The 138,289-nt window shown below is 47.7% G+C and overlaps 1 protein-coding gene across 1 annotated transcript; it reads left to right on the top strand.

Moving 5' to 3' along the window:
- The first annotated feature begins 35,915 nt into the window (after positions 1–35,915).
- Positions 35,916–133,493, top strand: LOC137360540 (zinc finger protein 692-like). Its single transcript, XM_068025943.1, has 13 exons — positions 35,916–36,004; positions 41,802–41,990; positions 85,749–85,780; positions 94,950–95,801; positions 108,267–108,318; positions 109,591–109,689; positions 110,068–110,178; positions 110,431–110,484; positions 118,163–118,241; positions 126,191–126,305; positions 128,288–128,387; positions 131,717–131,983; positions 132,436–133,493. The coding sequence occupies exons 2-13, from the start codon at positions 41,803–41,805 to the stop codon at positions 132,707–132,709; spliced, it is 2,223 nt and encodes a 740-aa protein (XP_067882044.1). The 5' UTR covers positions 35,916–36,004; position 41,802; the 3' UTR covers positions 132,710–133,493.
- The last annotated feature ends 4,796 nt before the right edge of the window (positions 133,494–138,289 follow it).

Here is a 138,289-nt window from a genome sequence, read left to right as displayed (position 1 = left end):
TAACAACACCCAGAACAACAACACCCAGAACAACAACACCCAATACAACACCCAGAACAACATCACCCAGAACAACAACACCCAGAACAACAACACCCAGAACAACAACACCCAGAACAACAACACCCAGAACAACAACACCCAGAACAACAACACCCAGAACAACATCACCCAGAACAACAACACCCAGAACAACATCACCCAGAACAACAACACCCAATACAACACCCAGAACAACATCACCCAGAACAACAACACCCAGAACAACATCACCCAGAACAACAACACCAGAACAACAACACCCAATACAACACCCAGAACAACATCACCCAGAACAACAACACCCAATACAACAACACCCAGAACAACAACACCCAGAACAACAACACCCAGAACAACATCACCCAGAACAACAACACCCAGAACAACATCACCCAGAACAACAACACCCAATACACCCAAACAACACACCCAGAACAACATCACCCAGAACAACAACACCCAGAACAACATCACCCAGAACAACAACACCCAATACAACACCCAGAACAACAACACCCAGAACAACATCACCCAGAACAACAACACCCAGAACAACATCACCCAGAACAACATCACCCAGAACAACATCACCCAATACAACACCAGAACAACAACACCCAGAACAACAACACCCAAACAAACACCCAGAACAAGATCACCCAGAACAACATCACCCAGAACAACATCACCCAGAACAACAACACCCAGAACAACAACACCCAGAACAACAACACCCAATACAACACCCAGAACAACAACACCCAGAACAACATCACCCAGAACAACAACACCCAGAACAACAACACCCAGAACAACAACACCCAATACAACACCCAGAACAACAACACCCAGAACAACATCACCCAGAACAACAACACCCAGAACAACAACACCCAGAACAACAACACCCAATACAACACCCAGAACAACAACACCCAGAACAACATCACCCAGAACAACAACACCCAGAACAACAACACCCAGAACAACAACACCCAATACAACACCCAGAACAACAACACCCAGAACAACATCACCCAGAACAACAACACCCAGAACAACAACACCCAGAACAACAACACCCAATACAACACCCAGAACAACAACACCCAGAACAACAACACCCAATACAACACCCAGAACAACAACACCCAGAACAACATCACCCAGAACAACAACACCCAGAACAACAACACCCAGAACAACAACACCCAGAACAACATCACCCAGAACAACATCACCCAGAACAACAACACCCAGAACAACAACACCCAGAACAACATCACCCAGAACAACAACACCCAGAACAACAACACCCAGAACAACATCACCCAGAACAACATCACCCAGAGCAACATCACCCAATACAACACCCAGAACAACAACACCCAGAACAACAACACCGAGAGCAACAACACCCAGAACAACAACACCCAGAGCAACATCACCCAGAACAACAACACCCAGAACAACAACACCCAGAGCAACAACACCCAGAACAACAACACCCAGAACAACAACACCCAGAACAACATCACCCAGAACAACAACACCCAGAACAACATCACCCAGAACAACAACACCCAGAACAACAACACCCAGAACAACAACACCCAGAACAAGATCACCCAGAACAACATCACCCAGAACAACATCACCCAGAACAACATCACCCAGAACAACAACACCCAGAACAACAACACCCAGAACAACAACACCCAGAACAACATCACCCAGAACAACAACACCCAGAACAACATCACCCAGAACAACATCACCCAGAACAACAACACCCAGAACAACAACACCCAGAACAACAACACCCAGAACAACAACACCCAGAGCAACAACACCCAGAACAACATCACCCAGAACAACAACACCCAGAGCAACAACACCCAGAACAACAACACCCAGAACAACATCACCCAGAACAACATCACCCAGAACAAGATCACCCAGAACAACAACACCCAGAGCAACATCACCCAGAACAACAACACCCAGAACAACAACACCCAGAACAACAACACCCAGAACAACAACACCCAGAACAACATCACCCAGAACAACAACACCCAGAACAACAACACCCAGAACAACAACACCCAGAACAACAACACCCAGAACAAGATCACCCAGAACAAGATCACCCAGAACAACATCACCCAGAACAACATCACCCAGAACAACAACACCCAGAGCAACATCACCCAATACATCACCCAGAACAACAACACCCAGAACAACATCACCCAATACAACACCCAGAACAACAACACCCAGAACAACAACACCCAGAACAAGATCACCCAGAACAACATCACCCAGAACAACATCACCCAGAACAACATCACCCAGAACAACAACACCCAGAACAACAACACCCAGAACAACATCACCCAGAACAACAACACCCAGAACAACATCACCCAGAACAACATCACCCAGAACAACAACACCCAGAACAACAACACCCAGAACAACAACACCCAGAACAACAACACCCAGAGCAACAACACCCAGAACAACATCACCCAGAACAACAACACCCAGAGCAACAACACCCAGAACAACAACACCCAGAACAACATCACCCAGAACAACATCACCCAGAACAAGATCACCCAGAACAACAACACCCAGAGCAACATCACCCAGAACAACAACACCCAGAACAACAACACCCAGAACAACAACACCCAGAACAACATCACCCAGAACAACAACACCCAGAACAACAACACCCAGAACAACAACACCCAGAACAACAACACCCAGAACAAGATCACCCAGAACAAGATCACCCAGAACAAGATCACCCAGAACAACATCACCCAGAACAACATCACCCAGAACAACATCACCCAGAACAACAACACCCAGAGCAACATCACCCAATACATCACCCAGAACAACAACACCCAGAACAACATCACCCAATACAACACCCAGAACAACAACACCCAGAACAACAACACCCAGAACAACAACACCCAATACAACACCCAGAACAACAACACCCAGAACAACAACACCCAGAGCAACATCACCCAATACAACACCCAGAACAACATCACCCAGAACAACAACACCCAGAACAACATCACCCAATACAACACCCAGAACAACAACACCCAGAACAACAACACCCAGAACAAGATCACCCAGAACAAGATCACCCAGAACAACATCACCCAGAACAACATCACCCAGAACAACATCACCCAGAACAACAACACCCAGAACAACAACACCCAGAGCAACATCACCCAATACATCACCCAGAACAACAACACCCAGAACAACAACACCCAGAACAACAACACCCAGAACAACAACACCCAGAACAACAACACCCAGAACAACAACACCCAGAACAAGATCACCCAATACAACATCACCCAGAACAACAACACCCAGAGCAACATCACCCAATACATCACCCAGAACAACAACACCCAGAACAACATCACCCAATACAACACCCAGAACAACAACACCCAGAACAACAACACCCAGAACAACAACACCCAGAACAACAACACCCAATACAACACCCAGAGCAACAACACCCAGAACAACAACACCCAGAGCAACATCACCCAATACAACACCCAGAACAACATCACCCAGAACAACAACACCCAGAACAACATCACCCAATACAACACCCAGAACAACAACACCCAGAACAACAACACCCAGAACAAGATCACCCAGAACAACATCACCCAGAACAACAACACCCAGAACAACAACACCCAGAACAACAACACCCAGAACAACAACACCCAGAACAACAACACCCAGAACAACATCACCCAGAACAACATCACCCAGAACAACAACACCCAGAACAACAACACCCAGAACAACATCACCCAGAACAACAACACCCAGAACAACATCACCCAGAACAACAACACCCAGAACAACAACACCCAGAACAACATCACCCAGAACAACATCACCCAGAGCAACATCACCCAATACAACACCCAGAACAACAACACCCAGAACAACAACACCCAGAACAACAACACCCAGAGCAACATCACCCAGAACAACAACACCCAGAACAACAACACCCAGAGCAACAACACCCAGAGCAACAACACCCAGAACAACAACACCCAGAACAACAACACCCAGAACAACATCACCCAGAACAACAACACCCAGAACAACATCACCCAGAACAACAACACCCAGAACAACAACACCCAGAACAACAACACCCAGAACAAGATCACCCAGAACAACATCACCCAGAACAACATCACCCAGAACAACAACACCCAGAACAACAACACCCAGAACAACAACACCCAGAACAACATCACCCAGAACAACAACACCCAGAACAACATCACCCAGAACAACATCACCCAGAACAACAACACCCAGAACAACAACACCCAGAACAACAACACCCAGAACAACAACACCCAGAGCAACAACACCCAGAACAACATCACCCAGAACAACAACACCCAGAGCAACAACACCCAGAACAACAACACCCAGAACAACATCACCCAGAACAACATCACCCAGAACAAGATCACCCAGAACAACAACACCCAGAGCAACATCACCCAGAACAACAACACCCAGAACAACAACACCCAGAACAACAACACCCAGAACAACATCACCCAGAACAACAACACCCAGAACAACAACACCCAGAACAACAACACCCAGAACAACAACACCCAGAACAAGATCACCCAGAACAAGATCACCCAGAACAAGATCACCCAGAACAACATCACCCAGAACAACATCACCCAGAACAACATCACCCAGAACAACAACACCCAGAGCAACATCACCCAATACATCACCCAGAACAACAACACCCAGAACAACATCACCCAATACAACACCCAGAACAACAACACCCAGAACAACAACACCCAGAACAACAACACCCAGAACAACAACACCCAATACAACACCCAGAACAACAACACCCAGAACAACAACACCCAGAGCAACATCACCCAATACAACACCCAGAACAACATCACCCAGAACAACAACACCCAGAACAAAATCACCCAATACAACACCCAGAACAACAACACCCAGAACAACAACACCCAGAACAAGATCACCCAGAACAAGATCACCCAGAACAAGATCACCCAGAACAACATCACCCAGAACAACAACACCCAGAACAACAACACCCAGAGCAACATCACCCAATACATCACCCAGAACAACAACACCCAGAACAACAACACCCAGAACAACAACACCCAGAACAACAACACCCAGAACAAGATCACCCAGAACAAGATCACCCAATACAACATCACCCAGAACAACAACACCCAGAGCAACATCACCCAATACATCACCCAGAACAACAACACCCAGAACAACATCACCCAATACAACACCCAGAACAACAACACCCAGAACAACAACACCCAGAACAACAACACCCAGAACAACAACACCCAATACAACACCCAGAACAACAACACCCAGAACAACAACACCCAGAGCAACATCACCCAATACAACACCCAGAACAACATCACCCAGAACAACAACACCCAGAACAACATCACCCAATACAACACCCAGAACAACAACACCCAGAACAACAACACCCAGAACAAGATCACCCAGAACAACATCACCCAGAACAACAACACCCAGAGCAACATCACCCAATACAACACCCAGAACAACATCACCCAATACATCACCCAGAACAACAACACCCAGAACAACAACACCCAGAGCAACATCACCCAATACAACACCCAGAACAACAACACCCAGAACAACAACACCCAGAACAACATCACCCAGAACAACAACACCCAGAACAACAACACCCAATACAACACCCAGAACAACATCACCCAATACATCACCCAGAACAACAACACCCAGAACAACAACACCCAGAGCAACATCACCCAATACATCACCCAGAACAATAACACCCAGAACAACAACACCCAGAACAACATCACCCAATACAACACCCAGAACAACATCACCCAGAACAACAACACCCAGAACAACAACACCCAATACAACACCCAGAACAACAACACCCAGAACAACAACACCCAGAACAACATCACCCAGAACAACAACACCCAGAACAACAACACCCAATACAACACCCAGAACAACAACACCCAGAACAACAACACCCAGAACAAGATCACCCAGAACAAGATCACCCAGAACAACATCACCCAGAACAACAACACCCAGAACAACAACACCCAGAACAACAACACCCAGAACAACATCACCCAGAACAACAACACCCAGAACAACATCACCCAGAACAACATCACCCAGAACAACAACACCCAGAACAACAACACCCAGAACAACAACACCCAGAACAACAACACCCAGAGCAACAACACCCAGAACAACATCACCCAGAACAACAACACCCAGAACAACAACACCCAGAACAACATCACCCAGAACAACATCACCCAGAACAACATCACCCAGAACAAGATCACCCAGAACAACAACACCCAGAGCAACATCACCCAGAACAACAACACCCAGAACAACAACACCCAGAACAACAACACCCAGAACAACATCACCCAGAACAACAACACCCAGAACAACAACACCCAGAACAACAACACCCAGAACAACAACACCCAGAACAAGATCACCCAGAACAACATCACCCAGAACAACATCACCCAGAACAACAACACCCAGAGCAACATCACCCAATACATCACCCAGAACAACAACACCCAGAACAACATCACCCAATACAACACCCAGAACAACAACACCCAGAACAACATCACCCAGAACAACAACACCCAGAACAACATCACCCAATACAACACCCAGAACAACAACACCCAGAACAACAACACCCAGAACAACAACACCCAGAACAAGATCACCCAGAACAACATCACCCAGAACAACAACACCCAGAACAACAACACCCAGAGCAACATCACCCAATACATCACCCAGAACAACAACACCCAGAACAACAACACCCAGAACAACAACACCCAGAACAACAACACCCAGAACAAGATCACCCAGAACAAGATCACCCAATACAACATCACCCAGAACAACAACACCCAGAGCAACATCACCCAATACATCACCCAGAACAACAACACCCAGAACAACATCACCCAATACAACACCCAGAACAACAACACCCAGAACAACAACACCCAGAACAACAACACCCAGAACAACAACACCCAGAACAAGATCACCCAGAACAACATCACCCAGAACAACATCACCCAGAACAACATCACCCAGAACAACAACACCCAGAACAACAACACCCAGAACAACATCACCCAGAACAACAACACCCAGAACAACATCACCCAGAACAACATCACCCAGAACAACAACACCCAGAACAACAACACCCAGAACAACAACACCCAGAGCAACAACACCCAGAACAACATCACCCAGAACAACAACACCCAGAGCAACAACACCCAGAACAACAACACCCAGAACAACATCACCCAGAACAACATCACCCAGAACAAGATCACCCAGAACAACAACACCCAGAGCAACATCACCCAGAACAACAACACCCAGAACAACAACACCCAGAACAACATCACCCAGAACAACAACACCCAGAACAACAACACCCAGAACAACAACACCCAGAACAACAACACCCAGAACAAGATCACCCAGAACAAGATCACCCAGAACAAGATCACCCAGAACAACATCACCCAGAACAACATCACCCAGAACAACATCACCCAGAACAACAACACCCAGAGCAACATCACCCAATACATCACCCAGAACAACAACACCCAGAACAACATCACCCAATACAACACCCAGAACAACAACACCCAGAACAACAACACCCAGAACAACAACACCCAATACAACACCCAGAACAACAACACCCAGAACAACAACACCCAGAGCAACATCACCCAATACAACACCCAGAACAACATCACCCAGAACAACAACACCCAGAACAACATCACCCAATACAACACCCAGAACAACAACACCCAGAACAACAACACCCAGAACAAGATCACCCAGAACAAGATCACCCAGAACAACATCACCCAGAACAACATCACCCAGAACAACAACACCCAGAACAACAACACCCAGAGCAACATCACCCAATACATCACCCAGAACAACAACACCCAGAACAACAACACCCAGAACAACAACACCCAGAACAACAACACCCAGAACAACAACACCCAGAACAACAACACCCAGAACAAGATCACCCAATACAACATCACCCAGAACAACAACACCCAGAGCAACATCACCCAATACATCACCCAGAACAACAACACCCAGAACAACATCACCCAATACAACACCCAGAACAACAACACCCAGAACAACAACACCCAGAACAACAACACCCAGAACAACAACACCCAATACAACACCCAGAGCAACAACACCCAGAACAACAACACCCAGAGCAACATCACCCAATACAACACCCAGAACAACATCACCCAGAACAACAACACCCAGAACAACATCACCCAATACAACACCCAGAACAACAACACCCAGAACAACAACACCCAGAACAAGATCACCCAGAACAACATCACCCAGAACAACAACACCCAGAACAACAACACCCAGAACAACAACACCCAGAACAACAACACCCAGAACAACAACACCCAGAACAACATCACCCAGAACAACATCACCCAGAACAACAACACCCAGAACAACAACACCCAGAACAACATCACCCAGAACAACAACACCCAGAACAACATCACCCAGAACAACAACACCCAGAACAACAACACCCAGAACAACATCACCCAGAACAACATCACCCAGAGCAACATCACCCAATACAACACCCAGAACAACAACACCCAGAACAACAACACCCAGAACAACAACACCCAGAGCAACATCACCCAGAACAACAACACCCAGAACAACAACACCCAGAGCAACAACACCCAGAGCAACAACACCCAGAACAACAACACCCAGAACAACAACACCCAGAACAACATCACCCAGAACAACAACACCCAGAACAACATCACCCAGAACAACAACACCCAGAACAACAACACCCAGAACAACAACACCCAGAACAAGATCACCCAGAACAACATCACCCAGAACAACATCACCCAGAACAACAACACCCAGAACAACAACACCCAGAACAACAACACCCAGAACAACATCACCCAGAACAACAACACCCAGAACAACATCACCCAGAACAACATCACCCAGAACAACAACACCCAGAACAACAACACCCAGAACAACAACACCCAGAACAACAACACCCAGAGCAACAACACCCAGAACAACATCACCCAGAACAACAACACCCAGAGCAACAACACCCAGAACAACAACACCCAGAACAACATCACCCAGAACAACATCACCCAGAACAAGATCACCCAGAACAACAACACCCAGAGCAACATCACCCAGAACAACAACACCCAGAACAACAACACCCAGAACAACAACACCCAGAACAACATCACCCAGAACAACAACACCCAGAACAACAACACCCAGAACAACAACACCCAGAACAACAACACCCAGAACAAGATCACCCAGAACAAGATCACCCAGAACAAGATCACCCAGAACAACATCACCCAGAACAACATCACCCAGAACAACAACACCCAGAGCAACATCACCCAATACATCACCCAGAACAACAACACCCAGAACAACATCACCCAATACAACACCCAGAACAACAACACCCAGAACAACAACACCCAGAACAACAACACCCAATACAACACCCAGAACAACAACACCCAGAACAACAACACCCAGAGCAACATCACCCAATACAACACCCAGAACAACATCACCCAGAACAACAACACCCAGAACAACATCACCCAATACAACACCCAGAACAACAACACCCAGAACAACAACACCCAGAACAAGATCACCCAGAACAAGATCACCCAGAACAAGATCACCCAGAACAACATCACCCAGAACAACAACACCCAGAACAACAACACCCAGAGCAACATCACCCAATACATCACCCAGAACAACAACACCCAGAACAACAACACCCAGAACAACAACACCCAGAACAACAACACCCAGAACAAGATCACCCAGAACAAGATCACCCAATACAACATCACCCAGAACAACAACACCCAGAGCAACATCACCCAATACATCACCCAGAACAACAACACCCAGAACAACATCACCCAATACAACACCCAGAACAACAACACCCAGAACAACAACACCCAGAACAACAACACCCAGAACAACAACACCCAATACAACACCCAGAACAACAACACCCAGAACAACAACACCCAGAGCAACATCACCCAATACAACACCCAGAACAACATCACCCAGAACAACAACACCCAGAACAACATCACCCAATACAACACCCAGAACAACAACACCCAGAACAACAACACCCAGAACAAGATCACCCAGAACAACATCACCCAGAACAACAACACCCAGAGCAACATCACCCAATACAACACCCAGAACAACATCACCCAATACATCACCCAGAACAACAACACCCAGAACAACAACACCCAGAGCAACATCACCCAATACAACACCCAGAACAACAACACCCAGAACAACAACACCCAGAACAACATCACCCAGAACAACAACACCCAGAACAACAACACCCAATACAACACCCAGAACAACATCACCCAATACATCACCCAGAACAACAACACCCAGAACAACAACACCCAGAGCAACATCACCCAATACATCACCCAGAACAATAACACCCAGAACAACAACACCCAGAACAACATCACCCAATACAACACCCAGAACAACATCACCCAGAACAACAACACCCAGAACAACAACACCCAATACAACACCCAGAACAACAACACCCAGAACAACAACACCCAGAACAACATCACCCAGAACAACAACACCCAGAACAACAACACCCAATACAACACCCAGAACAACAACACCCAGAACAACAACACCCAGAACAAGATCACCCAGAACAAGATCACCCAGAACAACATCACCCAGAACAACAACACCCAGAACAACAACACCCAGAACAACAACACCCAGAACAACATCACCCAGAACAACAACACCCAGAACAACATCACCCAGAACAACATCACCCAGAACAACAACACCCAGAACAACAACACCCAGAACAACAACACCCAGAACAACAACACCCAGAGCAACAACACCCAGAACAACATCACCCAGAACAACAACACCCAGAACAACAACACCCAGAACAACATCACCCAGAACAACATCACCCAGAACAACATCACCCAGAACAAGATCACCCAGAACAACAACACCCAGAGCAACATCACCCAGAACAACAACACCCAGAACAACAACACCCAGAACAACAACACCCAGAACAACATCACCCAGAACAACAACACCCAGAACAACAACACCCAGAACAACAACACCCAGAACAACAACACCCAGAACAAGATCACCCAGAACAACATCACCCAGAACAACATCACCCAGAACAACAACACCCAGAGCAACATCACCCAATACATCACCCAGAACAACAACACCCAGAACAACATCACCCAATACAACACCCAGAACAACAACACCCAGAACAACATCACCCAGAACAACAACACCCAGAACAACATCACCCAATACAACACCCAGAACAACAACACCCAGAACAACAACACCCAGAACAACAACACCCAGAACAAGATCACCCAGAACAACATCACCCAGAACAACATCACCCAGAACAACAACACCCAGAACAACAACACCCAGAGCAACATCACCCAATACATCACCCAGAACAACAACACCCAGAACAACAACACCCAGAACAACAACACCCAGAACAACAACACCCAGAACAAGATCACCCAGAACAAGATCACCCAATACAACATCACCCAGAACAACAACACCCAGAGCAACATCACCCAATACAGCACCCAGAACAACAACACCCAGAACAACATCACCCAATACAACACCCAGAACAACAACACCCAGAACAACAACACCCAGAACAACAACACCCAGAACAACAACACCCAATACAACACCCAGAACAACAACACCCAGAACAACAACACCCAGAGCAACATCACCCAATACAACACCCAGAACAACATCACCCAGAACAACAACACCCAGAACAACATCACCCAATACAACACCCAGAACAACAACACCCAGAACAACAACACCCAGAACAACAACACCCAGAACAAGATCACCCAGAACAAGATCACCCAGAACAACATCACCCAGAACAACAACACCCAGAGCAACATCACCCAATACATCACCCAGAACAACAACACCCAGAACAACAGCACCCAATACAACACCCAGAACAACAACACCCAGAACAACAACACCCAGAACAACATCACCCAGAACAACAACACCCAGAACAACAACACCCAATACAACACCCAGAACAACATCACCCAATACATCACCCAGAACAACAACACCCAGAACAACAACACCCAGAGCAACATCACCCAATACATCACCCAGAACAATAACACCCAGAACAACAACACCCAGAACAACATCACCCAATACAACACCCAGAACAACATCACCCAGAACAACAACACCCAATACAACACCCAGAACAACAACACCCAGAACAACAACACCCAGAACAACATCGCCCAATACAACACCCAGAACAACAACACCCAGAACAACAACACCCAGAACAACAACACCCAGAGCAACATCACCCAATACATCACCCAGAACAACAACACCCAGAACAACAACACCCAGAACAAGATCACCCAGAACAAGATCACCCAGAACAACATCACCCAGAACAACATCACCCAGAACAACAACACCCAGAGCAACATCACCCAATACATCACCCAGAACAACAACACCCAGAACAACATCACCCAATACAACACCCAGAACAACAACACCCAGAACAACAACACCCAAAACAAGATCACCCAGAACAAGATCACCCAGAACAACATCACCCAGAACAACAACACCCAGAACAACATCACCCAGAACAACAACACCCAGAACAACATCACCCAATACAACACCCAGAACAACAACACCCAGAACAACAACACCCAGAACAACAACACCCAGAGCAACATCACCCAATACATCACCCAGAACAACAACACCCAGAACAAGATCACCCAGAACAACATCACCCAGAACAAGATCACCCAGAACAACAACACCCAGAACAACATCACCCAATACAACACCCAGAACAACAACACCCAGAACAACAACACCCAGAACAAGATCACCCAGAACAAGATCACCCAGAACAACATCACCCAGAACAACAACACCCAGAACAACATCACCCAATACAACACCCAGAACAACAACACCCAGAACAACAACACCCAGAACAACAACACCCAGAGCAACATCACCCAATACATCACCCAGAACAACAACACCCAGAACAACAACACCCAGAACAAGATCACCCAGAACAACATCACCCAGAACAACATCACCCAGAACAACAACACCCAGAGCAACATCACCCAATACATCACCCAGAACAACAACACCCAGAACAACATCACCCAATACAACACCCAGAACAACAACACCCAGAACAACAACACCCAGAACAACAACACCCAGAACAACAACACCCAGAACAAGATCACCCAGAACAACATCACCCAGAACAACATCACCCAGAACAACAACACCCAGAGCAACATCACCCAATACATCACCCAGAACAACAACACCCAGAACAACATCACCCAATACAACACCCAGAACAACAACACCCAGAACAACAACACCCAGAACAACAACACCCAATACAACACCCAGAACAACATCACCCAATACATCACCCAGAACAACAACACCCAGAACAACAACACCCAGAGCAACATCACCCAATACATCACCCAGAACAACAACACCCAGAACAACAACACCCAGAACAACATCACCCAATACAACACCCAGAACAACAACACCCAGAACAACATCACCCAGAACAACAACACCCAGAACAACAACACCCAATACAACACCCAGAACAACAACACCCAGAACAACAACACCCAGAACAACAACACCCAGAACAACATCACCCAATACAACACCCAGAACAACAACACCCAGAACAACAACACCCAGAGCAACATCACCCAATACATCACCCAGAACAACAACACCCAGAACAACAACACCCAGAACAACATCACCCAATACAACACCCAGAACAACAACACCCAGAACAACAACACCCAATACCACACCCAGAACAACAACACCCAGAACAACATCACCCAGAACAACAACACCCAGAACAACACCCAGAACAACATCACCCAATACCACACCCAGAACAACAACACCCAGAACAACAACACCCAGAACAACAACACCCAGAACAGCATCACCCAATACAACACCCAGAACAACAACACCCAGAACAACAACACCCAGAACAGCATCACCCAATACCACACCCAGAACAACATCACCCAGAACAACAACACCCAGAACAACATCACCCAATACCACACCCAGAACAACAACACCCAGAACAACAACACCCAGAACAACAACACCCAGAACAACAACACCCAATACAACACCCAGAACAACAACACCCAGAACAACAACACCCAGAACAACAACACCCAGAACAACAACACCCAGAACAACATCACCCAATACAACACCCAGAACAACAACACCCAGAACAACAACACCCAGAGCAACATCACCCAATACATCACCCAGAACAACAACACCCAGAACAACAACACCCAGAACAACAACACCCAGAACAAGATCACCCAGAACAACAACACCCAGAACAACAACACCCAGAACAGCATCACCCAATACCACACCCAGAACAACATCACCCAGAACAACAACACCCAGAACAGCATCACCCAATACCACACCCAGAACAACAACACCCAGAACAACAACACCCAATACCACACCCAGAACAACAACACCCAGAACAACATCACCCAGAACAACAACACCCAGAACAACACCCAGAACAACATCACCCAATACCACACCCAGAACAACAACACCCAGAACAACAACACCCAGAACAACAACACCCAGAACAGCATCACCCAATACAACACCCAGAACAACAACACCCAGAACAACAACACCCAGAACAGCATCACCCAATACCACACCCAGAACAACATCACCCAGAACAACAACACCCAGAACAACATCACCCAATACCACACCCAGAACAACAACACCCAGAACAACAACACCCAGAACAACATCACCCAATACAACACCCAGAACAACAACACCCAGAACAACAACACCCAGAACAACATCACCCAATACCACACCCAGAACAACATCACCCAATACAACACCCAGAACAACATCACCCAGAACAACAACCCCCAATACAACACCCAGAACAACATCACCCAATACAACACCCAGAACAACATCACCCAATACCACACCCAGAACAACAACACCCAGAACAACAACACCCAATACAACACCCAGAACAACATCACCCAGAACAACATCACCCAATACAACACCCAGAACAAGATCACCCAATACCACACCCAGAACAACAACACCCAGAACAAGATCACCCAATACCACACCCAGAACAACAACACCCAGAACAACATCACCCAGAACAACAACACCCAGAACAAGATCACCCAATACCACACCCAGAACAACAACACCCAGAACAAGATCACCCAATACCACACCCAGAACAACAACACCCAGAGCAACATCACCCAGAACAACAACACCCAGAACAACAACACCCAGAACAACATCACCCAATACAACACCCAGAACAACAACACCCAGAACAACAACACCCAGAACAACATCACCCAATACAACACCCAGAACAACAACACCCAGAACAACAACACCCAGAACAACAACACCCAGAACAGCATCACCCAATACAACATCACCCAGAACAACATCACCCAATACAACATCACCCAATACAACACCCAGAACAACAACACCCAGAACAACATCACCCAATACAACACCCAGAACAACATCACCCAGAACAACATCACCCAGAACAACAACACCCAATACAACACCCAGAACAACACCACCCAGAACAACATCACCCAATACAACACCCAGAACAACATCACCCAAGACAACACCCAGAACAACAACACCCAGAACAACATCACCCAGAACAACAACACCCAGAACAACATCACGCAGAACAACATCACCCAATACAACACCCAGAACAACAACACCCAGAACAACATCACCCAGAACAACATCACCCAATACAACACCCAGAACAACATCACCCAGAACAACATCACCCAGAACAACAACACCCAATACAACACCACCCAGAACAACATCACCCAATACAACACCCAGAACAACATCACCCAATAGAACACCCGGAACAACAACACCCAGAACAACATCACCCAGAACAACATCACCCAATACAACACCCAGAACAACATCAGCCAACAGAGCATTGCACAGAACAACATTACCCTGAGAAATATCACCCAGAACAACATCACCAATACAACATCACCCAGAATTATATCTCCCAACAAAAATCAACCAACCCAATATCGTGCAAGACAACAAAGTCCAGAACAACATCACCCAGAACAACATGAACCAACAGAGCATTACACAGAACAACATTACCCTGAGAAACATCACCCAATACAATATCACCCAGAACAATATATGCCAACACAATATCACCCAAAACAAAATCACCCAGAACATCTCCCAAAAAAAGTCACCCAACACAACATCAACCGGAACAACATCACCCAGAACAACATCACCCAAGATAACATCACACAGAACAACATCACCCAGAACAACATCACCCAGAACAATATCTCCCAGCAAAACATCAAACAACACAATATCACCCAAAACAACATCTCTCAAGAAAACATCGCCCAGAACAAAGTCATCCAGAACAACAACACCCAGAACAACATCATCCAACACTTCAATCACCTTCCTTCAATCATAAGGTCACAAGTGGGGATGTTCGCTGATGATTGCACAATTGCACCATTCGTGACTCTTCAGATACTGAAGCAGTCCGTGTAGAAGTGCAACAAGACCTGGACAATATCCATAAGTGACAAGTACATTCGCGCCACACAAGTTCCAGGCAATGGCCATCTCCAACAAGAGAGAATCTAACCATCTCCCCTTGACATTCAATGGCATTACCATCGCTGAATCCCCCACTATCAACATCCTAGGGACTACCATTGACCAGAAATTGAACTGGAGTAGCTATATAAATACTGTGGCTACAAGAGCAGGTCAGAGGCTAGGAATCCTGCGGCGACTAACTAACCTCCAGACTCCCCAAAGCCTGTCCACCATCTACAAGGCACAAGACAGGAGTGTGATGGAATACCCTCCACTTGCCTGGATGTGTGCAGCTCCAACAACACTCAAGAAGCCCGACACCATCCAGGACAAAGCAGCCCGCTTGATTGGCACCCCATCTACAAACATTCACTCCCTCCACCACCGACGCACAGTAACAGCAGTGTGTACCATCTACAAGATGCACTGCAGCAATGCACCAAGACTCCTTAGACAGCACCTTCCAAACCCGCGACCTCTACCAACTAAAAGGACAAGGGCAGCAAATGCATGGGAACACCGTCACCTGCAAGTTCCCCTCCAAGTCACACACCATCCTGACTTGGAACTATATCGCCGTTCCTTCACTGTCGCTGAGTCAAAATCCTGGAACTCCCTTCCTAACAGCACTGTGGGTATAGCTACCCCACATGGACTGCACCGGTTCAAGAAGGCAGCTTGCCACCACCTTCTCAAGGGCAATTAGGGATGGGCAATAAATGCTGGCCTGGCCAGTGACACTGACAACCCATAAATAAATTAAAAAAACATCACCCAGAACAAAATCACCCAGAACAACCTCACCAAACACAACACTACCCAGAACAATATCTCCCAACACAACTTCAAACAGAACAATATCTCCCAACACAACATCAAATGCATCAACATCACGCAACACAACATCACCCAGAACAACATCACCCAGAACAGCATAAGATCATAAGAACTAGGAGCAGGAGTAGGCCATCCGGCCCCTCGAGCCTGCTCTGCCATTCAATAAGATCATGGCTGATCTTTTCGTGGACTCAGATCCACTTACCCGCGCTCCCACAGTATCCCTTAATTCCTTTATTGTTCAAAAAGATATCTATCTTAGCTTTAAAGGCGTTTACTGAAGAAGCGTCAACTACTTCACTGGGCAAGGAATTCCACAGATTAACAACCCTCTGGGTGAAGAAGTTCCTTCTTAATTCAGTCCTAAATCTGCTCCCTCTAATCTTGAGGCTATGCCCTCTTGTCCTAGCTTCACCTGCCAGTGGAAACATCCTCTCTACTTGTATCGTATCTATTCCCTTCATGATTTTATATGTTTCTATAAGATCCCCCCTCATTCTTCTGAACTCCAATGAACATAATCCCAATCTACTCAGTCTCTCCTCATAAGCCAACCCCCTCAACTCCAGAATCAACCTAGTGAACCTCCTCTGCACCCTCTCCAGTGCCAGTATATCCTTTCTCAAGTGAGGAGACCAAAACTGCACACAGTACTCCAGGTGCGGCCTCACCAGTACCTTATACAGCTGCAACATAACCTCTCTGCTTTTAAACTCAATCCCTTTAGCAATGAAGAACAAAATTCCATTTGCCTTCCTAATTACTTGCTGTACCTGCAGACCAACCTTCTGCGATTCATGCACAAGGACACCTCGGTCCCTCTGCATAGCAGCATGCTGCAACTTTTTACCATTCAAGTAATAATCCTTTTTCCTGTTACTCCTACCGAAATGAATGACTTCACATTTACTAACATTGTATTCCATCTGCCAGACCTTTGCCCACTCACTCAATGTTCTATGTTCCTCTGCAAAGTTTCACAGTCATCTGCACACTTTGCTCTGCCACTCATCTTAGTGTCATCTGCAAACTTTGACATCCTACACGTGGTCCCCAACTCCAAATCATCTATATAAATTGTAAATAATTGCAGTCCCAACTCCGATCCCTGAGGCACACCACTAGTGACTGATTGCCAACCAGAATAGCACTCATTTATCCCCACTCTCTGCTTCCTGTTCGTCAACCAATCCTCTATCCATGCTAATACTTTACCCCTGACGCCATGCATCCTTATCTTATTCAGCAGCCTCTTGTGCGGCACCTTGTCGAAGGCCTTTTGGAAATCTAGGTACACCACATCCACTGGGACCCCATTGTCCACCTTGCTCATAATGTCATCATAGAATTCCAAAAGATTTGTCAAGCATGACCTGCCCTTCATGAACCCATGCTGCGTCTGCCCAACGGGACAATTTCTATCAAGATGCCCTGCTATTTCTTCCTTGATGATAGACTCAAGCATCTTCCCCACTACAGAGGTGAAGCTAATCGGTCTATAATTCTCCATCTTGTGTCTACCTCCCTTTTTAAACAGTGGCGTCACATCTGCTGTTTTCCAATCTGCTGGGACTACCCCAGAGTCCAGCGAATTTTGGAAAATTACCGTCAGTACACCTGCTATTTCTCCCGCCATCTCTTTTAGAACCCTGGGATGCATTCCATCAGGGCCAGGAGACTTATCAATCCTTAGCTCCATCAACTTGTCCAACACGACCTCTTCCGTAATAATGATTGTTCCCAGGTCCTCACCTACGTTCGTCTCTTTGTCAATTACTGGCATGTTATTCATGTCCTCCACTGTGAAGACCGATACAAAATACCTGTTCAATGCCTCAGCCATTTCATCATATCCCATAACTAAATTCCCCTTCTCATCCTCTAAAGGACCAACGTTTACTTTAGCCACTCTTTTTCGTTTTATATATTTATAGAAACTTTTGCTATCTGTCTTTATATTCTGTGCTAGCTTTTTCTCATGTTCCATCTTACTTTTCTTTATAGCTCTTTTTGTAGCTTTCTGCTGACCTTTAAAGTTTTCCCAATCTTCTAGTTTCATGCTGCTTTTGGCCACTTTGTATGCCTTCTTTTTCAATTTGATAGCCTCCCTTATTTCCTTAGACACCCATGGCAGATTACCCCTTTTCTTCCAGTCCTTCCTTTTCACTGGAATATACTTTTGCTGAGCACTTTGGAAAATTGCTTTGAAAGTCCTCCACTGCTCATCAACTGTCCCACCATAAAATCTTTGTTTCCAGTCCACTTTAGCCAAGTCCTCCCTCATTCTATTGTCGTCCCCCTTGTTCAAGCACAGGACCCTGGTATTGGATTTTATGTTCACACTCTCCATCTGTATTCTAAATTCAACAATACTGTGATCACTCCTTCCAAGAGAATCCCGAACCATGAGGTCATTAATTATTCCTGTCTCATTACACAGTACTAGATCCAGGATAGCTTGCTCCCTCGTCGGTTCCATTACATACTGTTCAAGAAAACTATCACGGATACACTCAACAAATTCCTCCTCAAGGCTACCCTGACTGAGCTGGTTCAACCAATCTACATGTAGATTAAAATCCCCCATGATAATTGCCGTACCATTTTTACAGGCATTAGTTATTTCTTTGTTTATTGCCCGCCCCAATGTGATGTTATTATTTGGTGGCCTATAGACTACGCCTATCAATGACTTTTTCTTCTTAGAGTTTCTAATTTCCACCCAAATGGATTCAACCTCATTTTCCTTAGAACCTATATCATCTCTCAGCACTGCCCTGATGTCATCCTTGAGTATCAGAGCTACACCACCTCCCTTACCTTCCTGTCTGTCCTGCCGAATAGTCTGGTACCCCTGGATATTTAACTCCCAGTCGTGATCAACCTGTAACCATGTCTCTGTAATGGCTACCAAATCATATTTATTCGCGATGATTTGTGCCGTTAACTCATCAACCTTGTTACGAATGCTACAAGCATTCAGGTAAAGTGCCTTTATGCTAGCTTTCTTACCCTCATGATTCCCAACATCTCTAATAATAACTCCTGAGTTATCCTTCCTTTCTGCTTCTTTCATCGTCTGCCTTGAACCTAAACCCTCCTGCACACATGTTAGCCTGCTGCTTACCTTTTTATTTATCATCATACTCCCTGTCGTTTTCCCTTTCCCTTCCCCCCGAGTCACTAGTTTAAAGTCCTAGAGACCACCCTATTTATCCGTTTCGCTAGAACACTGGTTCCAGATCGGTTCAGTTGGAGACCGTCCCATCGGTACAGATCCCCCCGGTTCCAAAACTGATGCCAATGCCCCATGAAATGGAACCCCTCTTTCCCACACCACTCCCTTAGCCACGTGTTTACTTCCCTAATATTCTTATCCCTAAGACAAATTGCACGTGGCTCGGGCAGTAATCCGGAGATTATGACCCTCGAGGACCTGTTCCTTAATTTCGATCCTAGTGCTTTATAATCCCCAAACAGGTCCTCCATCCTAGCCTTGCCTATATTGTTAGTCCCAACATGGACCACAACAACTGGATCCTCCCCCTCCCGCTCCAATATCCTTTCAAGCCCGTCAGAGATGTCCTGCACCCTGGCACCGGGCAGGCAACACACCATGCGGGACTCCCGATCCGGCTTGCAAAGGATACTATCTATCCCCCTAATTATAGAATCCCCTATAACTACCACTTGTCTTTTTGCTCCCCCCTCTTGAATGGCCTTCTGCACCATGGTACCATGGTTAGTTGGCTCATCCTCCCCGCAGCCCTTTTCCTCATCCACACAGGGAGCAAGTATCTCATACCTGTTGGATAAGGTCAAAGGCTGAGGCTCCTCCACTCCTGAACGCATCTCCCTACCTGCCTCACTTGCAATCACACCCTGTTGTCCCTGATCACTAACTGAATTTGAATTACTTAATCTACCAGGTGTGACTGCCTCCTGAAACAAAACGTCCAGGTAACTCTCCCCCTCCCGGATGTGCCGCAGTGTTTGAAGCTCAGATTCCAGATCATCAACTCTGAGCTGGAGCTCTTCCAGCAACCAACACTTGCTGCAGATGTGGTCCCTGCCGCTCACAATGGGATCAGCCAGCTCCCACATCATACTGCTACAGCACATCACCTGCCCAGCCATCTCTACTTAGTTAATTACTTTATTACTTTATATAAATTTATGAGTTAAATACTTTCTGATACTTCTCTCCTATGGTCTTTTTCAAATAACCAATAGATAAATCAAAAAAAGTAGTAAGTAAAAAAAAGAAAGTAAATTTTTAACCAATCACACGATACAGAAGAAATGAAAAAAGCTTACATTATCACACACCAGAGTCCTTTTTTTTTGGTTAGAGGAGGAGGGCGGGTGGGAGACACTACATGTGCAGTGTCTCGGGTTCAGCCACCCAGAACAACATTGCCCAACACAACATCACCCAAAACATCTCCCAAAAAAAACACCAACACAAATCACCCAGAGCATCATCACACAACAGAACATCACCAAACAAAACATCACCCAACACAACATCACCCAGAACAACATCACCCAGAATAATATCTCCCAACAAAACATCAAACAACACAATATCACCCAAGCCAACATCACCCAGAACAACATCTCTCAAGAAAACATCACCCAGAATAACTTGTGTGGCGCGAATGTTACTTACCACATATCAGCCCAAGCCTGGATATTGTCCAGGTCTTGCTGCATTTCTATACGCACTGCTTCAATATCTGAGGAGTTGTGAATGGTGCTGAACATTGTGCAATCATCAATGACCATTCCCACTTCTGACCTAATGATTGAAGGAAGGTCATTGATGAAGCAGCTGAAGATGGTTGGACCTTGGACACTACCCTGAGGAACTCCTGTAGTGATGTCCTGGAGCTGAGATGATTTGACCTCCAACAATCACAAACATCTTGCTTTGTGCAAGGTGCGGCTCCAACCAGTGGAGAGTTTTCCACCTGATTCCCATTGACTCCAGTTTTGCTCAGGCTCCTTGATGCCATACACGGTCAAGTGCTGCCTTGATGTCAAGGGCAGTCACTCTCACCTCACCTCTTTGTCCATGTTTGAACCAAGGCTGTAATTGACACCTCTCAACCTAGTTCGGCATCTTTTGTTTGAAACCGACAGTGTGGCCATGTTCAAATACACATGTGGCCATCTTTTGCAGCATTATGCATTTCTGAAAAGGTGAACTTTATTTTTATAACTCTTAAATTTGAATCTGTTTTTCATTGTCACACTTTTTGTACGCGTGACAACAGACTTGATGGCATTGATCCACCAGTGTTACTTTTATCCAAGCCCTCACTGACAACCCTGTGCATTGTCTGGCGGGTCGGGATAATCATTTACTTTAAGTATAGAAACAGCTGCAACTACTCATATTTGCCTGTTGTCAGCTCCTGGATGCAGCTTTCACATTATCCAGCCTGCCTGCCCTGTGCCCCCTGCGTGATCCGAGCTTGGATGGCTTTGCGTCTTTTGATCAGGTTCCAACTAGTTTCTATTTCCCCAGAAACATGAAGTTTTAGTTTCAGTTTCTGTTTTAGTTTTTGTTTCCCTTTCAGTTAGGGTTTCTCTCAAAAAAACAACTTTGAAACCAGAATCAACGCATCTAATAGAACATTCAACAAGACATCTGTTCAGGCAACAGCTCGCAAACCCTCCCCCACAGGTCCTGCAAACTGCAGATCCCATCCCAAGTCCTTCATGAATTCTTTGCATCTGTCTTCACAAACGATGGGGCACAATAGACATTGAGGAGGAGTGTGGAAGAGTGGTTAGGATAAAGATAATAAGGAAGGAAATGTTATGGGGTTTATCACCTCTAAAAGTAAATAAATCACCAGGCCTGGTTGAAATGTATCCCAGTCTGCTAAGCGCAGCAAAAGAGGAAATAATAGAGGCTCTGACCATAATTTACTCATGGGAGTGTAGGAGGAGAAGGACCTGGGTGTATATCTCCATTAACCATTGAAGGGGGCAGGACAGGTTGAGAGACCGGTTCATAAAGCAACAGTATCCTAGGCTTTATGAATAGGGCCATACAGTACAAAAGCAAGACACTAAAATAAAAGCAAAATACTGCAGATGCTGGAAATCTGAAATAAAAACAAGAAATGCAAGAAACAAGAAAACAAGAAGGGTTCTGATGAATGGGCCTCTGGCCTGACATGTTAACTCAGCTTCTTTCTACACAGATGCTGCCAGACTTGCTGTGTATTTCCAGCATTAGTTATTTTGATATAAGACACTGGTTCGGCCTCAACTGATGTATTGCGTCCAGTTCTGGGTGCCACACGCCAGGAGAGATGTGAAGGCATTGGAGAGAGTGCAGAAAAGATTCATGAGAATGGTTCCAGAGATGAGGAACATCATTTTTGAAGATAGATTGGAGAAATTGGGACTGTTTTACTTTGAGCAGGCTGAGAGGTGATTTGATAGAGGTATTCAAATCATGAGGGGTCTGGACAGAATAGATAGGGAGAAACTGTTCCCACTCGTGAAAGGACCAAGAATGAGAGTTTGCAGATTTAAGGCAATTGGCAAAAGAGAACCTTTTCACGCAGTGAATAGTTAGAATCTGGAATGCACTGCCAGAGATTGTGGTGGAGGCAGGTTCAATCAAGGCATTCACCAGGGGAATAGACTGTTATCTGAAAAGGAAGAATGTGCAGAGTGGGGAGAAGGCGGGGGAATGGCACGAAGTGAATTACTCATTCGGAGAGCTGGCGCAGACACGATGGGCCAAATGGCCTCCTGTGCTGTAACGATTTTGTAAATTCTGTGATTCTCTGGCTACAGGTGTGATGCTGGAGCATTAGAGGACTGTCTATGTTGTACCATTGTTTAAAATGGGAGGAAAGGAGAGACCACGTAATTACAAGTTGGTCATCCTAACCTCGATGGTGGGAAAATTATCGGAAGCAATTCTGAGGGACGGTATAAATTTTTAGACAGATGGTAAGGGTTCTGGGTCGTTCAACTCCTAACTGACTGCCATCCTGTTTTGTTAAAATGCTGTGTTAGCCCCTGAGTGTCTTTTGGGTCAAATAAACAGACAAGTAACAGGATTTCTCATCGATTAAAGATATATATTTTTACACCATTCCCAACATGGTCACAACCTCACCCACACACACATTCACTTACACACACATACACTAGAATAGATAGATGGAGAGAAAAGGGTAGGATGTAGTTCAACGTGAGGCAGGAGTGCATAGTTTATCGTAAACCTGCTGAAATTTTTCAGGAAGACAGTTTCTTTTAAAGGTGCAGGCATAGATGTTTGTAGCCTTGAACTTGTTGAGGTTTTGTAGACTTCTGGTGGTTAAGACTTCAGACCGGAGGTGGTGGTCACTTTCAGTTCTCTGCTGCAGCAAGTTCAAGTGCAGACTTAGCAACAGGACCTTGTTTGGCTGAATCTCTTTTCACAGCCTCTATCTGGGCTACTTTCTGAAATTGTTGGCTTGTTCTCTCTCCTCTCTTTCCAGAGAGTTACCTCTTAAGGTAAAAATCCATCACATTAGAGTGTCTCTTAGGAGACACACGGCCTTCTTCCCTGTTGTGACCACACAATGGACCAGGATGCGGAATCCATGAACATTGATTGATGTCTGAGATGGGTACCATTCGATTATGATGTGGCTACTTCACCTCTATTCATGCTGGTTTTGGCTGTGAGTCAGACTGTCTCCAGCATCCTTTGTTAATCTATTCATATCAATGAGTCATTAAAATGCGATAGTCCTCCTTTCAATTTCAAAGGGGTTCTTCCCACAGCTTTTCAGAAGATGTTAATGAGTTTCATCTTTGTTGACCAGTTTATTTCCAGTACAGGAGGGTCACTTGACTGCTCCTTCATTTTTACTGTTGCACCAGTGTTCATGTTCTTGTGGTTTTGTTTAACTGTTGACGTTTTCAATTCATAATTCTTCCATTTCATGAATTTATCACGGCTCCTTCCGTGCATGACAAAATCATCATATAGAGAGGCACAGATTAATTGAGCACAGCGTGAATTTGCTAAGGCAAGGGTATGTTTGACTAACTTGATTGATTGTTTTTGTGGAGGTAACAAGTAGAGTTGATGAGTGTGGTGCATTTTTTGCAGTCTATATGGATTTTAGCAAGGCTTTTGACAAGGTTCAACATGAAAGAGCAATCAGGAAAGTAAAGGCCTTGGGATCATAGGGCAAGTGGAATGTTGGATCCAAAATTAACTCAGTGGCAGGAAGCAAAGGTTAATGGTTGATGCATGTTTTTGTTTCCAGGCTGTTTCCAGTGGGGCTCTGCAGGACTCAGTACTCGGTCCCTCGCTTTTCACACTATATCTCAATGATTTACACTTAAAAAAAGATTCAGAAAAAGATTGATCAAGACAAATGTAGGCCCCTTACAGTCAGAAACAGAGGAATTTATTAGGGGGAATAAAGAAATGGCTGACCATTTAAATGTTTACTTTGGTTCTGTGTTCACAAAGGAGGACACAAATAAAATACCAGAAATGTTGGGGAACACAGGGCTTAGTGTGAGAGAGGAACTGAAAGAAATCAGTATTAGTAGAGAAATGGTGTTGGGGAAATTGATGGGATTGAAGGCCGATAAATCCCCAGGGCCTGATGGTATGCATCCCAAAGTACTTAATGAAGTGGCCCTAGAAATAATGGATGCATTGGTGGTCATCTTCCAAGATTCTATGGACTCTGGAACAGTTCCTACAGATTGGAGGGTAGCTAATGTAACCCCACTATTTAAAAAGGGAGGTAGAGAGAAAGCAGGGAATTATAGACCAGTCAGCCTGACGTCAGTAGTGGGGAAAATTCTAGAGTCCATTATCAAAGATTTTATAGCAGAGCACTTAAAGAACAGTGGTAGAATCGGGCAGAGTCAGCATGGATTTATGAAAGGGAAATCATGCTTGACAAATACTAGAATTCTTCGAGGATGTAACTAGTAGAGTTGATGAGGGTGAGCAAGTGCATGTGGTTTATTTGGACTTTCAGAAGGCTTTCGCCATAAAAGATTAGCATGTAAAATTAAAGCGTACGGGATTGGGGGTAGTGTATTGCGATGGACAGAAAATTGGTTGGCGGACAGGAAACAAAGAGTAGGGATAAATGGATCTTTTTCCGAACGGCAGGCAGTGACTAGTGGGGTACCGCAGGGATCGGTGCTGGGACCCCAGCTATTCACAATATACATTAATGATTTAGATGAGGGAACTAAATGTAATATCTCCAAATTTGCAGATGACACAAAACTGGGTGGGAGGGTGAGTTGCGAGGAAGATGAAGAAGGGCTTCAGGGTGATTTGGACAAGTTGAGTGAGTGGGTTAATGCATGGCAGATGCAGTATAATGTGGATAAATGTGAGGTTATCCACTTTGGTCGCAAAAACAGGAAGGCAGATTATTATCTGAATGGCTTTAAACTGAGAGAGGGGAATATGCAGTGAGACCTGGGCGTTCTCGTATACCAGTCGCTGAAGGCAAGCATGCAGGTGCAACAGGCGGTAAAAAAGGCAAATGGTATGTTGGCCTTCATAGCGAGAGGATTCGAGTACAGGAGCAGGGATGTCTTGTTGCAATTATACAGGGCCTTGGTGAGGCCACACCTGGAATATTGTGTACAGTGTTGGGTCTCCTTATCTGAGGAAGGATGTTCTGATTGCAGCAAAGGTTTACCAGACTGATTCCTGGGATGGCGGGACTGACAAAAAGGAGAGATTGAGTCGGTTAGGATGACATTGGCTGGAGTTCAGAAGAGTGAGGGAGGGGGGGATCTCATAGAAACCTATAAAATTCAAACAGGACTTGACAGGGTAGATGCAGGAAGGATGTTCCCAATGGTGGGGGAGTCCAGAACCAGGGTTCATAGTCTAAGGATATGGGGTAAACCTTTCAGGACTGAGATGAGGAGAAATTTTTTCACCCAGAGAGTGGTGAGCCTGTGGAATTCGCTACCACAGAAAGTATGATTTCAAGAAGGAGTTAGATATATCTCTTGGGTCTAAAGGGATCAAAGGGTATGGGCGAAAGTGGGAACAGGCTACTGAGGTGGATGATCATAATGAGTGGTAGAGCAGGCCGAATGGCCTACTCCTGCTCCTATTTTCTATGTTTCTATGTTTAAATGTAGAGGGTATGATAAGAAAGTTTTGAGGTGATATGAAAATTGGCTGTGTTGTTCATAGTGAGGAAGAAAGTTGTACTTTGCAAAAAGGTATCAATGGGCTGGTGAGGTGAGCAGAAAAGTGGCAAATGGAATTCAGCCTGGAGAAGTGTGAGGCAATGTATTTTGGAAGGGCAAAGAATGCAAGGGAATATACAATAAATGATAGGATAAATGCAGAGTCTCATCGACAGGTTTGCGGCTGCCTGCAACAAATTTGGCCTAACCATCAGCCTCAAGAAAACGAACATCATGGGACAGGACATCAGAAATGCTCCATCCATTAATATTGGTGACCACGCTCTGGAAGTGGTTGAAGAGTTCACCTACCTAGGCTCAACTATCACCAGTAACCTGTCTCTAGATGCAGAAATCGACAAGCACATGGGAAAGGCTTCCACTGCTATGTCCAGACTGGCCAAGAGAGTGTGGGAAAATGGCGCACTGACACGGAACACAAAAGTCCGAGTGCATCAAGCCTGCGTCCTCAGTACCTTGCTCTATGGCAGCGAGACCTGGACAATGTACGTCAGCCAAGAGCAACGTCTCAATTCATTCCATCTTCGCTGCCTCCGGAGAATCCTTGGCATCAGGTGGCAGGACCGTATCTCCAACACAGAAGTCCTCGAGGTGGCCAACATCCCCAGCATATACACTCTACTGAGCCAGCGTCTCTTGAGATGGCTTGGCCATGTGAGCCGCATGGAAGATGGGAGAATCCCCAAGGACACATTGTACAGCGAGCTCGTCACTGGTATCAGACCCATCAGCCGTCCATGTCTCTGCTTTAAAGACGTCTGCAAACGCAACATGAAGTCCTGTGACATTGATCACAAGTCGTGGGAGTCAGTTGCCAGTGATCGCCAGAGCTGGCGGGTAGCCATAAAGGTGGGGCTAAAGTGTGGCGAGTCGAAGAGACTTCGCAGTTGGCAGGAAAAAAGACAGAAGTGCGAGGAGAGAGCCAACTGTGTAACAGACCCGAGAACCAATTTTATCTGTAGCACCTGTGGAAGAGTCTGTCACTCTAGAATTGGCCTTTATAGCCACTCCAAGCGCTGCTCCACAAACCACTGACCACCTCCAGGCGCTTACCCAAGGAGGCCAAAGAAAGACTGGGAAGTGTACTTTGCAGTGCATGTTTACAGATCACTGATGGCATCAGGATTGGTAAATAAGGTGGTCAAGAAGGCATATAGGCCACTTTGCTTTATTAGCTGAGGCCCAGATATGAGAGCTGGGAGGATGAGGAGAGAGGGAGGAAAAATGGATTGAGTGAGTGGGGGAATGGGGAGAGAGAGAAAACAGGGGAAGAGAATTGGGAGACAATGGGAAGCAGAGAGGAGGGAATGGGGAAAGAGAAAATGTGGGTGAAAGAGGTAATGTGAGAGTGAGAATGGGGAGAGAGAGTATAAACATACTGGACCTGTATAAAACACTAGCTAGACCACAGCTACAGTACTGCGTACACTTCTGGCCACTGCATTACAGGAAGGATGTGATCACACCAGAGAGCATACAGAGGAGATTTATGAGAATTAGAACATTACAGCGCAGTACAGGCCCTTCGGCCCTCGATGTTGCGCCGACCTGTGAAACCATCTGACCTACACTATTCCATTTTCATCCATGTGTCTATCCAATGTCCACTTAAATGCCCTTAAAGTTGGCGAATCTACTACTGCTGCAGGCAGGGCGTTCCACGCCCTTACTACTCTCTGAGTAAAGAAACTACCTCTCACATCTGTCCTATATCTATCACCCCTCAACTTGAAGCTATGTCCCCTCGTGTTTGCCATCACCATCCGAGGAAAAAGACGCTCACTATCCACCCTATCTAACCCTCTGATTATCTTATATGTCTCTATTAAGTCACCTCTTCTCCTCCTTCTCTCCAACGAAAACAACCTCAAGTCCCTCAGCCTTTCCTCGTAAGACCTTCCCTCCATACCAGGCAACATCCTAGTAAATCTCCTCTGCACCCTTTCCATAGCTTCCACATCCTTCCTATAATGCGGTGACCAGAACTGCACGCAATACTCCAGGTGCGGTCTCACCAGAGTTTTGTACAGCTGCAGCATGACCTCGTGGCTCCGAAACTCGACCCCCCTACTAATAAAAGCTAACACACCATATGCCTTCTTAACAGCCCTATTAACCTGGTTAGCAACCTTCAGGGATTTATGCACCTGGACACCAAGATCTCTCTGTTCATCTACATTACCAAGAATCCTCCCATGAGCCCAGTACTCTGCATTCCTGTTACTCCTTCCAAAGTGAATCACCTCACACTTTTCTGCATTAAACTCCATTTGCCATCTCTCAGCCCAGCTCTGCAGCCTATCTATGTCTCTCTGTACCCGACAACATCCTTCGGCACTATCCACAACTCCACCGACCTTAGTGTCATCTGCAAATTTACTAACCCACCCTTCTACACCCTCTTCCAGGTCATTTATAAAAATGACAAACAGCAGTGGCCCCAAAACAGATCCTTGCGGTACACCACTAGTAACTAAACTCCAGGATGAACATTTGCCATCAACCACCACCCTCTGTCTTCTTTCAGCTAGCCAATTTCTGATCCAAAGCTCTAAATCACCTTCAACCCCATACTTGCGTATTTTCTGCAATAGCCTACCGTGGGGAACCTTATCAAACGCCTTACTGAAATCCATATACACCACATCCACTGTTTTACCCTCATCCACCTGTTTGGTCACCTTCTCGAAAAACTCAATAAGGTTTGTGAGGCACGACCTACCCGTCACAAAACCGTGCTGACTATCTCTAATGTACTTATTCTTTTCAAGATGATTATAAATCCTGTCTCTTATAACCTTTTCCAACATTTTACCCACAGCCGAAGTAAGGCTCACAGGTCTATAATTACCAGGGCTGTCTCTACTCCCCTTCTTGAACAAGGGGACAACATTTGCAATCCTCCAGTCTTCCGGCACTATTCCTGTCGACAATGACGACATAAAGATCAAGGACAAAGGCTCTGCAATCTCCTCCCGAGCTTCCCAGAGAATCCTAGGATAAATCCCATCTGGCCCAGGGGACTTATCTATTTTCACACTTTCCAAAATTGCTAACACCTCCTCCTTGTGAACCTCAATCCCATCTAGCCTCGTAGCCTGAATCTCAGTATTCTCAACAACATTTTCTTTCTCTACAGTAAATACTGACGCAAAATATTCATTTAACACTTCCCCTATCTCCTCTGATTCCACACACAACTTCCCACTACTATCCTTGATTGGCCCTAATCTAACTCTAGTCATTCTTTTATTCCTGATATACCTATAGAAAGCCTTAGGGTTTTCCCTGATCCGATCCACCAATGACTTCTCGTGTCCTCTCCTTGCTCTTCTTCGCTCTCCCTTTCGATCCTTCCCGGCTAGCTTGTAGCTCTCAAGCGCCCTAACTGAGCCTTCACGTCTCATCCAAACATAAGCCTTCTTCTTCCTCGACAAGCGCTTCAACTTCTTTAGTAAACCACGGCTCCCTCGCACGACAACTTCCTCCCTGCCTCACAGGTACATACTTATCAAGGACACACAGTAGCTGCTCCTTGAATAAGCTCCACATTTCGATTGTGCCCATCCCCTGCAGTTTCCTTCCCCATCCTACGCATCCTAAATCTTGCCTAATCGCATCATAATTTCCTTTCCCCCAGTTATAATTCTTGCCCTGCGGTATATACCTGTCCCTGCCCATCGCTAAGGTAAACCTAACCGAATTGTGATCACTGTCACCAAAGTGCTCACCTACATCTAAATCGAACACCTGGCCGGGTTCATTTCCCAGTACCAAATCCAATGTGGCATCGCCCCTGGTTGGCCTGTCCACATACTGTGTCAGAAAACCCTCCTGCACACACTGGACAAAAACTGACCCATCTAAAGTACTCGAACTATAGTATTTCCAGTCGATATTTGGAAAGTTAAAGTCCCCCATAACAACTACCCTGTTACTCTCACCCCTGTCGAGAATCATCTTCGCTATCCTTTCCTCTACATCTCTGGAACTATTCGGAGGTCTATAAAAGACTCCCAACAGGGTAACCTCACCTCTCCTGTTTCTAACCTCAGCCCATACTACCTCAGTAGCCGAGTCCTCAAACGTCCTTTCTGTCGCTGTAATACTCTCCTTGATTAACAATGCCACACCCCCCCCCCCCCTCTTTTACCATCTTCTCTGTTCTTACTGAAACATCTAAATCCCGGAATCTGCAACATCCATTCCTGCCCCTGCTCTACCCATGTCTCCGAATTGGCCTCTACATCGAGATCCCAGGTACCAACCCATGCTGCAAGCTCACCCACCTTATTCCGGATGCTCCTGGCGTTGAAATAGACACACTTTAAACCAGGTTCTTGCTTGCCAGTGCCCTCTTGCGTCCTTGTAACCATATCCCTGACCTCACTACTCTCAACATCCTGTACACTGGCACTACAATTTAGGTTCCCATTCCCCTGCTGAATTAGTTTAAACCCCCCCGAAGAGCACTAGCAAACCTCCCCCCCCAGGATATTGGTACCCCTCTGGTTCAGGTGAAGACCATCCTGTTTGTAGAGGTCCCACCTACCCCAGAAAGAGCCCCAATTATCCAGGAAACCAAAACCCTCCCTCCTGCACCATCCCTGCAGCCACGTGTTCAACTCCTCTCTCTCCCTATTCCTCGCTTCGCTATCACGTGGCACGGGCAACAACCCAGAGATAACAACTCTGTTTGTTCTCGCTCTAAGCTTCCATCCTAGCTCCCTAAATTTCTGTCTTAAATCCCCATCTCTCTTCCTACCTATGTCGTTGGTGCCTATGTGGACCACGACTTGGGGCTGCTCCCCCTCCCCATTAAGGATCCCAAAAACACGATCCGAGACATCACGAACCCTGGCACCTGGGAGGCAACATACCAACCGTGAGTCTCTCTCGTTCCCACAGAACCTCCTATCTGTTCCCCTAACTATAGAGTCCCCAATGACTAATGTTCTGCTCCTCTTCCCCCTTCCCTTCTGAGCAACAGGGACAGACTCTGTGCCAGATATCTGTACCCCATTGCTTACCCCTGGTAAGTCGTCCCCCGCAACAGTATCCAAAACGGTATACCTGTTGTTGAGGGAAACGGCCACAGGGGATCCCTGCACTGCCTGCTGGTTCCCTCTCCTTCCCCTGACGGTAACCCATCTACCTACTTCTTTTACCTGAGGTGTGACTACCTCCCCATAACTCCTCTCAATAACCTCCTCCGCCTCCCGAATGATCCGAAGTTCATCCAGCTCCAGCTCCAGTTCCCTGACGCGGTTCTCGAGGAGCTGGAGTTGGGTGCACTTCCCACAGATGCAGTCAGCAGGGACACTCTTGGCGACCCTTACCTCCCACATTCTGCAGGAGGAACATGCAACTGCCTTAACCTCCATTCCCACTATTCCAAATTCCCAACAAATCTACTGAAAAACCAAAAAAAACAAAAAGTCAAAACTTGTTAGGTTAGCAATCCAACGGACAGAACTTCCTAAATAAAAAGCTTACCTTATCAACACACCAGAGTCCTTTTTTTTATGGTTAGAGGAGGAGGGTGGGTGGGAGACACTACACGTGTAGTGTCTCAGGTACAGCCACCACACAAATATATACCTTTTTCCTTACTCAGCAGTCCCCTGGTCCTCCGAAAACAAAAGGGAATTCACTTTTAAACTTACGCTGAAATTGACTTCACAGCTGTAAGCCCGTTCACGCACCTCCGTTGCTATCAACGCTGCAGTCACCGAAACTAAAAGAATGTTACCAGAAATGGATATTTTTAGCCATGAGCAATAGGCTGGGCTTGCTTTCATTGGGAAACAGGAGGCTGAGGTGAAAGTTAATTGAGGTGTATAAAATTGAGGAGGCCAAGATCGGGCGGATGGGAAGGACTTATTTCCATGAACAGAACAGTCAAGAACCAGGGAGCGTAGATTTAAAGTAATTTGTAGAATCAGGTTTGATAACTCATTTTTCTGCCAGCAAAAACTTTTTTTTAGTCATTCATGGGATGGGGGCATCACTGGCCAGGCCAGCATTTATTGCCCATCCCTCTAACTGCCTTTGAGAAGGTGGTGGTGAGCTGCCTTCTTGAACCACTGCAGTCATGTGAGGTAGGTACACCCACAGTGCTGTTAGGAAGGGAGTTCCAGGATTTTGACCCAGCGACAATGAAGGAACGGCGATATAGTTCCAAGTCAGGATGGTGTGTGGCTTGGAGGGGAACTTGCAGGTGGTAATATTCGTGTGTATCTGCTGCCCTTGTCCTTCCAGGTGGTAGTGATCACGGGTTTGGAAGGTGCTGTTTAAGGAGCCTTGGTGCATTGCTGCAGTGTATCTTGTAGATGGTACACACTGCTGCCACTGTGCGTCGGTGGTGGAGGGAGTGAATGTTTGTGGACGGGGTGCAAATCAAGCGGGCTGCTTTGTCCTGGATGGTGTCGAGCTTCTTGAGTCTTGTTCGAGTTGCACCCATCCAGGTAAGTGAAGGGTATTCCATCACACTCCTGACTTGTGCCTTTTAGATGGTGAACAGGCTTTGGGGTGTCAGGACGTCAGTTACTTGCTGCAGGATTCCTAGCCTCTGACCTGCTCTTGTAGCCACGGTATTTATATGGCTACTCCAGTTCAGTTTCTATTCAATGGTAACCTCCAGGATGTTAATAGTGAGGGATTCAGCAATCGCAATGCCATTGAATGTCAAGGGGAGATGGTTAGATTCTCTCTTGTTGCAGATGGCCATTGCCTGGCACTTGTGTGGCGTGAATGTTACTTGCCACTTATCAGCCCAAGCCTGGATATTGTCCAGGTCTTGCTGCATTTCTACACGGACTGCTTCAGTATCTGAGGAGTCGCTAATGGTGATGGGCTAAATGGCCTCCTTCTGTGTAATTAATTTTCTATGTTTCTACTCTCTCCCCATTCCCTTCTCTCCCCTTACCACTTTCACCCACATTCTCTCACTCCTCCTTTCTGTCCTTCATTCCCCACGCTTCACATTCTCTCTTTCTCTCCCTATTCCCTCACTCTCTCAACCCATTTCCCCTCCCTCTCTCCTGGTTTTGTCTCTCCCAATCACAGCCTCACTCGGTCCCAAATCCCCTTTTCTTTCTGTCCTTCAGTTTGTCTATCTCTCAGTATTATCTCTTCCCATTCCTTCTCCCTCTTCCCAATCTCTCTCTCTCTCCCAATCTCTCCCTCTGCTCATTCCCATTTTGTTTCTCTCTCTCCCCATTCTCACTTACTTTTATTTCTCTCCCATTCCTACACTTTCTGTTCCCATTCCCACTTTCACACACTCTCCCTATTCCTACATTCGCTCATTTTCTATTCCCACTTTTTGTCCCTATTTCCACTTCCATTCTCTCTCTTCCACTCACTTCCCTCTCCCTCTGACAACTTTCTCTTATTCCCACCCATTCCCGTCCTCTTCCCCCTCTCTGCCTTTGCCCCTCCCGGTCAATGTGCCCCGCACAAAGATGGTGACCTCGCTGGGCCGCTCGCTAACGCGTTGACGTCACTGCGAGCCCGGTGACGGAGCACGCTGCGGGAGCGGATGACGTGCGGCGGAGTCTCGGCCGGCCCGAGGCTTCTGGAATCCGGCGTAGGCCGGAGCGGTTACCAGGTAACCCGTTTTGGGGGGGGGCGGGAGAATGGAGTGGTTACTAAGTTATCCGAGGGGCAGAGGTGGTGGTGGAATGGAGCGGTTACTAGATACGTGGTGAGGGCGGGATGTGGAATGGAGCGGTCACTAGGTAACCTGGGAGGGAGGAGGAATAGTGTGGTTACTAGGTAACCGGGGGAGGGGGAGGAACAGAGTGGTTATTAGGTGGCCGGGGGGTGGGGGGGGGGGAGGAATAGAGTGGTTACTAGGTAACCTGGGAGGGAGGAGGAATAGTGTGGTTACTAGGTAACCGGGGGGGGGGGAAAAGAGTGGTTATTAGGTGGCCGGGGGGTGGGGCGGGGGGAGGAATAGAGTGGTTACTAGGTAACCTGGGAGGGAGGAGGAATAGTGTGGTTACTAGGTAACCGGGGGGGGGGGGGAAAAGAGTGGTTATTAGGTAACCGGGGGGGGGGGAAAAGAGTGGTTATTAGGTAACCTGGGAGGGAGGAGGAATAGTGTGGTTACTGGGTAACCGGGGGGGGGAAAGAGTGGTTATTAGGTGGCCGGGGGGGGGGAGGAATAGAGTGGTTACTAGGTAACCTGGGAGGGAGGAGGAATAGTGTGGTTACTAGGTAACCGGGGGGGGGGAAAGAGTGGTTATTAGGTGGCCGGGGGGGAGGAATAGAGTGGTTACTAGGTAACCTGGGAGGGAGGAGGAATAGTGTGGTTACTAGGTAACCGGGGGGGGGGAAAGAGTGGTTATTAGGTAACCCGGGGAGGGGGAGGAATAGAGTGGTTACTAGGTAACCAGAGGGGGGAAAGAGTGGTTATTAGGTAACCCGGGGAGGAGGGGGGGGGAATAGAGTGGTTACTAGGTAACCTGGGAGGGAGGAGGAATAGTGTGGTTACTAGGTAACCAGGGGGGGGAAAGAGTGGTTATTAGGTAACCCGGGGAGGGGGAGGAATAGAGTGGTTACTAGGTAACCAGGGGGGGGGAAAGAGTGGTTATTAGGTAACCCGGGGAGGGGGAGGAATAGAGTGGTTACTGGGTAACCTGGGAGGGAGGAGGAATAGTGTGGTTACTAGGTAACCGGGGGGAATAGTGCGGTTACTAGGTAATCTGAGGAGGGGGTGGTGGGAGGTGGAATGGAGCAGTTACTTGGTAACCGGGGACCAGGAGGTGGGTGTTTGGGTGGGATGCAATAGAGCAGTTTCTAGGTAACCCAGTGGGAGGGGTGGGGGTTGGCGTGGAATGGAATGGAGCAGTTGCCAAGTAATTGGGGGGGGGGTAGAGGTGGGGAGTGGAATGGAGTGGTTACGAGGTAACTGTGCAGGGGTGGTGGTGGGGACGGGTGTGAATGCAGCAGTTACCAGGTTACCGGTGGGGGGAGGAAGGGAAGGGGCGGAGAATGGAGCGGTTACTCTTCGCCCTGTGGTTTGGGGGGGTGGTAATGGAGTGGTTACCAGGTGCCATGACAAATTTGTTGAGAGATTTGAGGGGGTGTAATTGTAGGATGGATAAGGCGGGGCCTCTGTCAATGGTGTATTAGGATTTTCAAAAAGCGTTTGATAAGATGCCACACGAGATGATATACTATATTAGGGCTCATGGGATTGAGGAATGGTTAATGAACAGTAGAACTAAATCGGACATTTTTGGATTGGCAGGTTGTAACTAGTGGAGTATAACAAGAATCACTATTGGGGCCTCAGCTATTTACAGTCTATGTTAATGACTTGGATGAAGGGACTGAGTGAAATGTATCCAAGTTTGGTGATTATACAAGGCTAGTTGGGGAAGGTAAGCAGTGAAGAGGATGCGTAGATGCTAAAGAGGGATAGAGACAGGTTGGATGAATGAGAAAGAACATGGCAGATCAAACGCAACATGGTCAAGTTTTGTAGGGAAAATAAAAAAGTGGAATATTTTTTTGAACAGTGAGACTGGGAATGTTTGCATTCAGAGGGACCTAGCTGTCCTTGTACATGAATCGTAGAAAGATAACATGAAGGTACAGAAAGCAATGAGAAGGGCAAATGTTGCGTCAGCTTTTGTTACGAAGGGGTTGAAGTCTTACAGTAAAAATGTCTTCGTGCAATTAAACAGGATGTTAGTGAGGCCACACCTGGAGCACTGGTGCAGTCTTTGTCTCCTTACCTGAGGAATAATATACCTACCACTGAGGAATTACAACAAATATTCACTAGACTGGTCCCTGGGATGAAGGGAGTGTCCTGTGAGGAGTGATTGAGTAGACTAGGACTATTCCCTAGAGTTTAGAAGAATGAGAGGTGATCAAATTGAAACTCATAAAATCCTGAAAGGGCTTGACTGGGGAGTCGCTGAGAAAATGTTATTCCTGGCTGGGGAATCCAGAGCACGGAGTTTCAGAATAAGGGGGTGGCCATTTAAAACTGAGATGAGGAGAAAGTTCTTCATTGACAGGATTGTGAAGCTTTGGCAATGACCAACCCCAAAACTGAGGAACGCTCAGACAGATATTGATCGATTTTTAAATAACAAGAGAATGAGCGATAAGTGGAATGGGGTGGAAGGTGGAATTGAGGTGGAAGATCAGCCATTGTCGTGTTAAGAGCTGGAGTAGGCAGAAAGGGCTCTTCTCCCGCTGCTATTTCACATCTTCCAGTGCGCTTGGATAACGGAGTGGATTGGGAGTTTACCCTGTGATCAGGGACACAGTGACTGAGGGGATTGGGAGTTTACCCTGTGATGAGGGACACAGTGAGGGAGGGGATTGGGAGTTTACCCTGTGATCAGGGACACAGTGACTGAGGGGATTGGGAGTTTACCCTGTGATCAGGGACACAGTGACTGAGGGGATTGGGAGTTTACCCTGTGATGAGGGACACAGTGACTGAGGGGATTGGGAGTTTACCCTGTGATGAGGGACACAGTGACTGAGGGGATTGGGAGTTTACCCTGTGATGAGGGACACAGTGAGGGAGGGGATTGGGAGTTTACCCTGTGATCAGGCACACAGTGACTGAGGGGATTGGGAGTTTACCCTGTGATCAGGGACACAGTGAGGGTGGGGATTGGGAGTTTACCCTGTGATCAGGGACACAGTGACTGAGGGGATTGGGAGTTTACCCTGTGATGAGGGACACAGTGACTGAGGGGATTGGGAGTTTACCCTGTGATGAGGGACACAGTGACTGAGGGGATTGGGAGTTTACCCTGTGATGAGGGACACAGTGAGGGAGGGGATTGGGAGTTTACCCTGTGATCAGGCACACAGTGACTGAGGGGATTGGGAGTTTACCCTGTGATCAGGGACACAGTGAGGGTGGGGATTGGGAGTTTACCCTGTGATCAGGGACACAGTGACTGAGGGAATTGGGAGTTTACCCTGTGATCAGGGGCACAGTGACTGAGGGGATTGGGAGTTTACCCTGTGATCAGGGGCACAGTGACTGAGGAGATTGGGAGTTTACCCTGTGATCAGGGACACAGTGAGGAAGGGGATTGGGAGTTTACCCTGTGATCAGGGGCACAGTGACTGAGGAGATTGGGAGTTTACCCTGTGATGAGGGACACAGTGACTGAGGGGATTGGGAGTTTACCCTGTGATCAGGGACACAGTGAGGAAGGGGATTGGGAGTTTACCCTGTGATCAGGGACACAGTGAGGAAGGGGATTGGGAGTTTACCCTGTGATCAGGGACACAGTGAGGAAGGGGATTGGGAGTTTACCCTGTGATCAGGGACACAGTGACTGAGGGGATTTGGAGTTTACCCTGTGATCAGGGACACAGTGACTGAGGAGATTGGGAGTTTACCCTGTGATCAGGGACACAGTGACTGAGGGGATTCGGAGTTTATCCTGTGATCAGGGACACAGTGAGGGAGGGGATTGGGAGTTTACCCTGTGATCAGGGACACAGTGAGGGAGAGGATTGGGAGTTTACCCTGTGATGAGGGACAGAGTGACTGAGGAGATTGGGAGTTTACCCTGTGATCAGGGACACAGTGACTGAGGGGATTGGGAGTTTACCCTGTCATCAGGGACACAGTGACTGAGGGGATTGGGAGTTTACCCTGTGATCAGGGACACAGTGACTGAGGGGATTGGGAGTTTACCCTGTGATCAGGGGCACAGTGACTGAGGGGATTGGGAGTTTACCCTGTGATGAGGGACACAGTGACTGAGGGGATTGGGAGTTTACCCTGTGATCAGGGACACAGTGACTGAGGGGATTGGGAGTTTACCCTGTGATCAGGGACACAGTGACTGAGGGGATTGGGAGTTTACCCTGTGATCAGGGACACAGTGACTCAGGAGATTGGGAGTTTACCCTGTGATGAGGGACACAGTGACTGAGGGGATTGGGAGTTTACCCTGTGATCAGGGACACAGTGACTGAGGGGATTGGGAGTTTACCCTGTGATCAGGGACACAGTGACTGAGGGGATTGGGAGTTTACCCTGTGATCAGGGACACAGTGACTGATGGGATTGGGAGTTTACCCTGTCATCAGGGACACAGTGACTGAGGGGATTGGGACTTTACCCTGTGATGAGGGACACCGTGAGGAAGGGGATTGGGAGTTTACCCTGTGATCAGGGACACTGTGAGGGTGGGGATTGGGAGTTTACCCTGTGATCAGGGACACAGTGACTGAGGAGATTGGGAGTTTACCCTGTGATCAGGGACACAGTGACTGAGGGGATTGGGAGTTTACCCTGTGATCAGGGACACAGTGACTGAGGGGATTGGGAGTTTACCCTGTGATCAGGGGCATAGTGACTGAGGGGATTGGGAGTTTACCCTGTGATCAGGGACACAGTGACTGAGGGGATTGGGAGTTTACCCTGTGATCAGGGGCACAGTGACTGAGGGATTGGGAGTTTACCCTGTGATCAGGGACGCAGTGACTGAGGGGATTGGGAGTTTACCCTGTGATCAGGCACACAGTGACTGAGGGGATTGGGAGTTTACCCTGTGATCAGGGGCATAGTGACTGAGGGGATTGGGAGTTTACCCTGTGATCAGGGACACAGTGAGGGAGGGGATTGGGAGTTTACCCTGTGATCAGGGGCACAGTGACTGAGGGATTGGGAGTTTACCCTGTGATCAGGGACGCAGTGACTGAGGGGATTGGGAGTTTACCCTGTGATCAGGCACACAGTGACTGAGGGGATTGGGAGTTTTCCCTGTGATGAGCGACACAGTGAGGGAGGGGATTGTGAGTTTTCCCTGTTGCCAGGGAACTATGTGGCTGACCTACTGGCTGGTTGGTGTTCTTGTCTGGGCCGGTGAGTGCAGTTGCTTTGTCAGACTGTAGTATGTGCATTCCTGACTCTTGCCCGGACTAGAACCGTTTGCAGGATATCTGTGGGCCCTTGACTGCAAAAACACCCCACAAATTGCGCTCTGAACAAAGAGCAAATCATCTATTTTCTTGATTATCTGTTGAGATCCAATTGGCCGGACACACTTGCCCCTCTTCATAACAGAACTTTTTCCTCTCACCTGAGTGGAGAGACGGGCCTTGGTTGAATATCTCGTCTGGTAAATTGCACCTTTCTCAGGACAGGTTTAGGGTTGTGAGCATGAATTGTGTGCTCGGTCGCTGCAATGGTTGTTGAACGCACGGCTTTCTGAGCTGCAGCTGATGCTTAGAGGCTAGGCTCTGGGTGAGTGTTCAGGGCTTCTTATTACCTTTGACACTGGGAGACCCGACTCGAGGGCCGAGGTCGCCTCCCTCCTTTGTGTTCCAGTATGTGTACACGGGTCTGACGATTGTGATTGGCCCAGAGCAATGGCCTGTTGCCAGTGTGTCTCCTTTCCCTACAGGATGGAGGACCGGAAGCTGTCGCGACACCGGACGCCCGAGGACGTGAGGCGGCAGAAACGCAAGGAGCTGGATGCCCGGAGGAGCAAGTCACGCATCCGCCTGGGCACTCACCTGGACCAGTGGTGCAACATCAAGGACCAGCTGGGATTCCACTTGCATTCCGACTTCGCAAAGTTCCTCCTCGACAGGTAGGATCAGCGGGCAAAGGGCTGCTCCCACCCTCAAAAACATTTCCAGTGATCTCTCTGAGCTTCCATTCCTGAAGATTTATGCTACTGTTACTGACAGTGTTGGATTATCCTGTCTTTCCATCAAACACAACATAAAATAGACACATGTAAAGCTCCCTCTGCACTGTACCATCAAACACTCACAGGAAAGGTACGGCACCGGTGTTAGATAAAGAGTAAAGCTCCGACAGTGTGTATTGGGACTGAGACAGCGATGTACCGCGATGCATTAGGAACTAAGTTGGTGATGTACGGTAGTGCATATGGTGACAATGATGTACTGCACTGAATATTGGGGTTGTGGATGTGATGTTGGGTTGTGTCCACAGTGTATATTGGGACTGAGACAGCGACGTACAGCAGTGTATATTGGGACAGAGACAGTGATCTACCACAGTGCATATGGGAATGAAACAGTGATGTAGGACAGTATATATAGGGACTGCGACAGTGATGTATGGCAGTGTATATGGGGTCTGAGGCAGTGATGTATGGCAGTGTATATGGGGTCTGAGGCAGTGATGTATGGCAGTGTATATGGGGTCTGAGGCAGTGATGTATGGCAGTGTATATGGGGTCTGAGGCAGTGATGTACGGCAGTGTATATGGGGTCTGAGACAGTGATGTCCGGCAGTGTATATGGGGTCTGAGACAGTGATGTATGGCAGTGTATATGGGGTCTGAGACAGTGATGTATGGCAGTGCATATGGGGTCTGAGGCAGTGATGTATGGCAGTGTATATGGGGTCTGAGAAAGTGATGTACGGCAGTATATCTGGGGTCTGAGACAGTGATGTATGGCAGTGTATATGGGGTCTGAGACAGTGATGTATGGCAGTGTATATGGGGTCTGAGACAGTGATGTACGGCAGTATATCTGGGGTCTGAGACAGTGATGTATGGCAGTGTATATGGGGACTGAGACGGTGATGTACGGCAGTGTATATGGGGTCTGAGACAGTGATGTCTGGCAGTGTATATGGGGTCTGAGACAGTGCTGTATCGCAGTGTATATGGGGACTGCGACAGTGCTGTATGGCAGTGTATATGGGGTCTGCAGTGATGTCTGGCAGTGTATATGGGGTCTGAGACAGTGATGTCTGGCAGTGTCTGGGGTCTGAGACAGTGATGTCTGACAGTGTCTGGGGTCTGAGACAGTGATGTCTGGCAGTGTCTGGGGTCTGAGACAGTGATGTCTGGCAGTGTCTGGGGTCTGAGACAGTGATGTCTGGCAGTGTCTGGGGTCTGAGACAGTGATGTATGGCAGTGTATAAGAGGACTGAGACAGTGATGTATGGCAGTGTATATGGGGTCTGAGACAGTGATGTATGGCAGTGTATATGGGGTCTGAGGCAGTGATGTATGGCAGTGTATATGGGGTCTGAGAAAGTGATGTACGGCAGTATATCTGGGGTCTGAGACAGTGATGTATGGCAGTGTATATGGGGTCTGAGACAGTGATGTATGGCAGTGTATATGGGGTCTGAGACAGTGATGTACGGCAGTATATCTGGGGTCTGAGGCAGTGATGTATGGCAGTGTATATGGGGTCTGAGACAGTGATGTATGGCAGTGTATATGGGGTCTGAGACAGTGATGTACGGCAGTGTATATGGGGACTGAGACGGTGATGTACGGCAGTGTACATGGGGACTGCGACAGTGCTGTATGGCAGTGTATATGGAGTCTGAGACAGTGATGTATGGCAGTGGATATGGGGTCTGAGACAGTGATGTACGGCAGTGTATATGGGGTCTGAGACAGTGATGTCTGGCAGTGTATGTGGGGTCTGAGACAGTGCTGTATCGCAGTGTATATGGGGACTGCGACAGTGCTGTATGGCAGTGTATATGGGGTCTGAGACAGTGATGTCTGGCAGTGTCTGGGGTCTGAGACAGTGATGTCTGGCAGTGTCTGGGGTCTGAGACAGTGATGTCTGGCAGTGTCTGGGGTCTGAGACAGTGATGTCTGGCAGTGTCTGGGGTCTGAGACAGTGATGTCTGGCAGTGTCTGGGGTCTGAGACAGTGATGTCTGGCAGTGTCTGGGGTCTGAGACAGTGATGTCTGGCAGTGTCTGGGGTCTGAGACAGTGATGTCTGGCAGTGTCTGGGGTCTGAGACAGTGATGTCTGGCAGTGTCTGGGGTCTGAGACAGTGATGTCTGGCAGTGTCTGGGGTCTGAGACAGTGATGTCTGGCAGTGTCTGGGGTCTGAGACAGTGATGTCTGGCAGTGTCTGGGGTCTGAGACAGTGATGTCTGGCAGTGTCTGGGGTCTGAGACAGTGATGTCTGGCAGTGTCTGGGGTCTGAGACAGTGATGTCTGGCAGTGTCTGGGGTCTGAGACAGTGATGTCTGGCAGTGTCTGGGGTCTGAGACAGTGATGTCTGGCAGTGTCTGGGGTCTGAGACAGTGATGTCTGGCAGTGTCTGGGGTCTGAGACAGTGATGTCTGGCAGTGTCTGGGGTCTGAGACAGTGATGTCTGGCAGTGTCTGGGGTCTGAGACAGTGATGTCTGGCAGTGTCTGGGGTCTGAGACAGTGATGTCTGGCAGTGTCTGGGGTCTGAGACAGTGATGTCTGGCAGTGTCTGGGGTCTGAGACAGTGATGTCTGGCAGTGTCTGGGGTCTGAGACAGTGATGTCTGGCAGTGTCTGGGGTCTGAGACAGTGATGTCTGGCAGTGTATAAGAGGACTGAGACGGTGATGTAGGGCAGTGTATATGGGGACTGCGACAGTGATGTATGGCAGTGTATATGGGGACTGAGACGGTGATGTACGGCAGTGTATATGGGGACTGCGACAGTGATGGACGGCAGTGAATAATGGGACTGCGACAGTGAAGTATGGCGGTGCATATGGGGTCTGAGGCAGTGATGTGCGGCAGTGTATATGGGACTGCGACAGTGGTGTACAGCAGTGTTTTTGGGGACTGAGACATTGATGTGCGGCAGTGTATATGGGACTGCGACAGTGGTGTACAGCAGTGTTTTTGGGGACTGAGACATTGATGTGCGGCAGTGTATATTGGGCTGCGACAGGGATGTACGGCAGTGTATATTAGGACTGCGACAGTGATGTATGGCAGTGTATATGGGGACTGAGACGGTGATGTACGGCAGTGTATATGGGGACTGCGACAGTGATGGACGGCAGTGAATAATGGGACTGCGACAGTGAAGTATGGCGGTGCATATGGGGTCTGAGGCAGTGATGTGCGGCAGTGTATATGGGACTGCGACAGTGGTGTACAGCAGTGTTTTTGGGGACTGAGACATTGATGTGCGGCAGTGTATATGGGACTGCGACAGTGGTGTACAGCAGTGTTTTTGGGGACTGAGACATTGATGTGCGGCAGTGTATATTGGGCTGCGACAGGGATGTACGGCAGTGTATATTAGGACTGAGACAGTGATGTTTGGCAGTATATGTGGGTACTGTGACAGTGATGAATGACATTGATGAATGGCAGTGCATCTGGGGACTGCGACAGGGATGTACGGCAGTGTATATGGGGACCGCGACAGTGATGTATGGCAGTGCATCTGGGGACTGCGACAGTGATGTACGGCATTGTGTATGGGGACTGAGACGGTGATATATGGCAGTGTTTTTGGGGTCTGAGACAGTGATGTATGGCAGTGTATATGGGGTCTGAGACGGTGATATGTGGCAGTGTTTTTGGGGTCTGAGACAGTGATGTATGGCAGTGTATCTGGGGTCTGAGACAGTGATGTACGGCAGTATATATGGGGTCTGAGACGGTGATATGTGGCAGTGTTTTTGGGGTCTGAGACAGTGATGTATGGCAGTGTATCTGGGGTCTGAGACAGTGATGTACGGCAGTATATATGGGGTCTGAGACAGTGATGTATGGCAGTGTATATTAGGACTGAGACAGTGATATATGGCAGTGTATATGGGGACTGCAACATTGATGTATGGCAGTGTATATGGGGTCTGAGACAGTGATGTATGGCAGTGTATATGGGGTCTGAGGCAGTGATGTATGGCAGTGTATATGGGGTCTGAGACAGTGATGTATGGCAGTGTATATAGGGTCTGAGACAGTGATGTACGGCACTTTATGTGGGGAATGCGACAGTGATGTATGGCAGTGTATATGGGGTCTGAGGCAGTGATGTATGGCAGTGTATATTGGGTCTGAGACAGTGATATATAGCAGTGTATATGGGGACTGCAACAGTGATGTATGGCAGTGTATATGGGGTCTGAGACAGTGATGTATGGCAGTGTATATGTGGACTGAGACAGTGCTGTTTGGCAGTGCATCTGGGGACTGCGACATTGATGTATGGCCGTGTATATGGGGTCTGAGACTGTGATGTACGGCAGTGTATATTGGGTCTGAGACAGTGATATATGGCAGTGTATATGGGGACTGCGACAGTGATGTATGGCAGTGTATATGGGGACTGCGACAGTGATGTATGGCAGTATATATGGGGTCTGAGACAGTGATGTATGGCAGTATATATGGGGTCTGAGACAGTGATGTATGGCAGTGTATATTAGGACTGAGACAGTGCTGTTTGGCAGTGCATCTGGGGACTGCGACATTGATGTATGGCCGTGTATATGGGGTCTGAGACTGTGATGTACGGCAGTGTATATTGGGTCTGAGACAGTGATATATGGCAGTGTATATGGGGACTGCGACAGTGATGTATGGCAGTATATATGGGGTCTGAGACAGTGATGTATGGCAGTGTATATTAGGACTGAGACAGTGCTGTTTGGCAGTGCATCTGGGGACTGAGACGGTGATGTACGGCAGTGTATATGGGGACTGAGACGGTGATGTACGGCAGTGTATATGGGGACTGCGACAGTGCTGTATGGCAGTGTACATGGGGACTGCGACAGTGCTGTATGGCAGTGTATATGGGGACTGCGACAGTGCTGTATGGCAGTGTATATGGGGTCTGAGACAGTGATGTATGGCAGTGTATATGGGGTCTGAGACAGTGATGTTTGGCAGTGGATATGGGGTCTGAGACAGTGATGTACGGCAGACTATCTGGGGTCTGAGACAGTGATGTCTGGCATTGTATATGGGGTCTGAGACAGTGCTGTATCGCAGTGTATATGGGGACTGCGACAGTGCTGTATGGCAGTGTATATGGGGTCTGAGACAGTGATGTATGGCAGTGTCTGGGGTCTGAGACAGTGATGTATGGCAGTGTCTGGGGTCTGAGACAGTGATGTATGGCACTGTGTAAGAGGACTGAGACGGTGATGTACGGCAGCGTATATGGGGACTGCGACAGTGATGTATGGCGGTGCATATGGGGTCTGAGGCAGTGATGTGCGGCAGTGTATATGGGACTGCGACAGTGGTGTACAGCAGTGTTTTTGGGGACTGAGACATTGATGTGCGGCAGTGTATATTGGGCTGCGACAGGGATGTACAGCAGTGTATATTAGGACTGAGACAGTGATGTTTGGCAGTATATGTGGGTACTGTGACAGTGATGAATGGCAGTGCATCTGGGGACTGCGACAGGGATGTACGGCAGTGTATATGGGGACCGCGACAGTGATGTATGGCAGTGTATATGGGGACTGCGACAGTGATGTATGGCAGTGCATCTGGGGACTGCGACAGTGATGTATGGCATTGTGTATGGGGACTGAGACGGTGATATATGGCAGTGTTTTTGGGGTCTGAGACGGTGATATATGGCAGTGTTTTTGGGGTCTGAGACAGTGATATATGGCAGTGTATATGGGGTCTGAGACAGTGATGTATGGCAGTGTATATTAGGACTGAGACAGTGCTGTTTGGCAGTGCATCTGGGGACTGCGACATTGATGTATGGCCGTGTATATGGGGTCTGAGACAGTGATGTATGGCAGTGTATATAGGGTCTGAGACAGTGATGTATGGCAGTGTATATGGGGTCTGAGACAGTGATGTATGGCAGTGTATATGGGGTCTGAGACAGTGATGTACGGCACTTTATGTGGGGAATGCGACAGTGATGTATGGCAGTGTATATGGGGTCTGAGGCAGTGATGTATGGCAGTGCATATTGGGTCTGAGACAGTGATATATAGCAGTGTATATGGGGACTGCAACAGTGATGTATGGCAGTGTATACGGGGTCTGAGACAGTGATGTTTGGCAGTGGATATGGGGTCTGAGACAGTGATGTACGGCAGACTATCTGGGGTCTGAGACAGTGATGTCTGGCAGTGTATATGGGGTCTGAGACAGTGCTGTATCGCAGTGTATATGGGGACTGAGACAGTGATGTATGGCAGTGTCTGGGGTCTGAGACAGTGATGTATGGCAGTGTCTGGGGTCTGAGACAGTGATGTCTGGCAGTGTATATGGGGTCTGAGAGAGTGCTGTATGGCAGTGTCTGGGGTCTGAGACAGTGATGTATGGCACTGTGTAAGAGGACTGAGACGGTGATGTACGGCAGCGTATATGGGGACTGCGACAGTGATGTATGGCGGTGCATATGGGGTCTGAGGCAGTGATGTGCGGCAGTGTATATGGGACTGCGACAGTGGTGTACAGCAGTGTTTTTGGGGACTGAGACATTGATGTGCGGCAGTGTATATTGGGCTGCGACAGGGATGTACAGCAGTGTATATTAGGACTGAGACAGTGATGTTTGGCAGTATATGTGGGTACTGTGACAGTGATGAATGGCAGTGCATCTGGGGACTGCGACAGGGATGTACGGCAGTGTATATGGGGACCGCGACAGTGATGTATGGCAGTGTATATGGGGACTGTGACAGTGATGTATGGCAGTGTACATGGGGACTGAGACGGTGATATATGGCAGTGTTTTTGGGGTCTGAGACAGTGATGTATGGCAGTGTATCTGGGGTCTGAGACAGTGATGTACGGCAGTATATATGGGGTCTGAGACAGTGATATATGGCAGTGTATATGGGGTCTGAGACAGTGATGTATGGCAGTGTATATTAGAACTGAGACAGTGCTGTTTGGCAGTGCATCTGGGGACTGCGACATTGATGTATGGCCGTGTATATGGGGTCTGAGACTGTGATGTACGGCAGTGTATATTGGGTCTGAGACAGTGATATATGGCAGTGTATATGGGGACTGCAACATTGATGTATGGCAGTGTATATGGGGTCTGAGACAGTGATGTATGGCAGTGTATATGGGGTCTGAGGCAGTGATGTATGGCAGTGTATATGGGGTCTGAGACAGTGATGTATGGCAGTGTATATAGGGTCTGAGACAGTGATGTACGGCACTTTATGTGGGGAATGCGACAGTGATGTATGGCAGTGTATATGGGGTCTGAGGCAGTGATGTATGGCAGTGCATATTGGGTCTGAGACAGTGATGTATAGCAGTGTATATGGGGACTGCAACAGTGATGTATGGCAGTGTATATTGGGTCTGAGACAGTGATATATGGCAGTGTATACGGGGTCTGAGACAGTGATGTATGGCAGTGTATATGGGGTCTGAGACAGTGATGTATGGCAGTGTATATTAGGACTGAGACAGTGCTGTTTGGCAGTGCATCTGGGGACTGCGACATTGATGTATGGCCGTGTATATGGGGTCTGAGACAGTGATATATGGCAGTGTATATGGGGACTGCGACAGTGATGTATGGCGGTATATATGGGGTCTGAGACAGTGATGTATGGCAGTGTATATGGGGACTGCGACACTGATGTATGGCAGTGTATATGGGGACTGAGACGGTGATGTACGGCAGTGTATATGGGGACTGAGACGGTGATGTACGGCAGTGTATATGGGGACTGAGACGGTGATGTACGGCAGTGTACATGGGGACTGCGACAGTGCTGTATGGCAGTGTATATGGGGACTGCGACAGTGCTGTATGGCAGTGTATATGGGGTCTGAGACAGTGATGTACGGCAGACTATCTGGGGTCTGAGACAGTGATGTCTGGCAGTGTATATGGGGTCTGAGAGAGTGCTGTATCGCAGTGTCTGGGGTCTGAGACAGTGATGTATGGCAGTGTCTGGGGTCTGAGGCAGTGATGTATGGCAGTGTATATGGGGGCTGCAACAGTGATGGACGGCAGTGTATATGGGGTCTGAGACAGTGCTGTATGGCAGTGTATATGGGGTCTGAGACAGTGATGTATGGCAGTGTCTGGGGTCTGAGACAGTGATGTATGGCAGTGTCTGGGGTCTGAGGCAGTGATGTATGGCAGTGTATATGGGGGCTGCAACAGTGATGGACGGCAGTGAATAATGGGACTGCGACAGTGATGTATGGCGGTGCATATGGGGTCTGAGGCAGTGATGTGCGGCAGTGTATATGGGACTGCGACAGTGGTGTACAGCAGTGTTTTTGGGGACTGAGACATTGATGTGCGGCAGTGTATATTGGGCTGCGACAGGGATGTACAGCAGTGTATATTAGGACTGAGACAGTGATGTTTGGCAGTATATGTGGGTACTGTGACAGTGATGAATGGCAGTGCATCTGGGGACTGCGACAGGGATGTACGGCAGTGTATATGGGGACTGCGACAGTGATGTATGGCAGTGTATATGGGGACTGCGACAGTGATGTATGGCAGTGCATCTGGGGACTGCGACAGTGATGTATGGCATTGTGTATGGGGACTGAGACGGTGATATATGGCAGTGTTTTTGGGGTCTGAGACAGTGATGTATGGCAGTGTATCTGGGGTCTGAGACAGTGATATATGGCAGTGTATATGGGGTCTGAGACAGTGATGTACGGCAGTATATATGGGGTCTGAGACAGTGATATATGGCAGTGTATATGGGGTCTGAGACAGTGATGTATGGCAGTGTATATTAGGACTGAGACAGTGCTGTTTGGCAGTGCATCTGGGGACTGCGACATTGATGTATGGCCGTGTATGTGGGGTCTGAGACTGTGATGTACGGCAGTGTATATTGGGTCTGAGACAGTGATATATGGCAGTGTATATGGGGACTGCAACATTGATGTATGGCAGTGTATATGGGGTCTGAGGCAGTGATGTTTGGCAGTGTATATGGGGTCTGAGACAGTGATGTATGGCAGTGTATATAGGGTCTGAGACAGTGATGTACGGCACTTTATGTGGGGAATGCGACAGTGATGTATGGCAGTGTATATGGGGTCTGAGGCAGTGATGTATGGCACTGTATATGGGGTCTGAGACAGTGATGTATGGCAGTGTATATGGGGTCTGAGGCAGTGATGTATGGCAGTGTATCTGGGGTCTGAGACAGTGATGTATGGCAGTGTATATAGGGTCTGAGACAGTGATGTACGGCAGTATATGTGAGGACTGCGACAGTGATGTACAGCAGTGTATGTGGGGACTGTGACACTGATGTGCGGCAGTGTATATGGGGTCTGAGGCAGTGATGCATGGCAGTGTATATGGGGTCTGAGGAAGTGATGTACGGCAGTATATCTGGGGTCTGCGACATTGATGTTTGGCAGTGTATGTCAGGTCTGAGATGGTGATGTACGGCAGTGTATATTGGGACCGGGACGGTGCTGTCCGGCAGTGTATTTTGGGACTGAGACAGTGAGGTGCAGCAGTGTATATGGTGACTGCGACCATGATGTACGGCAATGTACATTTTTATAAATTCATTCTTGGGATATGAGCGTCACTGGCTATGCCAGCATTTATTACCCATCCCTAATTGCCCTTGAGAAGGTGGTGGTGAGCTGCCTTCTTGAACGGCTGCAGTCTATGTGAGAAGGTGACTGTGACAGTGATGTATGGCAGTGTATATGGGGACTGAGATGGTGATGTACGGCAGTGTATATGGGTACTGCGACAGTGATGTGTGGCAGTGTATGTGGGAACTGAGACAGTGATGTCTGGTAGTGTCTATGGCGAATGCGACAATGATGTACGGCAGTGTATATTTTTAAAAATTCCTTATTGGGATGTGGGCGTCACTGGCTCGGCCAGCATTTGTTGCCCATCCCTAATTGCCCTTGAGAAGGTGGTGGTGAGCTGCCTTCTTGAACCGCTGCAGTCCATGTGAGATGGTGACTGCGACAGTAATATACGGCAGTGTATATGGGGGCTGAGACGGTGATGTACGGCAGTGTATATGGGGACTGCGACAGTGATGTACGGCAGTGTATATTGAACTGCGACAGGGATGTATGGCAGTGTATATTTGGATTGCGACAGTGATGTATGGCATTGTATATTAGACTGCGACAGTGATGTTTGGCAGTGTATATGGGTACTGCGACAGTGATGTATGGCAGTGTATATTTGGATTGCGACAAGTGATGTATGGCACTGTATATGGGTACTGTGACAGGGAAGTTTGGCAGTGTATATGGGGACTGCGACAGTGATGTACGGCAGTGTATATTGGGACTGCGACAGGGATGTACAGCAGTGTATATGGGGACTGCGACAGTGATGTACGGCAGTATATATTGGAATGCGACAGTGATGTACGGCAGTGCATATGGTTACTGCGTCAGTGATGTACGGCAGTGTATATTGGCCTGCGACAGAGATGGACGGCAGTGTATATGGGGACTGTGACAGTGATGTACGGCATTGTAAATTGGACTGCGACAGGGTTGTATGGCATTGTATATTTGGATTGAGACAGTGCTGTTTGGCAGTGCATCTGGGGACTGCGACATTGATGTATGGCCGTGTATGTGGGGTCTGAGACTGTGATGTACGGCAGTGTATATGGGGTCTGAGGCAGTGATGTATGGCAGTGTATATGGGGTCTGAGACAGTGATGTATGGCAGTGTATATTGGGACTGCGACAGTGGTGTATGGCGGTGTATATGGGGTCTGAGAGTGATGGATGGCAGTGTATATGGGGTCTGAGACAGTGATGTACGGCACTGTATATGGGGACTGTGACAGTGATGTACGGCACTGTATATGGGGTCTGCGACAGTGATGTGCGGTTGTGTACATTGGACTGCGACAGGGATGTACGGCAGTGTATTTGGGGTCTGAGGCAGTGATGTATGGCAGTGTATATGGGGTTTGAGACAGTGATGTAGGGCAGTATATGTGGGGACAGTGACAGTGATGTACGGCAGTGTATATGGGGTCTGAGACGGTGATATGTGGCAGTGTTTTTGGGGTCTGAGACAGTGATGTATGGCAGTGTATCTGGGGTCTGAGACAGTGATGTACGGCAGTATATATGGGGTCTGAGACAGTGATATATGGCAGTGTATATGGGGTCTGAGACAGTGATGTATGGCAGTGTATATTAGGACTGAGACAGTGCTGTTTGGCAGTGCATCTGGGGACTGCGACATTGATGTATGGCCGTGTATGTGGGGTCTGAGACTGTGATGTCCGGCACTTTATGTGGGGAATGCGACAGTGATGTATGGCAGTGTATATGGGGTCTGAGGCAGTGATGTATGGCAGTGTATATTGGGTCTGAGACAGTGATATATAGCAGTGTATATGGGGACTGCAACAGTGATGTATGGCAGTGTATATTGGGTCTGAGACAGTGTTATATAGCAGTGTATATGGGGACTGCGACATTGATGTATGGCAGTGTATATGGGGTCTGAGACAGTGATGTATGGCAGTGTATATGTGGACTGAGACAGTGCTGTTTGGCAGTGCATCTGGGGACTGCGACATTGATGTATGGCCGTGTATATGGGGTCTGAGACTGTGATGTACGGCAGTGTATATTGGGTCTGAGACAGTGATATATGGCAGTGTATATGGGGACTGCGACAGTGATGTATGGCAGTGTATATGGGGACTGCGACAGTGATGTATGGCAGTATATATGGGGTCTGAGACAGTGATGTATGGCAGTATATATGGGGTCTGAGACAGTGATGTATGGCAGTGTATATTAGGACTGAGACAGTGCTGTTTGGCAGTGCATCTGGGGACTGCGACATTGATGTATGGCCGTGTATATGGGGTCTGAGACTGTGATGTACGGCAGTGTATATTGGGTCTGAGACAGTGATATATGGCAGTGTATATGGTGACTGCGACAGTGATGTATGGCAGTATATATGGGGTCTGAGACAGTGATGTATGGCAGTGTATATTAGGACTGAGACAGTGCTGTTTGGCAGTGCATCTGGGGACTGAGACGGTGATGTACGGCAGTGTATATGGGGACTGAGACGGTGATGTACGGCAGTGTATATGGGGACTGCGACAGTGCTGTATGGCAGTGTACATGGGGACTGCGACAGTGCTGTATGGCAGTGTATATGGGGACTGCGACAGTGCTGTATGGCAGTGTATATGGGGTCTGAGACAGTGATGTATGGCAGTGTATATGGGGTCTGAGACAGTGATGTTTGGCAGTGGATATGGGGTCTGAGACAGTGATGTACGGCAGACTATCTGGGGTCTGAGACAGTGATGTCTGGCAGTGTATATGGGGTCTGAGACAGTGCTGTATCGCAGTGTATATGGGGACTGCGACAGTGCTGTATGGCAGTGTATATGGGGTCTGAGACAGTGATGTATGGCAGTGTCTGGGGTCTGAGACAGTGATGTATGGCAGTGTCTGGGGTCTGAGACAGTGATGTATGGCACTGTGTAAGAGGACTGAGACGGTGATGTACGGCAGCGTATATGGGGACTGCGACAGTGATGTATGGCGGTGCATATGGGGTCTGAGGCAGTGATGTGCGGCAGTGTATATGGGACTGCGACAGTGGTGTACAGCAGTGTTTTTGGGGACTGAGACATTGATGTGCGGCAGTGTATATTGGGCTGCGACAGGGATGTACAGCAGTGTATATTAGGACTGAGACAGTGATGTTTGGCAGTATATGTGGGTACTGTGACAGTGATGAATGGCAGTGCATCTGGGGACTGCGACAGGGATGTACGGCAGTGTATATGGGGACCGCGACAGTGATGTATGGCAGTGTATATGGGGACTGCGACAGTGATGTATGGCAGTGCATCTGGGGACTGCGACAGTGATGTATGGCATTGTGTATGGGGACTGAGACGGTGATATATGGCAGTGTTTTTGGGGTCTGAGACGGTGATATATGGCAGTGCATCTGGGGACTGCGACATTGATGTATGGCCGTGTATATGGGGTCTGAGACAGTGATGTATGGCAGTGTATATAGGGTCTGAGACAGTGATGTATGGCAGTGTATATGGGGTCTGAGACAGTGATGTATGGCAGTGTATATGGGGTCTGAGACAGTGATGTACGGCACTTTATGTGGGGAATGCGACAGTGATGTATGGCAGTGTATATGGGGTCTGAGGCAGTGATGTATGGCAGTGCATATTGGGTCTGAGACAGTGATATATAGCAGTGTATATGGGGACTGCAACAGTGATGTATGGCAGTGTATACGGGGTCTGAGACAGTGATGTTTGGCAGTGGATATGGGGTCTGAGACAGTGATGTACGGCAGACTATCTGGGGTCTGAGACAGTGATGTCTGGCAGTGTATATGGGGTCTGAGACAGTGCTGTATCGCAGTGTATATGGGGACTGAGACAGTGATGTATGGCAGTGTCTGGGGTCTGAGACAGTGATGTATGGCAGTGTCTGGGGTCTGAGACAGTGATGTATGGCAGTGTCTGGGGTCTGAGACAGTGATGTATGGCAGTGTCTGGGGTCTGAGACAGTGATGTATGGCGGTGCATATGGGGTCTGAGGCAGTGATGTGCGGCAGTGTATATGGGACTGCGACAGTGGTGTACAGCAGTGTTTTTGGGGACTGAGACATTGATGTGCGGCAGTGTATATTGGGCTGCGACAGGGATGTACAGCAGTGTATATTAGGACTGAGACAGTGATGTTTGGCAGTATATGTGGGTACTGTGACAGTGATGAATGGCAGTGCATCTGGGGACTGCGACAGGGATGTACGGCAGTGTATATGGGGACCGCGACAGTGATGTATGGCAGTGTATATGGGGACTGCGACAGTGATGTATGGCAGTGTACATGGGGACTGAGACGGTGATATATGGCAGTGTTTTTGGGGTCTGAGACAGTGATGTATGGCAGTGTATCTGGGGTCTGAGACAGTGATGTACGGCAGTATATATGGGGTCTGAGACAGTGATATATGGCAGTGTATATGGGGACTGCAACATTGATGTATGGCAGTGTATATGGGGTCTGAGACAGTGATGTATGGCAGTGTATATGGGGTCTGAGGCAGTGATGTATGGCAGTGTATATGGGGTCTGAGACAGTGATGTATGGCAGTGTATATAGGGTCTGAGACAGTGATGTACGGCACTTTATGTGGGGAATGCGACAGTGATGTATGGCAGTGTATATGGGGTCTGAGGCAGTGATGTATGGCAGTGCATATAGGGTCTGAGACAGTGATGTATAGCAGTGTATATGGGGACTGCAACAGTGATGTATGGCAGTGTATATTGGGTCTGAGACAGTGATATATGGCAGTGAATACGGGGTCTGAGACAGTGATGTATGGCAGTGTATATGGGGTCTGAGACAGTGATGTATGGCAGTGTATATTAGGACTGAGACAGTGCTGTTTGGCAGTGCATCTGGGGACTGCGACATTGATGTATGGCCGTGTATATGGGGTCTGAGACAGTGATATATGGCAGTGTATATGGGGACTGCGACAGTGATGTATGGCGGTATATATGGGGTCTGAGACAGTGATGTATGGCAGTGTATATGGGGACTGCGACACTGATGTATGGCAGTGTATATGGGGACTGAGACGGTGATGTACGGCAGTGTATATGGGGACTGAGACGGTGATGTACGGCAGTGTATATGGGGACTGAGACGGTGATGTACGGCAGTGTACATGGGGACTGCGACGGTGCTGTATGGCAGTGTATATGGGGACTGCGACAGTGCTGTATGGCAGTGTATATGGGGTCTGAGACAGTGATGTACGGCAGACTATCTGGGGTCTGAGACAGTGATGTCTGGCAGTGTATATGGGGTCTGAGAGAGTGCTGTATCGCAGTGTCTGGGGTCTGAGACAGTGATGTATGGCAGTGTCTGGGGTCTGAGGCAGTGATGTATGGCAGTGTATATGGGGGCTGCAACAGTGATGGACGGCAGTGTATATGGGGTCTGAGACAGTGCTGTATGGCAGTGTATATGGGGTCTGAGACAGTGATGTATGGCAGTGTCTGGGGTCTGAGACAGTGATGTATGGCAGTGTCTGGGGTCTGAGGCAGTGATGTATGGCAGTGTATATGGGGGCTGCAACAGTGATGGACGGCAGTGAATAATGGGACTGCGACAGTGATGTATGGCGGTGCATATGGGGTCTGAGGCAGTGATGTGCGGCAGTGTATATGGGACTGCGACAGTGGTGTACAGCAGTGTTTTTGGGGACTGAGACATTGATGTGCGGCAGTGTATATTGGGCTGCGACAGGGATGTACAGCAGTGTATATTAGGACTGAGACAGTGATGTTTGGCAGTATATGTGGGTACTGTGACAGTGATGAATGGCAGTGCATCTGGGGACTGCGACAGGGATGTACGGCAGTGTATATGGGGACTGCGACAGTGATGTATGGCAGTGCATCTGGGGACTGCGACAGTGATGTATGGCATTGTGTATGGGGACTGAGACGGTGATATATGGCAGTGTTTTTGGGGTCTGAGACAGTGATGTATGGCAGTGTATCTGGGGTCTGAGACAGTGATATATGGCAGTGTATATGGGGTCTGAGACAGTGATGTACGGCAGTATATATGGGGTCTGAGACAGTGATATATGGCAGTGTATATGGGGTCTGAGACAGTGATGTATGGCAGTGTATATTAGGACTGAGACAGTGCTGTTTGGCAGTGCATCTGGGGACTGCGACATTGATATATGGCAGTGTATATGGGGACTGCAACATTGATGTATGGCAGTGTATATGGGGTCTGAGACAGTGATGTATGGCAGTGTATATGGGGTCTGAGGCAGTGATGTTTGGCAGTGTATATGGGGTCTGAGACAGTGATGTATGGCAGTGTATATAGGGTCTGAGACAGTGATGTACGGCACTTTATGTGGGGAATGCGACAGTGATGTATGGCAGTGTATATGGGGTCTGAGGCAGTGATGTATGGCACTGTATATGGGGTCTGAGACAGTGATGTATGGCAGTGTATATGGGGTCTGAGGCAGTGATGTATGGCAGTGTATCTGGGGTCTGAGACAGTGATGTATGGCAGTGTATATAGGGTCTGAGACAGTGATGTACGGCAGTATATGTGAGGACTGCGACAGTGATGTACAGCAGTGTATGTGGGGACTGTGACACTGATGTGCGGCAGTGTATATGGGGTCTGAGGCAGTGATGCATGGCAGTGTATATGGGGTCTGAGGAAGTGATGTACGGCAGTATATCTGGGGTCTGCGACATTGATGTTTGGCAGTGTATGTCAGGTCTGAGATGGTGATGTACGGCAGTGTATATTGGGACCGGGACGGTGCTGTCCGGCAGTGTATTTTGGGACTGAGACAGTGAGGTGCAGCAGTGTATATGGTGACTGCGACCATGATGTACGGCAATGTACATTTTTATAAATTCATTCTTGGGATATGAGCGTCACTGGCTATGCCAGCATTTATTACCCATCCCTAATTGCCCTTGAGAAGGTGGTGGTGAGCTGCCTTCTTGAACGGCTGCAGTCTATGTGAGAAGGTGACTGTGACAGTGATGTATGGCAGTGTATATGGGGACTGAGATGGTGATGTACGGCAGTGTATGTGGGAACTGAGACAGTGATGTCTGGTAGTGTCTATGGCGAATGCGACAATGATGTACGGCAGTGTATATTTTTAAAAATTCCTTATTGGGATGTGGGCGTCACTGGCTCGGCCAGCATTTGTTGCCCATCCCTAATTGCCCTTGAGAAGGTTGTGGTGAGCTGCCTTCTTGAACCGCTGCAGTCCATGTGAGATGGTGACTGCGACAGTAATATACGGCAGTGTATATGGGGGCTGAGACGGTGATGTACGGCAGTGTATATGGGGACTGCGACAGTGATGTACGGCAGTGTATATTGAACTGCGACAGGGATGTATGGCAGTGTATATTTGGATTGCGACAGTGATGTATGGCATTGTATATTAGACTGCGACAGTGATGTTTGGCAGTGTATATGGGTACTGCGACAGTGATGTATGGCAGTGTATATTTGGATTGCGACAAGTGATGTATGGCACTGTATATGGGTACTGTGACAGGGAAGTTTGGCAGTGTATATGGGGACTGCGACAGTGATGTACGGCAGTGTATATTGGGACTGCGACAGGGATGTACAGCAGTGTATATGGGGACTGCGACAGTGATGTACGGCAGTATATATTGGAATGCGACAGTGATGTACGGCAGTGCATATGGTTACTGCGTCAGTGATGTACGGCAGTGTATATTGGCCTGCGACAGAGATGGACGGCAGTGTATATGGGGACTGTGACAGTGATGTACGGCATTGTATATTGGACTGCGACAGGGTTGTATGGCATTGTATATTTGGATTGAGACAGTGATGTATGGCAGTGCATATTGGGACTGAGACAGTGATGTATGGCAGTGTATATGGGGACTGCGACAGTGATGTACGGCACTGTATATGGGGTCTGCGACAGTGATGTGCGGTTGTGTACATTGGACTGCGACAGGGATGTACGGCAGTGTATTTGGGGTCTGAGGCAGTGATGTATGGCAGTGTATATGGGGTTTGAGACAGTGATGTACGGCAGTGTATATGGGAACTGAGACAGTGATGTCTGGTAGTGTCTATGGCGAATGCGACAATGATGTACGGCAGTGTATATTTTAAAAAATTCCTTATTGGGATGTGGGCGTCACTGGCTAGGCCAGCATTTGTTGCCCATCCCTAATTGCCCTTGAGAAGGTGGTGGTGAGCTGCCTTCTTGAACCGCTGCAGTCCATGTGAGATGGTGACTGCGACAGTAATATACGGCAGTGTATATGGGGACTGCAACAGTGATGTATGGCAGTGTATATTGGGTCTGAGACAGTGATATATAGCAGTGTATATGGGGACTGCGACATTGATGTATGGCAGTGTATATGGGGTCTGAGACAGTGATGTATGGCAGTGTATATGTGGACTGAGACAGTGCTGTTTGGCAGTGCATCTGGGGACTGCGACATTGATGTATGGCCGTGTATATGGGGTCTGAGACTGTGATGTACGGCAGTGTATATTGGGTCTGAGACAGTGATATATGGCAGTGTATATGGGGACTGCGACAGTGATGTATGGCAGTGTATATGGGGACTGCGACAGTGATGTATGGCAGTATATATGGGGTCTGAGACAGTGATGTATGGCAGTATATATGGGGTCTGAGACAGTGATGTATGGCAGTGTATATTAGGACTGAGACAGTGCTGTTTGGCAGTGCATCTGGGGACTGCGACATTGATGTATGGCCGTGTATATGGGGTCTGAGACTGTGATGTACGGCAGTGTATATTGGGTCTGAGACAGTGATATATGGCAGTGTATATGGGGACTGCGACAGTGATGTATGGCAGTATATATGGGGTCTGAGACAGTGATGTATGGCAGTGTATATTAGGACTGAGACAGTGCTGTTTGGCAGTGCATCTGGGGACTGAGACGGTGATGTACGGCAGTGTATATGGGGACTGAGACGGTGATGTACGGCAGTGTATATGGGGACTGCGACAGTGCTGTATGGCAGTGTACATGGGGACTGCGACAGTGCTGTATGGCAGTGTATATGGGGACTGCGACAGTGCTGTATGGCAGTGTATATGGGGTCTGAGACAGTGATGTATGGCAGTGTATATGGGGTCTGAGACAGTGATGTATGGCAGTGTATATGGGGTCTGAGACAGTGATGTTTGGCAGTGGATATGGGGTCTGAGACAGTGATGTACGGCAGAATATCTGGGGTCTGAGACAGTGATGTCTGGCAGTGTCTGGGGTCTGAGACAGTGATGTATGGCACTGTGTAAGAGGACTGAGACGGTGATGTACGGCAGCGTATATGGGGACTGCGACAGTGATGTATGGCGGTGCATATGGGGTCTGAGGCAGTGATGTGCGGCAGTGTATATGGGACTGCGACAGTGGTGTACAGCAGTGTTTTTGGGGACTGAGACATTGATGTGCGGCAGTGTATATTGGGCTGCGACAGGGATGTACAGCAGTGTATATTAGGACTGAGACAGTGATGTTTGGCAGTATATGTGGGTACTGTGACAGTGATGAATGGCAGTGCATCTGGGGACTGCGACAGGGATGTACGGCAGTGTATATGGGGACCGCGACAGTGATGTATGGCAGTGTATATGGGGACTGCGACAGTGATGTATGGCAGTGCATCTGGGGACTGCGACAGTGATGTATGGCATTGTGTATGGGGACTGAGACGGTGATATATGGCAGTGTTTTTGGGGTCTGAGACGGTGATATATGGCAGTGTTTTTGGGGTCTGAGACAGTGATATATGGCAGTGTATATGGGGTCTGAGACAGTGATGTATGGCAGTGTATATTAGGACTGAGACAGTGCTGTTTGGCAGTGCATCTGGGGACTGCGACATTGATGTATGGCCGTGTATATGGGGTCTGAGACAGTGATGTATGGCAGTGTATATAGGGTCTGAGACAGTGATGTATGGCAGTGTATATGGGGTCTGAGACAGTGATGTATGGCAGTGTATATGGGGTCTGAGACAGTGATGTACGGCACTTAATGTGAGGAATGCGACAGTGATGTATGGCAGTGTATATGGGGTCTGAGGCAGTGATGTATGGCAGTGCATATTGGGTCTGAGACAGTGATATATAGCAGTGTATATGGGGACTGCAACAGTGATGTATGGCAGTGCATACGGGGTCTGAGACAGTGATGTTTGGCAGTGGATATGGGGTCTGAGACAGTGATGTACGGCAGACTATCTGGGGTCTGAGACAGTGATGTCTGGCAGTGTATATGGGGTCTGAGACAGTGCTGTATCGCAGTGTATATGGGGACTGAGACAGTGATGTATGGCAGTGTCTGGGGTCTGAGACAGTGATGTATGGCAGTGTCTGGGGTCTGAGACAGTGATGTATGGCAGTGTCTGGGGTCTGAGACAGTGATGTATGGCAGTGTCTGGGGTCTGAGACAGTGATGTATGGCACTGTGTAAGAGGACTGAGACGGTGATGTATGGCAGCGTATATGGGGACTGCGACAGTGATGTATGGCGGTGCATATGGGGTCTGAGGCAGTGATGTGCGGCAGTGTATATGGGACTGCGACAGTGGTGTACAGCAGTGTTTTTGGGGACTGAGACATTGATGTGCGGCAGTGTATATTAGGCTGCGACAGGGATGTACAGCAGTGTATATTAGGACTGAGACAGTGATGTTTGGCAGTATATGTGGGTACTGTGACAGTGATGAATGGCAGTGCATCTGGGGACTGCGACAGGGATGTACGGCAGTGTATATGGGGACCGCGACAGTGATGTATGGCAGTGTATATGGGGACTGCGACAGTGATGTATGGCAGTGTACATGGGGACTGAGACGGTGATATATGGCAGTGTTTTTGGGGTCTGAGACAGTGATGTATGGCAGTGTATCTGGGGTCTGAGACAGTGATGTACGGCAGTATATATGGGGTCTGAGACAGTGATATATGGCAGTGTATATGGGGTCTGAGACAGTGATGTATGGCAGTGTATATTAGAACTGAGACAGTGCTGTTTGGCAGTGCATCTGGGGACTGCGACATTGATGTATGGCCGTGTATATGGGGTCTGAGACAGTGATATATGGCAGTGTATATGGGGACTGCAACATTGATGTATGGCAGTATATATGGGGTCTGAGACAGTGATATATGGCAGTGTATATGGGGTCTGAGACAGTGATGTATGGCAGTGTATATTAGAACTGAGACAGTGCTGTTTGGCAGTGCATCTGGGGACTGCGACATTGATGTACGGCAGTGTATATTGGGTCTGAGACAGTGATATATGGCAGTGTATATGGGGACTGCAACATTGATGTATGGCAGTGTATATGGGGTCTGAGACAGTGATGTATGGCAGTGTATATGGGGTCTGAGGCAGTGATGTATGGCAGTGTATATGGGGTCTGAGACAGTGATGTATGGCAGTGTATATAGGGTCTGAGACAGTGATGTACGGCACTTTATGTGGGGAATGCGACAGTGATGTATGGCAGTGTATATGGGGTCTGAGGCAGTGATGTATGGCAGTGCATATTGGGTCTGAGACAGTGATGTATAGCAGTGTATATGGGGACTGCAACAGTGATGTATGGCAGTGTATATTGGGTCTGAGACAGTGATATATGGCAGTGTATACGGGGTCTGAGACAGTGATGTATGGCAGTGTATATGGGGTCTGAGACAGTGATGTATGGCAGTGTATATTAGGACTGAGACAGTGCTGTTTGGCAGTGCATCTGGGGACTGCGACATTGATGTATGGCCGTGTATATGGGGTCTGAGACAGTGATATATGGCAGTGTATATGGGGACTGCGACAGTGATGTATGGCGGTATATATGGGGTCTGAGACAGTGATGTATGGCAGTGTATATGGGGACTGCGACACTGATGTATGGCAGTGTATATGGGGACTGAGACGGTGATGTACGGCAGTGTATATGGGGACTGAGACGGTGATGTACGGCAGTGTATATGGGGACTGAGACGGTGATGTACGGCAGTGTACATGGGGACTGCGACAGTGCTGTATGGCAGTGTATATGGGGACTGCGACAGTGCTGTATGGCAGTGTATATGGGGTCTGAGACAGTGATGTACGGCAGACTATCTGGGGTCTGAGACAGTGATGTCTGGCAGTGTATATGGGGTCTGAGAGAGTGCTGTATCGCAGTGTCTGGGGTCTGAGACAGTGATGTATGGCAGTGTCTGGGGTCTGAGGCAGTGATGTATGGCAGTGTATATGGGGGCTGCAACAGTGATGGACGGCAGTGTATATGGGGTCTGAGACAGTGCTGTATGGCAGTGTATATGGGGTCTGAGACAGTGATGTATGGCAGTGTCTGGGGTCTGAGACAGTGATGTATGGCAGTGTCTGGGGTCTGAGGCAGTGATGTATGGCAGTGTATATGGGGGCTGCAACAGTGATGGACGGCAGTGAATAATGGGACTGCGACAGTGATGTATGGCGGTGCATATGGGGTCTGAGGCAGTGATGTGCGGCAGTGTATATGGGACTGCGACAGTGGTGTACAGCAGTGTTTTTGGGGACTGAGACATTGATGTGCGGCAGTGTATATTGGGCTGCGACAGGGATGTACAGCAGTGTATATTAGGACTGAGACAGTGATGTTTGGCAGTATATGTGGGTACTGTGACAGTGATGAATGGCAGTGCATCTGGGGACTGCGACAGGGATGTACGGCAGTGTATATGGGGACTGCGACAGTGATGTATGGCAGTGCATCTGGGGACTGCGACAGTGATGTATGGCATTGTGTATGGGGACTGAGACGGTGATATATGGCAGTGTTTTTGGGGTCTGAGACAGTGATGTATGGCAGTGTATCTGGGGTCTGAGACAGTGATATATGGCAGTGTATATGGGGTCTGAGACAGTGATGTACGGCAGTATATATGGGGTCTGAGACAGTGATATATGGCAGTGTATATGGGGTCTGAGACAGTGATGTATGGCAGTGTATATTAGGACTGAGACAGTGCTGTTTGGCAGTGCATCTGGGGACTGCGACATTGATGTATGGCCGTGTATGTGGGGTCTGAGACTGTGATGTACGGCAGTGTATATTGGGTCTGAGACAGTGATATATGGCAGTGTATATGGGGACTGCAACATTGATGTATGGCAGTGTACATGGGGTCTGAGACAGTGATGTATGGCAGTGTATATGGGGTCTGAGGCAGTGATGTTTGGCAGTGTATATGGGGTCTGAGACAGTGATGTATGGCAGTGTATATAGGGTCTGAGACAGTGATGTACGGCACTTTATGTGGGGAATGCGACAGTGATGTATGGCAGTGTATATGGGGTCTGAGGCAGTGATGTATGGCACTGTATATGGGGTCTGAGACAGTGATGTATGGCAGTGTATATGGGGTCTGAGGCAGTGATGTATGGCAGTGTATCTGGGGTCTGAGACAGTGATGTATGGCAGTGTATATAGGGTCTGAGACAGTGATGTACGGCAGTATATGTGAGGACTGTGACACTGATGTGCGGCAGTGTATATGGGGTCTGAGGCAGTGATGCATGGCAGTGTATATGGGGTCTGAGGAAGTGATGTACGGCAGTATATCTGGGGTCTGCGACATTGATGTTTGGCAGTGTATGTCAGGTCTGAGATGGTGATGTACGGCAGTGTATATTGGGACCGGGACGGTGCTGTCCGGCAGTGTATTTTGGGACTGAGACAGTGAGGTGCAGCAGTGTATATGGTGACTGCGACCATGATGTACGGCAATGTACATTTTTATAAATTCATTCTTGGGATATGAGCGTCACTGGCTATGCCAGCATTTATTACCCATCCCTAATTGCCCTTGAGAAGGTGGTGGTGAGCTGCCTTCTTGAACGGCTGCAGTCTATGTGAGAAGGTGACTGTGACAGTGATGTATGGCAGTGTATATGGGGACTGAGATGGTGATGTACGGCAGTGTATATGGGTACTGCGACAGTGATGTGTGGCAGTGTATGTGGGAACTGAGACAGTGATGTCTGGTAGTGTCTATGGCGAATGCGACAATGATGTACGGCAGTGTATATTTTTAAAAATTCCTTATTGGGATGTGGGCGTCACTGGCTCGGCCAGCATTTGTTGCCCATCCCTAATTGCCCTTGAGAAGGTGGTGGTGAGCTGCCTTCTTGAACCGCTGCAGTCCATGTGAGATGGTGACTGCGACAGTAATATACGGCAGTGTATATGGGGGCTGAGACGGTGATGTACGGCAGTGTATATGGGGACTGCGACAGTGATGTACGGCAGTGTATATTGAACTGCGACAGGGATGTATGGCAGTGTATATTTGGATTGCGACAGTGATGTATGGCATTGTATATTAGACTGCGACAGTGATGTTTGGCAGTGTATATGGGTACTGCGACAGTGATGTATGGCAGTGTATATTTGGATTGCGACAAGTGATGTATGGCACTGTATATGGGTACTGTGACAGGGAAGTTTGGCAGTGTATATGGGGACTGCGACAGTGATGTACGGCAGTGTATATTGGGACTGCGACAGGGATGTACAGCAGTGTATATGGGGACTGCGACAGTGATGTACGGCAGTATATATTGGAATGCGACAGTGATGTACGGCAGTGCATATGGTTACTGCGTCAGTGATGTACGGCAGTGTATATTGGCCTGCGACAGAGATGGACGGCAGTGTATATGGGGACTGTGACAGTGATGTACGGCATTGTATATTGGACTGCGACAGGGTTGTATGGCATTGTATATTTGGATTGAGACAGTGATGTATGGCAGTGTATATTGGGACTGAGACAGTGATGTATGGCAGTGTATATGGGGACTGCGACAGTGGTGTATGGCGGTGTATATGGGGTCTGCGACAGTGATGTACGGCACTGTATATGGGGTCTGCGACAGTGATGTGCGGTTGTGTACATTGGACTGCGACAGGGATGTACGGCAGTGTATTTGGGGTCTGAGGCAGTGATGTATGGCAGTGTATATGGGGTTTGAGACAGTGATGTAGGGCAGTATATGTGGGGACAGTGACAGTGATGTACGGCAGTGTATATGTGGTCTGAGGCAGTGATGTATGGCAGTGTATCTGGGGTCTGAGACAGTGATGTATGGCAGTGTATATAGGGTCTGAGACAGTGATGTACGGCAGTATATGTGAGGACTGCGACAGTGATGTAAGGCAGTGTATATGGCGACTAAGACGGTAATGTACAGCAGTGTATATGGGGACTGCGACACTGATGTGCGGCAGTGTATATGGGGTCTGAGGCAGTGATGCATGACAGTGTATTTGGGGTCTGAGGAAGTGATGTACGGCAGTGTATATTGGGACCGGGACGGTGCTGTACGGCAGTGTATATGGGGACTGAGACAGTGAGGTGCAGCAGTGTATATGGTGACTGCGACCATGATGTATGGCAATGTACATTTTTATAAATTCATTCTTGGGATATGGGCGTCACTGGCTATGCCAGCATTTATTACCCATCCCTAATTGCCCTTGAGAAGGTGGTGGTGAGCTGCCTTCTTGAACGGCTGCAGTCTATGTGAGAAGGTGACTGTGACAGTGATGTATGGCAGTGTATATGGGTACTGCGACAGTGATGTACGGCAGTGTATATGGGAACTGAGACAGTGATGTCTGGTAGTGTCTATGGCGAATGCGACAATGATGTACGGCAGTGTATATTTTAAAAAATTCCTTATTGGGATGTGGGCGTCACTGGCTAGGCCAGCATTTGTTGCCCATCCCTAATTGCCCTTGAGAAGGTGGTGGTGAGCTGCCTTCTTGAACCGCTGCAGTCCATGTGAGATGGTGACTGCGACAGTAATATACGGCAGTGTATATGGGGACTGCAACAGTGATGTATGGCAGTGTATATTGGGTCTGAGACAGTGATATATAGCAGTGTATATTGGACTGCGACATTGATGTATGGCAGTGTATATGGGGTCTGAGACAGTGATGTATGGCAGTGTATATGTGGACTGAGACAGTGCTGTTTGGCAGTGCATCTGGGGACTGCGACATTGATGTATGGCCGTGTATATGGGGTCTGAGACTGTGATGTACGGCAGTGTATATTGGGTCTGAGACAGTGATATATGGCAGTGTATATGGGGACTGCGACAGTGATGTATGGCAGTGTATATGGGGACTGCGACAGTGATGTATGGCAGTATATATGGGGTCTGAGACAGTGATGTATGGCAGTATATATGGGGTCTGAGACAGTGATGTATGGCAGTGTATATTAGGACTGAGACAGTGCTGTTTGGCAGTGCATCTGGGGACTGCGACATTGATGTATGGCCGTGTATATGGGGTCTGAGACTGTGATGTACGGCAGTGTATATTGGGTCTGAGACAGTGATATATGGCAGTGTATATGGGGACTGCGACAGTGATGTATGGCAGTATATATGGGGTCTGAGACAGTGATGTATGGCAGTGTATATTAGGACTGAGACAGTGCTGTTTGGCAGTGCATCTGGGGACTGAGACGGTGATGTACGGCAGTGTATATGGGGACTGAGACGGTGATGTACGGCAGTGTATATGGGGACTGCGACAGTGCTGTATGGCAGTGTACATGGGGACTGCGACAGTGCTGTATGGCAGTGTATATGGGGACTGCGACAGTGCTGTATGGCAGTGTATATGGGGTCTGAGACAGTGATGTATGGCAGTGTATATGGGGTCTGAGACAGTGATGTTTGGCAGTGGATATGGGGTCTGAGACAGTGATGTACGGCAGACTATCTGGGGTCTGAGACAGTGATGTATGGCACTGTGTAAGAGGACTGAGACGGTGATGTACGGCAGCGTATATGGGGACTGCGACAGTGATGTATGGCGGTGCATATGGGGTCTGAGGCAGTGATGTGCGGCAGTGTATATGGGACTGCGACAGTGGTGTACAGCAGTGTTTTTGGGGACTGAGACATTGATGTGCGGCAGTGTATATTGGGCTGCGACAGGGATGTACAGCAGTGTATATTAGGACTGAGACAGTGATGTTTGGCAGTATATGTGGGTACTGTGACAGTGATGAATGGCAGTGCATCTGGGGACTGCGACAGGGATGTACGGCAGTGTATATGGGGACCGCGACAGTGATGTATGGCAGTGTATATGGGGACTGCGACAGTGATGTATGGCAGTGCATCTGGGGACTGCGACAGTGATGTATGGCATTGTGTATGGGGACTGAGACGGTGATATATGGCAGTGTTTTTGGGGTCTGAGACGGTGATATATGGCAGTGTTTTTGGGGTCTGAGACAGTGATATATGGCAGTGTATATGGGGTCTGAGACAGTGATGTATGGCAGTGTATATTAGGACTGAGACAGTGCTGTTTGGCAGTGCATCTGGGCACTGCGACATTGATGTATGGCCGTGTATATGGGGTCTGAGACAGTGATGTATGGCAGTGTATATAGGGTCTGAGACAGTGATGTATGGCAGTGTATATGGGGTCTGAGACAGTGATGTATGGCAGTGTATATGGGGTCTGAGACAGTGATGTACGGCACTTTATGTGGGGAATGCGACAGTGATGTATGGCAGTGTATATGGGGTCTGAGGCAGTGATGTATGGCAGTGCATATTGGGTCTGAGACAGTGATATATAGCAGTGTATATGGGGACTGCAACAGTGATGTATGGCAGTGTATACGGGGTCTGAGACAGTGATGTTTGGCAGTGGATATGGGGTCTGAGACAGTGATGTACGGCAGACTATCTGGGGTCTGAGACAGTGATGTCTGGCAGTGTATATGGGGTCTGAGACAGTGCTGTATCGCAGTGTATATGGGGACTGAGACAGTGATGTATGGCAGTGTCTGGGGTCTGAGACAGTGATGTATGGCAGTGTCTGGGGTCTGAGACAGTGATGTATGGCAGTGTCTGGGGTCTGAGACAGTGATGTATGGCAGTGTCTGGGGTCTGAGACAGTGATGTATGGCAGTGTCTGTGGTCTGAGACAGTGATGTATGGCAGTGTCTGGGGTCTGAGACAGTGATGTATGGCACTGTGTAAGAGGACTGAGACGGTGATGTACGGCAGCGTATATGGGGACTGCGACAGTGATGTATGGCGGTGCATATGGGGTCTGAGGCAGTGATGTGCGGCAGTGTATATGGGACTGCGACAGTGGTGTACAGCAGTGTTTTTGGGGACTGAGACATTGATGTGCGGCAGTGTATATTGGGCTGCGACAGGGATGTACAGCAGTGTATATTAGGACTGAGACAGTGATGTTTGGCAGTATATGTGGGTACTGTGACAGTGATGAATGGCAGTGCATCTGGGGACTGCGACAGGGATGTACGGCAGTGTATATGGGGACCGCGACAGTGATGTATGGCAGTGTATATGGGGACTGCGACAGTGATGTATGGCAGTGTACATGGGGACTGAGACGGTGATATATGGCAGTGTTTTTGGGGTCTGAGACAGTGATGTATGGCAGTGTATCTGGGGTCTGAGACAGTGATGTACGGCAGTATATATGGGGTCTGAGACAGTGATATATGGCAGTGTATATGGGGTCTGAGACAGTGATGTATGGCAGTGTATATTAGAACTGAGACAGTGCTGTTTGGCAGTGCATCTGGGGACTGCGACATTGATGTATGGCCGTGTATATGGGGTCTGAGACTGTGATGTACGGCAGTGTATATTGGGTCTGAGACAGTGATATATGGCAGTGTATATGGGGACTGCAACATTGATGTATGGCAGTGTATATGGGGTCTGAGACAGTGATGTATGGCAGTGTATATGGGGTCTGAGGCAGTGATGTATGGCAGTGTATATGGGGTCTGAGACAGTGATGTATGGCAGTGTATATAGGGTCTGAGACTGTGATGTACGGCACTTTATGTGGGGAATGCGACAGTGATGTATGGCAGTGTATATGGGGTCTGAGGCAGTGATGTATGGCAGTGCATATTGGGTCTGAGACAGTGATGTATAGCAGTGTATATGTGGACTGCAACAGTGATGTATGGCAGTGTATATTGGGTCTGAGACAGTGATATATGGCAGTGTATACGGGGTCTGAGACAGTGATGTATGGCAGTGTATATGGGGTCTGAGACAGTGATGTATGGCAGTGTATATTAGGACTGAGACAGTGCTGTTTGGCAGTGCATCTGGGGACTGCGACATTGATGTATGGCCGTGTATATGGGGTCTGAGACAGTGATATATGGCAGTGTATATGGGGACTGCGACAGTGATGTATGGCGGTATATATGGGGTCTGAGACAGTGATGTATGGCAGTGTATATGGGGACTGCGACACTGATGTATGGCAGTGTATATGGGGACTGAGACGGTGATGTACGGCAGTGTATATGGGGACTGAGACGGTGATGTACGGCAGTGTATATGGGGACTGAGACGGTGATGTACGGCAGTGTACATGGGGACTGCGACAGTGCTGTATGGCAGTGTATATGGGGACTGCGACAGTGCTGTATGGCAGTGTATATGGGGTCTGAGACAGTGATGTACGGCAGACTATCTGGGGTCTGAGACAGTGATGTCTGGCAGTGTATATGGGGTCTGAGAGAGTGCTGTATCGCAGTGTCTGGGGTCTGAGACAGTGATGTATGGCAGTGTCTGGGGTCTGAGGCAGTGATGTATGGCAGTGTATATGGGGGCTGCAACAGTGATGGACGGCAGTGTATATGGGGTCTGAGACAGTGCTGTATGGCAGTGTATATGGGGTCTGAGACAGTGATGTATGGCAGTGTCTGGGGTCTGAGACAGTGATGTATGGCAGTGTCTGGGGTCTGAGGCAGTGATGTATGGCAGTGTATATGGGGGCTGCAACAGTGATGGACGGCAGTGAATAATGGGACTGCGACAGTGATGTATGGCGGTGCATATGGGGTCTGAGGCAGTGATGTGCGGCAGTGTATATGGGACTGCGACAGTGGTGTACAGCAGTGTTTTTGGGGACTGAGACATTGATGTGCGGCAGTGTATATTGGGCTGCGACAGGGATGTACAGCAGTGTATATTAGGACTGAGACAGTGATGTTTGGCAGTATATGTGGGTACTGTGACAGTGATGAATGGCAGTGCATCTGGGGACTGCGACAGGGATGTACGGCAGTGTATATGGGGACTGCGACAGTGATGTATGGCAGTGTATATGGGGACTGCGACAGTGATGTATGGCAGTGCATCTGGGGACTGCGACAGTGATGTATGGCATTGTGTATGGGGACTGAGACGGTGATATATGGCAGTGTTTTTGGGGTCTGAGACAGTGATGTATGGCAGTGTATCTGGGGTCTGAGACAGTGATATATGGCAGTGTATATGGGGTCTGAGACAGTGATGTACGGCAGTATATATGGGGTCTGAGACAGTGATATATGGCAGTGTATATGGGGTCTGAGACAGTGATGCATGGCAGTGTATATGGGGTCTGAGGAAGTGATGTACGGCAGTATATCTGGGGTCTGCGACATTGATGTTTGGCAGTGTATGTCAGGTCTGAGATGGTGATGTACGGCAGTGTATATTGGGACCGGGACGGTGCTGTCCGGCAGTGTATTTTGGGACTGAGACAGTGAGGTGCAGCAGTGTATATGGTGACTGCGACCATGATGTACGGCAATGTACATTTTTATAAATTCATTCTTGGGATATGAGCGTCACTGGCTATGCCAGCATTTATTACCCATCCCTAATTGCCCTTGAGAAGGTGGTGGTGAGCTGCCTTCTTGAACGGCTGCAGTCTATGTGAGAAGGTGACTGTGACAGTGATGTATGGCAGTGTATATGGGGACTGAGATGGTGATGTACGGCAGTGTATATGGGTACTGCGACAGTGATGTGTGGCAGTGTATGTGGGAACTGAGACAGTGATGTCTGGTAGTGTCTATGGCGAATGCGACAATGATGTACGGCAGTGTATATTTTTAAAAATTCCTTATTGGGATGTGGGCGTCACTGGCTCGGCCAGCATTTGTTGCCCATCCCTAATTGCCCTTGAGAAGGTGGTGGTGAGCTGCCTTCTTGAACCGCTGCAGTCCATGTGAGATGGTGACTGCGACAGTAATATACGGCAGTGTATATGGGGACTGCAACAGTGATGTATGGCAGTGTATATTGGGTCTGAGACAGTGATATATAGCAGTGTATATTGGACTGCGACATTGATGTATGGCAGTGTATATGGGGTCTGAGACAGTGATGTATGGCAGTGTATATGTGGACTGAGACAGTGCTGTTTGGCAGTGCATCTGGGGACTGCGACATTGATGTATGGCCGTGTATATGGGGTCTGAGACTGTGATGTACGGCAGTGTATATTGGGTCTGAGACAGTGATATATGGCAGTGTATATGGGGACTGCGACAGTGATGTATGGCAGTGTATATGGGGACTGCGACAGTGATGTATGGCAGTATATATGGGGTCTGAGACAGTGATGTATGGCAGTATATATGGGGTCTGAGACAGTGATGTATGGCAGTGTATATTAGGACTGAGACAGTGCTGTTTGGCAGTGCATCTGGGGACTGCGACATTGATGTATGGCCGTGTATATGGGGTCTGAGACTGTGATGTACGGCAGTGTATATTGGGTCTGAGACAGTGATATATGGCAGTGTATATGGGGACTGCGACAGTGATGTATGGCAGTATATATGGGGTCTGAGACAGTGATGTATGGCAGTGTATATTAGGACTGAGACAGTGCTGTTTGGCAGTGCATCTGGGGACTGAGACGGTGATGTACGGCAGTGTATATGGGGACTGAGACGGTGATGTACGGCAGTGTATATGGGGACTGCGACAGTGCTGTATGGCAGTGTACATGGGGACTGCGACAGTGCTGTATGGCAGTGTATATGGGGACTGCGACAGTGCTGTATGGCAGTGTATATGGGGTCTGAGACAGTGATGTATGGCAGTGTATATGGGGTCTGAGACAGTGATGTTTGGCAGTGGATATGGGGTCTGAGACAGTGATGTACGGCAGACTATCTGGGGTCTGAGACAGTGATGTCTGGCAGTGTATATGGGGTCTGAGACAGTGCTGTATCGCAGTGTATATGGGGACTGCGACAGTGCTGTATGGCAGTGTATATGGGGTCTGAGACAGTGATGTATGGCAGTGTCTGGGGTCTGAGACAGTGATGTATGGCAGTGTCTGGGGTCTGAGACAGTGATGTATGGCACTGTGTAAGAGGACTGAGACGGTGATGTACGGCAGCGTATATGGGGACTGCGACAGTGATGTATGGCGGTGCATATGGGGTCTGAGGCAGTGATGTGCGGCAGTGTATATGGGACTGCGACAGTGGTGTACAGCAGTGTTTTTGGGGACTGAGACATTGATGTGCGGCAGTGTATATTGGGCTGCGACAGGGATGTACAGCAGTGTATATTAGGACTGAGACAGTGATGTTTGGCAGTATATGTGGGTACTGTGACAGTGATGAATGGCAGTGCATCTGGGGACTGCGACAGGGATGTACGGCAGTGTATATGGGGACCGCGACAGTGATGTATGGCAGTGTATATGGGGACTGCGACAGTGATGTATGGCAGTGCATCTGGGGACTGCGACAGTGATGTATGGCATTGTGTATGGGGACTGAGACGGTGATATATGGCAGTGTTTTTGGGGTCTGAGACGGTGATATATGGCAGTGTTTTTGGGGTCTGAGACAGTGATATATGGCAGTGTATATGGGGTCTGAGACAGTGATGTATGGCAGTGTATATTAGGACTGAGACAGTGCTGTTTGGCAGTGCATCTGGGCACTGCGACATTGATGTATGGCCGTGTATATGGGGTCTGAGACAGTGATGTATGGCAGTGTATATAGGGTCTGAGACAGTGATGTATGGCAGTGTATATGGGGTCTGAGACAGTGATGTATGGCAGTGTATATGGGGTCTGAGACAGTGATGTACGGCACTTTATGTGGGGAATGCGACAGTGATGTATGGCAGTGTATATGGGGTCTGAGGCAGTGATGTATGGCAGTGCATATTGGGTCTGAGACAGTGATATATAGCAGTGTATATGGGGACTGCAACAGTGATGTATGGCAGTGTATACGGGGTCTGAGACAGTGATGTTTGGCAGTGGATATGGGGTCTGAGACAGTGATGTACGGCAGACTATCTGGGGTCTGAGACAGTGATGTCTGGCAGTGTATATGGGGTCTGAGACAGTGCTGTATCGCAGTGTATATGGGGACTGAGACAGTGATGTATGGCAGTGTCTGGGGTCTGAGACAGTGATGTATGGCAGTGTCTGGGGTCTGAGACAGTGATGTATGGCAGTGTCTGGGGTCTGAGACAGTGATGTATGGCAGTGTCTGTGGTCTGAGACAGTGATGTATGGCAGTGTCTGGGGTCTGAGACAGTGATGTATGGCACTGTGTAAGAGGACTGAGACGGTGATGTACGGCAGCGTATATGGGGACTGCGACAGTGATGTATGGCGGTGCATATGGGGTCTGAGGCAGTGATGTGCGGCAGTGTATATGGGACTGCGACAGTGGTGTACAGCAGTGTTTTTGGGGACTGAGACATTGATGTGCGGCAGTGTATATTGGGCTGCGACAGGGATGTACAGCAGTGTATATTAGGACTGAGACAGTGATGTTTGGCAGTATATGTGGGTACTGTGACAGTGATGAATGGCAGTGCATCTGGGGACTGCGACAGGGATGTACGGCAGTGTATATGGGGACCGCGACAGTGATGTATGGCAGTGTATATGGGGACTGCGACAGTGATGTATGGCAGTGTACATGGGGACTGAGACGGTGATATATGGCAGTGTTTTTGGGGTCTGAGACAGTGATGTATGGCAGTGTATCTGGGGTCTGAGACAGTGATGTACGGCAGTATATATGGGGTCTGAGACAGTGATATATGGCAGTGTATATGGGGTCTGAGACAGTGATGTATGGCAGTGTATATTAGAACTGAGACAGTGCTGTTTGGCAGTGCATCTGGGGACTGCGACATTGATGTATGGCCGTGTATATGGGGTCTGAGACTGTGATGTACGGCAGTGTATATTGGGTCTGAGACAGTGATATATGGCAGTGTATATGGGGACTGCAACATTGATGTATGGCAGTGTATATGGGGTCTGAGACAGTGATGTATGGCAGTGTATATGGGGTCTGAGGCAGTGATGTATGGCAGTGTATATGGGGTCTGAGACAGTGATGTATGGCAGTGTATATAGGGTCTGAGACTGTGATGTACGGCACTTTATGTGGGGAATGCGACAGTGATGTATGGCAGTGTATATGGGGTCTGAGGCAGTGATGTATGGCAGTGCATATTGGGTCTGAGACAGTGATGTATAGCAGTGTATATGTGGACTGCAACAGTGATGTATGGCAGTGTATATTGGGTCTGAGACAGTGATATATGGCAGTGTATACGGGGTCTGAGACAGTGATGTATGGCAGTGTATATGGGGTCTGAGACAGTGATGTATGGCAGTGTATATTAGGACTGAGACAGTGCTGTTTGGCAGTGCATCTGGGGACTGCGACATTGATGTATGGCCGTGTATATGGGGTCTGAGACAGTGATATATGGCAGTGTATATGGGGACTGCGACAGTGATGTATGGCGGTATATATGGGGTCTGAGACAGTGATGTATGGCAGTGTATATGGGGACTGCGACACTGATGTATGGCAGTGTATATGGGGACTGAGACGGTGATGTACGGCAGTGTATATGGGGACTGAGACGGTGATGTACGGCAGTGTATATGGGGACTGAGACGGTGATGTACGGCAGTGTACATGGGGACTGCGACAGTGCTGTATGGCAGTGTATATGGGGACTGCGACAGTGCTGTATGGCAGTGTATATGGGGTCTGAGACAGTGATGTACGGCAGACTATCTGGGGTCTGAGACAGTGATGTCTGGCAGTGTATATGGGGTCTGAGAGAGTGCTGTATCGCAGTGTCTGGGGTCTGAGACAGTGATGTATGGCAGTGTCTGGGGTCTGAGGCAGTGATGTATGGCAGTGTATATGGGGGCTGCAACAGTGATGGACGGCAGTGTATATGGGGTCTGAGACAGTGCTGTATGGCAGTGTATATGGGGTCTGAGACAGTGATGTATGGCAGTGTCTGGGGTCTGAGACAGTGATGTATGGCAGTGTCTGGGGTCTGAGGCAGTGATGTATGGCAGTGTATATGGGGGCTGCAACAGTGATGGACGGCAGTGAATAATGGGACTGCGACAGTGATGTATGGCGGTGCATATGGGGTCTGAGGCAGTGATGTGCGGCAGTGTATATGGGACTGCGACAGTGGTGTACAGCAGTGTTTTTGGGGACTGAGACATTGATGTGCGGCAGTGTATATTGGGCTGCGACAGGGATGTACAGCAGTGTATATTAGGACTGAGACAGTGATGTTTGGCAGTATATGTGGGTACTGTGACAGTGATGAATGGCAGTGCATCTGGGGACTGCGACAGGGATGTACGGCAGTGTATATGGGGACTGCGACAGTGATGTATGGCAGTGTATATGGGGACTGCGACAGTGATGTATGGCAGTGCATCTGGGGACTGCGACAGTGATGTATGGCATTGTGTATGGGGACTGAGACGGTGATATATGGCAGTGTTTTTGGGGTCTGAGACAGTGATGTATGGCAGTGTATCTGGGGTCTGAGACAGTGATATATGGCAGTGTATATGGGGTCTGAGACAGTGATGTACGGCAGTATATATGGGGTCTGAGACAGTGATATATGGCAGTGTATATGGGGTCTGAGACAGTGATGTATGGCAGTGTATATTAGGACTGAGACAGTGCTGTTTGGCAGTGCATCTGGGGACTGCGACATTGATGTATGGCCGTGTATGTGGGGTCTGAGACTGTGATGTACGGCAGTGTATATTGGGTCTGAGACAGTGATATATGGCAGTGTATATGGGGACTGCAACATTGATGTATGGCAGTGTATATGGGGTCTGAGACAGTGATGTATGGCAGTGTATATGGGGTCTGAGGCAGTGATGTTTGGCAGTGTATATGGGGTCTGAGACAGTGATGTATGGCAGTGTATATAGGGTCTGAGACAGTGATGTACGGCACTTTATGTGGGGAATGCGACAGTGATGTATGGCAGTGTATATGGGGTCTGAGGCAGTGATGTATGGCACTGTATATGGGGTCTGAGACAGTGATGTATGGCAGTGTATATGGGGGCTGAGGCAGTGATGTATGGCAGTGTATCTGGGGTCTGAGACAGTGATGTATGGCAGTGTATATAGGGTCTGAGACAGTGATGTACGGCAGTATATGTGAGGACTGCGACAGTGATGTACAGCAGTGTATGTGGGGACTGTGACACTGATGTGCGGCAGTGTATATGGGGTCTGAGGCAGTGATGCATGGCAGTGTATATGGGGTCTGAGGAAGTGATGTACGGCAGTATATCTGGGGTCTGCGACATTGATGTTTGGCAGTGTATGTCAGGTCTGAGATGGTGATGTACGGCAGTGTATATTGGGACCGGGACGGTGCTGTCCGGCAGTGTATTTTGGGACTGAGACAGTGAGGTGCAGCAGTGTATATGGTGACTGCGACCATGATGTACGGCAATGTACATTTTTATAAATTCATTCTTGGGATATGAGCGTCACTGGCTATGCCAGCATTTATTACCCATCCCTAATTGCCCTTGAGAAGGTGGTGGTGAGCTGCCTTCTTGAACGGCTGCAGTCTATGTGAGAAGGTGACTGTGACAGTGATGTATGGCAGTGTATATGGGGACTGAGATGGTGATGTACGGCAGTGTATATGGGTACTGCGACAGTGATGTGTGGCAGTGTATGTGGGAACTGAGACAGTGATGTCTGGTAGTGTCTATGGCGAATGCGACAATGATGTACGGCAGTGTATATTTTTAAAAATTCCTTATTGGGATGTGGGCGTCACTGGCTCGGCCAGCATTTGTTGCCCATCCCTAATTGCCCTTGAGAAGGTGGTGGTGAGCTGCCTTCTTGAACCGCTGCAGTCCATGTGAGATGGTGACTGCGACAGTAATATACGGCAGTGTATATGGGGGCTGAGACGGTGATGTACGGCAGTGTATATGGGGACTGCGACAGTGATGTACGGCAGTGTATATTGAACTGCGACAGGGATGTATGGCAGTGTATATTTGGATTGCGACAGTGATGTATGGCATTGTATATTAGACTGCGACAGTGATGTTTGGCAGTGTATATGGGTACTGCGACAGTGATGTATGGCAGTGTATATTTGGATTGCGACAAGTGATGTATGGCACTGTATATGGGTACTGTGACAGGGAAGTTTGGCAGTGTATATGGGGACTGCGACAGTGATGTACGGCAGTGTATATTGGGACTGCGACAGGGATGTACAGCAGTGTATATGGGGACTGCGACAGTGATGTACGGCAGTATATATTGGAATGCGACAGTGATGTACGGCAGTGCATATGGTTACTGCGTCAGTGATGTACGGCAGTGTATATTGGCCTGCGACAGAGATGGACGGCAGTGTATATGGGGACTGTGACAGTGATGTACGGCATTGTATATTGGACTGCGACAGGGTTGTATGGCATTGTATATTTGGATTGAGACAGTGATGTATGGCAGTGTATATTGGGACTGAGACAGTGATGTATGGCAGTGTATATGGGGACTGCGACAGTGGTGTATGGCGGTGTATATGGGGTCTGCGACAGTGATGTACGGCACTGTATATGGGGTCTGCGACAGTGATGTGCGGTTGTGTACATTGGACTGCGACAGGGATGTACGGCAGTGTATTTGGGGTCTGAGGCAGTGATGTATGGCAGTGTATATGGGGTTTGAGACAGTGATGTAGGGCAGTATATGTGGGGACAGTGACAGTGATGTACGGCAGTGTATATGTGGTCTGAGGCAGTGATGTATGGCAGTGTATCTGGGGTCTGAGACAGTGATGTATGGCAGTGTATATAGGGTCTGAGACAGTGATGTACGGCAGTATATGTGAGGACTGCGACAGTGATGTAAGGCAGTGTATATGGCGACTAAGACGGTAATGTACAGCAGTGTATATGGGGACTGCGACACTGATGTGCGGCAGTGTATATGGGGTCTGAGGCAGTGATGCATGACAGTGTATTTGGGGTCTGAGGAAGTGATGTACGGCAGTATATCTGGGGTCTGCGACATTGATGTTTGGCAGTGTATGTAGGGTCTGAGACGGTGATGTACGGCAGTGTATATTGGGACTGGGACGGTGCTGTACGGCAGTGTATATGGGGACTGAGACAGTGAGGTGCAGCAGTGTATATGGTGACTGCGACCATGATGTATGGCAATGTACATTTTTATAAATTCATTCTTGGGATATGGGCGTCACTGGCTATGCCAGCATTTATTACCCATCCCTAATTGCCCTTGAGAAGGTGGTGGTGAGCTGCCTTCTTGAACGGCTGCAGTCTATGTGAGAAGGTGACTGTGACAGTGATGTATGGCAGTGTATATGGGTACTGCGACAGTGATGTACGGCAGTGTATATGGGAACTGAGACAGTGATGTCTGGTAGTGTCTATGGCGAATGCGACAATGATGTACGGCAGTGTATATTTAAAAAAATTCCTTATTGGGATGTGGGCATCACTGGCTAGGCCAGCATTTGTTGCCCATCCCTAATTGCCCTTGAGAAGGTGGTGGTGAGCTGCCTTCTTGAACCGCTGCAGTCCATGTGAGATGGTGACTGCGACAGTAATATACGGCAGTGTATATGGGGACTGCGACAGTGATGTACAGCAGTGTATATGGGGACTGCGACAGTGATGTCCGGCAGTGTACATTGGACTGCGACAGGGATGTATGGCAGTGTATATTTGGATTGCGACAGTGATGTATGGCATTGTATATTAGACTGCGACAGTGATGTTTGGCAGTGTATATGGGTACTGCGACAGTGATGTATGGCAGTGTATATTTGGATTGCGACAAGTGATGTATGGCACTGTATAGGGGTACTGTGACAGGGAAGTTTGGCAGTGTATATGGGGACTGCGACAGTGATGTACGGCAGTGTATATGGGGACTGCGACAGTGATGTACGGCAGTGAAAATGGGGACTGCGACAGTGTTGTTTAGCAGTGTATGTTGGGTCTGAGACAGTGATGTACGACAGTGTTTATTTGGATTGCGACAAGTGATGTATGGCACTGTATATGGGTACTGTGACAGGGAAGTTTGGCAGTGTATATGGGGACTGCGACAGTGATGTACGGCAGTATATATTGGAATGCGACAGTGATGTACGGCAGTATAAATTGGACTGCGACAGTGATGTCTGGCAGTGTATATGGTTACTGCGTCAGTGATGTACGGCAGTGTATATTGGCCTGCGACAGAGATGTACGGCAGTGTATATGGGGACTGCGACAGTGATGTACGGCATTGTATATTGGACTGCGACAGGGTTGTATGGCATTGTATATTTGGATTGAGACAGTGATGTATGGCAGAGTATATTGGGACTGAGACAGTGATGTATGGCAGTGTATATGGGGTCTGAGACAGTGATGTATGGCAGTGTGTATGGGGTCTGCGACAGCGATGTACAGCAGTGTATATGGGGACTGAGACGGTTATGTACGGCAGTGTATATGGGGACTGAGACTGTTATGTACGGCAGTGTACATTGCGACTGAGACAGTAATGTATGGCAGTGTACATTGGGACTGCGAAAGTGATGTACGGCAGTGTATATGGGGTCTGCGATAGTGATGTCCGGCAGTGTATATGGGGTCTGAGACAGTGATGTATGGCAGTGTATATGGGGTCTGAGACAGTGATGTATGGCAGTGTATATGGGGTCTGAGACAGTGATGTACGGCAGTGTATATGGGGTCTGAGACAGTGATGTACGGCAGTGTATATGGGGTCTGAGACAGTGATGTACGGCAGTGTATATGGGGTCTGCGATAGTGATGTACGGCAGTGTATATGGGGTCTGAGACAGTGATGTATGGCAGTGTATATGGGGTCTGAGACAGTGATGTATGGCAGTGTATATGGGGTCTGAGACAGTGATGTACGGCAGTGTATATGGGGTCTGAGACAGTGATGTATGGCAGTGTATATGGGGTCTGAGACAGTGATGTACGGCAGTGTATATGGGGACTGCGACAGTGATGTATGACAGTGATGTATGGCAGTGTATATGGGGTCTGAGACGGTGATGTTCGGCAGTGTATATTGGACTTCGAAATGGATGGATGGCAGTGTGTATGGGACTGTGACAGTGATGTATGGCAGCATATCTGGGGTCTGAGACAGTGATGTACGGCAGTGTTTATGGGGACTGCGACAGTGATGTATGGCAGTGCATCTGGGGACTGCGACAGTGATATATGGCAGTGTTTTTGGGGACTGCGACATTGACGTATGGCAGTGTATATGGGGACTGCGACATTGATGTAAAGCCATGTATATGGGGACTGCGACATTGATGTATGGCCGTGTATATGGGGTCTGAGACAGTGATGTATGGCAGTGTTTATGGGGTCTGAGACAGTGATGTATGGCAGTGTATATTTGGATTGCGACAAGTGATGTATGGCACTGTGTATGGGTACTGTGACAGGGAAGTTTGGCAGTGTATATGGGGACTGCGACAGTGATGTACGGTAGTGTATATGGGGACTGCGACAGAGATGTATGGCAGTGAAAATGGGGACTGCGACAGTGTTGTTTAGCAGTGTATGTTGGGTCTGAGACAGTGATGTACGGCAGTGTATATTGGGACTGCGTCAGGGATGTGCAGCAGTGTATATGGGGACTGCGACAGTGATGTACGGCAGTGAAAATGGGGACTGCGACAGTGTTGTTTAGCAGTGTATGTTGGGTCTGAGACAGTGATGTACGGCAGTGTATATTGGGACTGTGACAGGGATGTGCAGCAGTGTATATGGGGACTGCGACAGTGATGTACGGCAGTATAAATTGGACTGCGACAGTGATGTCTGGCAGTGTATATGGTTACTGCGTCAGTGATGTACGGCAGTGTATATTGGCCTGCGACAGAGATGTACGGCAGTGTATATGGGGAGTGCGACAGTGATGTACGGCATTGTATATTGGACTGCGACAGGGTTGTATGGCATTGTATATTTGGATTGAGACGGTTATGTACGGCAGTGTATATGGGGACTGAGACTGTTATGTACGGCAGTGTATATGGGGACTGCGACAGTGATGGACGGCAGTGAATATTGAGGCTGCAACAGTAATGGATGGCAGTGAATATTGGGACTGCGACAGTGTTGTACGGCAATGTATATGGGGACTGCGACAGTGATGTGCGGTTGTGTATATTGGACTGCGACAGGGATGTACGGCAGTGTATATTGGGACTGAGACTGTGATGTCTGGCAGTGTATATGGGGACTGCGACAGTGATGTTTGGCAGTGTATATGGGGACTGCGACATTGATGTATGGCCGTGTATATAGGGTCTGAGACAGTGAGGTACGGCAGTATATATTGGGACTGAGACAGTAATGTGTGGCCGTGCATATAGGGACTGAGACAGTGATGTATGGCAGTGTATATTGCGACTGACACAGTGATGTATGGCAGTGTATATTGGGACTGAGACAGTAATGTGTGGCCGTGCATATAGGGACTGAGACAGTGATGTATGCCAGTGTATATTAGGACTGAGACAGTGGTGTATGGCAGTGTACATTGGGACTGAGACAGTAATGTGTGGCCATGCATATAGGGACTGAGACAGTGATGTATGCCAGTGTATATTGCGACTGAGACAGTGATGTATGGCAGTGTATATTGGGACTGAGACAGTAATGTGTGGCCGTGCATATAGGGACTGAGACAGTGATGTATGCCAGTGTATATTGGGACTGAGACAGTGGTGTATGGCAGTGTACATTGGGACTGAGACAGTGGTGTATGCCAGTGTACATTGGGACTGAGACAATGGTGTATGGCAGTGTACATTGGGACTGAGACAGTAATGTGTGGCCGTGCATATAGGGACTGAGACAGTGATGTATGCCAGTGTATATTGCGACTGAGACAGTGATGTATGGCAGTGTATATTGGGACTGAGACAGTAATGTGTGGCCGTGCATATAGGGACTGAGACAGTGATGTATGCCAGTGTACATTGGGACTGAGACAGTGGTGTATGGCAGTGTACATTGGGACTGAGACAGTGGTGTATGGCAGTGTACATTGCGACTGAGACAGTAATGTATGGCAGTGTACATTGGGACTGAGACAGTAATGTATGGCAGTGTACATTGGGACTGAGACAGTAATGTATGGCAGTGTACATTGGGACTGAGACAGTAATGTATGCCAGTGTACATTGGGACTGAGACAGTGGTGTATGGCAGTGTACATTGGGACTGAGACAGTGGTGTATGGCAGTGTATATTGCGACTGAGACAGTGATGTATGGCAGTGTACATTGGGACTGAGACAATGGTGTATGGCAGTGTACATTGGGACTGAGACAGTGATGTATGGCAGTGTACATTGCGACTGAGACAGTGATGTACGGCAGTGTATATGGGGACTGCGACAGTGATGTACGGCAGTGTATATGGGGACTGCGACAGTGATGTACGGCAGTGTATATGGGGTCTGAGACAGCGATGTACGGCAGTGTATATGGGGTCTGAGACAGTGATGGACGGCAGTGTGTATGGGTGCTGCGACAGTGATGTATGGCAGTGTATATGGGATCTGAGACAGTAATGTACGGCAGTACATGTGGGTGCTGAGACAGTGATGTACAGCAGTGTATATGGCGACTGAGACAGTGATGTATGGCAGCATATCTGGGGTCTGAGACAGTGATGTGCGGCAGTGTATATGGGGACTGCGACTTTGATGTATGGCAGTGTTTATGGGGTCTGAGACAGTGATATCTGGCAGTGTGTATGGGTGCTGCGACAGTGATGTATGGCAGTGCATCTGGGGACTGCGACAGTGATGTATGGCAGTGTTTTTGGGGATTGCGACATTGACGTATGGCTGTGTATATGGGGTCTGAGACAGTGATGTACGGCAGTGTATATGGGGTCTGAGACAGTGATGTATGGCAGTATATATGCGGTCTGAGACAGTGATGTTTGGCAGTGTTTATTGGGACTGAGACAGTGATGTACAGCAGTATCTATGGGGATTGCAACAGTGTATATTGGGACTGAGATAGTGAGGTACAGCAGTGTATATTGGGAGTGAGACTGTCTGGTACAGCAGTGTATATTGGGAGTGAGACAGTCTGGTGCAACAGTGTATATTGGGAGTGAGACAGTCTGGTGCAACAATGTCTATTGGGAGTGAGACAGTCTGGTGCAACAGTGTATATTGGGAGTGAGACAGTCTGGTGCAACAGTGTATATTGGGAGTGAGACAGTCTGGTGCAACAGTGTATATTGGGAGTGAGACAGTCTGGTGCAACAGTGTATATTGGGAGTGAGACAGTCTGGTGCAACAGTGTATATTGGGAGTGAGACAGTCTGGTGCAACAATGTCTATTGGGAGTGAGACAGTCTGGTGCAACAGTGTATATTGGGAGTGAGACAGTCTGGTGCAACAGTGTATATTGGGAGTGAGACAGTCTGGTGCAACAGTGTATATTGGGAGTGAGACAGTGAGGTACAACAGTGTGTATCGGGACTGAGACAGTGAGATACAGCAGTGAATGATGGGACTGAGACAGTGAGACACAGCAGTGAATGATGGGACTGAGACAGTGAGGTTCAGCAGTGTATATTGGGACACTGTTCATTGTGGAGTACCTACTTTTAAATTACTGAATTCTGAAGGAGTACAGGATGGTAATCGTTATACTGTCTGTTTCTCTGTGCAGGAAGTCTTTGTCTTTGTTTCCACCCTTTCCTGTTTTTATTGATGCTGCTGATGGTATATTTTTCTTCTTGTTCCTACAGTTATACCTCCAAATCCCCTGAGAGTGGTTCAGGTGGGTATCAGTGATCCTGAGGAAAGTGACACTGTACACGTGTTGTTTATCTGTCTCAGTCTCTGACTGTCTTTCTCTCTCCATCTGTCTCTCTCCCTCTGTCTGTCTGTGTCCTGCCTGTGAGAAAAGAATGACAAATGTTGACAAAACAGATAGTGACAGCTACAGGGAGGGAGTTGGAGTAGAAATTTACAAGGGATGTTAAAATCATCACAGATATTTTTACAATATATTAGGAAAAAGAGGAAGTCTGGGAGCAATGTGTGCCGATTAAAAACTGATAGTGATATTGTCAATGAAAATAAGGCAATGGTGGACATGTTGAATAATTACTTTGCATCAGTATTTACAACAAATGAAGAGGTCAGCCTGTCTGAAGCTCTAAGGGGATTGAAATTTAAATGGGATAGGAGCTCATAAAAATTAACCAATGAAAAATAACTGTCATGAAACAAATAGTGGCACTAAAAAGTGACATTCCCAGAGCCAGATGGTTTCCATCTCAACATTTTAAAGGAAGTAGCTGAAGTCATTGCAGACGCCCGAACTATAACCTTCCCAAGTTCTCTCAATTCTCTCATGTTCAACAAAGGTTGTTAGGATAAGCCCAGCAACTAAAGGCCAGTCAGCTTAACCTTGGTGGTGGGAAAGCTTTTAGAAACGATAATCTGGGACAAAATGAGCACGAAGTTGGACAAATGTGAATCAATTAAGAAAAGCCAGCACAGATTTTTTAAGGGCAAATCGTGTTTAACTAATTTGATTGTGTTTTTTGATGAAGTAACAGGAAGGGCTGATGAGGCTAATGCGGTGATGTGGTGTTCATGGACTTCCAAGTGCCAGTTGGTGAAGGATGATGCTGGAGTCCATCTTCACTCAGTCTTACATTTATTTACTGAGTGAAACCTTACAAGCAGATACCTCCTAACTCAACCACCACACAGTCACAATAAGTGTCTCTTTTGATGTGCTCTCGCAAAACTCCAATGAATTAATTCACAATTATAATTTAGAATATTATAATTTATAATTAAACACAATTGATGGACAAGTAACACCAAAAGACATTTGATGAAGTGCCACCTAGCAGGCTTCTCGTAAAAGTTAAAGCCCATGGAATAAAAGGGTCATTGGCCGTGAGGATAGGTATGAAGTTGGCTGAGTGACAGGACCCAGAGAGTATGGTGAATGGTTGCTTTTCAAACTGGAAGAAAGGTATCTCGTGCGATTCCTTAGAGTTTGCTACAAGGACCACAACTTTTTCTTGATCTATCTTAGTAACCTAGACGTGGGTGTGCAGGGCAGAATTTCAAAATTTACAGATCATACCAAACTTGGATGTAATGTGAACAGTGAGGAGGATAGTAATAGACTTCAAGAGGACACAGACTGACTGGTAGAATGGGCGGACATGTAGCAAATTAAATTTAATGCAGAGAAATGTGAAGTGATAGATTTTGGTAGGGAGAATGAAGAGAGGCAATATAAAATGATGGATACAATTCTAAAGCGAGTGCAAGAGCAGAAGGTGGCCGAGCAGGTTGAGTAGGTTTTTAACAAGGCATACGGGAACCTGGGCTTTATATATAGAAGCACAGAGTACAAAAACAAAGAAGTTATGGTGAACATTTATGAAACCCTGGTTCGGCCTCAGCTGGAGTATTGTGCCCAGTTTTGGGAAGGAAGTGAAGGCATTGGAGAGGGTGCAGCAAAGATTCATGAGAATAGTTCCAGGGATGAGCTATGTCGGTAGATTGGTGAATTTGGGGTTATTCTCCTTCGATAAGAGATTGCGAGGTTTGATAGAGGTGTTTCAAATCATGAGGGGTCTGGACATAGTAGATAGAGAGAAACTGTTCCCCTTGGTGAAAGGATCGGGAACTAGAGGATGCTGATTTAAGGTGTTTGGCAAAAGATGCAATGGTGCCAGGAGGAAAAACTTTTTTACACAGCGATTGGTCAGGATCTGGAATGTAGTGCCTGAAAGTGTTGTGGAGGCAGATTTAATCGTGGCCCTCCAATGGGAATTGGATAATGATCTGAAGGGAAAAAACGTGCAGGGCTACGGGAAAGGGTGTACAAGTGGGACTAGCTGATTTGGTGTTGCACAGAGCCGGCATGGAAACCATCGGCTAAATGGCCTCGTTCTATGCTGCGATTCAGGAACCATCCTTTAGATTGGAAAATTGCTCATGTCACTCCTCTATTTAAAAAGAAGTTGAGTGAGGGAAACCAGGGAATTATATGTTAGCCTAACATCAGTTGTTGGGACTAGATTCTATAATTAAGGATATGGTGACTGAGCACCTTGAAAATGTTCACCTGATCAGAGAGAACCAGCATAAATTTATAAAGGGTAGGGAATATATGATGAGCGTGATTGGATTTTTTGAAGAGGTGACGGGAATGACTGTGGATGTTATTTATATAGACATCCAGAATGCATTTGATAAAGTCCTTCATAAGAGACTGATAGCTGAAGCTCATGGAATTGAAGGCAAATTGTTGACCTGGTCAGGAAATTGACTGAGTGGCAGGAAACAGAGAGAGGGGATAATGAACAGGTACTCTAATCAGCAGAATATTACTGGTGGTATCTCACAAGAATCTGTGTTGGTCCCTCGACTACAACTGTATGAATAATGAATTAGATGATGGGGTAGAAATCCAAAGATCTAAGTTTTGTGATGACGCAAAGAGAGGTGGCATTGTAAGCAGTATATTTGGAAGCATAACATTACAAAGAGAGATTAATAGATTAACTGAATGGCAAAATCTGTGGCAAATGGATTTCAATGTAGGCAAATGTGAGGTCATCCATTTCGGACCTAAAACGAGTAAATCTTTGTCCTTTGTAAATGGGGAAAACTAGAACTGGTAGAGGTTCGAAGAGACTTGGGGGCTTAGCTACATATATCACTAAAATGTCATGAACAGGCACAGAAAATAATCAAAAAGGCTAATAACATAAGAAATAGGCAGGAGTACACCATAGGGTACCTTGAGCCGACTTCACCATTCAGTGCGATCATTGCTGATCCTCGACCTCAACTCCTGTTTCCCGCCCACTCCCCATATCCCTTGATTCCCTGAGAGATCAAAAATCTGTCTGTCTCAGCCTTAAATATATTCAGTGATGGAGTATCCACAATCCTCTGGGGTAGCGAATTCCATAGATTCACACCCCTCTGAGTGAGGAAGTTTCTCCTCATCTCAGTCCTACATGATAAGCTCCTTATCCTGAGACTGCGCCTTCTTGTACAACCTCTCAGTGTCTACCCTGTCAAGCCCCTTCAAAATCTTGTATGTTTCACCCCTCATTCTTCTGGACTCCAGGGAGTATAGGCCCAATTTACTCCCCCTCTCTTCATAGGACAACCCTCTCATTCCAGGAACCAATCTAGTGAACTCAATGTAAGTATATCCTTCCATGAATATGGAGACCAATACTGCGCCCAGTATTTCAGGTGTGGTCTCACCAAATCCCTATACAACTGCAGCAAGACTTCCTTATTCTTGTACTCCAATCCCCTTACAATTAGGGCCAACATGCCATTTGCCTTCCTAATTGCTTGCTGTACCTTCATGCTAACTTTCTATGTCCCTTGTCTGAGTACACCCAACTCCCTCTGAACATCAACATTTATATGTTTCACGCCTTTTAAAAAATATTCTGCTTTTCTATTCTGACGACCAAAGTGAATAACCTCACACTTCCCCACATTATACTCCATCTGCCACCTTGTTGCCCACTCACTTAACCTGTCTATATCTCTTTGCAGCCTCATTGTGTCCTCCTCACTGCTTACATTCCCACCTAGCTTTGTATCATCAACAAACCTAAACACATTACTCTCAGTCTCTATGTCTAAGTCATCAATATAGACTGTAAATAGCCGAGGCCCCAGCACTGATCCTTTCAGCACTCCACTAGTCACATCTTGCCAACTTGCAAGTGCCCTATTTATCCCTACGTTCTTCTTCTTGTCCATTAACCAATCCTCTCTCCATGCTAATATATTACCCCCCAATCCATAAATCCTTATCTTGCATATTAACCTTTGGTGTGGTATCTCATCGATTGCCTTTTGGAAGTCCAAGTATACTACATCTACTGGTTCTCTCTTAGCTACCCTACTAGTTAGATCCTCAAAAAAGTAATAAATTTGGCAAACACAATTTCCCTTTTGTAAAATCATGTTGACTTTGTCTGATCATACTATGATTTTCCAAGTGCATTGCTAAGACTTCCTTAATAATAAATTCCGGCAATTTCCCAACAACTGATGTCAGGCTCACTGCCTGTAGTTCTGTTTCCTCTCTCCATCCTTTCTTGAATCGCGTTGTTACATGATGGCACAGTGGCGCAGTGGTTAGCACCGCAGCCTCACAACTCCAGTGACCCGGGTTCGGTTCTGGGTACTGCCTGTGTGGAGTTTGCAAGTTCTCCGTGTGACCGCATGGGTTTCCTCCGGGTGCTCCGGTTTCCTCCCACAGCCAAAGACTTGCAGGGTGATAGGTAAATTGGCCATTGTAAATTGCCCCTAGTATAGGGAATATGGGATTAATGTAGGATTAGTATAACTGGGTGGTTGATGTTCAGCACAGACTCGGTGGGCCGAAGGGCCTGTTTCAGTGCTGTATCTCTCTATGACTCTATTTGCTAGCATCCAATTGTCAAGGACCATTCTAGAATCGAGGGAATTTTGGAGTGGAATGCTGGACTTCATATCTGGGGGAATACAAGGTGGTGGTGGGCAGTGGTTGGAAGTCATGTTTCAGCGACACAAAGCCCTGGTTACACCACACCTTGCGTACTGAGAGCAGTTCTGGACACCACACCTTGGGAAGGATATATTGGCCTCGGAGAGAGTGCAGCGCAGATTTACGAGAATGATAGCTGGATTCTAGGGGTTTCAGTTATGAGAATAATTTTACAAACTAGGGTTGTGTTCCCTGGAACTTAGAAGGAGAAGGGTGATTTGATCCAAGATTTCAAGATATTAACGGGAACAGATAGGGTAGATGAACAGAAGCTATTTTGCTAGTTGGGGATTCTTGGACGAGGGGGCCCAGGCTCATAATTAAATCCTAACCTTTTCGGAATGAAAGTGGGGAACGCTTCTACGTGTGAAGGGTGATAGAAATTTGGAACTCTCTTCTGCAAATGGCAATTAATGCTAAAACCATTGGTCATTTAAAATCTGATATTGATAGTTTTTTGTTATCCAGAGGTATTAAGGGATATGGGGAAAATGGTATATGGAGTTAGGTCGCAGAAGAGTGATGATCTTATTGAATGGCAGAACAGGCTTGAGGGGCTGAATGGCCTCCTGCTGTTCCTGTCTTCCTCTGCCTGTCTCTGTCTCTTTCTCTAGTTCCCTCATACTGTCTTACTCTCTCCCTCTATCTCGCTGTCAGTTCCTCTTTCTTTGAATGTGTGTCTTTCTCTCTGTCCTTCTCTCATCGCTACTGCGTGACTGCGTGTGATTGTTTTTTTAAAATTCTTTCATGGGATGTGGCTATCGCTGCCTAGGCCAGCATTTATTGTCCATCTCTATTTGCCTTTGAGAAGGTGGTGGTGAGTTGCCGTCTTGAACGGCTGCAGTCCGTCTGGTTTAGTTACATTCACAGAGCTGTTAGGGAGGGAGTTCCAGGTTTTGGGGAGCCAGGAGGTGAGTTACTCGCTTCAAAATTCCCAGCTTCTGACCTGCTATTGTTGCCACAGTATTATCCGGCTGGTTCAGTTATTTTCTGGTCAATGGTAACCCCCAGGATGTTGATAATAGGGGATACATTGGTGGTAATGCTGTTGAATGTCAAGGGGAGGTGGTCATTGCCTGGCACTTGTGTGACACTGATGCTACTTGGCACTGATCAGCCCAAGCCTGACTGTTGTCCAGCTCTTGCTATTTGTGGGAATGGACTGCTTCATTATCTGAGGAATTACGAATGATATTAAACATTGTGCAATCAACAGCAAGCATCCCTACTTCTGATCTTATGTTGAAGATTATTGGTGATGCAGCTGAAGATGTTTGGGTTTAGGACACTACCCTGAGGAATTCCTGCAGCGTTATTCTGGGGCTGAGATGATTGGCTTCCAAGAACCACAATCATTTTCCTTTGCATTAGATATGACTCCAAACAGTGGAGAGTTTTCCCCCTGATTCCCATTGACTCCAATTTTTGCCAGGGCTCCTTGGTGCCACACTTGGTCAAATGCTGCCTTGATGTCAAGGACAGTCACTCTCACCTCACCTCTTGAATTCAGCTCTTTTGTCCATGTTTGGAACAAGGCTTTTAGAAGGTCTGGAGCCAAGTGGCCTTGGCTGAACCAAAACTGAGCATCGGTGAGCAGGTTATTGCTGAGAAAGTGCTGCTTGACAGCACTGCCAACGGCACCTTCCATCGCTGTGCTGATGATCAAGAGTAGACTGATAGGGCAGTAATTGGCCGGATTGGATTTGTCCTGCTTTTTTGTGTACAGGACATACCTGGGCAATTTTTTACATTGCTGGGCAGCTGTTGGTGTTGTAGCTGTACTGGAACATCTTGGGGCTAGGGGTGCAGTCAGTTCTGGAGCACAAGCTTTCAGTGCGACAGACAGGATGTTGTCGGGGCCAGTAGCTTTTCCTGTATCCAGCGTAATCAGCTCAGGAACATAGAAACGTAGGAGCAGGAGCAGACCATTCAGCCCATCGAGCCTGCCTCCCCAATCAATATGAACATGGCTGATCATCTACTTCAATGACTTTTCCCCACATTATCCCCATATCCCCTTGGGTCATTTGTATTTAGAAATCTGTCAATCTCTGCTTTAAACATACTCAATGACTGAGCTTCCACAGCCCTCTGGGGTAGAGAATTCCAAAGATTCACAACCCACTGAGTAAAGAAATTTCTCCTCATCTCTATCCTGAGTGGTTTCCCCCTTATTTTGAAAGTGTGTTCCCTGGTTCTAGACTCTCCAACCAGGGGAAACGTCTTAGCTGCATCTACCCTGACTGTCCTTTTAAGTATTTTGTAGGTTTCAATGAGATCACCTGTCATTCTTCAAAACTCCAGAGAATACAGGCCCAGTTTCCCCAATTTCTCTTCATAGGCCATCCCGGGAACAAGTCTGGTGAATCTTCATTGCACTCCCCCGATGGCAATAATATCCTTCCTAAGGTAAGGGGACCAAACCTGCACATGGTGCTCCAGGTGCGGTCTAACCAAGGTTGTATACAATTGAAGCAAGACTTCACTACTCCTGTACTCAAATCCTCTTGTGATAAAGGCTAACATACCATTAGCCACCTTAATTGCTTGCTGCACCTGCATGTTAGCTTTCAGTGACTTATTGACAAAGACACCCCGGTCCTTTTGTACATCTACACTTTCTAATCTCTTACCATTAAAGAAATACTCTGCACGTCTGTTCTTCCTACCAATGTGGATGACTTCACATTTTTCCACTTTATATTCCATCTGCCACATTCTTGCACACTCACTAAGTCTGTTCAAATCCCCTTGAAGCCACTTTGCATCTTCCTCACGACACACATTCCCACCTAGTTTTGTGTCATCCGTGAACTTGGAAATACTACATTTGGTCCCCACATTCAAATCATTGATATATATTGTGAACAGCTGGGGCCCAAGCACTGATCCCTGGAGTACACCACCAGTCACAGTCTGCCAACGCGAGAATGGCCGCTTTATTCCTACTCTCTGCTCTCTGCCTGTTCACCAATCCTTAATCCATGCCAGCATGTTACCTCCTATCCCACGTGCTTTAATTTTGCTAACCAACCACCTGTGGGGGACTTTATCAAAAGCCTTCTGAAAATCCAAGCATAACACATCCACCAACTCCCCTTTATCAATTCCGTTAATAGCATCCTCAAAAATCTCCAACAGGTTCGTCAAACATGATTTCCCATTCATAAATCCATGCTGACTGTGCCCAGTCAGATCTTTATTATCCAAGTGTCCATTTATCACATCCTTTAGAATAGATTCTAGCATTTTTCCAATGACTGATGTAAGGCTAACAGGTCTGTAATTCCCTGTTTTCTCTCTCCCTCCCTTCTTAAATAGTGGGATGACATTTGTGACCTTCCAATCTGCAGGAACCGCTCCAGAATCTATCGAATTAGGAAGATGATCACCAATGCATCCACTATCTCCATAGCTACCTATTTCAACACTCTGGGATGTAGAATATCAGGTCTTGGGGACTTATCAAACTTCAGCCCCATTAATTTCCCCGATACAACCTTCTTACTAATACTAATTTCCTTCAATTCCTCATTCGCCCTGATCCCTTGGATCTCTAATTCTGGGAGATTTCTTATATCTTCATCAGTGAAGACCGACACAAAGTAATCATTTAGCTTCTCTGCCATTTCTCTATTCCCCATTATAAATTCTCCTGACTCTGCCTGTAATGGACCCACTTGATAACACGTGGAGTGAATTGAATTGGCTGAAGATTGGCACCTGTGATGCTTAGGTAGAGGATGGGATTGATCATCCACTCTGCACTTTTGGCTGAAGATGGTTGCAAATGCTTCAGCCTTTTCTTTTGCACTGACATACTGTGCTCCCGATCATTGTGGATTTGGATGTTTGTGGAGTCGCCTCCTCCAGTTAGTTGTTTATGTCCACCACCATTCACATGTGGATGTGGCAGGATTGCAGAGCTTTATTCTCATCTGTTAGTAGTGGGATCACTTAGTTCTGTCCATAGCATGTGCGTAGTCCTGTATTGTAGCTTCACCAGGTTGCACCTCATTTTTAGGTTTGCCTGATGCTGATCCTGACTGCACTCCTACACTCCTCATTGAACCAAGGTTGGTTCCTGGCTTGATTGTGATGGTAGAGTGAGGGATACACACCGGGCCTTGAGGTTGCAGACTGTGATTGAATGCAATTCTGTTGCCGTTGATGGCCCACAGCACCTCATGGTTATCCAGTTTGGAGTTCCTAGATCTGTTCTGAATCTATCCCATTTAGCATGATGGTAGTGCCACAGACCATGATGGAGGGAGGGTGTCCTCAGTGTGAAGATAAAGACTTTGTCTGTCTGAGCATGCGTCTGCCTGTGTACCTCTCTCTTTGTATATGTCGGTGTGTGTGTACCATGTGTTTGACTGTGTACTGACTCCCTGTCTCTGTACAGGACCCGGTGTCACTGGCGAGGACTTGAATGTGCTTCGTACCTCGAGCGATGCCTTGCGCCAGCTTGTGGTCTGGGCACATGACCACAGCCAAGAGTGTGGCTTCATCCCCGACCTGAAGTCTGTTGTATTGGAGCGTACGGGAGGCTCGCTGACGGCAGTTTGGGAGTGTATCGCAGGCCACTCTTACCCGTGGTTACTGCTCGCAAGTGCTGCGGCCGTCCCAGACTGCGGTACCAAGGCAAGGACCAGGAGCAGGACCAGGAACCGTGAGCGGGCTCAGAGCAGCTCCGCTGAACATGGGGATCCTCCTGAGGGTGGGCACTACCTCCGAGCGCCTACCGGGGTCCCTCTGGAGAGGACCATAAAGATGCAGCAGGTTCCACGGGACTTGGCTTCGGAGAGCAGCGGTGGGTCGGAGCTGAGCAGCGAGAGCGATTCGAGCCAGAGGAAGGCAGCGTCGGATCATGAGAGGCTGCCACACGGGTCAAAGGGTATTGGTGACGAGGCAGAGGATGACTGTGAAAACTCTGCAGCATTGGGCCCAAGCGGTCCCCGCACATCCCAGCATCCATCACCTGCACATGGTCATAATTCAACGTCGCCGACACTGGGCAGCAGGAGAAGAAGGAACAAGGCACAAGAGTGCAGCCAATCGGGGAGCTGCGAGCCCCCTGTGAAGGAGCTGGCAATGCTTGGAGACACTGGGCCAAACAGAAAGCACTCTGCTCGAAGGAAACGCACTGACATGGGCCCTGCGAGCGGCCTGGACACCATGCAGCTCGTGTGTGAGTCAGACTCGGCCACAGATGAGGAACTGCGACCGGGATCCAGGAAAGCAGGAGCATTACCGGGTAAGGGCGGAATCGCGAAACAGGAAGCAGCACCATGCTCATTCCCATCATAACATAACATAGGAAATAGGCACAGGAGTAGACCATGTGGCCCCTCGAGCCTGCTCTGCCATTCGGTACGATCATGGCTAAGCTTCAGCTTCAACTCGCTTTCCTGCCTGCTCCCCATATCCCTTTATTTCCTGAGAGCCCAAAAATCTGTCTATCTCAGCCTGATGTATATTCAATGATTGAGCATCCACAACCCCCTGGCGTTGAGAATCCAAAGATTCACAACCTTCTGAGTGAAGAAATTTCACCTCAACTCAGTCCTAAATGATTGGCCCCTTATCCTGAGACAGTGTGTCCATGTTTTAGATTCCCCAGACAGTGTGTACCATGTCAAGCCCCTTGAGAATCTTGTATGTTTCAATGAGAACACCTCTCATTCTTCTAAATACAGTGAGTATAGACCAAATTTACACAGCCTCTCATCCCAGGAACCAGTCTAGTGACCTTGCACCGTACCATATATCTTTCCATAGATATTGAGACCAAAACTGCACACAGTACTCCAGGTGTAGTCTCTCCAAAGCCCCGTACAATTGTAGAAAGATTTCTTTATTCCCGTACTCCAGTCCTCTTGCAATGAAGGCTGACATGTCATTTGTCTTCCTAATTGCTTGCTGTACCTGCCTGCTAACTTTGTGTTCCCTGTACAAGTATAGCCAAGTCTCTCTGAACATGAACATTTATAAGTTTCACACCTTTTTTAAAAAAAAGTACTGCTTTTCTGTTCTTACCAAAGTGAATTACTTCACAGTTCCCCACATGAGACTCCATCTGCAAACTTCTTGCCCAATCACATAACCTGTCTCTATCTTTTTGCAGCATCTTTGTGTCCTCCTCACAGTTTACATTCCCATCTAGCCTTATATCGTCAGCAAATTTGGATATATTATTCTTCTTTTCGCCTAAGTCATTAATATAGATTGTAACTAGCTGAGGCCCCAGCACTGATCCTTGTGACATTCCACTTATCACAGCTTGCCAACTTGAAAGTGCCCTGTTTAGCCCTCCTCTCTGCTTCCGGTTAGTTAACCAGTCCTCTATCCATGCTAATATATTACCTCCAATTCCATGAGCCCTTGCGTAGTAGCCTTTTATGTGGCATCTTATCGAATGCCTTTTGGAAATCCAAATATACCAACAAGAAGAACAACTTGTATTTACACAGCACTTTAATGTAATAAAATGTCCCAAGGCACTTTGCAGGAGTATTATAAAACAAAATTTGACACCAAGCCACATGAGGAGATATTGGGTCAGATGACCAAAGCTTGGTCAAATAAGTAGGTTTGAAGGAGTGTCTTAAAGGAGGAAAGTGAGATAGAGAGCCAGAGAGGTATAGGGAGGGAACTCCAGCGCTTAGGGCCTAGGCAACTGAAAGTGTGGCCACCAATGAAGGAGTGATTAAAATCAGGCATGCTCAAGAGGCCAGAATTAGAGGAGAGTAGCTATCTTGGGAGGCTTGCATGGCTGAAAGAGATGAGGAGGGGTGAAACCATGAGGTATTTGAATTCAAGGGTGAGAATTGTAAAATCAAGATGGTGCTTGACCGGGAGCCAGTGCAGGTCAGCGAGCACAGGGTGGGGTTGCGGGGAGTGGGTAATCAATGAACGGGAGTGGTGCAAGTTAAGACACGGGCAGCAGAGATTTGGATGACCTCAAAGCTACGGAGGGTAGAATGTGGGAGATCAGACAGGAGTGTATTGGAATAGTCAAGTCTAGAGGTAACGAAGGCATGTATGAGAGTTTCAGCAGCAGATGAGCTTAAACAGGGGCAAAGTCAGGCAATGTTACTGAAGTGAAACTAGGCGGTCTTAGTGATGGCGTGAATATGAGGTCAGAAGCTCATCTCAGGGTCAAATGTGACACCAAGGTTGCAAACAGACTGTTTTGTTCTCAGACTATGGAGTCAGTAGCTAGGAAATGAAGTTTGGTGTGGAGACCAAAAGCGATGGCTTCCCAATGTTTAATTGGAGGAGATTTCTGCTCATCCAGTACTGGATGTCGGATAAGCAGTCTGATAGTTTAGCAATGGTCGCGAGAGATGGTGGTGAAGTAGATCACATCTACTGGTTGCCCTTTACCTACCCTATGGTTTACATCCTCAAAACACTCTTCATAAATTTGTCAAATACGGTTTCCCTTTCATGAAACCATGTTGACTTTGTCTGGTCATGCTATGATTTTCCAAGTGCATTGGTAAGACTTCCTTAATGATAGATTCCAGCATTCCCGATGACTGATGCCAGGCTAACTGGCCTGTAGTTCCCCATTTTCTTTCTCCCTCATTTCTTGAATAGCATTGTCAGATTTGCTAGCTTCCAATCAGCTGGAACTATTCTAGAGTCTAGGGAATTTTGGAAAATCATAACCAGTTCATTCACTATCTCTGCGGCTACCTCTTTTAAAACTCGAGGATGTGAGCCATCAGGTCCCTTAAGTTTCTCCAATACTTTTTCTATCCTGATATTAATTGCCTTAACTTCCTCACTCTTATTAGCCCCTTGGTTACCCTCTATTTCTGGTGCATAATTTGTTTCTTCTATTCTGAAGACACACAAAATATATCTTTTCAACGTCTCTGCCATTTCCTCATGATAATTTCTCCGGTCTCTACCTCTAAGGGGCCAATGTTTATTTTAGCTTCTGTGCTTTTTCTATATTGTAAAAGCTCTAACAATCTGTTTTTATATTCCTGGCTAGTTTACTCTAATTCTATTTTTTTCCCTTTTTATTAACTTTCTGGTCAGCCTTTGCTGGTTTCTAGCATCCTCAGTCTTACTACTATTCTTTATAACATTACAAGCCTCTTCTTTGAATCTAATATTATCCGTAACTTCTTTAGTGAGCCACGGATGGATTTTTCTTGCTGGGTCTTCGATTTTTTTAATGGGATGTATTTTTGTTGAACATCTTGAGTTGTTACTTTAAATGCTATCCACTGTTTATTTATTGCCATATCTTTTAGTTGATTTACTGAATCAACCGTAGCTGCATACCTAAGTTCAAAATTCCTGTTTGGGTCTGGAGTATGTCACTTTCAAACTTAATATGGAATTCAGTTGTATTATGATCACTCTTTTAGCCCAGAGGATCTTTTACAATGAGATTACTAGTTTAGCCTGCCTCATTGCACAATACTAAATCTAAAATAGCCTTATTCCTAATTGGTTCTAAAACTTATTGTTCCAGGAATCTATCGCAAAAGCATTCTTTAAGTCCATTTTCCAGAATACCTTTGCCAATATGATTGTCCAGTCTATATGAAACTTAAAGTCCCCCACAATTTTTACATTTCATTTGTTACAAGCTCTAATTATTTTTTGCTTTATCCTCTGCCCAACAGTGTAACTAGTATTAGGGGGTGCAGAAACTACTCCCACCAGCGTTTTCTGACACTTTTTATTCCTAATCTCCACCCATACTGATTTCATCAATAGAGAAGACTGCCATGCCAAACCTGTGCTCTACCAACTGGGATTGTTTGATGCAAAGTGCAGAGGGAGCTTTACTCTGTATCTAACCCATGCTGTATCTGCCCTGGGGGTGTTTGATGCAAAGTGCAGAGGGAGCTTTACTCTGTATCTAACCTATGCTGCAGCTTCCCTGGAAATGTTTGATGGGACAGTGTAGATGGGAGTTTCACGCTATGTCTAAACCGTGCAGAACCTGCCCGATTTGAGTTTGGTTGCACGGAATAGCGTGATCTTTAGTGCTTGCTCTTTTTCTATTCATGTAGTAGCCTGTTCTGTGAATGTGTGATGGCATAGTATTGAGGGAACTTTAGTGTGTAGAAACCCATGTTGTACCTGTTCTGCAAGTGTTTGATGGAACAGCATGGAGGAAGATCTAGAGTCGTAGAGTCATTACGGAACAGAAGGAGGCCATTTAGTCCATGTCGCCTCTGTTTAGAGAAGTCCAGTCAGTCCCATTCCCCTGCTGTATCCCTGTAGCTCTACAAGTTTATTTCCCTCAAGTTCCAGTCCAGTCTCCTTTTGCAATCGTTAATTGTCCCTGCTTCCACCACCTTGTCAGCAGCAAGTTCCAAGTCATACCAGTCGTTGCATAAAAAAAACTTCATCACATCCACCCTGCATCTCTTGCCCAAATCCTTAAATCTGTGTCCCCTCGTCCTTGTGCCATCAGCTAATGGGAAGAGCTTTTCCTTCTCCACCTTATCTAAACCTCTCTCAATCTTTTGGTAGTATAGAACTTGAGTATTGCTGAAAATAGAGACACACGTTGACAGCATGTCATCGACAACATGTCTCCATTTTCAGCAATACTCTCATAATCCTGTATACCTCTCCAAATCTCCCCTCAACCTCCTTTGCTTCAAGTAGAAAACGCCAAGTAACCTTTTAACTAAAATTCCCCCTTCCCTGGAGCCAACCTGGTAAATCTCCTCTGCACCCTCTCACGTCCTTTCTAAAGCATGTAAATGCATTGGAAGTAGTACAGAGAAGGTTTACTAGACTCACCGGGAATGGACGGGCTGTCTTACGAGGAAAGATTGGACAGGCTAGGCTTCTATCTGCTGGAGTTTAGAAGAGTAAGAGGCGACTTGATTGAAACATATACGATCCTGAGGGGTCTTGACAGGGTGGATGTGGAAAGGATGTTTCCCCTTGTGGGAGAATCTAGAACTAGGGGTCACTGTTTAAAAATACGGGGACACCCATTTAACACGGAGATGAGGAGAAATTTTTTCTCTGAAGGTCGTGAATCTTTGGAATTCTCTTCCTCAAAAGGCAGTGGAAGCAGAGCCTTTGAATATTTCTAAGGCAGAGTTAGGTAGATTCTTGATAATCAAGGCAGTGGAAGGTTATCGGGGGGAGTTGGAAATGTGGAGTAATCAGTTCAGCCATGAACTTGTTGAATGGCGGAGCAGGCTCGAGGGGCCGAGTGGCCGACTCCTGCTCCTAATTTGTATGTTCGTATGTGAAGTGTGGTGAGCAGAACTGGATGCAGTACTCCAGTTGGGGTCTAACCAGAGCTGTATAAAGATTCAACATAACTTCCCTGCTTTTATACTCAGAAACTCTATTTATGAAGTCCAAGATACCATATGCTTGGCGAACTACTCTCTCACTATGTTCTGCCACCTTCAAAGATAGATGCGCAGAGCCACCAGATCTCTCTGTCCCTGTACACTCTTTAGAACTCCACTGGCTACCATCCTCCAGTCTGAAAAACAACCATTTATCATGTCTTACTGTTTTTGTCCTTACGCCAAATTTTTATCCAAGCTGACAATGAGTCAGGCGCTTCAATTTTGTTAACCAGCCTTTTATGTGGTACTTCTCAATTGCTTTCTGAAAATCTGTATAGACCGTATCTGTTGCATTCCCTTCATCAACCTTCCCTGTAACTACCTCAAAAATGTCAATTAGATTAGTCAAACACAGTCTTCCTTTTACAAATCCGTGCTGGCTCTCCTTAATTAGCTCAAACCCCTCCAAGTACCTGTTGATTTTTTTTCCCCCCTGATTATTGTTTCTGAAACTTTTACCCACCACGGTTGTTAAACTGGCTGATAATTTTCAGGAATGCCCTTAAACCCTTGAAGAAGGATATCACCTTTGCCACTTTCCAATCCTCTGACATCTCCCCCATATCTAGGTAAAATTGGAAGATTATGGCACGCCCTTCTGCTATCCTCCTACCCCCACTTTCCTTATCAATCTGAGATGCCAGTTATCTGGACCAGGTGACTTATCTATTGGAAGCTTAGCAAGCCTCTCCAGTACTTCCTTCCTATCAATGTTCACCTCATCCATTGCCTCGACCATCTCCGATATTTTGTCAGCATCCTCTTCCTTAGTAAACATCAATTCAAAGTACTCATTGAGTATTCTAGCCTTGCCCTGCACCTCAAAGCATACATCTCTATCCTTGTCCCTACTAGGCCCCACCCAACCTCTTACTACCTGTTTTTGGGTTACCTTTTTGGTTAACTACCATCCTACTCTCGTATTCTTTCTTTGCCGGTCTTATTTTCATCTTCACTTACCTTCTCAACTAATTGTATTTGGCCTGGTTCTCATTTGAAGAATTCACCTGACAGGTCTTAGACCAAGGAGCCCTGACTTTGGTTCCCTAGCCTTTGCCTCTTGTTAGAATGCACCTAGCTTGTACCTGAAATATCTCTTCTTTAAAGCATTTGCATTAAATTTATAGGTTAACTCGTTCAACTACTTAATGTAACTACAGATAACAGTTGAGTGATATTTCTAAACTTGGAACCTAATTAGTCAAATAAAACACAATAAGGATGGCAGGGCAGGTGATGTGTTGCAGTTGTAGCATGTGGGAGAGCTGGTAGACACCAGTGTGATCCATGGCAACCACATCTGCAGTAATTGTCTGCAGCTCGAGGAACTTCGGCTCAGAGTTGATGAGCTGGGGTCCAAGCTTTGGACAGTGCGATGCATTAAATAGGAGGAAAGTTACCTGGGCACTTTATTCCGAAGGTTGTCACACCTCTTAGTCTAGGTACTTCTGATTTGGTCAGAGACAGGAGGCTCTGACTGCAAGAGAGGCAGGTATGGGGATTGAGAAAGTAGCAGTGGAGGAGCCTCAGCCCCTGCATTTGTCCTTCGAGATTCTTGTAGCTTGTGTGGACAAGTGCAGGGACTGCAGGGTGACTGATCAAACTGACCACGGAACTGTGGTGCAGGGGGCCATTTAAGTCAGGGGTGTAAAAGGAATGTAGTTGTAATTGGGACAGTATATTTAGGGGCATAGATACAGTTCTCTGCAGCCAAGAGCATGAGTTCTGAAGGCTGTGTTGCCTGCCTGGTGCCAGGGTTGAGGACATCTCCTTGGTGCTGGAAAGGAACTTGGAGTTGGGGGGGTGGGGGAAACGATCTAGTTGTCGTGGTGCATATGGGTACCAGTGACATAGGTAGGACTGAGAAAGAGGTTCTGCTGAGGGAGTATGAGCAGCTTTGGGTTAAATTTAAAAAGCAGAACCACAAAGGCAATTATCTCTGGATCACTACATAGCCACAAGCAAATTGGGGTAGGGTAAATAAGATTAGAGAGTTAAATGCGTGGCTCAAAGATTGGAGTGGGAGAAATGGGTTGTGATTCTGTGATTCTTGGGGCACTGGCACGAGTACTGGGGAAAGTGGGAGCTGTGCCGTTCGGATGGCTTTCACCTGACGTGCTGGGATCAGTGCCCTGGCGAGTCGTATAACTGTGGCACCAGAGAGGGCTTTAAGATAAATATTTGGGGCAAGGGTTCATGTGAGGGAAGTTTTGGAAAGTTGAAGATCCTGTTTGACAATTTTTAAAAAGTTTTTTTTGGCAATGTAGCTAGTCGGGTAGATAAAGGGGAACCAGTAAATGTAGTATACTTGGATTTCCAAAATGCATTTGATAAGGTGCCACACAATTTTAATACATAAGATAAGGGCTCAAGGAGTGGGGGGTGATAAATTAGCTTGGAAAGAGGATTGGTTAACGGACAGAGAGTAGGGATAAATAGGGCATTTTCAAGTTGGCAGGCTGTGACTAGTGGAGTGCCGCAAGGGTCAGTGCTGGGGCCTCAACTATTTACAATCTATATTAATGACTTGGATGAACAGACACAGAGTAATGCATCTAGGTTTGCTGACATTACAAAGCTAGGTGGGTGAGGAGGACACAGAAAGGCTACAGATATAGACAGGTTGAGTGAGTAGGCAACAAGGTGGCAGATACAGTATAATATGGGAAAATGTGAGGTTATTCATTTTGGTTGTAAGGATAGAAAAGCAGAATATTTTTTAAAAGGCGTGATACTTGAAAACGTTAATTTCCATAGAGACTTGGATGTACTCATACAAGGAACACAAAAAGTTAGTAATAAAAACAAAAAATGCTGGAAATACTCAGCAGGTCTGGCAGCATCTGTGCAGAGAGAAGCAAAGTTAACGTTTCAGGTCAGAGACCCTTCTTCAGAACTACAGTAAGCAATTAGGAAAACAAATGGCATTTTGACCTTTATCGCAAGAGGATTGGACTGCAAGACTAAAAGAAGTCTTGCTACAATTGTATGGGGCTTTGATGAGACCACACCTGGAATACTGTGTGCAGTTTTGGTTTCCAGATTTAAGGAAGGATATATTTGCATTGGAGGCTGTACAGTGAAAGTTCACTAGAATGGCCCCTAGATTGAGGCGTTTGTCCTATGATGAGAGGCTGAGCAAATTTGGTCGGTACTCTCTGAAATTTAGAAGAATGAGAGGCGATAACATTGAAACAGGTTCTGAAGGGGCTTGACAGAGTAGAAATTGAGACATGGTTTTCCCTGGCTGGGGAATCGAGAACACGGGGGACACATTTTCAGGGCAAGGGGCCGATCATTTAGGTCTGAGATGAGCAGAAATGTCTTCACTCTAAGGGTTGGGAATCTTTGGAATTCTCTACCCCAGAGGATTGTGGATGCTCCGTCGTTGAATATATTTAAGGCTGAGGTAGATTTTTGGTGCCTCAGGAAATCGAGGGATATGGGGAGTGGGCACAAAAGTGGATTTGAAGTGAGGACCAGGCCAAATACACTAAGTTAAGAGGGGAAGGGGAAAGAAAAATACAATTGCCAAAGAGAATATAAGAATAGAATGGCAGTCAACATAAAAAAAAAACCCGAAAGTCTTTTACCGGCATATAAATAGTAAACTGGTAGAAAGAGGTGGGGTGGGGCCTATTAGTGACAAAGACAGTGATATATGTTTAAAGGTGATGGGCAAGGCAAGGATACTTAATGAGTACCTCGTATCTGTGTTTACTAAGGAAGACAATGCTGTCAAAATATCAGTATAAGAGTGGATGAGGTGACAATTTTCTTTTTATTTGTTTGTGGGATGTGGGCATCATTGGCTAGGACAGCATTTATTTCCCATTCCCAGTTGCCCTTGAGAAGGTGGTGGTGAGCTGCCTTCTTGAACTGCTGCAGTCCATTTGGGGTAGGTACACCCACAGTGCTGTTAGGAAGGGAGTTCCAGGATTTTGACCCAGCAATAGTGAAGGAACAGCGATATAGTTCCAAGTCAGCATGTTGTGTGGCTTGGAGGGGAACTTGCAGGTGGTGATGTTCCCATGCATCTGCTTCTCTTGTCCTAGGTGGTAGAGGTCATGGGTTTGGAAGGTGCTGTTGCAGGAGCCTTGGTGAGTTGCTGCAGTGCATCTTGTAGATGGTACATGCTGCTGCCACTGTGCGTTGGTGGTGAAGGGAGTGAATTGTGAAGGTGGTGGATAGGTTGCCAATCAAGCGGGCTGCTTTGTCCTGGATGGTGTCGAGCTTCTTGAGTGTTGTTGGAGCTGCACCCATCCAGGCAAGTGGAGAGTATTTCATCACACTCCTGACTTGTGCCAAGTACATGATGGACAGGCTTTGGGGAGACAGGAAGTGAGTTGCTTGCCACAGAATTCCCAGCCTCTGATCTGCTCTTGTAGCAACAGCATTTATGTGGCTGGTCCTGTTCAGTTTTTGGTCAATGGTGACCCCCAAAATGTTGATAGTGGGGGATTCAGCGATTGTAATGCCATTGAATGTCAAGAGGAATTGGTTAGATTTTCTCTTGTTTGAATTGGTCATTACCTGGTACTTGTGTAGCGCGAATGTTACTTGCCATTATCCGCCCAAGCCTGGATGCTGTCCAGGTCTTTCTGCATGTGGACTTGGACTGCTTCAGTATCTGAGGAGTCACGAATGTTGCTGAATATTGTGCAATCATCAGTGAACACCCCCACTTCTGACCTTATGATTGAAGGAAGGTAATTGATGAAGCAGCTGAAGATGGTTGGGCCAAGGACACTACCCTGAGGAGCTCCTGCAGTGATGCCCTGGAGCTCAGATGATTGACCTCCAACAACCACAGCCATCTTCCTTTGCGCTAGGTATGACTCCTGCCAGCAGAGAATTTCCCCCCTGATTCTCATTGACTGCAATTTTGCTCGGGCTCCTTGATGCCATACTTGGTCAAATGCTGCCTTGATGTCGAGGGCAGTCACTCCCACCTCACCTCTTGAGTTCAGCTCTTTTGTCCATGTTTGAACCAAGGTTGTAATGAAGTCAGGAGCTGAATGGCCCTGGTGGAACCCAAACTGAGCATCACTGAGCAGGTTATTGCTGAGTAAGTGCCTCTTTATAGCACTGTCGATGACCCTTCCATCACTTTGCTGAAGACCGTGAGTAGACTGATGGGGAGGTAATTGGAAAGGTTGGATTTGTCCTGGTTTTTTTGTGCACAGGACAAAACTGGGCAATTTGCCACATTGTCGGGTAGATGCCAGTGCTCTAGCTGTACTGGAACAGCTTGGCTAGAGGCGAGGCAATTTCTGGAGCTCAAGTCTTCAGTACTATTGCTGGAATGTCGACAGGGCCCACAACCTTTGCAGTATCCAGTGCCTTCAGTTGTTTCTTGATATCATGTGGAGTAAATCGGATTGGCTGAAGACTGGCATCTGTGTTGCTGGGGATCTTGGGAGGAGGCTGAGGTGGATCATCAACTCGGCACTTCTGGCTGAAGATGGATGCAAATGCAAATTGATAGGCAGGATGTACTGGAAAGGCTGGCTATGCTTAGAGTGAATAAGTTGCTTGGCCTGGATAGCTTGCATCTCAGGTTGCTAAAGGAAATGTGGGTGGAGATAGCAGAAGGGTTTGCCATAATCTTCCAATCTTCCCTGGATACGGGGGAGGTGGCAGAGGATTGGAGAGATGCGAATGTGACACCTGTATTCAAGAAAGGGTGTAAGGACATTCCTGGTAACTACAGGCCATTTAGTTTAACATCAGTGGTGAGTAAGGTTTTAGAAACAATAATTAGGGGGAAAAAATCAACAGGCACTTGGAGAGGTTTGAGTGAATGAGGTAGATCCAGCATCGATTTGAAATAGGCAGATCATTTATCTAACTTATTTTTTTGATTAAATAACAGAAAAGATTGACGAAGGGAATGCAACGGATGTTGCTTATATGGAATTTGACAAAGTACCACCTAATAGGCTGATGAACAAAATTGAGGCTCATGGAGTAGGAGGGTCTGTGTCAGCTCGGATAAAAAACTGACTTAAAGAGAGAAAATAGTGAGTCATTATAAATGGTTGTTTTTCAGGCTGGAGGATGGTAGACATTGGTATTCCCCAAGAGTCAGTGCTGGGACCACTGCTTTTTTGATATAGGTAAATGGCTTGGATATTGGAATACAGAGTAAAATTTCAAAATTTACCAATGACACTAAACTTGGACGTGTGGCAGGCAGTGAGAATGATACAAATCAATTGCAACAGGCCATAGGCTAGCATAACAGACAAACTAGTGGCAAATTGAATTTAATAAAGGGAAATGTGAGACGATGCATTTTGGCAAAACGGATAGGGATAGGCAATATAGACTTAATGATCCAGATCTAAAGAGTGTACAGGGACAGAGGGACCTGGGGGTTCTTGTGCGTAGATCTTTGAAAGTGGCAGGTCATGGTGAGAGAGTAGTTTGCAGAGCGTATGCGATCTTGGCCTTCATAAATAGAGGTATCGAGTACAAAAGCAGGGAACCTTTATAAAGCTCTGGTTAGGCCCCAACTGGGGTGTTGTGTCCAGTTCTGGTCGCCAAACTTTAGGATGGAAGTGAGTGTCTTGAGAGCGTGCAGAGGAGATTTACCAGAATGGCTCCAGGGTTGGGGGATTTTGGTTTGGTTGGAGAAGCTGGGGTTGTTGTCCTTGGAGCAAAGGTGGTTGAGGGGAGATTTGATAGAAGCGTACAAGATTCTGACAGGTTTGGATAGGGTAGACAAAGAAAAGTGGTTCCCATTAGTTGGTTGTACAAGGACTAGGGGACACGGGTTTAAGGTTTTGGGCCAGAGATGCAGGAGGGATGTGAGAAAGAAGATTTTTATGCAGCGGGTGGGAACGACTTGGAACTCGCTGCCTACGAGTGTGGTGGAAGTGGAGACAGTCAGTGACTTCAAGAGGAAGTTGGATGAAATAGACTTGGAGGGCACCCGGGTTAGGGCAGGAGAATGGGTCTGACTGGATTGCTCTGCAGAGAGCTGGCGTGCACCCGATGGGCCGAATGGTCGCTGCCTGTGCCATTATGACTTTGATTCTGAGTTTGAGTAACCCTGTGCTGTAGCTCCCCTGGGATTGTTTGAAAGCACAGTGTATAGAGAGCTTTACTCTGTATCTTACCTGTGCTGTCTCAGCCCTGGGAGTGTTTCAAATGACACTGCATGGATTGAAGTATTTATGACTGTACGAGCACCCACTACTGAGGTGGTTTCACATCTTAGTTGCTGAGGTGGTTTCACATCTTAGTTGACTGATTATGGAATTTTATTTTTTGCAGATAAGAATAGGATTTCAGCCTCCATGGGATTGGTAGAGTTTGAAACAGTGTCTGATTATTTCTTGCCTTTGCTCCTATTTCAGAAACCCAGGCTGCAGACAGGAATGATGGGGAGTTGGAGGTTTGGGATGAAAGGTGAGATCGCGTTGAGAATCTCAAGAATGCTCTTCAGGTCATTGGCTATTTTAAAGATTTTTATTCTTTGAGCTATGTTCTCACTTCTCTTTGGGCTCTGCTGTGTCCTGGACTGTCTTACTCTCCTTGCGGATCCTCAAATCATGCGCCAACTCCCAGTACCAGTGACTTACTTGCAAGTACATTGCAGGGCATAGGCGAGCAGAATGGGCAGGCAAGTGACAAATGGAATTTAATACAGACAAGTGTGAGATGATGCATTTTGGCAGAAGGGTTAGGGAGAAACAATATAGACTTAATGGCACAGTTCTAAAGAGTGTGGAGGACTTGGGGGTGCATGTGTATTAATCTTTGAAGATGGTAGGAGAGAGTGGTTCGCAAAGCATATGGGATTTTGGGCTTCATAGATAGAAGTATTGAGTACAAAAGCAGGGAGGTTATGCTGAACCTTGATAAAGCTCCGGTTGGACCACAGTTAGAATATTGCATCCAGTCCTTCAGCTGGGATGTGAGGGTCCTTGAGAGGATGCAGAGGAGATTTATCAGAATGGTTCCAGGGATGGAGTATAGTAGCAACAAGATGAGGCTGAAGAGGTTGAGGGGAGATTTGACAGAGGTGTAGAAGATTATCACAGGTTTAGATAAGGTCATCAAGGAAGAGCTGTTCGGGTTAGCTGATGCTACAAGGACCGGGGGGACCGATTTAAGGTTTTGGGCAAGAAATGCAGGGGGGATGTGAAAAAGGACATTTTTATGAAGCAAGTGGGAATGACATGGAGTTCACTGCCTATGACATGGTGGAAACAGGGGTGATCAATGATTTCAAAAGCAAAATGGATGGGCACTTGAAAAAAATAAATTTGCGGGGCCAGGGGGTTAGAGCAGGGGAATGGGGCTGATTTGTTCCAGAGAGAGCCGACATAGATGCTATAGGGTGAATGGCCTCCTCTTGTGCCGTTGCTCTATGACTCTATATATCGTCCCCCCCCATGTGGTGATCCTGGGTTCAACCCAACCACGACACCCCTGCCTCTGCTTGCAGATCCGATACTGAACCCTCCCCCTCCTCCAATGCCCTGATGCGCGCGCGCGCCCCCCCCCCCCCCCCACCCCCAGTGCCCTGACGTTCTCCCCCCCCCCCCCCCCCCCCCTCCCCCAATGCCCTGGCCCCCCCCGTTTACATTGCTGTATCTGCTCTGGTGACATTCCCCTTAGGGAGTAGTTTTCTTGATGCAATCTGCGCCCGTGACACTCTTGCTTTACTTCATTCAGTGACGGGGTCAACGTTGGGGGAATTGAAGAGTCGACAGATGATGATCTGAGCTACGCAGACGATCTGAAGGATCAGAATTACAGCCCTTCATCAGACAGGTCAGTATAGATTAATATGGGGAGCGGTCTGGGTAACGGGAGCAGGAGGAAAGGCTGGAGCAGGGGAAGGGGCAGGGCAGAGGGAGAAGAAGCACAGATGGCAAAGTCAGAGCAAGGCTGGGGGAGAGCGGGGCAGGAGAGGGTGGGGTGGGCTGTGTGAGGCGGCGTGTTTTTGGAAAGGTTAGGCTGATGGTGTTGGAGAAATATACAGGGGCTGGAAGGTGGCGGGGGAGTTTGCGAGGTGTGAGGAGTGTGTGGAGGGAGGGCGGAGGGTGTGGGTGGCGGGGGGATGGGGCGGCTGGAGAGTTAGTGTGTTGGGGCTGGCATGATATTAATTCTTCTGTGAACCTGTCAGCCTGACCCTCCATCTTGTTACAGCCCAGACAGGACCAAGAGGAAGTTGCAGCCCCGGTTACGAGGGAGACCACCGAAGGAGCCCCTGAACAATGTGAAGACTCCACCACCTCCACCAGAGCCAAGAAAGGGCAGGTGATGGGGGTTGAGTAATTGGCAAGGGTGTCTTTCCTTCCTGGGGGTTGGAGGGTTCACGGACAGTGTGTCTGCCTCCCAGGGTGGAGAGGTGTAGTCACGGATAGGCTGTCTCCCCCTCCTGGGGGAAGTGAGGGGGAGGAGTGGGTGACAGACATGGTGTCTCTCCCTCCCGTGAAGGAGGGGGATCAGGGACAGGAGGTCTCTCTTTCTCCCCCAGAGACCCGGAGCTGATAGTCTTCTCTGTTTCAGGCGAGCCCGCAGGGAGTTGAGTGAAGAACCACAGATTCCAATGAAGAAAATCAGGTCAGTGTCACATCACCAGTTTCAGATGGTGAAAACCCATCTTTGGCTCCCCCTCGCGCGCTCTCCCTCCCCCTCACGCGCTCTCCCTCCCTCCCGTGCGCTCTCCCTCCCTCCCTATATCTCTTTGCACAAAATGGCGAATAAGGTTGGTGGCAGCAACAAAAATGTATCTTAAAAATGGCAAGGACTGTGCACTTAATATACAAGAACATAAAGCATTCAGAAAAGACAGAAGGAAAGAAAGGAACTGGGTTGGCAGTACTGATTAGGGAAGGCATTGTAGTGTTCAAAAGGGAGGAGGTCCTTGACGGGCGGGGGGAAGGACAGAATCTATTTGGTTAGAGTTGAGAAGCAAAAAGGGTATGATCATGCTACTGGGGGCATTCCATAGTCTTGCCAATAGTGAGAGAGGGGGAGAGAGGAGCAAATCTGCAGGGAAATCACAAAGGTGTGCAACAACTATGGAGTGGTAATATTGGGGGATCTTAATTACCTGAATTTCGATTGGGATAATTTTGGAGTAAAGGGTAAGGAGGGGGAGGAATTTCTGAAATGTGTTCGTGAGAATTCCCTTAATCAGTATGTTCTCAGACCAACTAGAAAGGAGGCATTGCTGGATCTGGTGCTGGAGAATGAGGTGGACCAAGTAAACCAAGTGTCTGTGGGGGAGCACTTGGGTAAGAGTGATCATTGCATCATAAGGTTTAGACTGGTAATGCAGAAAAGCAAGGAACAAAATAAAGGTAGAATTTCTAGATTGGAATAGAGCTAATTTCAACACTATGAGAAGGGATCTAGCCAGGGTAGAATGGATCTAGCCAGGGTAGAATGGAACCAAAGACTGACGGGAAGAGCTGTCTCGGAACAATGGTTTATCTTTAAGGAAGCGATGCTTCAGATATGGACTAGGTATGTTCCGACACAGGTGAAAGGGAAGGGAACCAAATGCAGGTCCTCCTTGGATGATGAGGGACCTGGAGAATATGACGAAACAAAAAAAAGAGGGCGTATGATGCATGTCAGGTGAGAACCAGGCCATATACAATAAGTTAAGAGGGGAGGTGAAGAGGAAAATAAGACTGGCAAAGAAAGAATGAGAATAGAATGGCAGTTAATATAAAAGGGAGCCCAAAAATCTTCTAAACAAGTAAGTGAGTAGTAAGAGGCAAGGGGGTAATATATGCCTAGAGCCTCAGGGCAAGGCTAATATACTTAATGAGTACTTTGTATCAGTGTTCGCTAAGGAAATGAAATCTGACAAAACATCGGTAGAAGCAGAGAGAGTGGAGGCAATGGATAGGAGTAAAAAGTGAGAGGGGTAGAGGTACTGAAAAAGTTGACTATGCTTAGGGTTGATAAGTCGCCTGGTCTGGATGGCTTGCATCCCAGGTTGCTAAAGGAAGTGGGGATGGGGATAGCAAAAGGGCTTTCCAGAATCTTCCAATATTCCCTGGATATGGGGAAGGCGCCAGATGATTGGAGAGTGGCAAATGCGACACCCTTATTCAAGAAAGAGTGTAAGGACAGTTCTAGAAACTATAGGCCAGTTGGTATAACATCAGTGGTGGGTAAGGTTTTAGAAACAATCATCAGGGAAAAACAATCGACCGACACTTGGAGAGGGTCAAGTTAATGAAGGAGATCCAGCATGGATTTGTAAAAGGCAGATCATGTTTGACTAATGTAATTGATTTTTTGATGGATTAACAGAGAAGACTGATGAGGGGAATGTGGTGGATGTTGTTTATATGGATTTGATGAGATACCACTCAAAAGGCTGAGTTAACAAAATTGAGGCTCATGGATTAGGAGGGTCAGTGTCCAATTGGATAAAGAAAATTGGCTTAAAGACAGAAAACAGTGAGTCGTGGTGATTGGTTGTTTCTCAGACTGGAGGATGGTAGACAGGGTGTTCCCCAAGGGTCTTGGAATAGAGTAGAATCTCAAAATTTGCCAATGGCACCAGAATTGGAGGTGTGGCAGTCGGTGAGCATGATCGGAACCACCTACAACAGAACATATATAGGCCAGCAGAACGGGCAGAATTTAATACTGACAAATGTGAGGTGATGCATTTTAGCAGAAGGAATAGGGAGAGGCAATATATACTTAGTGGCACAGTTCTACAGAGAGTGCAGGAACAGAGGGATCTGGGGTGGAAGTGTGTAGATCTTTGAAGGTGGCAGGACATATTGAGAGAGTGGTTAGTAAAGCATTTGGTACCTGGAGCTTCATAAATAGAGACATAGAGTACAAAAGCAGGGAAGTTGTGCTGAACCTTTATAAAGTTCTGGTTAGGCCCCAACTGCAATTTTGTGTCCAGTTTTGGTCACCCCACTTTAGGATGGATGTGAGGGCCCTTGAGAGGGTACAGAAGAGATTTAGAGTCATAGTCATAGAGAGATACAGCACTGAAACAGGCACTTCAGCCCACCGACCAGGATTCTTCCAGAGATGCAGGATTTTAGTTGCAAGGTTAGTTTGGAAAAACTGAGGGTGCTCTACTTAGAACAAAGGAGATTGAGGAAAAACTGTTCCCAATAACTAATGGTACAAGGATTAGGGAGCACAGATTGAAGGTTTTGAGCAAGGCAAGCAAGGGGAAGGAATATGAGGAAGAACCTTTTTATGCAGTGAGTGGTAATGACCTGGAACTCGCTGTCCACAACGTACAAACATACAATTTTGGAGCAGGAGTAGGCCACTCGGCCCCTTGAGCCTGCTCCACCATTCAATATGCTCATGGCTGAACTGATTTCTCCACATTACCCCTACCCCCGATAACCTTTCGCCCCCTTGGCTTATCAAGAATCTATCTACCTCTGCCTTGAACATATTCAAAAATTCTCCTTCCATCGCCTTTTGAGGAAGAGAATTCCAAAGGCTCACTACCCTCGGGGAGAAAAAAATGTCTCCTCATCTCTGTCTTAAATGGGCGATGCCTTACGTTTAAACAGTGGCTCCTAGCTCTAGATTCTCCCACAAGAGGAAACATCTTTTCCACATCCACCCTGTCAAGACCCCTCAGAATCTTGTATGTTTCAATCAAGTCACCTCCTACTCTTCTAAACTCCATCCGATACAAGCCTAGCCTGTCCAGTCTTTCCTCATAAGACAACCTGCCCATTCCAGGTATTAGTCTAGTTGCAGCTCCAGGCTTCCAGGAGCTGGGGAGTGCTGGGCATCTCACTACACTCAGCGCTTTGGGGTTGGGATGAGCTGGACCCTTTGCTGCTTTGCGTTCTGCCATTTCATTTACTGGCGTTGCTATATTACCAATGTTACATTTGCCTCTAATTTCCTGATCTATACTCTATCCAACACGACAACCACAGCTCGAGAGCTTATGAACAACTCTCGTGAACATTTTCTGCCCCTTGCTGTTGCTTTGCACCACCCAACCTGATTCTACTTCTTGATTCTTTGAGCTTAGATCCTTTATCTTGATCCCATCCTTTGTTATCATGAGCACTCCTCCTTGTTTTCCATTTTGTTTATCACTTCTAAAGGTCAGGTATGCCAGAATATTGAATGATTTGGAGGAAAGTATAGGTGGACTGATTAGCAAGTTTGCAGACGACAGTAAGATTGGTGGAGTAGCAGATAGTGAAGGGGACTGTCAGAGAATACAACAGAATATAGATAGATTGGAGAGTTGGGCAGAGAAATGGCAGATGGAGTTCAATCAGGGCAAATGCGAGGTGCTGCATTTTGGAAGATCCAATTCAAGAGTGAACTATACAGTAAATGGAAAAGTCCTGGGGAAAATTGATGTCTAGAGAGATTTGGGTGTTCAGGTCCACTGTTCCCTGAAGGTGGCAACGCAGGTCAATAGAGTGGTCAAGAAGGCATACGGCATGCTTTCCTTCATCGGACGGGGTATTAAGTACAAGAGTTGGCAGGTCATGTTACAGTTGTATAGGACTTTGGTTCGGCCACATTTGGAATACTGCGTGCAGTTCTGGTCGCCACATTACCAAAAGGATGTGGATGCTTTGGAGAGGGTGCAGAGGAGGTTCACCAGGATGTTGCCTGGTATGGAGGGCGCTAGCTATGAAGAGAGGTTGAGTAGATTAGGATTATTTTCATTAGAAAGACGGAGGTTGAGGGGGGACCTGATTGAGGTGTACAAAATCATGAGAGGTATAGACAGGGTGGATAGCAAGAGGCTTTTTCCCAGAGTGGGGGATTCAATTACTAGAGGACACGAGTTCAAAGTGAAAGGGAAAAAGTTTAGGGGGGATATGCGTGGAAAGTTCTTTACGCAGAGGGTGGTGGGTGCCTGGAACGCGTTGCCAGCGGAGGTGGTAGATGCGGGCACGATGGCATCTTTTAAGATGTATCTAGACAGATACATGAATGGGCAGGAAGAAAAGAGATACAGACCCTTAGAAAATAGGCGACATGTTTAGATAGAGGATCTGGATCGGCGCAGGCTTGGAGGGCCGAAGGGCCTGTTCCTGTGCTGTAATTTTCTTTGCTCTTTGTTCTTTGTTCCAACCTTAGTCACTCCGCAGCCACGACTGCGTAATAGACATTAGATCAAACCGATTACTATCCATCAGTGTTATTGATTCATCTATTTTCCCTTCAATGCTTTCTGCAAATATTTTTATGTTCAATTTATTGCTATTTTTCTCTGATGTCACCCAAGTCACTAATGCCCCATTACTTTTTTTTTACTCTCACTGTCCCTTCCTGACCCACACTTGCAGTATCATTTTACTCAAAATGCTGCTGTGCTGCTTTTGAATTTACCCTTTGCTGAATCCTCCCTCCTCCCACCTCCCTCATTCGTTTAAAGCCCTGTCCACAGCCCTAGTTCTCCAATTCGCCAGGATGCTGGTCCCAGTCCAGTTTATGTGGAGCCTGTCCCAACAGAACTGCTAATAAAAACAGAAAGTGTTGGAAATACTCAGCAGGTCTGGCAGCATCTGTGGAGAGAGAAGCAGAGTTAACGTTTCAGACCTATGACCTTTCATCCAACAGAACTGCTCCCTTTCTCCCCAGTACTCGTGCCAGGGGCCCATATAAGTCCCTGCGTCCCACACCACTCTTCGAGCCATGCAACGAACTTCCGAATCTGTTTGTCCCTGTGCCAATTTTTCATGTGGAAGAGGTTAATACTTTTTGAGGTTCTGCTGTTTAATTTGAATCTCAACACCTCAAACTCTCTCCGCTTAACATCATTTCTCGATTTACCTATGTCTTCGGTTCCTACGTGCACCATGACAAATGGATCCTCCCCTTCCCACTTCGAGTTCTTCTCCAGCTGCGAGGAGATATCCTTAACCCTGGCACCAGGCAGGCAACACAACCTTCGGATCTCCCAGTCGCAGCCGGAGAGAACAGTATTTGTCCCTCTGACTGCACTGTACCCTATCACTGCCACATTGCTTTTCATTCCCCTTTCTTGAATGGCTTCCTGTTTCGTGCTGTGGTCAGTTTTCCCATCCACCCTGCAGACTTTGACCTCATCCACACTAGCAGCATGAACCTTGTACCTGTTGGGTAAGGGCAAAGGCCGAGGCTCCGCCAGCACTGCACCTGAAGTCCCTTTACCGGCCTGACTCATAGTCACAGCCTCCTGTCCCTGACCATTAACCAGACCTGCACCAAAAGCTAACCTGAGATGTGTGACTGCCTCCTGAATCCAAGTGCTCAGGTAACCCTTTCCCCTCCTTGATAGCCCGCAAAGTTCGCACCTCAGACTCCAGCTCAGTTCCCTTGAAATGCAGTCACTTACCGCAGATATGGTTGTCCAGGTTTGGGAATGCTCTCCCCACACTCCCACATGCCAGCTGTTCTGCCATTTTATCTAACCTTGCTTTATTTATTTAATTCATTGAAGTTTCTGTGCGTCAGCCGTGGCTCAGTTGGTCGCGCTCTCGGCTCTGAATCACAAGGTCCCAGTTTCAAGTCCCACTCCAGGGCTTGAGTTCAAAAATCAAGGCTGACGCTGAGGGAGTGCCACACTGTCGGAGGTGCCGTCTTTCAGATGAGACGGTAAATCAGGTCCCCGTCTGCCTGCTCAGCTGGATATAAAAGATCCCATCGCACTATTTTGAAGAAGAGCACACACCCTGGTGTCCTGGCCAATATTATTTATTACTCAACCAACATCACAAAACAAATTATGGTCATTGTCACGTTGCTGTTTGTTGTAGTTTGCCGTGCACAACTTGGCTGCTGCATTTCCTGCATGACAACAGTGACTGCACTTCAAAAGTATTTCATTGGCTGTAAAGCACTGAGACGTCAAGTGATCATGAAAAGCACTATATAATTGCAAGTCTTTCTTTTGATGTATTTAGTCAACTTCGCTTACTTCTTAGTTTTTAATGACTTATATGGCCTTGTTTAAGATATGGGTAGATTAAATGAAAATGTTTACCTATAAATGTAATGTGACTTGGCTTTGCGTTTGCCATTTTCCTATGTACCATTCACCTCCCTCGGCTGCTTCTCTGGCTCACTTTTGTTTAGATCCTTGGGACCTTCCCCTTTGCCGATGCTCTTCCTCTCCCCGTGTATGTGTTTGTGCATGTCTCTCTCGTTCGCGCTCTCTCCCCGGCTCTCTGTGTCTCGCCCACGCTCCCTCTTCATCTCTGTCTCTCTCTCTCTCTCACTCTGATTCTCTAGTTCTCTCTGACCCCTTTACTCTCATTCCCCCGCTCCATTCCACTCTCCCTTCCCCTCTCAATCCTCCTTTCCCTCACTCTGTCACCCAACCTTACCCCCCCCCCCACCACCACCACACCCACCTTTGGTTGCCCTCACCCTTACCCTCCCCATCTTGGTTTCTGCTCCCCCTTCCCCTCTGTCTCTTTCCCCATCTCCCACACCCACTCTCCCTGCTCGATCACCCTCACCCTACTCCTCCTCCTCTCGGTCCCCATCACCCTCTCCCTCCCCCTGACGGTCTCAGTTCTCTTCCTATCTCACTCTCAGTCGTCCTCCCTCGCTTGGTCTCGCTCCCAGGCCCAGTTTCAGTCTCAATCTCCCACTTCCTTCCTCATCCACTCTCACTCCCCTTCTCTTTTGGTCCCCTTATGTCTCCCCGTTTCCCCTCCTCCCCTCCCCAGCCATTTTGCTTGCTGCACCACTCCCTCACCCCACGATCTGCCTTCCCTCCCCCTTTCCACACCCCGCCCTGGGCTCTGTCTACTGCTCGCTGTCTTTCTCGTTTGTGCTCTCGTGTGCGCTGTTGCTCTCTCTCGCTCTCTGCACTCTCGCTATCTCACCCATTCTCTTTCTCTCTCAATCTCGCTTTCTCTCTGTCTCTCACTCATTCGCTCGCTTGCTCACTACGTCTGTCCCACTCTCCCCCGCACTGGCCCTCCCTCTTATTCTCTGTCCCCTCTCTTCAGCTCCTTCTCGTGCACGCTCTCTCCCCTGTGCGGTGCACCCGCCCTCCGCGCCCTCGCCCACCCCCCTCACCTCCAGCCCATCATCATTCCCGCACGCTCTTGCGTTCCCCCGTGTCTCTTTCTCTCCCTCCCCTCCCCCCTCCCCCAAATCATCTCTCTCCCTTCTCCTCTGAATCTTTCTCTCGGTGCTCTGTCTCCTCCCTCTCTCTGTTCTCTATCTCTCGGCCTCGGTCACACTCACTCCTCTCCCTCTTCTCTCACTGACTGCTCTCTACTTCCGTCACTGTTCTGTATTGTTTTTCCTGCAGGAAGAAGGCTCCGAAGGAGATTCTGCGCTGCGAGTTTGAGGGGTGTGGGAAGATTGTCTCCAATCGGCAGTATCTGAAGGTGGGTGGGACATGCAAGCTGGGAGAGTGGGGTGAGTCCCAAGGCCCAAGACATTTCCACTAAACTTCATTCATATGAACAGGAGGAGGCAGTTTGGCCCCTCGAGCCTTTTCTGTAATTCAGTTAGATCATGACTGATTTGTGTGTTAACTACATCTCCCCGCCTTGGTTGCATAACCCTTAATACCTTTGCCGAGCAACAATCCATCGGTTTCCGTTTTGCAATGTTCAATTAGCCACAACAGCTTTTTAAAGGAGAGAGTTCCAGATTTTCACTACTTTTTGTGTGAAGAAGCGTATCCTGACATACGAATTAGGAGCAGAAGTAGGCCATTTGGCCCCTCAAGCCTGCTCCACCACCATCCCTGCAAGACCTAGCTCTAGTTTTAAGGTGATGCCCTCTTGTTCTGGATTCACTCACCTCTTTATCTCCCCTGTCAAATTCTTTAATTATCTTAAACACCTCATTTAGATCACCCCAGAATCTTGTATTCATTGAATCAGAGAACAGCACAACACGACAGGATGCCTTTCAGCCCATCATGTCTGCACTGGCTCTTGCCCCAGAGTCCAGTAAATTTTTTTGCTTCAGTTGTTTATCCAATTCTAGCTTAAAAGTTATCACTGAATCTGCATCTACCACCTGTCCAGGCAGTTCATTCCAGATCACAACCTGCTGCGTAGAAAAAGTGTTCCCTCAACTTGCCTCTGGTTCCTTTGCCATCGTCTTCAATCTGTGCCCTCTGGTTACTGATCCTCCTGAAGCATTTTTTCATTACTTCCTCTATCAAACCATTCATGATTATGACCACCTCTATCAAATCTCCTCTTCATCGTTTCTGTTCTGCAAGAGCAACAACATATTAATAAGGCTCATTTAATGTAATAAGAGGTCCCAAAGCGCTATTTAACAGGAGCACTGTTATGAGACACTGAGCCACATGAGATATTAGGGCAGACGACCAAAAGCTTTGTTTTAAGAAGGAAAGAGAGGTGTTGTGGGGGGCGGGGGGGTGGTGGGTGTACTCCAGAGCTTTCGGGCTCAGGCAGCTAAAGGGACAGTCACCACTGGTAAAGCAAATAACATTGGCGATGCTCAAGCAGCCAGGATTAGATGAGTGCAGACATCTCTTGAGAGTTTTTGAGGCTGGAGGAGATTCCAGAGATAGGGAGGGGGCGAGGCCATGGAGGGATTTGAAAACAAGGATGTGAATCTTAAAATCCAAGTGTTGCTTAACCAGCAGCTAATGCAGATAACCAAGCAGAGGGTGATGGGTGAATGGGATGTGGTGTGAGGCAGCAGAGCTTTGGATTACCGAAAGTTTATGGTAGGTAGAATGTGGGAGATCAACCAGGAGTGCGTTGGAATAGTCAAGTCTCGAGGTGAGGAAGGCATGAGTGAGGGTTTCAGCAGCAGATGAGCTGAGACAGGGGCAATGTTATGGAGGTAAAAATAGGTCCTAGTGATGGCAGGAATATGTGGTCAGAATCTCATCGTGAGACCAAATATGATTCCAAGGTTATGAACTGTCTGATTCAGCCTCAGAAAGGCAGGGAGAGCGATGAAGTTTGTCGCTAGAGAAGGACCTTTGTGGCAGCGACCAAAGCCAGTGGCCTCAGTCTTCCCATGCTTAGTTGGAGGAAATTTCTGCTGATGCAGTACTGGATGTCAGACAAGCAGGACAGACGCTTCAGAGATAATGGACAGGTCTAGTGAGGTGATTTGTGCGGTTGAGCTGGGTGGGGTTGTCGGTGTACACGTGGGAACCAACACTCTTTTTGGATGATCTCGCTGAGGGGCAACGTGCAAATGAGAAATAGGATGGGGCCAAGGGTAGATCTTGGGGCAGGAAGAGAAACCACTGCGAGTGATACTCTGGCTGTGATTAGATAGATACGAATGGAACCAGGTGGGAGTCGTCCCACCCAGCTGGATGACAGTGGAGAAACACTGGAGGAGGATGGTGTGGTCAACTGTGTCAAAGGCTGCAGACAGGTCAAGAAGCCTCCCCGATTTTAATGGCTGTCATGTCTTCAGTTATCTGGGCCTTAATCTCTGGAATTCCCTCCCTAAATCTCTCCACCTCTCTACCTCGCATTCCTCCTTTAAAACGCTCCTTAGAACTTAGCTCTTTGACCAAGCTTTTGGTCATCTGACCTAATATTTCCTTGTGTCGTATTTTGTTTTATATTGCTCCTTTGAAGAGCCTTGGGATGTTTTATTAAGTTAAAGGCGCTAAAAAATATAAGTTGTTGATCGTGTTTGTCACAGTTACATCGGATGTCATTTGTGACTTTGATAAGAGCTGTTTCGGTACTGTGGCAGGGGCAGAAACCTGACTGGAGGGATGCGTGGGCCAGGATTTGGGAGGCGACAACACGTTCAAGGACTTTGGTGTTTGCAAAGTTGGAGAGGCCAAGGGTTGGTCCTTTGGGGAGTGGGGTGATGACAGCAGACCTTTGGAGAGGGAGACGGTAGCTGAAGTGAGAACACCAATAACAATGCCAGCTAACTTGGGAGCCAGGAAAGGAAGTTTGATGGTCAGCAGTTTAGTGGGAAGAGGAAGCCGGATATGTGTCTCATTGATAAGATGAGCTCGGAGAGGGCATGAGGAGAGAAATTAAAAAAAGATGTGAAATAATGGTTAGGGCAAGGGGGAGCCTTAGAGGAAGTTTTTCCCGGTGGACTAGTGCAAAAGAGGGAAGTGACAGTGGCAGCTGATCCAATATTAGTGACGAAGAAATCCATGAGCTCCTTCTGCTTATTGGTGGAGGTGAGGGTGCAAGAGGCAGGAGAGAGGGGTTTAAGAAGATGGCTTGCAGTAGGATAAAGAAGCTGAGGGTTACCTTTGCCTTGCAGGGTGAATCTGGAATAGTGAGCGGTTTTAGCAGTTGAGGGCAGAACTCAATCGTTCTATATATGGTGCAGCCAGATCTGGCAGTGGACGGCTAAGTCACTTGTCTGCCATATCCTTTCAAGTCTGCATCCCTTGGGCTTAAGGGAACGGAGATGAGGGCTGTACCAGAGGAATGGCCAGGGTGAGAGAGAGTAATGGTTTTATTGGGGATGAGGGCGTCAAAGGTGGAGGTGAGGGTGTGTCGACAGATCTTTAGCTGCAGAAATGTTGTGGTGAAAGAAGGTTCAAAAGCTAGACAGATGGAAATTTGGAAGTAGTGTTGTAAGTGAACTGGGAGAGAGATTTTTTCCAGGGGTAGATGCAGGAGGAAGTAGGGTTTGGAGGGAGAAGGGGGAGATGGCCTTCCCTTTGATTGACACAGCGGGAGTAGCGAGGCCACGCGAGATAGCAAAGTCAAGCAGGTGGCTGTGAAGATGTCGGAGGGCTTATAAGGGAGGATAAGAGGGCAGTGAGCTGAGAGAGAGAGCATAACGAATTGAGATGGCGGTTGAAATAACCAAAGTTGGGAAGTCGCACGGTGCAGAGGCTGAGGGAGGAAAACAGTGAAGCTGTCTCGGTGAGAGAACTATTATGGTGCTTGTGTTGGTGGTAGAGAACAAGGATTTTGAATGAGCGGTGAGATGGATAGCACAAGGCGAGATGTTCAAAGGAGGATAAAGTGCCAGAAGATTAAGGGGACAAGCAAGGGGATCAAGAGGTACAGGTGGAGGAGTCTTAGCCCTTGCAATTGTTCAACGGGTTTGAGGTTCTTGCAGCTTGTATGGATGAGAATGGGGGCTATCGGCTGGATGAGCAGACTGGCTGTGGCACCGTGGTGCAGGAAGCCATTCAGCTTGTGGGAGGAAATATGAATGCTGTGGTAACAGGCGACGGTATAGTCAGGGAGATGGACACTGATATCTGCAGCCGAGAGCGTGAGTTCCGAAGGTTGTGCTGCCTGCTCAGTGCCAGGGTTCGGGATATCTGCTCGGGGTTGGAGAGGAACTTGCAGTGGGAAGGGGAGGATCCAGTTCTCGTGGTCCACGTGGGTATCAATGGCGGCGCAGTGGTTAGCACCGCAGCCACACAGCTCCAGCGACCCGGGTTCGATTCTGGGTACTGCCTGTGCGGAGTTTGCAAGTTCTCCCTGTGACTGCGTGGGTTTTCGCCGGGTGCTCCGGTTTCCTCCCACATCCAAAAGACTTGCAGGTTGATAGGTAAATTGGCCATTGTAAACTGCCCCTAGTATAGGTAGGTGGTAGGGGAATTGTGGGGATGTGGTAGGAATATGGGGTTAATGTAGGATTAGTATAAATGGGTGGTTGATGGTCGGCACAGACTCGGTGGGCCGAAGGGCCTATTTCAGTGCTGTATCTCTAAATAAAAAAATAAATAAATAAATAGGACTGAGAGAGAGTTTCTGCTTGGGGATTATGAGCCACTAGGGGCTAAAGTAAAAAGCAGAACCACAAAGGTAATCATTTATGAATTACTGCCTGAGCCACAAGCGAGTTGGCGTTGGATAAATAAGGTTCAAACATTGGTATGGGAGAAATGAGTTTCGATTCATGGGACACTGGCACCAGTACTGGGGAAAGTGGGAGCTGTCCCGTTGGGATGGTCATCACCTCAGCCATGCTGGGATTGGTGTTCTGGCGATTTGTATAACACGATGTGCCTGTTTCTGTGCTGTAAAACTTTGTGACTCTGACTCTAGGCCAGTAGAGAGGGTTTTAAACTAAATAGTGTGGGGGTGGGGGGGTGGTGGGTGGTGGTGGCGCTGGTGGGTGAGGGATCAAGTGAGAGGAAATGTGGTGAAGTAAAGGGAAAAGACAAGGCAATAGTGCAGGGTAGCGACATGGGTAGTGATAACCAGAGTATGGCAAGGTGGGACAGAGAGTACAAACTTCAGAGTGCACCCGCAGATAAGGCCAGTTTGCAAAAATGGTAAAAAGACAGAACTGAGTGCTCTGTATCAGAATGCGCACCGCATTTGTAACAAAACAGATGAATTGATAGCATAAATAGAACTATATGTACGACCTAATAGCCATTACCGAGACATTGCAAGCTGACCATGGCTGGGACCTGAATATTCAAGGGTGCTTGGCATTATGGAAGGACAGGAAGCTAGGAAAAGGTGGTGGGGTAGCTCTGTTAATTAAGGGTGACATTAGTACTGTAGTGAGAGATGACCTTAGTTCAAAAGATCACGATGTAGAATCAGTTTGGGTAGTGAGAAGAAATGGCAAAGGTAAGAAGTCACTTGTGGGAGCAGTTTCCAGGCCCCCAGACAGTAGTTAGACTGCAGGACAAAGTATGTGGGAAGAAATAATGGGGGTTTGTAAGAAAGATACTCCAATAATCATGGGTGATATTAATTTCCATATAGATTGGAGGAATCATTTTTAAAAATTCATTCATGGGATGTGGGCGTCGCTGGCCAGGCCAGCATTTATTTCCCATGCCTAATTGCCCTTGAGAAGGTGGTGGTGAGCTGCTGCCTTGAACCACTGCAGTTCATGTGGGGTAGGTACACCCACAGTGCTGTTGGGAAGCGAGTTCCAGGATTTTGACCCAGCGACAGTGAAAGAACAGCGATATAGTTCCAAGTCAGGATAGTGTGTGACTTGGAGGGGAACTTGCAGGTGGTGGTGTTCCCATGCATTTGCTGCCCTTGTCCTTCCAGTTGGTAGAGGTCATGGGTTTGGAAGGTGCTGTTTAATGGGCCTGGTGCATTGCTGCAGTGCATCTTGGAGATGGTACACACTGCTGTCACTGTGCATCGGTGGTGGAGGGAGTGAATGTTTATAGATGGGGTGTCAATCAAGCGGGCTGCTTTGTCTTCGATGGTGTCGAGCTTCTTGCGTGTTGGAGCTGCACCCATCCAGGCAAGTGGAGAGTATTCCATCACACTCCTGACTTGTGCCTTGTAGATGGTGGACAGGCTTTGGGGAGTCAGGAGGTGAGTTACTCGCCTCAGGATTCCTAGCCTCTGACCTGCTCTTGTAGCCATGGTATTTATATGGCTACTCCAGTTCAGTTTCTGGTCAATGGTAACCCCTAGAATGTTGATGGTGGGGGATTCAGCGATGGTAATGCCATTGAATGTCAAGGGGGGGAGATGGTTAGATTCTTTCTCTCTTGTTGGAGATAGTCATTGCCCGGCATTTGTGTGGCGCGAATGTTACTTGCCACTTAGCAGCCCAAGCCTGGATATTGTCCAGGTCTTGTCGCATTTCAGTATGTGAGGAGTCGCGAGTGCACTCTCGTGTTGCTCAACAGTGTCTTGTGTGGAACCTTGTCGAATGCCTTCTGGAAGTTTGCTGATGGTTGCACAGTGTACGGTTCCATTCGCAATTCCTCAGATACTGAAACAGTCCATGCCCATATGTAGCGAGACCTGGGGAGCATTCAGGCTCGAGCTGATAAGTGGTGAGTAGCATTAGTGCCACACAAGGGCCAGGCAATGACCATCTCCAACAAGAGAGAGTCTAATCACCTCCTGTTGATAATCAACGGCATTGCCATCGCTGAATCCCCCACTATCAACTTCCGGGTGGGTTACCATGAAGTTAAACTGTACCGGCCACATGAATGCTGGATATAAGAGCAGGTCAGAGGTTGGGATTTCTGCACTTCCTGACTCCCCAAAGCCTGTTCACCATCTACAAAGCACAAGTCAGGAGTGTGATAGAACGCTCTCCACTTGTCCAGATGAGTGTGGCTCCAATATCACTCAAACCGTTCAACGCCATGCAGGGCAAAGCAGCCCACTTGATCGGCAATGCATCCACCACCTTAAACATTCACTCCTTCCAACTGATGCACAGTGGTAGCAGTGTATACCATCTACAAGCTCACCACACGCCACCTTTGACAGCACCTTCTGAACCTGCGGTCTTTTCCACCCAGTAAAACAAGGGCAGCAGACTCATGGGTACATGCAAGTTCTCTTCCAAGTCATACACCACCCTGACTTGGAAATATATCGCCGTTCCTTCACTGTCGCTGGATCCTGGAAATCCCTCCCAAACAGTATTGTGGGTGTGCCCGCACCAGATTGGCTGCAGCAGTTCAAGAAACAGCTCACCGCCACCTTCTCAAGGGCAATTAGGAATGGGCAACAAATGCTTTCTTGCCAGCGACACCCACATTCTGTCAATTAATTTCTGTTAAAGTCCCGATAAATAATATCCATTGATCTTCCCTTATCCAGCACTTTAGTTACCTCCTCAAAAAATACAAAAAGGTTTATGAGCAATGAATTACCCTTTACAGATCCATGCTGACTCTCTCTGATCTACTCATATTTGTCCCAAGTTCTCTCTCACTCTCATTCCCTAACAACAGATTCTAGTAACTGTCCTCAGTACTGTCCTGGGTATCTCAGTGACAGTGAGTGCTGAGCCTCCGAACACTTGTTCCCTCTCCAGCTAGCTCTTTCTCTTGCGCTGACTGTGTCTGTGTCTCTCTCTCGTGCATTTCTCTGCATCCTTCCTTTGTCTCTTCCCCCCCCCCCTCCCCATCGCCCCCTCCCCATCGCCCCCTCCCCATCGCCCCCTCCCCATCGCCCCCTCCCCATCGCCCCCTCCCCATCGCCCCCTCCCCATCGCCCCCTCCCCATCGCCCCCTCCCCATCGCCCCCTCTCCCCTCCCCATCGCCCCCCGCTCCCCTCCCCATCGCCCCCCTCCCCATCGCCCCCCTCTCCCCTCCCCATCGCCCCCCTCTCCCCTCCCCATCGCCCCCCACTCCCCTCCCCATCGCCCCCCTCTCCCCTCCCCCGCTTAGCCCCCCCCCTCTCCCCCGCTTAGCCCCCCCCTCTCCCCGCTTAGCTCCCCTCTCCCCCGCCTGCCCCCCCGCCCCTCCCTCCCCCCTCCACGCCCCTCCCTCCCTCCTTCCCTCCCTCCCTCGCTCCACGTCTCTCACTCTCTGATTCTCACACACTGTGTGCCTCCATCATTTGTCTCTTTCTTGCTCAGTACTGCCTGGAATATCATGGTGGGAATGAGTGGAAAGCTCTACTGATACTCTCTCCCTCTCTCTCTCAGCACCACATGAAGTACCAGCACTTGCTGCAGAAAACCTTCGCCTGCTCCCACCCCTCCTGTGGTCGATCTTTCAACTTCAAGAAGCATTTGAAGGAACATGAGAAGCTGCACAGTGGTAAGTTCTACTGACAGCCGATAGTCTGGGGCTCATGTGGTGAACGTGGAGGACCAGGGCGTTGGGAGACAAAAAGAGAGAAAGTGCGGCCGAAAGAGAAAATTGGACAGAGAGTCACACAGATGGACTGACCCGTTCTTATTGTGTCTCTTTCTCTTCCCCTGTGTCTGCATCTTTGTCACTTTCACTGTCCTTCGTCCTCTGTCTCATTCTCACCTTCATCTGTCCGATTGTTCTGTCGCTCTCGCTGTAGTGCTCTGACTCTATTCCTCTCGATTTCTCTTTCAATTTCTTTTCCAATTTCTCTCCCCGTCCCTCCACCCAGTGACCGCCCGTCCCTCCACCCAGTGACCGCCCGTCCCTCCACCCAGTGACCGCCCGTCCCTCCACCCAGTGACCGCCCGTCCCTCCACCCAGTGACCGCCCGTCCCTCCACCCAGTGACCGCCCGTCCCTCCACCCAGTGACCGCCCGTCCCTCCACCCAGTGACCGCCCGTCCCTCCACCCAGTCTTCCCCCCTCCCTCCACCCAGTCTTCCCCCCTCCCTCCACCCAGTCTTCCCCCCTCCCTCCACCCAGTCTTCCCCCCTCCCTCCACCCAGTCTTCCCCCCTCCCTCCACCCAGTCCTCCCCCCTCCCTCCACCCAGTCCTCCCCCCTCCCTCCACCCAGTCCTCCCCCCTCCCTCCACCCAGTCCTCCCCCCTCCCTCCACCCAGTCCTCCCCCCTCCCTCCACCCAGTCCTCCCCCCTCCCTCCACCCAGTCCTCCCCCCTCCCCTCCACCCAGTCCTCCCCCCTCCCTCCACCCAGTCCTCCCCCCTCCCTCCACCCAGTCCTCCCCCCTCCCTCCACCCAGTCCTCCCCCCTCCCTCCACCCAGTCCTCCCCCCTCCCTCCACCCAGTCCTCCCCCCTCCCTCCACCCAGTCCTCCCCCCTCCCTCCACCCAGTCCTCCCCCCTCCCTCCACCCAGTCCTCCCCCCTCCCTCCACCCAGTCCTCCCCCCTCCCTCCACCCAGTCCTCCCCCCTCCCTCCACCCAGTCCTCCCCCCTCCCTCCACCCAGTCCTCCCCCCTCCCTCCACCCAGTCCTCCCCCCTCCCTCCACCCAGTCCTCCCGGTCTCCTCCCCCCGGTCTCCCCCCCGCCTCCTCCCCCCCGGTCACCTCCACCCCCCCCCCCCCCCCGCCCCCTCCTCCTCCTCCCCCCGGTCTCCTCCCCCCGCCCCCTCCTCCTCCCGGTCTCCCACTCCCCCTCCCCCGTCCCCTCCTGGTGTCCCCCTCCCCCCCCCCCGCCCCCTCCCCCCTCCGCCCCCTCCCCCCTCCGCCCCCTCCCCCCTCCGCCCCCTCCTCTTCCTCCTGGTCTCTTCCCTCTCACGAATCTCTCTGCAATCACTCCCTGTGAGGTCATTGTCATTAGAGCACATAAGGAGGCCACTCGGCCAGTTGAATCCATGCTGGTTCACTGTAGAGCAATCCAGTTAGTCGTGCTCCTCCGCTCTATTCCCGTATCCCTCCAAATTTATTTCCCTCAAGTGCCCATCCGACGGGACCCTCGGCCACCCCGCATGCAGCAACTCGACCCTCGGCCACCCCGCATGCAGCAACTCGAACCTCTGCCTCCCCGCATGCATCAACTCGACCCTCGGCCACCCCGCATGCAGCAACTCGAACCTCTGCCTCCCCGCATGCAGCAACTCGACCATCGGCCTCCCCGCATGCAGCAACTCAGAAGAACTAGAAGTAGATCGTCTGGCCGATCGAGCTTGTTCCGCCATTCAGTGCGATCATGGCTGATCTTGGGCTTCCATTCCACTTTCCTGCCAGCTCCGCATTTCCCTTGAATCCATGCGAGACCAGAAATCAATCTATCCTTGCCCTAAATGTATTCAATGTGGAGCATCGACAACCCCATGGGATAGAGAATTCCAAAGATTCACAACCCTTTGAGTGAACTAATTTCTCCTCATCTCAATTGTTTTCCCTAGACAAACGGGATTATATTTGTGAGTTTTGTGCCCGAGCATTCCGAACAACAAGCAACCTGATCATCCACCGGAGGATCCACACCGGAGAAAAACCACTACAGTAAGTACAGGAACAGGAATTCCCTGCCTGCTTGGCACCCGCCCCCTCCCCCCCCCCCCACCCCCTCGTGCTCTCTCTCTCTCTTTCACACCCTTTATCTTTTTATATATTCTCTCTCTCTCCCTCGCCCCTTCGCAACCGCCCCCTCGCCCCTGCCCTCGCACCCCCATCCCCCCTCTCGCCCCTCGGTCTTACCTACATAGGAATAGGAGTAGGCCATTCAGCCCATCGAGCCAACTCTGCCATTCAATGACTTTTCCCCACATTATCCCCATATCCCCTTATGTCATTTGTATTTAGAAATTTGTCAATCTCTGCTATAAACATACTCAATGACTAAGCTTCCACAGCCCTCTGGGGTAGAGAATTCCAAAGATTCACAACCCTCTGAGGAAAGAAATTTCTCCTCATCTCTGTCCTAAGTGGTTTCCCCCTTATTTTGCAATTGTGTCCCTGGTTCTAGACTCCCCAACCAGGGAAAACATCTTGGCTGCATCTACCCTGTTTGTCCCTTTAAGTATTTTGTAGGTTTCAATGAGATCACCTCTCATTCTTCAAAACTCTAGAGAATACAGGCCCAGTTTCCCCAATCTCTCTTCATAGGACAGTCCCGCCATCCGTGGAACAAGTCTGGTGAACCTTTGTTGCACTCCCTCTATGGCAATAATATCCTTCCTCAGGTAAGGGGACCAAAACTACACACAGTACTCCAAGTGCGGTCTAACCAAGGTTCTATGCAATTGAAGCAAGACTTCACTATTCCTGTACTCAAATCCTCTTGTGATAAAGGCTAACATACCATTAGCCTTCATAATTGCTTGCTGCACCTGCATGTTAGTTTTCAGTGAGTTTGTATATCTACACTTTCTAATCTCTTACCATTTAAGAAATACTCTGCACAGTGTGCCTCCTACCAAAATGGATAACCCCACATTTTTCCACATTACATTCCATCTGCCACACTCTTGCCCACTCACTAAGTCTGTCCAAATCCTCATGAAGCTGGTTTGCATCTTCCTCACAACACACATTCCCATCTAGTTTGTGTCATGCGCAAACTTGGAAATATTACATTTGGTCCCCAGATTCAAATCGTTGATATATATTGTGAACAGCTGGGGCCCAAGCACTGACCCATTTTTTTCCTACTCTCTGGTTTCTGCCTGTTAACCAATCCTTAATCCATGCCAAATGTTACCTCCTATCCCATGTGCTTTAGTTTCGCTAACCAATCTCCTGTGGGGAACTTTATCAAAAGCATTCTGAAAATCCAAGTATACCACGTCCACCGACTCCCTTTATCAATTGTTAGTAACATCCTGAAAAAATTCCAACAGGTTCGTCAAACACGACTTCCCATTCATAAATCCATGTTGACTATGCCCGATCAGATCTTTATTATCCAAGTGTCCATTTATCGCATACTTTACAATAGATTCTAGCATTTTTCCTACTACTGATGTAAGTCTAACAGGTCTGTAATTCCCTGTTTTCTCCATCCCTCCTTCCTTAAATAGTAGCATGACATTTGCTACCTTCCAGTCTACAGGGACCATTCCAGAATCTAGAGTGTTTTGGAAGATGATCAATGCATCCATCATCTCCATAGCGACATCTGTCAACACTCTGGGATGTAGAATATCAGGTCCTGGGGGCTTATCAACCTTCAGCCCCATTAATTTCTCCAATACAACCTTCTTACTAATACTAATTTCCTTCAATTTTTCATTCTCCCTAGTGTTACGACCAAGTTGGGAGTAATGCACTGTTAATTCAGTCCCACTATTCCACAGGTCATAGCATATCAAATAAAGTTCCCCACCTACTGGAAAGTAGCCAAATTAAACACACTACTTGTCCCCCAGAATAAAGCACATCAAACCAGGTTTCTTTAAACAACATTAACTATTTATTCCAAAAGAACTAATAGGTCCTAACTACTAACGAGATAAATCTATATATGAAAAAACTCCTTAATTCCTTTACCGTCATGCGCACACACATACATTAAAAAATAAAACTGGTTAACGGAGGAAAAAGGATTTTTGGTTTACAGCTGCTTCTTAGGAATAGAAGGAATAATAAAAATAATTGAGGTTCACGTTCTGCTAGGTTGTTTTTGGTATGGTGAGGTGTCCCAGAGTCGAATAGTCAGATGCCACTCAATCTCTCCAGGCGAGGTTGATGAACAGTCTATGATGGGTAGGTGTTTTAGGCAATTTAACTGCAGCAGTTGTCACATAGGTCTTTCATCAGGGGTGTGGCGACAGGTCTGCTTGGGTTTTGAAGCAGCAGTCCAGCAGTCGAAGAATTCTTCAGATTTCAGGATTTTCTTAGCACATGGGAGGCAGCTCACTGGATGCAGGAATTCTTCAGAGACTGGAGGCAGCAGCAATCTGCCACCTTTCAAATGCAGGATTCCTTTTCAAGAGAGGCGAGTCTCCTTCACTGAGAGAAGTAACACTTTTTCGGGTCTTCTTCCCTTGCTCCAGGCAGGTCAAATCTAAGATTTTAAATGCCTGCCCATTGTCCAATTCACTGGCTTTTTAAAGGGTCCAGAGTGAAAAAAGAACCTTCCTGAACATGGTCACATGTCCAGACACAGTGTCTCCCCCTGGTTCAAAAGCTGCTCCGAAGGAAGGTCAAACCCCTGTGGTTTCATTTCAATTGCAGGCTTTCCTGACCTTCCACAAGTTCAACTTTCTTTAAAAACCCCCATAAATTGCAACTCTTGTTCTGAACTTGCTTTCAAAATATTGCAGGAATTCCAATTATTTACAGGTGTCTTCAACTGAGCAAGAAAAATTCTTTTCTCAGGTTTATAAAACACAGAAGTCCAAGATATTAGTACTAAAATAAAAAACCTTTTATAACACTAGTCCGCTGAATGTCTCACTCTGGGAGATTTCTTGTATCTTCCTCCGTGCAGACTCGCCCTCCCCGCCCCTCTTCTCCCCCCCCCCCCCCCCCCCACGGCGCCCATCACACTATCTTGCTTGTCTCCTGCCTGCAGACCCTCCTCTTCCCCTTCCCCTTTTCCCTTCCTCGTTCCCCCATTTCCCCCTCCCCTTCTCCCCTCTCCTTTCCTGCACTCCTTCTCCTCACCCCAACCTCCCTTGCCCCCGCCCCCCCTTCCTTGCACCTGCCCCCCCCTCCCTCGCCCTAGCACCCCTGTGCTCTTGTGTCTACCTGCTCCTGTGCTTCGGCAACCCTTCCCCATGCACTCCTGTTCTCTCCCTGCTCATGCCCATCCCCCACCTCCCTGGGAGGTCTTTTTCACATCCTTTCACCTTCTGTCTCTGTGTCTGTCTCTCTCTCTCTCTGTCCAGGTGTGAGATCTGTGGATTTACCTGCAGACAGAAGGCCTCATTGAACTGGCACATGAAGAAACACGATGCCGAGTCCGGCTACCAGTTCTCCTGTGACATTTGCGGGAAGAAGTTTGAGAAGAAGGACAATGTAAACGCTCACAAGAGCAAGAGTCACCCCGAGACCCCGGTGAATATGGCTGTGGCCCAGCCCGAGTGTCCCGTGACACCCGGCAAGGACAGGAAACAGCTGGAACTGAAACCGGAGCCTGACACAGATTCATTGCAGTAAGTACAGGAGCAGGAATCCCCAGCCTCCTTAGCCCCACCTCTCTCTCTCTCTCTCTCTCTCTCTCTCTCTCTCATTCTCTCTCTCATATACCCTTTTTTTTTTCTCAACTCTTTCTCTCCCTCTCACCCCGGCTCTCCCCCACCCTTCTTGCTTTCCCCGCTCTCCCCCTCCCTCTCCCTCCTTCACTCGCCTCTTCTTCCTCCCTCGCTGTCTCTCTCCCTCTCCTGTGCCCTTTTCCCCCCTCACTCCGCAATGGCCTCACACTCTTTTTTTCACGTCCCCTCTCTCTCTCTCCTGTGTGTTTATGCCTGACTGGTCTCTGGACCCCTCCCCCTCCGTACTCTTGCTGCACCCCCCCCCCCCCCCAACCCCCCACTACATCCCATCCCCCAGAAGGTCTTTGTCACATCGTCTCACTTTCTCTCACTTTTTCTCTCTCTCTGTCCAGGTGTGAGATCTGTGGAATTATCTGCAGACAGAGAGCCTCATTGAACTGGCACATGAAGAAACACGATGCCGAGCCCGGCTACCAGTTCTCCTGTGACATTTGCGGCAAGAAATTTGAGAAGAAGGACAATGTAAATGCTCACAAGAGCAAGAGTCACCCCGAGACCCCGGTGAATGTGGCTGCGGCCCCGCCCGAGTGTCCCGCGACACCCGGCAAGGACAGGAAACAGCTGGAACTGAAACCGGAGCCCGAAACCGATTCACCGCGTGTGTAGACTGGATCGACACACAGCTCTGGCGCTGGGAGCAGCTCCCTGTCTTCCTCAACAGTCAGCCCGTCATGGGCTGATCACACTGCGGGGCCGGGCTGGGCTGGGCCGGGCCGGGTCAGGCCGAGTGCTGGGCCCAACCCAACAAACATCAATTTGCATTTACTTAGCACCTTTAATGTAGTAAAACATCCAAGGCCCTGCACTGGAGCGATTATCAAACAAAAATTGACCATGAGCCACATAAGGAGGAGGCATTGGGACAGGTGAGCCAATGTTTGGTCAGAGAGGTTCTATGGAATGTCTTTAAGCAGGTAGAGAGAGAGAGCGAGAGGCGGAGAAGCTTCACTCCTTTAGTCCGAGCCCTGGATCGGGAAGCAGTGCTGCCCAGCTGCAAATTGTGCTAGGATGGTTTGTTTGCGGTGACGCCGCGCTCTATAATTCACATTTCACTGCATTGTCTGTCGGAGTGGCAGGTGCCATTCTGCTGTAGTAAACTGTTCATAGACTGTTAAAATATCCTGACTGTAAACCAACCTGAGTTCTTTCTTCCTTGTTGATGCACACCACCTTCTGTACATTGCTCCTACTCCATTTCTTTCCTGTCCCATCACTCCATTGCCTCCTCTGCCTCACTCATTCCCAGGCCGTCTGACCTGTGGAGTTCCACCCCTCCTCCTCAGTCTTTCCTTCCTTCGGTCGCCGGGATATTGAATCCTCAAGACTTGGTGCTGCCACTGCCCCTTCATTGGAGCTGGCTTTATGTCCCATTCTTCACTGCTACCTCCAGGGAGCAGAGTCTAGAGGGCCAGCCTTCTCAAATGGCTCCAGTCATTTGTAGCACTGGTACAGCGCGAATGGGGGACCTGGCTGCACTTCCCCTTCACTGGGGCCTGTGTACCACCTCTTCCCAGTGTCCATGGCCCACTCGAGTCTGCCATCAGGAGCAAAGGTTAAAAAGTGTGCAGCAACGAAATTTGGCAGTGTTAAATGCAAGGAGTGTAGTAAATAAAGCCGATGAGCTGAGGACACGGTAACATGATATTGTTACTATAATGGAAACTTGGCATGAAGAGGGGCAAGAATGGCAACTCAACATCCCTCAATATAGAATTTTCAGGCGGGATAGAGAAGGAGATAAAAAAGGAGGGGACATAGCATTATTGGTTAATGAATCAGTAACAGCTTTGAGGAGGGATGATATCCTAAATGAATCATTAAATGAGGCCATATGGGTGGAGCTCAGAAATTAAAAAAAAAAGGGGCAGCCACACTACTAGGCATACACTGCAGACCCCCAAATAGTGAGAGGGAGGTAGAAGAACAAATATGTAGGCAAATTTGAGTGCAAAAACTATAGGGAATAATAGTTGGGGATTTCGACTACCCCAATGTCAACTGGGATACAAACAGTGTGATGGGCACAGAGCGGACAAAATTCTTGAACTGCATGCAAGAGAACTTTTTAGCCAGCACGTAACAAGCCAACGAGAGGGAGAGCAATTCTAGATTTAGTCTTCGGTAATGAAGCTGGCAAGTGGAGGAAGTAACAGTGGGTGACCATTTTGGAGATAGTGACGATAATGCAGTAGATTTTAGCAAAATCATGGAAAATGCCAAAGATAAAACGGGAGTAAAAGTTCTAAATTGGGGGAAGGCAAATTTTTAAAAACTAAGAGGTGACCTGTCAAAAGCGGACTGGATACAGCTACTGGAAGGAAAATCAGTGGCAAACCAGTGGGAGGCATTCAAAAATGAGATACTACAGGCACAGTGTAGGCATGTCCCCACTAAGATAAAGACTGGTACTGCCAAATTTAGAGCCCCCTGGTTATCTAGAAGCTTACAGGGTAAGTTAAAGCAGAAAAAAGGCTTATGACGATCACAAAAATCTTAATACTTTAGAAAGCCCAGAGGAGTGTAGAGAGTGCAGGGGTGAAGTGAAAAAGGAAATTCGAAAAGCTAAGAGAGGACCTGAAAAATTATTGGGAGGTAAAATCAAGGAAAACCCAAAAATATTTTATCAGCACGTAAAGAGTAAGAGGATAACTAAGGAAAGGGTAGGGCCTATCAGAGATGTACAAGGGAACTTATGTGTGGATTGAGAAGAAGTGGGCAGGGTTCTTAATGAGTTTTTTTTTGTCTCTATCTTCACAACGGAGAGGGATGATGCAGACATTGTAGTTAAAGAGGACTGTGAGATATCAGATACGATAAGCATCATGAGCGAGGAAGTACTGGAGGGCCTGACATCCTTGAAAGTGGATAAATCACCAGGACTGGATGGATTGCATCCCAGGTTGTTAAAGGAAGCCAGGGATGAAATAGCGGATGCGCAGAGGATCATCTTCAAATCCTCACTAGATACAGGAGAGGTACCAGACGATTGGAGGTCTGCGACCGTTGTACCATTGTTTAAAAAGGGTGCGAGGGGTAGGCCAAATAATTATAGGCTGGTCAGTCTGACCTCGATGGTGGGTCAATTGTTAGAATCTATCCTGAGGGACAGGATAAACTGCCACAGATTAATCAGGGATAGTCAGCATAGATTTGTTAAGGGCAGGTCATGTCTTACTAACTTAACTGAGTTTTTTGTGGAAGTAACAAGGATTGATGAGGATACTGTATTGGATGTGGTCTATATGGATTTTAGTAAGGCATTTGACAAGGTCCTGCATGGCAGCCTGGTCAGTAAAATGAAAGCCCATGGGATACAGGGGAATGTGGCAGGTTGGATCCAGAATTGGCTCAGTGACAGGAAACAAAGGGTAGTCGTCGACGGATGTTTTTGTGAATGGAAAGCGGGTTTCCAGTGGCGTTCCACAGGGCTTGCTGTTTGTGGTATATGTTAATGATTTGGACCTAAATGTGGGAGGCATGATTGGAAAATTTACTGATGACACAAAAATTGGCCGTGTAGTTGACAGTGAAGAGGTTAGCCTTAGACTCCAGAATGATATCAATGGTTTGGTTGAGTGGGTGGAAAAATGGCAAATGGAATTCAATCCAGAGAAGTGTGAGGTGATGCATTTGGGGAGGGCAAATGAAGCGAGGGAATATACAATAAACGGGAGGATATTGAGAGGGGTAGAAGAAGTGAGAGACCTTGGAGTGCACGTCCACAGATCGGCACAGTGGCTAGCACCGCAGCCTCACAGCTCCAGCGACCTAGGTTCAGTTCTGGGTACTGCCTGTGTGGAGTTTGCAAGTTCTCCCTGTGACTGCGTGGGTTTCCGCTGGGTGCTCCGGTTTCTTCCCACAGCCAAAGACTTGCAGGTTGATAAGTAAATTGGCCATTGTAAATTGCCCCTAGTTTAAGTAGGTGGTAGGAGAATTGAGGGAAGGTGGGGATGTGGTAGGGGATATGGGATTAATGTAGGATTAGTATAAATGGGTGGTTGATGGTCGGCACAGACTCGGTGGGCCGAAGGGCCTGTTTCAGTGCTGTATCTCTCTATGATTCATCCCTGAGGGTGGCAGGACAGGTAGATAGTGGTGAAGAAGGCGTATGGAATGCTTTCCTTTATTGGCCGAGGTATAGAATTCAAAAGCAGGGATGTAATGCTGGAACTGTATAAAATGCTGGTTCGGCCACAGCTGGAGTATTGCATACAGTTCTGAACACCACGTTACAGAAAGGACATAATTGCTCTGGAGAGAGTACAGAGAAGGTTTACAAGAATGTTGCCAGGGCACAAAAGTTGCAGCTATAAGGAAAGATTGATTTGGCTAGGGTTGTTTTCCTAAGAACAGAGGAGGCAGAGGGGTTACTTAATTGAGGTGTATAAAATTATGAGGGGCCTTGATAGATTAGACAGGAAGTACCTGTTTCCCCTAGCGGAGAGGTCAATTACCAGGGGGCACAGATTTAAGGTGATTGGTCGGAAGATTAGAGGGGACATGAGGAAAAACTTTCACCCAGAAGTTGGTGGGTGTCTGGAATTCACTGCGTGGATCGGTGGTGGAGGCAGAAACCCTCAATTCTTTTAAAAGATACCTGGACATGCACCTGGTGTGCTGTAATGGGCAAGGCTATGGACCAGGTGCCGAAATGTGGAATTAGACTGGGCGGATAGTTTTTTCAGCCAGCACTGATACGACGGGCTGAATAGCCTCCTTCTGTGCCATAACTTTTCTATGGTTCTATGTTTCTAGGAGGAAGGAGGGTTCAGGAAAGTGAAGTTGGAATGGGGGAGAGGGGCGGAGTACAAAAGAGATGTGGTTCAAGGAAGAGAGGCAGAGTAAAGAGGAGAGATGGGGTTCGAGGGAGAAAGGTGGGGGTATTGGGGTTTAGAGAGGCGGAATAGTGGGAGAGAGGTTGAGTGAGACGGGCAGTGGTTCCCTGTGCTGGTTTGGCTGATGTGTTCGGTACGTTTCGCACATCCTCCCGGCTCTCTCGATATTGTAGTTAATCCCAAGCCAGTACACAGTTTCCCTCTCCAGGCGTCTTGTTCGCTCGATGCCCATGTGGCCCTGGTGTAATTGTGACAATATATCATGAAGAAGAGATTCAGGAATTAGCAGCTGTCTTCCTTTAAATATTATGCCTCTTGAGACACCTAACTCGTCCCTATCTGACCAAAAGAATATTGGGTTGTCTTGAACCTCCAATATCGTGTCAGGCCATTGACAATAACTCTGAACAATGCTTTCATCAGTGGATCTTCAGCTGTTTCTTCTCTGAGTTAGTTGCACTTGTATTGTCTAAAGCTCATCAAGCCAACATTAAGTACATCTTAGACCTCTATTCATACTGTCCACGTGTTGGTCTAATGAAATAGCTGCTGCTTTCTTCGGATTCGTCAATCGGCTCAATAAATTGATGTGGTCATCCTGTTATCTGATTGATAACAGATTTCACCAGTCATACCCTTGGATTTTGACTCGTAACCTTTGTAATCTAGGTGGTGCAGTGATCAGAGGTTTACACCATATTTTCTCTAACAATTTCCACAATGAACCACTGACCAAAAAGGTACGTGTGGAACCTCGTACTGCCAAACACGAGAGCAAGGGTCTCGCGCTGTATGTTTGAGTAATTGGCTTGCGTTGTTGAGAGACTCTTGCAACCAAATGCTATCGGTTTCCCGTCCCGCAAATGGCAAGCTCCTAGCCCTTTCTGTGATGCATCAACCTCCGGGATTATTTCCGTACTTGGGTTGTCGTGTTGAAGAAGACTTGTCTTCTCCGACAAGGCTGCTGAAATGATTCAAATACATTTTATTGGTCCCCTTGCCAAACAAATGGAACATCTTTTCTTAGCAGTTCTCAATGATGATGCTCTCTCGACAAAGTTGCGTCTACAGGGTGCTAAGAAATTAAATAACCCTAGACATCGTTGTGAATGTTCTCGGTCTTGGGGCATCGACATAGATTATATGTCTTTTATTTTGCTCAGATCAGGACTTATCCCAGTGTTACAATATATCGAACCAAAGAAATTGTGGCTTACATTTAATTTTCAGTTTTTGCTGTTAAAAACAAGACCTCCTCTAACCATTTCCATTGACACATGAAGATTTCAATCATGTTGTTGCTCAGCAGTACCCATGTCATCTGCGATACGTATGCAACCTGGAGCATTTT

Source organism: Heterodontus francisci, unplaced genomic scaffold (assembly GCF_036365525.1).
Source record: "Heterodontus francisci isolate sHetFra1 unplaced genomic scaffold, sHetFra1.hap1 HAP1_SCAFFOLD_606, whole genome shotgun sequence".
Lineage (NCBI taxonomy): Eukaryota > Metazoa > Chordata > Chondrichthyes > Heterodontiformes > Heterodontidae > Heterodontus > Heterodontus francisci.
The sequence above is the reverse complement of the archived record's forward strand: the minus strand, read 5'-3'. Positions and strand labels throughout refer to the sequence as shown.

Coding starts and splice junctions, on each gene's coding strand:
- LOC137360540 (XM_068025943.1), top strand. CDS start 41,803: ATGGAGGACCGGAAGCTGTCGCGACACCGGACGCCCGAGGACGTGAGG. Junction 110,485..118,162: donor ATTCCAATGAAGAAAATCAG/GTCAGTGTCACA, acceptor TTTTTCCTGCAG/GAAGAAGGCTCCGAAGGAGA. Junction 131,984..132,435: donor CCTGACACAGATTCATTGCA/GTAAGTACAGGA, acceptor CTCTCTGTCCAG/GTGTGAGATCTGTGGAATTA.